Source organism: Odocoileus virginianus, chromosome 7 (assembly GCF_023699985.2).
Source record: "Odocoileus virginianus isolate 20LAN1187 ecotype Illinois chromosome 7, Ovbor_1.2, whole genome shotgun sequence".
Classification (NCBI taxonomy): Eukaryota; Metazoa; Chordata; class Mammalia; order Artiodactyla; family Cervidae; genus Odocoileus; species Odocoileus virginianus.
In genome coordinates this window covers 52,326,342-52,462,669 of record NC_069680.1, presented here as the reverse complement: position 1 = coordinate 52,462,669, position 136,328 = coordinate 52,326,342, and the positions used below count along the sequence as shown (strand labels likewise).

The 136,328-nt window shown below is 36.4% G+C and overlaps 1 protein-coding gene across 1 annotated transcript; it reads left to right on the top strand.

The window, feature by feature from the left end:
* Window positions 1-15,109: 15,109 nt before the first annotated feature.
* Window positions 15,110-124,434, top strand: RTKN2 (rhotekin 2). Its single transcript, XM_020897787.2, has 12 exons — window positions 15,110-15,660; window positions 22,843-23,039; window positions 41,073-41,131; window positions 56,051-56,104; window positions 57,354-57,471; window positions 59,921-60,115; window positions 72,303-72,397; window positions 86,472-86,578; window positions 87,466-87,597; window positions 109,368-109,533; window positions 114,286-114,393; window positions 115,636-124,434. Exons 1-12 carry the CDS (start codon window positions 15,601-15,603, stop codon window positions 116,142-116,144), a joined length of 1,800 nt encoding a protein of 599 aa, XP_020753446.2. The 5' UTR covers window positions 15,110-15,600; the 3' UTR covers window positions 116,145-124,434.
* Window positions 124,435-136,328: the final 11,894 nt, after the last annotated feature.

The following is a 136,328-nucleotide window of genomic DNA, read 5'->3' as shown; positions in this document are numbered from 1 at the left end:
CTGTAGTTTCTCAACCTTGGCACTACTGACACTTTGAGCCAGATTACTCTTGTTGGGGCCGGGGGCCTCTCCCAGGTATTGTAGGATAGTTAGCAGGATCCCAGGTCTCTTCCCACTAGATGCCAATAGACTCACCTCCACTGTGACAATTAAAAATATCTCCAGGCACTGACAAATGTCTCCCGCCTCCCTGACTCCCCCGATACAGAGAACCACTACTCTGGATCCAACTACCAATTTAAAAGAAATTCAGAGGACAGAAGAACAGGAGATGCAATCAACAAAATCTACTCTGTGGGAAATTCTGCAGATCAACTGACTTTATTCTGCAAATAAATTTCAAGAAAGAAAAAAGAGATTAAAAGAGACTTAAGAGGCCCAATTGTAACGTATGGAACATATTTCCACCCTGATTTCTATAAAGTATAAAAATATTATGCAACTATCCACCATTTAAAAATAGATTAAAAAATATTACACAACAACAAGAGAACTATGAGCACGCTGAATAGATGTTTGACAATAGTATGGAATTATTGGAATTATGAGATTGTGGCTATACTCCTAAAAAATTTTCTTATCTTTTAGAGAGACTAATAGATGGGGAAACAATGGAAATAGTGACAGACTTTATTTTGGGGGGCTCCAAAATCACTGCAGATGACTGCAGCCATGAAATTCACAGATGCTTGCTCCTTGGAAGAAAAGCTATGACCAACCTAGACAGCATATTAAAAAGCAGAGACATTACTTTGACAACAAAGATCCGTCTAGTCAAAGCTATGGTTTTTCCAGTAGTCAGTAGTGTGGATGTGAGAGTTGATTCATAAGGAAAGTTGAGTGCCGAAGAATTGATGCTTTTGAACTGTGGTGTTGGAAAATACTCTTGAGAGTCCCTTGTACTGCAAAGAGAGCAAACAAGTCAATCATAAAGGAAATCAGTCCTGAATATTCATTGGAAAGACTGATGCTGAAGCTGAAACTCCAATACTTTGGCCACCTGATGCAAAGAACTGACTCATTGGAAAAGACCCTGATGCTGGGAAAGATTGAAGGCATGGTGAGAAGGGGACGACAGAGGATGAGATGGTTGGATGGCATCACCGACTTGATGAACATGAATTTGAGCAAGCTCTGGGAGTTGGTGATGGACAAGGAAGCCTGGCATGCTGCAGTCCATAGGGTCGCAAAGAGTTGGACACAACTGAGCAACTGAACTGAACTAAATGACATATTTTCAGCATTTGGAAAGGTAATCAGGAGACCTAGTGAAGCCTGGGCATCAGGTTTGAGCAAACATACCAGGTCCATCTGAGGCAGAACCATATTTCAAGAAATAAGACCTTATGTGTTAGAAAATTCATTCCAGTTAGAAGCCCCATAAGGTCAGGAATCATGTCTGGTGTATTCACAACTGTATGCCTAAGCCATTACCAAGGAGTGGCTTGTGAGAGTTTTATTTCCCACCTAACTCTCCATTAGTTGCCAGCAGGATATTCTAAATTCCAAATTAAATGACTCCAAATTAATTAATTAGTATTTGCAAAGTTTCTAATTCATACTTTATATAAGATTCTTTAAGTGATTAAGATATTATCTAGACAGATTCCAACTCTATTTTTAAAAGGGGAAATATTTAGAAAGTGTAGAAAGCAGTTAGAAAAATGGCATGCTTTTCTAAATATAGCATTTATTTAGCATACTAATATCAATAGAAATAATTTAGGAGAAGAAAAATAAGCCATGAAATCAAAGCCATTAGGAAAATATGTACTACTTTTGAGTACTGTAGGTGAGAAGGGAATTGACCCCAATTAAGTTAAATGATAAACTTAACATTAATAATAATTGGTTGATAGAATTTTCAAAAAAGAATTATGTTTTCAGGATAATGATTCTGTTTATCTTTATTCTGCAGTTATTTTCATGATTTTTTCCATTTTATTATTCATCTGTAACTTAGCAATTGCTAAGTAAAGTGATAAATTCTATAAATACATAAAGGGAATTACCTTTCTCAAATATAGAAACAATGGAAGAGTTTAAGCTTCTGTCAAAAACCCAGCATCTCTTTCAATATGTCTAAGATTCAAAAGTTTAATTTTCTTATTTGACATTTTAGATCTGTATTATTTACTATAACTTGTTAGATAATATGACTCTTGCTAGTATTATACCCTTGCTATAAGAAAATTCAAAGGGTTTGATTCCCTATCTCTTGGACTCTAGCCTAAATTAATGAGAGATTTATGTATCAGACCTGGAGTCACAAAACTCCAAACCAGAGTACAAAATAATTTAAAAATTAAGGATGTTAATGCCCTCTTTTATATTTTAAGCTAAACATCTTGAAAATAAATTCCCCCTAATCAATAGTGTAATAATGAGAATGATGTTTGTACTACAGTCACATATGATTAATTTTAGAGTAAATCAATTTTACAAAATTTATTAGAAGTAGAACTAATAAAATTACTGTGCTATTATCATATTAGTATATGATAATTAAAGAGAAAATGAGCATATCAAATTTAAAGGATGAAACATGATATATTATATCTGTAAGGATTAATAACTTACAAGAGAATCACTCATTTCTTTAAACAGTTTTGGTTTATTAAAAGCTAGAAGTGTGAAATGACTAGCACCCATTTCATATTGACCTATTTTAGAAAAAAATCAAGTTGATTATTAGGAAAGCAAATGAAAGCCAACAGAAATAATCTATCCTAATTGATGATTACTTAATTTTGACTGGTTATTCTTGCTAGACATTTGTATGAAATTATTAATATTGAAAGTACTTCAATAATTTAGCCAAGTATTTGACATAAGTTATTTTAATGATACATGAAAGACATCTTGTTAACATTCTGGAATGATTAACTTTATTCATACAATCATAAATATGATGATCATAATAATAGATTCAGAGTTGTAGTCTCATTTTTTAAATTGATTACTATGGCATCAAATTGACATTTTATCTAGTTTTGTATAACCTTTTGATATTAACCTTGTTAATTTGGGGTTTATTGCCACAGAAATAAATTATAATAATCCTGAGGAATAGCTTAATTCAACATACAGAATTTTACAAATTCTCTATGGAAGTATTGAGGCTGATGGTGAAGGTTTTTGTTGAAGGTGAAGGTGGCAAGGCTTTTGTTGTGCTTTTCATTTGAAAAATTAGATACATAAAATCAAGCAGGTAAAATCCGAAGCTGGCTATACTTCTAATGGGAATCTTTCTCTAATGAAACCTGAAAATGAATTTCACAACACTGAGGCTGACTCTTGACTTTAGAGAGAGAAGAGAGAGAGACAGGGTGACTCTTGCTCAAGAGCTCTATCTTAAAAGCTAGATTTTGCTTTATATTTGAAAAGAGAAACTGTTGCTTCTTCTAGAAAGAAAAAAAATTACTTTCTCAGTGGATGAATTAATATATTTGTTCTTTGGCAAGTGCAGCTGTACCACAGTGCAGTAAAGGGAGGTGTTTTATTTAAAGGCTTGAAACTGTCACAACCCCTGAGCTCCTGGCTGATTAATACATCATTTATAAACTATGACAACTGGATATGGAAGGCAGGAGAAGAAGTGGCACAGCAGGATCTTCAATACTAGGCATCTTTTCCTTCTCACTCTTTTCTTTAACTGTCTACATGTCCAACACGACTTATAAATTTTGGACTCCCAGTTGGAAAGAGAAATAGTAGCAAGAACTTTTCATATATTTCTGTTGAAATTGATGAACATGAGGAAATGGCCACTGGTGAAATCATGAATTGTGACCTGGGTGAAACCTTTGCCAATACTGTAAGCAGTCATTTTAAACTGATGGAAAAATACTGTGGTAGCTGACCATTAACAAACAATTCATGTCCTTCAATAAATGTTGTCATCAAAAAGGTCACATCAGAAATTGACTTTGTGAAATGTTCTTTTATCAGATATAGGAATTGCACCCCAAAATGCCTTGAATAGTATATATCAATGTTTATACAAATATATAATAAGTGAAAGCTAGCAATTTATCATGTTACTAAAGATCTTTAGGAAGAGATTGCCAGTATGCCCCAGTTGCATATTAACTGTACCTAATAAGGAGTAAATTCTTTTGCTATTTTTATAATGTTTTATAATCATTATCTTGTTTTAATCCTCTTCTATAAAATTGTGGAATAGAACTAGATAGATAATTTCTAAGACTTGTTTTAATTTCTAAAATTCTGTGATGAATCTTCTTTGCTCTGAAAGTCCTCTGATCCATTTTAGCAATAGTCACAAAAATTCTGACCTAATAAACCATAAAGAATCGACATCAACCTAGATCTCTTTTTATTGTTACACTATAGATTTTATGTTGTGTAGTAGGAAAACATAGTATAGCGTCTATCTTATACATTTGGTGATAATTACTAAATCATTCTCCTATTCAAAATACATATTGTAAGATCTTCTATTTACATAACAAATCTAACCTGACATCCTATTAAAATAAATTTTCTGGACAACCTACATTTTTTTTCAGGGGGAAATATTTTGTTTGAATAATAAAAGTTGATTAACATGGTCAGTTTGAATAAAAAAGATTATTAACATTCTTAATCAACAATTGGTTTTTCCTATTAATGAATTAAGATATAGAAAAAAAAAGATACACTAAGGGCTTTTAAGAATTTTGAAAATTGTCTCTATAGACATTTTCGACTTATAAAGCGCATTTTTATTAAACTGCAGTATATTAAAAGTAACTTAAGGTAATCCTGATTTCATTAACCATTGTTTTTAATTTTTTTAATCTTATGAATTTGAAACAGTTAATAGAGGCAAATTTAGTTTCAGTAAACAAATGTAATGTTCAAAAGTAGAAACTAATTTCACATTAGGTAATAAAATACATATCATTTTGTATGTAATTTCTATAATTGTCTTGAACATAAGAAACTATTAAGTAAAGATGTGAAGTAGAATTCAATTAAATAAAAACAATGAAGAAAAATAAGATATTAGGCATTGAGAAGAAAGTTCTTTCAACAAGGAAATCACCTCATTTTTTTCTTTTTTTGTGTGTTTTATGTGTTCATTTTATCGTATAGTATAGTATCACCTTTTCTATTTAATATAAATATTCTTTCTCAGCACAGCAACATTTAAAAGAATATTTTGGTTAGATATTTTTCAAGTATGAATCAAGTTTACGATTAATACATAGAATTCTTCAAAGTTTTAAAGCTACACTTTAAGGAAGCTACACAATAAACCTGCAGGTAAAATCTCAGGTTTTATTTATACCATGGGAGGGAGAAAGAGTGACATTATTATGCTAACATCTACAAAGCAAAGAAATGAAAGTCCAAAAGATGAAGATACTGTTAGGACATAAAAAAGACAGATGTATATCTGATGACTACATCCTCTAGCATGCACAAATATCCTTTGAAGAACTCAAAGCTACATTATTTGAGTTAAAAGTGACTAGTTTCTTGTTGATACTATATACTTATTATACTTAAATTACAACTAAAGAGTTCAGTGCATGTTTTACAAATGAATATTATTCTGTAAGTAACAAAGAAATGATTTGAAGAAGTAACTCAGAGTTTCATATATAATTATTCATCACACATCATCTTCATGACTGTGACAGCACCAGTCAGCATAGCACTTCACTGAAGTAGTGGGGAGCCCTGCCCTCTCTGCGTGGCCATTCATAACACAACAAACGGCAAGCCAAAAACAACATTCCAATAAGACCCAGAAATGTCTTGCACAAACACCTCTAGTGACCAGTTTATGGTTGTCATTAACCAGTGCAGAACTGCTCAGCATGCTCACACACTCTGCAAAGCGGTCACAGGATTCTCCTGTCGTTAGGTGTTCAGAAGATAACAGAAAAGGGCATTTTTACAGGACTCTATGATTCATTCTTTCTAATGGGAGGATGACAGTGGAAGACAGGGGTCAAGCCCTTGAAATTCAGAAAGTGGGGGTGAAGGAAAGGTAGACGCAGTTTGAAAACAAAGTTTAATCAGCTTGACTGATATTTGTGGTAAACAAGCCATCTCAATTCTCACCTTAAATCACAAAACAAAACTGTCATATTTTCTAAGGCCAAAATAAACTTTATTTCTTCTAAAATTACCTTTGGTTTTACTGTTGTTAGTTACAACTCTTTAACTTACAATAAAATTTCAAAAGCATTAAAGACTTTTTAAAGAAGTTTTATGGTTATAAAAGAAGGTGTGTATAGTTATTTAGCTACTTTAGGTGGAAATATTACCACTTCAAGCTGAAATGATCAAGTCATCCATTCACTGTTACTTGTTTTAAATATATTCTTGACTTCTCATAACTTCTCTAATTTTTTTTCTGGAGATTGGCATTATACAGGGGAGAATAAACCAATCCAATGTTGTTAATGATACTACTGGCATATATTTGCACATGCTTTACATTTTTTACTTTCACAAATACTGGATACAAAAAAAAAAAAAAAATCCAGTGAAGCAGAGAAGGGAGAAGGACTAATCCGACGTCACAAGTGAGAAAACTTACATTTAAAGAAGTCAAGTGACTTGGCATATAGATAGGTGTCAGGGCTAAGACTATAATTAATGTAAATACCATCTCTTAGTCTTGTACTTGTATCGATCATAATGGGCTGGATAATGCTGTAGTGACAAACAATCCCCAGGTCCACAGGCTCAAAACAACAAAGATGCATTTCTTGCTCATAATACATGTCTATCACTAGACATCTATGGGTTCTCTAGTTCTCTCACTCTGAAACCCAGGGTATTGTACCATCCATTGTCTGTAAGGTTGCCTGTCACTGGGACACAAGGAAAGAAAATTATATCAAATCACACACTTGCTCTTAAAGCTGCTGGAACAGACACTTTTGCCTATGTTCCATCAGCTGAAGCAAGACTCAGGCAATTCTGACATATGCTACAATGTGGATGAAACTTGAGGACATTAAGCTATATAAAATAAGATAATCATAAAATGATAAATACTGTATGATTCCACTTATATGAGATACCTAGAGTAATCAAAATCATAGAGACAGAAAGAAGAATGTGGTTGCCAGGGGCTGGGAGGAGAGAGAATAGGGAATATTTGCTTAATGGGCATAGAGTTTCAGTTTTGCAAGATGAAAGAGTTCTGAAGAGGGATGTAAACAGGCAAACCTATGAGCAAGGGAACCAAACCAGAAATATTTTGTGAATGTCACTGATTATAACAGTGCCAGAAGGGCCTTTCAATGAGGCCATCAAGTTCAAAGAGCAAGCTCTATGGGTGATATATTACAGTTCCTACATCAGGAAGAAATTCACTTCATGTCTGGGTATGGCTCCTCTTGAGTCAAAGAAACCTATGAACTAAAAAGGCAAGTCATTGGTTCCCCAAACATCCAATATACACAGGCAAAATGTGCTAATGGTAACATCAGTAACTATTCCCTGGAGAAAAGTGGGAGACACAGCAGTTACTGATGTGTAGCAGGTGGGAAATCCTGGTAGGCAGATATTGTAAGGATCCTTTATCCCAAGAGGAGAGAAATGTTCCTTGATTAGACCTGGAAGGGGCCTTCCAGTCCATTTATTCTCCATGACTCTCTGTTCTAACCTTTAAAAAATTCTGTCTTTCCATTTTCCTTTTTGGACACATTCAAAGTGAACATCAGGGAATATGACCTTGTTGGGACACTGAAAAGCTTTTCCTGGTGGCTACATTTAGAGAAGGAGAAAGAGATAATACAGTGAGTTTTTCTTAAAATCAAATATGCACAATTTAAGACTGCTTTTCATTCTGTAATTATTTACCGCTTCTATTTTTGCTGCTCAAATATCCTTACTTGTGGACTTCATCAGCAGCACAGTGGATTCTGTGAATAATATTTTGTTTCCTGAAACCATTAAACATAAATTTGCAGGAACCATAAATTTTGCACAAAACATAACTTTTGTAGCATTGCTGAGATCTCCAGAAAGAAAAATCTCTAAGGGACTAAAACCAGAATAATAGTAACCAACCAAACAAAAAACCTTGAGTTGAAACCAGAGCTGTAAGCTCTATGTGCGCACATGTGATGCACACACACACACACACAAAGGGTTTTGCTCTGTCAGTGGCAAGTAGAAGGACCTGTACCTGAGATCCTTATAGTAAGCCTAAGAATCTGGCCTAACTGGTCTCAGGTACCTAGAGGCTTTTGGCTCCCAGCAGAAGCAAAGACAAATCCTCTCTGGAAGAAAGTCAAGGTTAGCCGAATTTGAACACAAACTTCAGTTCCTGGATGACAGAATAGAGACAACAGAGGAGAGGCAATTTTCGCAGAGTAAATGCTTTAATGAAGAACATAAATCAAAGCTTACAGGGTGAATACTGAGATAAAGAAATAAACATTAGAAACACTTCCTTCAAATTGAGGAAGAAAACAAAAATGCCCGATATCACCACTTCAACACTATAATGGCCGCCTGCCTTAGCCAGTTAAGTCAGGTAAAAAGAATAACAAGAATTAGAAAAGAAAGAAACAAAATTGTTACTATTCACACTCAGTCATCTCCATAGGATACCCGCCCAAACCCACAATTTATTGGGAATAATTAGAGAATTTAGCATGGTGCCTGCATGCATGCTCAGTCGCTTCAGTTGTGTCTGTCTCTTTGTGACCTCATGGACCACAGCCTGCCAGGCTCTTCTGTCCATGGGAGTCTCCAGGCAAGAATACTGAAATGAGTTGCCATGCCCTTGAGATCTTCCCAACCCAGGGATTGAACCCGCCTCTCCTACGTTCTCCTGTATTGCAGGAGAATTTACCCATTGAGACACCAGACAAGCCCTGTAGCACAGTAGCTGGATATAAAACCAACAGATGAAAATCAGTTTTATTTCTATACACTAATCAAAATTAGAATACATATCTTTAAAGCTTTATTTCCAATATCAAGAAGAGATATAGGAATCCAAAAATGGAATAAAAGATATGAAAGGCCTATGTGGAAAAAACTATAAAACTTCAGTGAAAGACATTAAAGAAGATCTAAATTTGCAACATATGTGATGTTCATAGATAGGAATGCCAATATCCTAAATATATCATTTCCTTCTAAGTTCAGTGCAATTCTAATAAAAATTCCAGCAAACTTTTTTATCTTGTCAGAACTTGAAAAGCTGATTAAAAATGTTATGTGAGAGAGCAGTATCTTGGCCACTTTTGAAAAGAAAAAAACAATGGTGAATATTCATTAAAGAACCAAAGTAGGAAGAAAAGGGTTTGTCTTTAGCCTAGCTGATGGCATTAATGTACATAAAGAAAAAAGTTACCTAGAGAAGGAGCTGGGTCCATTCTGGAAACTAGAGGTCCATATGAGAGACCGTGTGGGGGTGGGTGCAAAGTGGAAGGAGAAGAATCAGAGAAATATTCGAGGAGGTGAGTCTGCAGGTGTATGTCCTCTGTTAAACATAGATGTGTTTGGGTAATGTAGCGTGATGCTATCAGATATCCAAATCAGAATTTTTTCAAATATTTTTGTGTAAAACACCTAAAAAAATTTTATCCCTTACATATATTTTAAGGTGGCATCTGTTATGTTTTTAGCATACATCTAAATAGTTACAAAGCATGAAATTGCTAATGTATTGAAAAATTATAATTTAAAATTAAAACATCGTATTTAGTGTGTCCAATGGAACCCAAAATGTCAAAGACTCAGCCACCATTTAAATATATGAACAACTTCATCTGTAAGTTTTAATGTTCCTTTTCCTACTTGAACTTGTATTTTTTATTCCACTTCCTCTACAAAATTTTATGCTTGTGTAAAATATTTTTATGCTTGAGAGGTCTTTATTGCTCATCCTATCATGTTTCTCTGCAACAAACATACACATGTTAATTGGAATTTTAGATTTCATTGTCAAGAGTTTTCTTTTGGGTTGCATTATTAAAATTATTAGTAGTACATAGCTGATAAAAAAAATAAGTTGATTAGAGATGATGATGAATCAATATTAAACATCAAAAGTAAAATTTTCCTGGAAATGAATCTCATGATGATATGGATGAGCCTTTTCTTCCCTCCAGTTAGTTCATGTATCCATGGTTGAATATTAAATAATGCTAGAATGAGACAGCTTTTTTTTTTTTTGAGACAGCTTTTAATATCAAGTCTACACCTGGTTTCCATTTTTATAAATGTAAATCCTAAGTCTGTGGTTCATTGCTTAGAGCAACATCAACACCAATAAATTTAATTGTCCCTTGGGCTCCCAGATGGTTTTTATACCCTGGGGCACACAACAGGAACGAGTGAACGTGATGCCCTTCTTTTGTCAAGTGGGAAAAGGTGGCTGTGAAAACGGGACCTACGTGAAGCCTAGAGAGCAGACAGGTTGTTACGTAGATCAGTTTTAGGATGGAGAACATAAGTTGAAGATCATGATGATGATTCCTGTAAAAGTGCCCATGCCTTTATAAACCTTGAAAAGTCTTTGTGTGCTATAGTTTGAGGATCATTGATTAAAATCTTAAAACTAATTCCTCTGGCTGATTGCTTGCTTAGTATGAAGCCCTCTGATTTTAATGTCACTTGAATATCCTAAGGCCTCTGTGTAATATGCAGGTCCCATTAACAGTAATAACTCAAATTGCACTTAATTTCATCCCCACCTACTGACAAAACCTCTCATCCTTTGCAAATTCCACCCCCTCCTCCCACCCAAGCTTTTAAAGAGTGGCTCTTAAGTGTTCACAGATAAATCCACATGGCCAGATGGCCAGTTCTGGTCTGCCACTGGTCAGGGGCACCAGTGAATTACAGCTGTACTTCTAACTTTCACATAGTATAATATGCATAGGAAATGAATTAAGTGTAAATCTAATTTTGTAAGCCAAAAAAATGTATTATTATTTTGGTAAGTATCTTTTAAAATACCATACATTATCATCATTACACAGAATACAGTAAATATTGTAAAAATATTTCTTATTATGAAATGTTTGAGACACATAAAAGAATATTTAGGTAAGTTACCTACCAGGTAAACATTAAGATGTGAACCCATCACGCAACTTAAGAACTAAAGCATTACCATTACTAAAGTGTGTTCTGTTTCCACCCCATTGCCTCTCTCCCAGGGATTGTTACAGTCCTGAGCTTTGTTTTTAGCACGCTCTTCTTTTATAATATAAACTTCTACTATATGTATGTATTCCTAAACAGTGTACTGTTCAGATTCTCTTAGTCTTTTAGAAATTATATATTTTATGTACTCCTCTTTAACTTGCTTGCTTCATTCAGTATTTCTAAGATTCAACCATGACATTACATGTATCTATGGTTTATTCATTTTTATTGATATATAATATTTCATTGGGTAAATCACCACAATTTTTTTTACCCATTCTCCTGAGATGAACTTTTGGCTTGCCTTAATATTTTTGTGATTGCAAGCAATGTTGCTGGTACACAATTGCAAAAATTTATCTCAGAATGTATAGTCCTAAGAGTGGAACTGCTGGGTATTTACATTTTCAACTTTACAAGATGGCTCTGAATTTTTTTTCCAAACTGATTTAACAAATTTACATCCCCTCTATCAGTATATAATATCTTCTTGATTTGCATCTTTACCAATCCTTAGTATTATCAAACTTATTATTTACCAGTTAGTGACTATAAAATAGTACCTCCATGTACAGATTAAAACTAATGATAAAGTTGAGCAACTTTTTACACATTTTCTCATTTGGATTTACTGTCCTGTAATACGTGCCTACCATAACTTTTGATCATTTTCCTGTTGGACTTTTCTGATCTGCAGGAATTCTCTCTATATAATCTAAGTATTGATTATTTTTTAGTGGTGAATGATGTACTTTGACTATATCCAACCCCATTCATACAAGCTTTTCCCATTCAGTTCTCAGTGTTCTTTGGGTTGCTCATAGGGACTGGTGTTTTCTTCCTGCCTAACAATCCCTCATGTTTGTGTTGGATAATCAGTTAACAAAGCACTCTCACAAATCTTACCTCATTTGAGTACCTCAACAACTTTTAAAAGACAAGCTGGGTATTATTATACTTGTTTTATAGATAAGGACACTGAGTAGTTTGCCCAAGCTCATACATAGGGCTCATAAGTCCTCAGTCTCTGTGCATATTCTTCTTATGATTATATGATGCTTCAACTGTTTATAGATTATGGCTTATTCATTTCAGCAAATGCTGTACCTCTGCTTAGCATCTTTACTTCAGTTCCTTCTTTTTTATGTATATAATTCAAGATATAGCTCTAGTCTGTGAGGTTCATTCTAAGTTCATTACCTTCAACGTAACAGATGAGTAAAGGAAGCACCAAGACAATGTGTTTTAAAAGGACTGAAAAAAAAAGAATGTCCAGGAGGATATTAGAAACTGCAAGTTACCTGTTCTGAGGCAAATCACATTTTTAAAATAATGGGTCTATTATGTAAGAGTTGAGTTCAAATTTAGTATTTTTCTTTCTCTTGGCCTTTTAGAGAGTTAATAAAAGGAGTATGGTTAATAAAGAGAAGAAAAGTATACTTTAATATTTATTAGTATTATCTAAATTTGCTGTCCCATTTATGCCAAACTGATTTTCTAATAATTATTAAATATTTGTTATATTAGCTATAACTGATACTTATATTAAATGTTGAACTTACAGTGGGAAGTGACATTGATAGGACAGTAATTCCATCACTCAACCTCCGGCTGAAGCTCCTATGCCTGGGCAGTTTGGTGAGACTCTACCTACTGTGGGAACCCAAGAAGGGTGGGCTGTTAGCTGTCAAATGAGAGACTCCCCGCCCCCCCACCAAAGTGTTACTTCTCAAACATCTGAGATGGCGAAAGGTGGTATTTCTTACTTTCTGGGAGTTTTTAAATTCATTCATTCATTCATTCACCCTCAAGCTGACCAAACTACTTCATGTGATATCTTTAATTTTTTGGTGGTTTTCATGGATTATTCAATTTTCATGTACATTGCATACACCAGAGAAAACTATGTTTGATGAAATTAGCAGCAATACCAAAGGACCTGAGTATAACTAAGGAAATAGCATTCCTACTCTGAGCTATTTTAATCACTGTATAATAGTTGTATCTTAAGCACTTCCTGAGCACATCCCCTGATGAATAATAAAGAGACAGAACCTCATTGTATCTTCTCCAAAAGGAATAGTTTTAACAGCAACTGTCTGTTCTACAGATAATTACTAAATATGAGTTTTCCTAGGTCTCTTTTTCCTAGTATATCTCCAATTATATACCGGGTATTTACTCATCAAATATTCCTACCTCAGTGTCCAATTTAAAATTGGTTGGCTTGCTATTTTATTTTTGATCAGTGGCATTTTGGCCACTTTAATAAGGGTACTGAGCATCACTGTTAGTAGTAGGGTTTTTATTTTTCTTGGCTTTTTCTGTTCTGGCACATGTGAATTTTGTTTTGTCAAAGAGTTTTCTTGGTCTCTGATGATGGGTTTAAAATTAACGGAGCATCTGGTTTTAGTGTGGGGATGATCCAGGATTATGTTATAACTGATGTATATTGGTTACTCATATATATATATATATATATATATATTATATATTTGATCTTTGCAAGGGGAAAGCTACAAGGAATGAGTTTTATGCAATAAATTTAAATTTGTTACAGGTTTTCATGTTCAGTGTAAACAATTTTTCAACTTTGGGTAAAAACACTCGCAACAGCTTAAGGTGACTGTATTTTACCTTAGGATAATGTTGCATGCCAATTTGTGTGTGTATGTAAACACTTCAAAACTGAGTTAAAAGATGCAAATTTAAAATTGGTTTTGTGTCTAATGTGCCCCAGGTTCAGTAAACAAGCAATTATTTAAAAGACAAACCCAAACAAAAAACAATTGGTTGGCTTGGTCCTGTTTCTGTGAAGTGATGGTTTCTCTAAGTATTTTGATCGAGAGCCGTGTGTGATGTATGAAAAATAATATACGGCTGATATAAGCATCCGATATTTCTGGGTCAGGTACGATACCAGGCTCATGAGGTTCACTTTGAGTAGGGGATAATTATACCACAAAGTGGTAAGCATAAGAGAGAGATGTGCACTCAGAGAAGGGTACCTGATGACTTGAATTCAGATCTGTATTTGGAGAAAATGAGTTGAACTCCGGATTGGTAGCTTTGAGCTCTACATATTTTATGGTTTTGTGTTAAGGATGTGGGTCATCATCCCTGAAGACTCATGCATTCCTAATGTAAGGTGAGGGCCTTCCTAGAGGGGAAGCCTCTAGAATCACTGGTCCACTGCCTCAAAGAGGCAAATTACCCTTCTGAGAGAAAGGGCATCCTTTATATTTTCACAAGATCATCTTCAGACTAACTGGTTTAAAAAACCCTTGTGGATGTGACCACATAATTTAATATCCACTCTATCTAGGACAAGACAAGATCCTGGAATATTGATTGGGACAACAGACCCAAACAAGGACTGTCTCAGGCAAACCAAAAACGTGGAATGTTTTATTTTACTTATGGAATGAAAAGTGCCCTAGGCCTTTAAGAGGTAAGGGTGGGAGGGTTGTTTTGATAGATTCTTCCCTTAGGAGGAAAAAAATGTTAGAAGCCAAAGAAGCTTCTGTTGCTTTTTCTAGAGGACAGTGGGGTTTTAAAAAATTTACAAAGGCCTGAAATCTTTGGCATTTCAATTTTGACTTTTAAAGATTCCGTATTTTGATATTATAATTAATTCCTAATAATTAATTTCCCAATATAATTAAAAGGGTCTTTACATTGGTCTTTAGGGACAGCAAGAAATGAGAGTCTGGGGAAATAATACATCATTCTGTTGTCACTTTGGATGTTGGTGGGGAAAGAGTAATGAAAGGGTTTTTTCCAAGAAAGAACAGACTACTTAGCAGCGGGGAGGGGCATCTGGAATTACAAAGAAACATTGGGGACAAAAGAAAAAGGCTTGTGAAATGCCTGACACCGGCCTGATTAATAAGGCCCTGGTTTCTAAGTGACCTCGGGTGACAATCTGCGCTGTGTGAGAGGGTGATCGCTGAGGGCAGCGTCACTTGGTTTTCTGGAACTGGGTTGTCTGTGGGAGTCCAGGGACTGCAGCGTTGGGTCAGCTGACGCCGAGAGCTCTGGAGGGTCCTCGGTGAGATGCAGGACGAAGGCTCCACGCGCAGAAGGCTGGCCTCGAAAACCACCAGCTTGAACCAGGCTTCCGGTCAGGTGCGATCAGTGGGCTACGCTTTCCCCACGACCCCGCCCACTCCTGTCCCAGGCCCGCCCACCCCGCACCCTCTCCCTTAAGTGGGCCAGCTTCTCCCTACTTCCAAGCCAGCGCCGGGAACTCGGGTCGCGGCAAACTTCAGACGCGGGCGGCGCGGGGGTGCGCCCTCTGCGCGTGCGCACGCCGGCTCTCAGCCCCCTCGCTTCGTCCCCTGCGCCGGGACTTGGTACGGCCGGGACGGCGGTTGGCGTCCTCCTGGGCAGCCAGGGGCGGGCTTTTCAAACTTTACCTTCGGAGTTGTGCCGGCAGCCCTAGCTGTGGCGCTGGAGATGGAGAGGCACATCCTGAGGGGATTCGAGCTCCGCCCGGCGGGGCTTGCGGCCCAGCAGGTGAGTGAGGGAGGGGCCCGGCTTCAGGTCCTCAAGCGGTAGTTTTGTCTGGGCGACTGGAAGAGACCCAGTCCGCGTCTCTATTCAGCCGAGGCCAAAAACAAAAGGAAAAAGTAGGCGACTGCACTTTTCGGGCCCTAGTAGACCTTGGAAATCTCCCTATTCCCACCTCCCCAACCCCGCCCCCAGTTTTTTAGGAAGGAAATTGGCCTGGAAGGGGGAAGCGAGTTTTGGGCGCACCTGTCCGTCACCCCTGCTCCCAGGATTGGGACCTTGTCTCTTTGTAAGTGTGGCTGACTCCGGGGATTGGGAGCCCCAGGATTTTGCGGAAGCCCACCCGAGGCCAGTGGAGAACAGTTTGCTTGTTACTAGATTTGATGTAAAGCACAATTACTGTGGAAGCTGTGTCTACACGCTGTATAAACTTGATGGGGCGGGATGGAGAAGCAAACTGGAAACTCTGAACTTGAGGAACAGTTGGTCTGCTAGTGGATTCTTTTATTATTTCTTGGCATTTATTAAAAGATTATACTTTCCACTCTGAACCTTTAAAGATATTTAGAAGATGGGGCTTAAGAGAAAATTCTGCCTTTGAACTGGATATCCACTTCCAATTTAATCTCCAGTTTTACCTATTTTTGAAGTAGGTTAAACCATATGAAATTCCCAGTTTTGTGTATTAGAATTGGTAGAATATTAGCAATTTCGTACCATTAGCAATGGTCCAACCTATTATTTTTTGCTTAGAAACCTATTTTCTTTTCTGGAAATCTTAGAATCCTCAGCAGATACGAAGTTATTAGGAAGTCTTCATAATGGTGTGAAAACTAAAACATGACATTTAGTCTTTCTCCAGAGAGTGCAGTAACTTTATCAGTAATTTATACTGTTTTATGGCAGCATTTAAAAAAATTTCTAACATTTTGATGCACAGTGTTTTTCTATCTTCTTGTGTACCTCTTTTTTTTTTTTTTAAACTGTAAATGGTATCCAGCTGCGCCTCTCAATGCTCGGAAGCCAGTAAAGAGGCACGGATGGTGGAAAGGAAAGTTGACTTCATTTTGGAGGCCAACAAAGAGTGGGGGGAGGGCAGTTGTTATTTAGTCCCTCAGTCCTTCCACTCTTTTGTGACACTATGAAGCCCACCAGGCTCCTCTATCCATGGGATTTCTCAGGCAGGAATACTAGAGTGGCTATCCGCTCTACTATTTCCTTCTTCAGGGCATCTCCCTGACTCAGGGATCAAACCTGTGTCTCCTGGAGTGGAAGGCAGATTCTTTACCTCTGAGCCACCGGAGAAGCCGTGGGGGAGGGCGGACTCCTATCCAAAGGCTGACTTCACCCCAGTGACAGGCGGCCAAGAGCTTTTATAGGCAGAGGGAGGGGGCTGCAGGCAGAAATAGCACAGTCAGCTTTGACAACAGTCATCTTAAACTTGTCATTGGTAGTCTGACCAGTGGCATCGCGATTGTTTTAAGTATAGTTAAACTTCACTTCCAGGGTAGGTTTGTTCCCATTTCTTTGAGACCAGTTCTTGGCGTTATGGCAGCTTCTGTAATGGCTACTGTCTGGTCTTGTGTTGACAGTCAGCTTGTTCCGCCTGGTGGGGGTTTCAGTATCCTTAAGACATCTCATGGGATATGGCTTAGAATATTATCTGTAGCCCTTGAGAAGGAACTAACTGTCATTGACTTTCCTTACTGGCTAAATTATTGATATTATTGTTTTGTCCTGTTTTCAAGGTTTTCTTTGCTTCTGTATTTTGTTACTTCTCTGCTTAAACTTATTGTTTGGCTAAAGGTGTTTCACAGGCAAAAAGGCAGGCTGAGGACGTGGAGGGTAGGGACCTTAAGGATTTTGCTCTGTTTCACTTTGATTGTACTAATTATTTTTTAAAAACTTGACTTCTAGTGAATTGGTGGTTATCTTGAGGCTCTTGCATTTATCACATAGGTGTTGGTGGGGCCGATCAGGTGTATTTATTGAGCTGTGTGTAGCAGCAGTATTTTGGAATGGTACAAAAGAGATGAGAATAAGGTCATAAAAGAAGTTTTATGTGGAATGACAAGAAATACTTAAATATACATAAAGGTGAGATTACTTACATGTAGGAAAGTACAATACTTAATGATTTCCTAGGTAGCAACAAATTAAGATAATTGAGTTGTAGAATTCCTTCTGTTTGAATCATGGAGAAAAATTGCAAATAGTAATAGGTTGTAATCTCACAGGAATATTGAGGGTCAGTAAAAAAATTTTATACTTGACTAACACTGGATTTTTGTATTTCCTTTGATATTAATGAACCTGCCATAAGATAGGGATAGGTCCAAAAGATTCTGAGATGGTCACTCACTAGTATAACTTCTCTACTTGAACATTAGTTAGCTGTCACTACTCACAGCATAGAATATTGGCTTTGAAGTCCAATTAAGGTAAAATCCAATGCTGCTTGTTGTGTAACCTTGCATAAGTTAGCTGTCTTTTCTAAGTTGCAGTTTCTTCAGTTGTGGAATGGGGAAATCGCTTATTTTAGAGAGTTGTTGGAATTTGAGAACCTCTTTATTTAAAGTACTTCATGGACTTCCCTGGTGGCTCAGGTGGTAAAAGCGTCTGCCTGCAATGCAGGAGATCCCAGTTTGATCCCTGGGTTGGGAAGATCCCCCTGGAGAAGGAAATGGCACCCCACTCCAGTACTCTTGCCTGGAAAATCACACGGATGGACGGAGGAGCCTGGTAAGTTACAGTCCATGGGGTCGCAAAGAGTTGGACATGATTGAGCGACTTCACTTAAAGTACTTAACAACACTCATACATGCTTGAAAGATGACTGGTTTCGTTACTATCTTTGTTCCATTTATCCAAATAGTTGGGGCAGCCACCTACCTTTTCTTACAAATGTTTAAGCTTTTGCAATCTTTATAAAAATTAAAATTCAAGGCATACTTTCTCATTGCAGGAAAGTAAACATAGAAACATGAATTTATGAACTCTTTCTCCAGTTCCATTCCCCAGAATGAGCATTGTTAACAATTTCCACACTTTTCTCTGTACATAAACAATTCTTAAAATACACACAGTTTCTTTTGGAAAGAATGTATCTGTATATGCTGTTTTGCAGTCTTTTTCATTGTAGGTTCTTAGTTAACATGGTTTAACTGTATGCATTAGGTGGGTGTAGGTTCTATGTGGATTCATGCAGTTTTGTTTTTTTACCAGCTACCAGCTCCGTTTTTTCTTTTTTTTAGTCAGTACTTAATTTCACCACTCTGGCATTTTCTTTGTCCTTCCTTTGTGTGGCATTCTAGCTCTTAAAATTTAGTATATTTCTGTTTCCTACATTATCTAAGTTTTCACATTTAAGTCATCTATTTCCTTCTTAGCCTTGCCCTATCCATTTAGTCTTATCAACCTGTCTTTAAATACGTATGAGATAAGGCTTCTGTTTGACTTGATAGCAAGCCCTTATTTAGAGACATGCTTTTGTCATGCGTCCTAGTCAGTTTTGACTCTACCAATATGATTTTAGTTGCCTACTCTTCCTCTTTGAGGTCAGTAAGCATCACCATTGAATGCTTACTGTCATTACACAATCACTGTTCTCACTGTGGTTGGCACTAGACATCACTCCTAGCCTCAGAGCCCTTTGTACCCCTTTTTAACTAAAACCAAGTCCTTTGATTCCATGAAGCTTTTCTTGGTTAGAGTAGTTTCCTTGACCAGAGATGTTTTCTCTGCATAAAAAGCATAGACGTGTACTGCACATTCTAGTCTGGTAGTGGTGGTTTAGTCGCTAAGTTGTGTCTGACTCATGATCCCATGGGCTATAGCCCACCAGGCTCCTCTGTCCATGGGACTTTCCAGGCAAGAATACTGGAGTGGGTTGACATTTCCTTCTCCAGGGGATCTTCTTGACCCAGAGATCAAATAGTATATATACTACAGTAAGAGAACTTGCATGGAGAACACAAAACTGGTCCTATTGTTTCATTAAAAACAGAAGCTAACACAACGTTTTAAATCAACTATACTCCAGAAAAAAAAAATACACTTAATTTATCCCACTTGTATCAGCCCTCCAAGATCCACATCCACTCATGTAGAGTAAGGGAGGTAAGGTCACAGTTTACTATGTAAGTTAATTTGGCTGGATTAGGGGTCAGCAAACCTCTTCTGTAAAGGGACACATGGTAAATATTTTCAACTTTGTGGGCCACATAGTCTCTCTTGAAATTATTCAGTTCTGCCTCTGTAGCTTGAAAGTAGCCATAGACAATAGAAATGGGTGTGACTATGCGCCAATACAACTTTATTTACAAAAACAGGCACTGGGTTATCTATAGTTAGCTGCCCCCTGCTCTAAAGGATGTGTGTGCTCAGTAACTCAGTTGTGACTCTTTGCGACCCCATAGACTGTACATAGTCCACCAAGCTCCTCTGTCCATGGGATTTTCCAGGCAAGAATACTGAAATGGTTTGCCATTTCTTCTTCAGGTGATCTTCCTGACCCAGGGATCAAACTTGCATCTCCTGCATTGGCAGGCAGTTTATCACTGAGCCGCTGGGAAGCCTGATCTAAAGGATCAGTTCAGTTCAGTCACTCAGTCATGTCCGACTCTGCGACCCCATGGACTGCAGCACGCCAAGCTTCCCTGTCCATCACCCAACTCCCGAAGCTTACTCAAACTCGTGTCCATCGAGTCAGTGATGCCATCCCACTATCTCATCCTCTGTCATCCCCTTTTCCTCCCGCCTTCAATCTTTCCCAGCATCAGGGTCTTTTCCAATGAGTCCATCCTTTGCATTAGAATTCTAATATCTGCCAGCTGTATCTCATTTCTTTAATGAACTTTTAATTTTACAAATACTGTAAATTTTTTTTAAGCCCTGACTGTACATTTCCTTTCTCCACTCTATCCCAAGCCTCTCCAGTTTTATGACGTCTTGATCAATAATTGATGAAGAGAGACAGTCTTCATTTATAGGATGGAAACCTTAGAAACCAATTCCTAAGTGTTTTTGTGGCCACCTGCTGGTTCCTTAAGGTTTCTGCAATTTTCCAGATTGCTTGGGAATATCAAGTAGTCCAGCGCTGGTTCTCTACCTGGACTGTGCACTGAATCACCAAAGGAACTTAAAAAAAAAAATGTGCAGGTTCTAATTCCACAAATCCTAATTGTTTGTTTTTGTTTGCCTGAGGTGATTCTAATATGTAGCCAGCTTTAAGAATGACTGTGCTAGTTCAACTGGCTGCTTCATTCTAGTATTTAAAAAGCAAACTTGAATTTAATGGCACCAGATGGTATTTGTTTATATTTGAGTTGTGGGGTAGTTTTTCATCCCAGTTTCAAGTTGCTCCGTAAGTGCACTCTCCAATACTAACCTGCCTGCCAGAGTTCATTTCTATAGACATGCGGGTCACACAGATAATTCTTAAAATTGATTACTAATTACATTAAAAAAGAATTTACTTTGGGACTGACAAGTCATAAAAAGATGAGATGGAGTTGCTGAAATTCAGTCATGTGTAAAGAAGGAAAAGTAGCAAATGACTACATTTATATAGTACATCAGTTTTGAGTTATGCTACAAAAGAAAGTTTTTATATAGTGATTACATGATGTAATTACAGAACGTAATTAAACAGATCTGTTTTCTGCATGTGAATAGTATGTTTGATGGATTTGGATAGTCAAGTTAAATCATCTGCAATTTTTCTTTTCAAATAATCTTCATAGACTATTGCTCTAACTTTTTTGCTTTTCCTTTTAAAAAGATTGTCTTTTCAGTATCTGAAGCTTTTGTTATTAGATTCATTCATTTTTTGATACAGGTTTCATGTCACTTAAAAGGTAAATTATAGCATTCTTTTTTTTTAACCACAGATACCAGGGTGATCTATTTTTAGAAGTAGACATACTGAAGTATTAGCATATGTTTGTAGGATAGTAGAAAGTAACAACTTAGCAACTAAACAACAAAATAACAGAGTATCTAGTGATTTATAATTTTTTTAAAAGTCACTGAATTAAATCAGAAGAGTACGTATCAATTTATACAATTTTGATGTTATATCTGAAACTTGTTTTTAGAGCCGGGATGTTATAAGATCATTGTACAGAATGAAAGAAAGACTTTCAGAACTAAAATAATTTAGTAGTTTCATGGTGACTCTTAAAAGTAAAATAAATATATACAAAACTGTATTTTAAATCTCTGGTCCAGGAAGCTAAAGCTCCTGACATTTTCTTAGTACAGTGCTTTTACTCTCTTGCTTCTGAGATTTTATTTACATTGCTTACTCTAACAAATAGCCTGTTAATCTCTCTGCTGCTAAACCTTAGTTCCTTTGTTCAGCATCTGTTCTTTTAGAAAGTTTTTCCTTGGTTAACTCAGTATCATCAGTTAACATTTTGCCATTTCACAGTGCAACTTACATGAAACATACATATGCTATACTGTTCTCCTTGGTGATTATATTTTTGTGTTAGTTTCCTGAGGTTGCCTTAGCACGGTATGAAAATTGAATGGCTTAAAACAACAGAAATTTTTTCTATCATAGTTCTGGGGTCCAGAAGTATCTGCAGGGCTGTGTTCCTGCTGAAGGGACTAGAGAAGAATCTGTCCTTGCCTTTTCCAGCTTCTGATGGTTGCTGGCAATATTGGTGTTCCTTGGCTTGTAGACTCATTACTGCAATCTTTACCTGCATCTTCACATAGATTTGTCTGTGTGTCCCTCTGTTTCTCCACCTGACTTTGCTATGAGGCCAATAGTCATTGGATTTAGGGTCAAAATGAATCTAGTATGACCTCATCTTAACTAATTACATCCACAAAACTGTGCAGATAAGGTCACATACTGAGGTTCTGGGAGGACAAGAATGTTTGGGGGACACTATTCAACCTTGTACAATTACAGTAAAAATATGTAGTATTTCTCACTTTTGTTTCTGTTCTGTTTTTCTAGTAGATTATAAAGGCTCCCTAATAAAGCAAGAAATTAAGATTTTGCAGAGAGTATGTAACAATTTTTATACTATCATACATTAAAACTTTATTACTTTCCTGATATAAAGTTGTAATACTAGATAGTATATTTTTCATTTGTTAGGAATACAAAGAAATGTTATTCTGTGTTTTGCTGCCTTTTAAAATGCTTTTTTTTCCTCTGTCTTTTCTAAGGACTGCAGCATTCAAGAAAAAATAGATTTGGAAATTCGAATACGAGAAGGAATATGGAAACTCCTTTCTTTGAGCACTCAAAAAGGCCAGATTTTGCAGGCAGTTAAGAATCTTATGGTGTGCAATGCTCGAATAATGGCTTACACATTGGAGCTGCAGAAATTAGAAGAGCAGATTGCAAATCAAGCTGGAAAATGGTTAGTGGCATTGTTTACCTATGGTTTTTAATGTACTTAAATATTTACATTAAAAACACTGTGTGATTTAACCTTAAATTTAATCTAAAATGTCAAATCACCAAAGCTTTTAAAAAATACACTGAAGTAGCCTCTAGTATCATAAACATTTTGACAGTAGGGCTCAGAATAAACTTACTATTAAGGCAGCAGTTTTTACTGGGCAGTTTTATTGTGTTCATTACTTGAAGGTTGTAAAATGAAGTGGTTAAGCAGTAAGGAGTGAGGAAATATTTTAAGAAGGATCAAGATTGATACTAGAATATTAATGTGTACAAATGTAAATTTTAAAAAGCTAATTACTTAAACTGATAAAAAGGTACTATTTGAGAGAAAGGGAAACTTAGGTATAGAAATTGAAATGAGTGGGCAACAGAATTAAAGCTATGAGTAGAATTAAAGATATCAATGGGAGGGAACTTAAAAATCAGCAAGCACATTCCTTTCATGTGCTGAGTGTAAGTTCTAGTGAAGCAAGTTACTCAACTCAAGGACAAATTTTAACTACTGACAGAAGCTAATGAGAGGTTACTTATGATTTGCTAAGTAACTCCTGGACCTCGTTCTCTCTGTCGATTTGTGCTGCCTTTTACAGTGCCAAGTCTTACTTGGACCTTAGAATTGACTCAATTTAGTGACTAGATACTGGCTTCCTTTGTCATATAAATGGTTTTACATTATCCATGGTTAATTTGTTAAAGCTATAGCGCTATTTAAAAGTTTCTTTTTAAACATTAGTGGCCATTGATTTGGTTGTTCATAGTACTCCTCCATGAAATTCTTGAAAAGTAAGGTAAAGTCACAGGTCAGAGAAAGAGATTACTGTAAAAATAGAATATTGATGAAATCATATAATAAACACTTGTGTACAAAGTATAGTATTTATTAGCTTTATTCCCTTGGGATAGCTGTTTAACCTGTTTAATTTCTGTAGTAAAGAAAAATTTCTACAGTTGACAGAATATTTACATTTTGAAAATTAAGATATATATTAAAAACCTAAAAATCTTTTTATATAATTAGTATTTGCAATATGTCAAATAATATTCACTATTATTTATCCCTGGTATTATAAAATGAAATTATTCCAGTATCATAATCTAGGAAAATATTTTTCAGGTACACATAACACTGGAATAATTCTGTGCTTCCCAAATGGGCCAAATGTATTACTTAGAGTACATGATTGTGTGTCAGAAGACACTCAAAGCCAAAGAGTAACTATGGCATATCTTTTTGTAGCATGAATTTTTAAGATAAAGTGTGAGAAATTTAGAAGTGTGACTTAGTTTTGTATTATGCTACTCACAGGGGTATATATTCCTTCTAGCAATATTTTGTCAAGGAGGATTTATAACAATATTTTGTTTAGGAGGATTGTTTAAGTGGAAAAGTTTGAGAAGCACTGGATTTTAAGTACAGTATTTATAACAATATTTTGTCAAGGAGGATTGTTTAAGTGGGAAAGTTTGAGAAGCGTTGGTTTTTAAGTATAGACATGCTCAGTCATGTCCGACTCTTTGAGACCCTATGGACTGTAGCCTGCCAGGCTCCTCTGTCCATGGGATTTTCCAGGCAAGAATACTAGAGTGGGTTGCCATTTCCTGCTCCACAGGATCTTCCAGACCCAGGGATCCAGCCTTTGGCTCTTGCATCTTCTTTACCACTGGGCCACCTGGGAAGCTGGTTTAAGTACAATATGGGACTAAACACTCAATATTTTGTCATCACTCACAGTCACGTAGAATGTTCCTCTGGGAATCACATCTGCCCTTCATATTTATGTTCTTTAAATATTTATAATGATTTGTGAACTGGCCATTTTATTAATTTGACTGTACAGCTTTCCTGAAGTTGCTGATTTGTAAAAATGTTAAATTATCTTAATCCCTGTTGGATTTATATAACAAAGATAAGAAAAAATATCTGGGAGCTGTCACCTGAAAATGTGTACAACTTTCAATTTCTTTACTGATTATCTTTGATAAAAATAGCTTTGATGGTATATTTCTTTTATATTTCAACATTTATATTTATCACTCATATAGAAACATTGCATCCATTAATTATTATTTCTTTAAAAATCTGAATATTCTGTATGAATAATTTTGTTTATAACTTCTTTTTGTTATGTGCACATATAACCCGAGGTCACTGATAAATGTAACTGAAAATTACAGTACTTTTTTTCTTATTACATAAAAGAACATAAAAGAACCTAAAGATAAAAAAGAATCCCATGATAGATTTTTTTAGTTTCTTGAAGAAAGTTATGTAAATTATGCCATTTGATTAATCAATCCAGTATTTATCAAATATCTACTACTTGAAGAACATTTACTAAATATTGTGCTAGTGTATTCAAATTCAAAAAACAGAATTTGTCAAAATGTGAGTGTATTTGTATATTCAGCAGTCAAATAATTTACCTTCAGAGACTCAGCAGTCTGTGCCTTTCTTTGTTTTGGTGGTCTTCAAGGTAGAAAAGTATTCCAGTTTTACTTTGCTGCCAGAACTTAAATAGCACTTTAATGAGTCTACTGCCTAACGCTAGTCTACCTTCTCTAAAATTTTATGATAAAATGTCAGAAAATTAATAGACTACATCTAGAGTTTTTCAAAGAAGAGTTAAATCACTATAAAATGGTATAGTTAAGGGAGGTCTAATGGAAAAATTGGATAGATAGAGTTTGGTTTGTTGAGTAGGAAGAAAGTAGGATTCCAAGAAAGAAAAATCTCAAAAGTTTGGGATGAAATATAAGCATGAATTATTCAGTTGCAGTGAAAAGATGTGTTTGGATGAAGCTGAAGATCAAGCCAAAGTGGGAAAGGATGTGGATAGCAAAGATTCAAGAAAGTTTACAGTGATAGGAGTTTAATTGGTATTTCCTGATAGTCTTTCCAGCTGGCATATTCTGTGCCAGGGCATTTATAAATACCACATCACAGGCTGAGAAAGGTATAAACTACTTTATTGAAGATTTGGGATAGGGACTTAGAAATATTAAGTAACTGTTTCAAAGGGCACCCAGTGGTGTCTCTCTGTGTGGGATGTGAACCCAAATGACTTAAAAACCAGAGAAAACTTAACCCTCCCCAAAGAAGCCATCTACTCTGTACTACCCCAAGCTGCTCTAGTAAGTTATTTGAGGGCTTTATGTTTATTTCATTGTTTGCTTATCTTTTATCATTTTATTTTCAGCAAGAGAGAGGTATGATAAAATGGATTTTTCGGAAGGTTATCTGGCAAACTATTGAAAAGGATGGTGAGACAAAATAATTGAAATAATCAATTTTTAAGGAAAATATTTAAGAACAAAGAGTCGGATATGACTGAGCAACTGAACAACAAATTTAAGAACAGGCAGATGAAGTGATCAAATAACTTTTGATGAGAGTTTTATAAAAACCAGTACATGAGTTTTGGATTTTTCTGATAGATATTCACACGAGGTGCTCTCTACACAGAAACAACTGTTCTGCAAACAGTTTCAGCTATTTCTTAATTTATTAGCAATTGTCTTGTAAGTAAACAAATAGTCTTGCTTCATTTTACAGTCTGGTTAACTGAGGTTTCAAGAAACAATTAAGCCCTAATGCCCTAAGACATGCATTCTATACAATGACTTCTGTATATGTGGAATAGTGCTAGTTTGGTACCATTCTTGGGAGAACTGAGAAAATAGTAGTCATTTTTTGGTTTAGTTGAGGAACCCTACTTGATAAATCAGTGATACAGTCATATCATTTGTTCTTTCTTTAACCACCTGGGAATATTGGTAACTGATTAAATGTTCCCTTACTGTGATGGTCTAATAATGTAACAGAAGCCTTGTTCTCTTTAACTTCTGGTATATTATCCATTTTTTACATCTAGATATGCAAAAAATGTTTAGGTTTGTGTAAAATTCATAGTAGAGTCAGAGTGACTTAGGAAAAAGTGAAGGAACTTCCCTGGTAAGAATCGACCTGCCTGTGCAGGGGATACGGGTTCAGTCGAGATCCTACATGCTTCAGAGCAACCGAGCCCATGTGCCACAGCTACTGAGCCTGTGCTCTAGAGCCCAGGAACCCACGATACATACCTGAGGTCTGTGAGCCCTAGAGCCTGTGCTCTGCAACAAGAGAAGTCACCAGAATGAAAAGCCCATGCACCTCAATGAAGTGTAGCCCCCACTTGCCACACTGGAGAAAGCCTGTGCGCAGCAATGAAGACCCAGTGCAGACCCTCCACCCCGCAAAAAAGTGGAATATAGAAAGCTTTCTAGGTTGAGTAGACAGTAGCTAGTAGGGGTGAGAGGTAGAGCGTGGACAGCTTGCTACCTTAGTTTAGAGAATAGGATTGCTTGTTTACAGCAGTCTTGTCAATATGTTAATCTTTTAATTGGTGAGTAATACTCACCACCTTTTCCTGTATGTTATAGCTGTGTGTGTGTGCGCGTGCACATGCGCGCAATGTGAATTGTGCCTAGTTCGTTGCAATGTTCTGACCGCTATGCCACACTCCTCTGTCTGTGGAATTTTCCAGGCAAGAATACTGGAGTGGGTTGCCATTTCCTACTCCAGGGGATCTTCCCAACCCAGGGATCAAACCTGTGTCTCTTACGTGTCCTGCGTTATCAGGTGGATTCTTTAACACTGTGCCACCTGGGAAGCCCGTATACCATAAAGAATTGCTTATATTGGTTCACTTAAAGACAGCTAATGGTTTCCATTTACTAAAATTCTTTAGATAGACACTACATTCCACGATTTTTGTGGTCTGATCTCAAACTACTTCCATGATAGTTTATAAATTAGTTTGTTAATTTCTACTTTGCAAATTTATTTTAGCCAAATGCTTGGTCTGTATCCCCAAAACAGTTTTTGAATTTTCCTGCCCCTGCTTTTGTTTATACTGAAGTGTCCCATCTTCTATTTCCATTTTACAGACCTTTTTTATTCTGCCATACCTTACTTGCATCATCAAAGTTTCCTTCATAAGTGAGTTCAAAAAAAATCATTTCTTACTTATGCTCACAGTAAGGACTCAAAAAATGATTTGCTTTCTCTTAGTTCTAGTAACATTTGAACCATGAATATCTCACTGTAACATACTATATTCTCTTTGGAATATGTATTTTCAATTACGTGATAAACTTTTGGAGACGGGGACAATGTCTGGTTCATACTTATTGGTGAAATAGAAATGATGCCTAGAGCTTGAAGGCAATTCAACTGCTGTTGATTCTTTTCTCTTTCTTCTTTGTATCCCCCAGAACACCTAATGATGAATGAATGATAGTCTCTCAGTTGTGTTCAACTCTTTGAGACCCCATGACTATACAGTCCAAGGAATTCTCTAGGCCAGAATACTGGAGTGGGTAGCCTTTCCCTCCTCCAGGGGATCTTCCCAACCCAGGGATCGAACCCCGGTCTCTCGCACTGTAGGCGGATTCTTTATTAGTTGAGCCACAAGGGAAGCCCAGAACACCCAATAGTGCCGTATAAGTATTTAAGATCAGTTTAATTTGTGCTTCATTATGTTTTGTGTCATTCTCCCTTCCATGTGTATGATGAACAAATAAGGCTTATAATTTAATAATTGTTAATTATATGGCAGTTACTTCTTATTCTTCTTGTTACTTTATTCCATGTTCTTAGGTTCTTATGTTTTTGCTGGGCTCTATGCTTGCCATATTCTCAGTTGTCCTTTTTTATTCTCGACTTTGTTAACTTTTTTAAAATCAATTTTTTACTGTGAAATTTCATACGTAAAAACTTATAAGCATAGTATGATAGACCTCATCTTTATTCTCCACCTGAAGTTTGCCAAATATGTTTGCTCTTTCTCCGTCTTTATCTTTACTCATATACACATTATTGCCTGCATGTGCACACATGCATATTTTTCTTTTTCTACTCACACACACACATGCATGCATATGCACACATGCACATTTTTCTTTGTGTTAACCATTTGAAAATAAGTTGCAGACAACATGGGATGTATACTTAAATAGTTCAGCGTGTATCATCTAAAAACAAGAACATTTTCCTACATAACCAAAGTACGATTATCGTATGTAAAATACCGACAGGAATTCCATAATAATCAACTAATATTCAGTCAATATTGAGTTTATCCTAGTTGTCAAAACAAAATTCTTTATAATTGTTTTTCCCAAACCAGAATTCAATCAAGATTCATTTGATTTTGTCTCCTTAGTTTCTTTAATCATTTTTACCATTTTCTAAAAACTTGTTATTGATGCTTTGAAGAGTCTAGACTTTAAAAAAATATCCTCAATGGATAAGGAAGCTGTGGTACATATACACCATGGAATATTACTCAGCCATTAAAAAGAATTCATTTGAATCAGTTCTAATGAGATGGATGAAACTGGAGCCCATTATACAGAGTGAAGTAAGCCAGAAAGATCAAGACCAATACAGTATACTAATGCATATATATGGAATTTAGAAAGATGGTAACGATAACACTACATGCAAAACAGAAAAAGAGACACAGATGTACAGAACAGACTTTTGGACTCTGTGGGAGAAGGCAAGGGTGGGCTGTTTTGAGAGAACAGCATCGAAACATGTATATTATCAAGGGTGAAACAGATCACAAGCCCAGGTTGGATGCATGAGACAAATGCTCGGGGCTGGTGCACTGGGAAGACCCAGAGGGATAGGGTGGGGAGGGAGGTGGGAGGGGGGATTGGGATGGCGAACACATGTAAATCCATGGCTGATTCATGTCAATGTATGGCAAAAACCACTACAATATTGTAAAGTAATTAGCCTACAACTAATAAAAATAAATGGGAAGAGAAAAAAAAATCCTCAAAGTATTCTGCATTTTATATTTGTCTGTATAGGGGAGGGAAAGATTTTCCATTTGCCCCTCATTTCTTTTGACAGGTCTAATACAAGACAGATTAGTAAGAGAAAAACAAATTTAATTGTTTATATATGGTGGTCCCATACCAGACCACCTGACCTGCCTCTTAGGAAACCTGTCTGCAGATCAGGAAGCAATAGTTAGAACTGGACATGGAACAACAGACTGATTCCAAATAGGAAAAGCAGTATGTCAAGGCTGTATATTGTCACCCTGCTTATCTAACGTACATGCAGAGTACATCATGAGAAATGCTGGGCCGGAGGAAGTACAAGCTGGAATCAAGATTGCTGGGAGAAATATCAATAACCTCAAATATGCAGATGACACCACCCTTATGGCAGAAAGTGAAGAAGAACTAAAGAGCCTCTTGATGAAAATGAAAGAGGAGAGTGAAAAAGTTGGCTTAAAGCTCAGCATTCAGAAAAGTAAGATCATGGCATCTGGTCCCATCATTTCATGGCCAATAGATGGGGAAACAGCCACTGTTTCCCCATCTATTTATTTTTTGGGGCTCCAAAATCACTGCAGATGGTGATTGCAGCCATGAAATTAAAAGACACTTACTCCTTGGAAGGAAAGTTATGACCAACCTAGACAGCATATTAAAAAACAGAGACATTACTTTGCCAACAAAGGTCTGTCTAGTCAAGGCTATGGCTTTTCCACTGGTCATGTATGGATGTGAGAGTTGGACTATAAAAGAAAGCTGAGTGCCAAAGAATTGATGCTTTTGAACTGTGGTGTTGGAGAAGACTCTAGAGAGTCCCTTGGACTGCAAGGAGATCCAACCAGTCCATCCTAAAGGAGATCAGTCCTGGGTGTTCATTGGAAGGACCGACGCTGAAGCTGAAACTCCAATACTTTGGCCACCTGATGCAAAGGGCTGACTCATTGGAAAAGACCCTGATGCTGGGAAGGATTGGGGGCAGGAGGAGAAGGGGACGACAGAGGATGAGATGGCTGGATGGCATCACCGACTCGATGGACATGGGTTTAGGTGGACTCCGGGAGTTGGTGATGGACAGGGAGACCTGGCACGCTGCGGTTCATGGAGTTGCAGAGTCGGACACGACTGAGCAACTGAACTGAACTGAACATAACTAAATGATTCAAAAAGTGACCAAAGCAGGTTGTTTATTTTATATACCTTTTTGGACAAAGAGTAAATTATTTGCGAAGATTGACAAAACAAAGGGATTTGAGCATAGAGTAGCAAAATAATGAAGAAGTAATGAAGTTTGCATATACAGCTTCTCTGCCCCAAACTATGTGTCTCTGTCAATAACGATGCCTCCCAACCTCTAGCACAGGGAGGAGATCTTCCCATAGGAGCTTTGTTTCCCACTTTCAGGGGAACAAAGGAGGGTTAGGGTGTTCTTGCATGAACTATTTCTCAGGTAACTTTAATTCAAAATAGTATGCCACTTTGGCATATTTTGCGGTAGTCTCCCCCACTTCCCATCAGTTAATTGTTTATGGTATTATTGAACTTTTTCTTATTTTTTGCTGTAGCTGAAAGTTGGATCTTCATCAGACTCTGATTAAAAGTATTTTGCAATTATTTTTCTAAGTTTGTTTAGGTACTAAGTGAGATTGTATATTCTGCAAATGTGTTACAATATGATACTTGTTTTTACTGCTTTAAATAAGAGTTTGATCCCTTGGTTTAAATAGCAGTTGCCACATTTCTCCTCTGTGATACTTTAATAGTTTTCACTTCATGATTCATAAGTAATCTTTGTGCTGTTACATTGCAACTGGGAGAATATTCTGTTATCCAACAAGCTTTCACTTAATGATTGTATCCATTTATGATCCTTGCCTAAATTATTGGGGCTTTACAACACAATCATTATCTATTAATAATACTCTATTTTCCTATAACTTTTGGCTAATATTCTTTTGTAAGGAAGGGCATTCCTTTTCTTTCTGTCTCCATAGATTTGTGGGGTTTTTTAATCCAATGTGTTATTATCATTTATATTCATTAATCTTTTTGGTAGATTAAATTGTCCCGGTTTTGTTAAATGGAAGGTCCTTTAAGTGGGCTTCTCTGTTGTTTTCAACTTGTCTCCTTGTTAATCATTAGGAACTTCCTTCCTTTCCCTCATGAAAGAATGGCCAGATTTGCCTTGTGTTTTCTGTGCATTAGTCCTGAAGTCAGCCGTTTCTTTAATGAGCCTTGATCTGCTTTAAGGGTCAATGGTAATTTGAAACCAAGATATGAGCATTAGCTATGCTCATTTTTATTGGGGATTGCTAATTTTAGGCCTTGAAAACCGTGTAACTATGGGAAAGACTTTAAAAAAACTGATGAGTTTATATTGATATTTATAACTTTTTAAAATTACTTTGTATTTGTATCTCTTTTTCTTATACTAAATATCTTAATTCCTAAGAAACAGCAATATATTTCCTTATTTGATTTGTATATATATTTGTTTTATACTATGATTATATAAAATAGTTTCATAATTATAATACCAGCATGATTGCTGATATAAATCCATCTGGGCAAGTTCAAGATGTCCTTGCAGTTCTTTTCTGACCTACAGAAATTATTAAAACTTTACAGTGTACATAAAAGTTGAAAGAATTATACTGTGAAGACTGATATATCTGCAATCTAGAGTCTGCAATTAATATTTTACTATATTTGCTTTGTCTTATAGCTTTCTATTCATCTATCAGTTCAGATTATTTTTTATGATAGTTCTTTTTTTATATGTGTGTGTGTGTATACATACAAATATATATACATTCTTGTGGATATAAGGTTAAAAGTTTAAAAGTTACTTAAAATAATTCTCTCTCTCTCTCTGTATTTTATGTTATCAGTTTCATAAACAGTCATTCATTACTTGTGTCAGTTTGGGGTTGCCTTTTATCCCTCTGTGAATAAACTATGCTTTCTGTATATGCTGTGTTTGTTTTTCCTCAATGCTGGATTAGTAGTACCTGCCTTTATTCCCACTTGAAGAGGCAACCACTGTTCTTTTTCTTTTTTTCACCATCAGTTCAGTTCAGTTCAGTCACTCAGTCGCGTCCGACTCTTTGCGACCCCAAGAATCGCAGCACGCCAGGCCTCCATGTCCATCACCAACTCCTGGAGTCTACTCAGACTCATGTCCATCGAGTCGGTGATGCCATCCAGCCATCTCATCCTCTGTCGTCCCCTTCTCCTCCTGCCCCCAATCCCTCCCAGCATCAGAGTCTTTTCCAATGAGTCAAGTCTTCACATGAGGTGGCCAAAGTATTGGAGTTTCAGCTTCAGCATCAGTCCTTCTGGTGAATACCCAGGACTGATCTCCTTTAGGAAGGACTGGTTGGATCTCCTTGCAGTCCAAGGGACTCTCAAGAGTCTTCTCCAACACCACAGCTCAAAAGCATCAATTTGTCGGCGCTCAGCTTTCCTCACAGTCCAACTCTCACATCCGTACATGACCACTGGAAAAACCATAGCCTTGACTAGATGGATCTTTCCGTTTAGTCATGTACTCTGATTTCTTATTGTTTGCATTTGTTTGGTGTATCTTTGTCCATCTCTAATTAGCCTTTATGAATTGTTTGTTGAAAATGTGTTTGTTGTAGTCATCCCAGAGTTGAGTTTTACATCATGAGCCTATTTGAAAATCCTTTTACTAGAGAAATTAGGGCTTCCCTGGTGGTTCAGATGGTAAAGAATCCTCCTGCGGTGCAGGAGAACTGGATTTGATTGTATATATATATAACTGGCATACTTGATTTCAGTTTTGTCATATTCTTCTATGTTAACTTATGTGTATTATAATTACAGCTTGTCTTTTATATGTGGCCTGTTTTTCTTATTCTTTTTTTAATTTAAGATTATTTGTCATAGTAGTACTGGAACTTTATATGTTTAAAAATTATATACTGTTAGCTTTATAATGACCTTAGTTCTTTTTTCCTTAGGCTTCTCCTATTTTGTTTTTCTGCTTTATATGATATCATTTTGGAGAAGGCAATGGCAGCCCGCTCCAGAACTCTTGCCTGGAAAAATCTCATGGAGGAGCCTGGTGGGCTGCAGTCCATGGGGTCGCTAAGAGTCGGACACGACTGAGTGACTTCACTTTCACTTTTCACTTTCATGCATTGGAGAAGGAAATGGCAACCCACTCCAGTGTTCTTGCCTGGAGAATCCCAGGGATGGCGGAGCCTGGTGGGCTGCCGCCTATGGGGTCGCACAGAGTCAGACACGACTGAAGCGACTTAGCAGCAGCAGAAGCAGCAGCATGATATCATTTTATTTCTACTTACAATTTTCTGTGTGGAAATCAATGAACTTATTATTCTATTTTCCCATTTCTTCCTTTTCTACCATCCTGTCTTCTTTTTTTAGAGTTATATTTCTGTTTTGCCAAGTAGGTAGTATTTACATATCAATCCTGTACTTGTATCTCCACCTTTATTTTAGTCTTTGATCTGCAGTTAAATAAATATAATGTTTGATACCTGTCTTTTTGTTATGCTTTCTAAAATCATCTGTTGTTTAGAGGAAGCTCATGAGCTAGTGGATTCCTTAAAGTGAACACAGTTTTCTTCACATTCTTGTATCTTTAAAGTGCTTTTCTTTAGTGTTGGTACCTAAAGTGCAGCTTGATTGGATACAAAATCCTTGGACAACACTTTCTTTCACTGAGATTCTCTGAATACCTTGCTCCATTGTTGTGTTGTTATCAATAAATCTAATGTCTAATTATTTTCCTTTTTTGAAAAGACCAAGTCATGTATCTGGTATATGACTTAAGGCCAAGCATTTTGGCTCATTTAGTGCCTTTGAAATATGGTGAAGAATCTGCCTGCCATAGAGGAGACTCAGGTTCGATCACTGGGTTGGAAAGGTCCCCTTGGAGAAAGGAATGGCAACTCACTCCTGTATTCTTGCGTGGAAAATTCCATGGACAGAGGAGCCTGGCAGGCGACCGTCCATGGGGTTTCAAAGAGCTGGACACGACTGAGTGACTTTAAAAAAAGATGTGTTAATAGATTCAGTTATTTTATTTTCAGAAAGTTTTCCTGGAGTTAAAGCCTGGGAGGGTGGAGGAAACATTAATTCTATCCTGTCTTGTTATTTTATTTTTCTTATTTAAGGACTCCAGTTGCATGCAAATTGGATCTTCTTTGCCTGTCTTTTATGTCTGTCACTTTCTCTTTGATGTTTTTAAACTCTTTACTTTATTTTTTTGTTTGTTTTTTTTTTGATCCACTGTATCCCTTTTTGCAGCCTTTACCTGCTCTTTATCCTTTACTAGTGTGGGGTGTTAGATTTCAGATTCTTGGTTTCTCTCCTATTTGCAGTAGCTTTTTAAGCTACACTTAATTCGTTTTGGAGTATCATGTTACTTTTTGTTTGTTTGTTTTTTGGAGAGTGGTTGGTGGGGAATTTTTATCAGCTGAAGCATTGGGATTCTACTTTCATTGTATAGTAACTTTCTATGGGTGTTTGAGTCCTTTTTTTTGTTGTTCCTAATGAAATATGTGGTGTTGAAGAAGACTCTTGAGAGTCCCTTGGACTGCAAGGAGATCCAGCCAGTCCATCCTAAAGGAGATCAGTCCTGGGTGTTCACTGGAAGGACTGATGCTGATGCTGAAGCTGAAACTCCAATACTTTGGCCACCTCATGTGAAGAGTTGACTCATTGGAAAAGACTCTGATACTGGGAGGGATTGGGGGCAGGAGGAGAAGGGGATGACAGAGGATGAGATGGCTGGATGGCATCACCGACTCAATGGACGTGAGTTTGAGTAGACTCCAGGAGTTGGTGATGGACAGGGAGGCCTGGCGTGCTGCAATTCATGGGGTTGCAAAGAGTCGGACACGACTGAGTGACTGAACTGAACTGAACTGAAATACGTAGGATGTAGGATTTTTCTGGGTCAAGTGGTGGTGGTGGTGGTGGTGGAGGGGAGTGGGTAAAAGGAGTTACTTGGTTTTTTAGTTCAAAAGTGTTTTCTATTATTGGAAGGATGGGTAGTAGTTTCTTTAATAAATGGTTTCTTTAGAGACATTGGTTGGTTGAGTTTCTGATAGTTTGATGCTATTTTATATCTAAGGGGTTTTAATTTCAGTTCCTTTCTCCTCCTCTTCTTTCTCCTTCCCCGTCCCTTCTCCATCTCCTCTTGCTCCCTCTCCCCTCCTCTTCCTTGTCTTCTTCCTTCCTTCCTTTTTTTCATGGCCAAATCTTCAAATGATACCTCCGCTATTGTGTCTCTTCTTCACAAGACTAACAACTTCTGAACCACAGTTCTTTTAGAGCCCCTACCAGGGCTGTGCTAACCACCAGATTTTGTATCCATCTTCTAGAGGAGAGGATTAAATAAGTTGATCTTATTTTATGTTCTGCAATAGGTTTTCAGTTGCTCAGTCATGTCCGACACTTTGCAACCCCATGGACTGCAGCATGCCAGGCTTTCTTGTCTTTCGCCGTCTCCCACCTTGCTCAAACTTATGTCCATTGAGTCAGTGATGCCATCCAACCATCTCGTCCTCTGTTGTCCCCTTCTCCTGCCTTCAATCTTTCCCAGGATTGGGTTTTTTCCAGTGAGTCAGCTCTTTGCATCAGGTGGCCAAGTGTTTTGGAATACCTGACTATTTGGGTAAGGCCTCCAGGAGCTGGTTCTGTTGTTTTCAGTTGTTAATTTCCTCTTTTACATGTAAATTGAAGTCTGTTTTCTAGTTATGCTGTTGGTTTGGGCCATAGATGATTTTATTTGCTTTCCTTGTTGATATGAAACTTTTCATAGGATTCTAGAAAAGATTCCAATTTAGGTGACTATCATTATCTTATAGAAACTGGGAAGTCATACTCCGATCACCTTTACAAATGATTTAGTGCCTTTTCCACGTAAGCTTCAAATTAATACTAAAACCACAAATACTCACAAAATAATCCTGGTTTTCTTGTACCTTTCTAAGAATGATACACAAATACTAGGGCTTCCCTGGTAGTTCAGATGGTAAAGAATACTCCTGCAGTGCAGGAGACCTGGGTTCAATCCCTGGGTCAGAAAAATACCCTGGAGAAGGGAATGGTTACCCATTCCAGTATTCTGGCCTGGAGAATTCCGTGGATAGAGGAGCCTGGTGGGCTACAGTCCATGAGGTCGTAGAGTTGGACATGACTGAGTGACTAACGCTAAAAATGATACAGAATACATTAAAAATTTTTTTTTATTCAGTAGCTATTAGATAAATACTTCCCACCATTTACAGATGAGGATGCTGAGTCTGAGAGGTTAACAGCAACTTACTAACTAGTTATTAATGGGTAAGAGTCACACCTATTTAGGACTTGCTCCACCAAAATGACCATATCCTGTTTTACTTCATTTGCTATTCACTAAACATTTATTGAGTTCCTTAGACTGTTCTGAGTTATATATATTGGGCACTGGTGATTGAGCAGTGAACAAAATAGGCCAAAGTACCCCTATTCTTTTTCTTCAGTACTTTCATCTATTTAATCTTGGCGGTGCTGGGCCCTCGCTGCTGCGTGAGCTTTTCTCCAGTCGCCGTGAGTGGAGGCGCTGTTTTGTCGAGGTGCCTGGGCTTCTCATTGCAGTGGCTTCTCCTTGTAGAGCATGCACATGGCTCTGCTGGTTGTGACTTCTGGGCTTTGGAGCACACGCTTAATCGTTGTGATGCATGAGCTTAGCTGCTCCATGGCATGTGGGATCTTCCTGGATCAGGGATCAACCTTTGTCTACTGCATTGGCAGGTGGATTCTTTACCAGTGAGCCGCCAGGGAAGCCCCCCAAATTCCTATTCTTATAGAACTTACATTTTAGCAGTAATGTTCTCTCCTGGCCCAACCCACTAGTCTGTCTTCTTGAAACTTTATTTGACTTTATAATACTAGCCAAAGATACTTATAGGACCTAATTATATGTATCATTCAACATGATTGTGATTTTAATAATGCCACAAAGCTAAATAGTTTCTTACACTCCAGTTGACTAGTTTTATTACTTATATACTATAACATAAAAATAAAAGCTAAAAGTGTAGATCGCCAGTGATAATTATGTACTCCTGATATTTCTGCAATACAATATGGTATATTAAAGACATTACTGGTTTTACTTTTTTAAACTTTATATTGTTTGATGTCTGTTGAAAATAGGTTATTTCAAGATTTAAAGTAGAAAACTCATCTTCCCAACTTAACATACTTATGAAAGTATTGATTTTATACCACATAGTTTTAGATGACTTAAAATTCCATGTTAAGCATTTCTGGGTGTTTTAGTTTTCACTTATTTGCGTGAGAGGTGAAGGATTTTTATAACCTGCTTTTAAATAATAGAATCCTATTTAGAATTCTTCTAGTGCTTCATTAAGAAAATAATACTTTTATCATGTGCCATTTCTTAATGTATTTTGTTAACTCTGTAAGGCAGTGCTATTGTAAATTCCAATATGGAACAATATAAAATAAGGTAATCTGTATTTACTCTGCTAATTTTAATACAGATTTTTGAGCTACGAAGTAGCTGATTGGCACCCTCTGTTGGTCATTTTATTTACCTACAGGCAGAAATATGTTAATAAAAGTTAAAAATTTGTCTTTTATATTTTTATTTCTGTCTTTTAAGTTAGCTTTTACAAATCTTACCAAAATAATTCTCTAAACCAGGTTCATAAGAATAAGGTACATTGTTATATAGCTGCTTTTGATTGAGTGATTTTTATGATTATTTGCTTTTTCTTCAGACTGGCTAATTGTAGCATTTAGAATTGGCATTAACATTGCAGATTTTAAAACAAATATTTATTTAACTGTAACAAACTATTAGCTACAGTAGCACATTGTTAAATAGATAATGTTTAACAATTTTGTTGTCAATTTGGATTAATTAGAAAAGCATCACGTTTTAGCACCCTAAATAGCAATTGAGTTATCTGAATTGAAAATAATTCAAGTTTCTGAAACATAAGACTGGATTACTTCATCTCTTAATTTTTTAAAGGCAGACAATTATTCTGTAAGATTATTTGGTTAATTGGATTTATATTATAGTTTGATAATATTTGTGTATAATAAGTTTGTTGACTAGTCCTGAAAAGGATTTGCCTATGCAAGTAATTTACAGTTATGGGGAGAAAAAGCTATACCCTGCCAGGTGGTTGAATAACTTAGAGTGGGAAAATTTTTTTGGTAAATATTCAGCCAGTTGCTTTTGGTGTTTCTAGTATTTTAGAATTTCACTTGTCTGCCAAAGCCTTAAGTTTAATCCAATTTAATAATGCCTAATGGATTTAAATTTTAGCATAATCTATGACCTATTCCATAATACTGAAGTTACTCACTGTATTAGAGCTTCCTTGTATTTTTTTCACTGAAATGGATATTTTGAAGAATTTATGCCTTGCTCATATAGGAGATATTTTTAGAAATATTTACTTACAAATGCTAGCCAACTGTGTTTATACGTATTTCTTGTACCAATTTGAGGAAATTGAGATTTGTGTTTGATTTCTAGTTAGCCTTTCAGTGTATAATTTCACAACATAAGACTATTCAATTGAATTTTTCACTCTGATGACCTAATAAGCCAGCTGGTATTCCCCAACATGACAAACTGAACTTGTCTATGAAATATTGAACTTGACTCTTTAAAATTTATGATTCAACAAAACATTAGTTTGAAATAATGAGTACTTTTATTTTTCACTGAGTAAATTCCCTGTTTTAATTTAAATACCAGTGTGACCACAAAATTATTAGATAGGATCCTGAGAATTTATGACTTTAAGTCTACTATATTACTTAAGTTATACCTAGTGCTTGATTCTATAAATTCTATAAATACTCTCTATATAAATGTCCCGTATAGGCTTACTGACCATAAGTACCTCAGTAAATTATTTTTGCTCCTTTGGAATTTATTTCACCTGTAATACTTATGGGCTTAATTCAATAAGAGTTAAAAAAGTAGGATGATATATTTTGTTTTAAAATTTGGTGCATGGTAATATTATGTGCAGTCTTTTTAGCAAGGCTACTGAAATGCATATAAGATGTGTCATACTCTTCTGAAGCTTAGATACACTTCACACTCCCACTCAGTCTTTCTCCAAAAGTCCTTTTAGAATCAAAACAGTATTCAAATGAAGCTTCTATCTTACCACATACTTGAAGTACCTAATTAAATTAACTGGCAGTTAATTGGCTAACCAAATTGAATAGAGACAAAAAAAAAAGTGCACAGAAGAATACTCCTGGATACATTGCTCTAGAAATGGAATGCTAATCTCTAAATGTAGGTTATTTATTAGGAAACAGGATATTGGAGAACTGTTTAGAGATGGGATTGATTTGGTCTAATGGAAATAACTATTTTGAAAAAAAACTTTATGATAATAGTATAGTCTACATTCAAACCTGGAAGTGTCTTATATCCCAAGAATTTCCTTTGAGACATTTGCTATTGTCATGGTAATGTTTTCCTCTCCACATTTATTCTCTCTAGAGGGCCACTCCCTTCCTTTGCCACCTTAGTTAATTTATTGTTTTGATATATGCTTAGTGTTTAAAGCTTCAAGGAAGTAAATTACGATATTACTACACATGAATATGTAGCAGAGAGTAATTTTTTAAATGTTAGAGATTTTATAGGGATAATATACACTTCGGCGGCAAGCTCATGGTTAGAAAGTTTATTTATTAACTTTTTCAGGTAACTGTAATCTGGTAAGCTATAAATGTAATTTATGAAATGGTTACCCAAGCTATACTTCCTAGGACTTGTGTAAATATGGCATATCTTGTTTATAAATGTAAGAGGTCACAAAAGACTTTCATTGTAGAGTAAGCTAATACGCAATCATCAGGGAAAGTAAAGCTTATATGAAAAAATAAAAGAGAGACTGGCTCTATTTCTTTTAAAGTTAGCTAGCTGTTGGCTAAATATCACAAAGTTTGAGTCAAATAGTTTATATTAACTGGAAGTCATTGTTATTCCAGGATATGTGTTTGTTTTTAATATTTAGGCATTTGTGAAAGATTGTTAAAAAACAATTGCTTATTAGAGAAGATCTTTGTTTTTTTTTTTCATTAGGTTTTTATTTTCTTTTGACAGTGAGGAGAATTTTGAAAGTAAAGAACGGACAGCTTGTAGAGGAAAGATTGCCATATCAGGTATGCTGTAATGGATCATTTTTATATTGCTGAGTAAATTCTATAAAGTAACTTCCTAGAATTAGTGGTTTTTTAAATTCCTTATATCCATTTTCATTTTATTTTGCATACCTCTACCAGAATATTTGTTGTAAAACACTGTTTTCATCATTATGCTCCACATTTGTGTAGAATTTTACAGTCTGAGAAAACCGATTCATGTATATTGTGTATATTAATGTAGTTTTCTCTTCAGTGCCACACTGTGAAATAAGCAGGGTAGTTCTCTTTTTCTACAGACTCAGAGGTTAAATCACTTCCTGTAAGTAGTTGAGCTGGGCCACAGACTCAAGTCGTTTGACTCTCCATTCCTTTTCTGCTCAGAAGTTTCAATACCGCTTTCTTTTAATGTTTGTCTACTCCAAAATTTCCATGAGGCTTGGAACCGTGTTTGCTTTGTTTGTCACTGTATACCCAGAAACTAATACAGAGCTCATGTGTAGTTATTATTCAGTGAACATTGATTGGATGGATGACTGCACTCTGTTGCCCATAGGATAGAGAGTAGACACTCCCCCCACCAGAGTTTCCTATTTTGACCCAAGCATTTTTCCTTGGACTGTATATAGTCCATGGGGTTGCAAACAGTTGGACATGACTGAGTGACTTGCACACTCACAACTATTTTTCTAGTCCTATTGTCCACTATTCCTATACATAAGCTGTCTATATTAGCCATATATTTTTCTCTGTGTTCTGTCAATGCACCGTATGCTCCTGACCCCCCAGTTAACTCTTGAAATAACTGTAGTATCTTCAGGATCTATTAGCCCATCTGTAAAGCCTTCCCTGTTATCATTCCCCTAGAAATGATGTTTTCCTCCTCTGAATTCTTAATGCAGTTAGGAAACCCTTCACCACTAGATGGCACTTATGCTGTGCTGTCTCAGTTTCTCCAAAGTGTTTGAGGAAGCTGAAGACAATGGCTTGGAGATGCCACAGATTGGAGTGAATAAATACATGACTGACTCATGGGTCTGCTAGTTAGATAATGTATCTTTTATAATTATTATCTCACTGATACATTTTAGAAACAACAGACCTCCAGCAGCCCTTAAGTAATAACTAGGTTGTTTCATTGGCTGAAAGCCTTGTTCTCTTAGCTCCAGGAAGCCTGCTGCTACATTTCAGGCCATGTCACCCAAGGAACTGTTTTTAGAAATGTCTTCATGATAAACGAAAATTCTACTACAGGACGGGTAGACCTGAATTTTACGCATGACATAATTGTCCTAAATCAGAGGAATTATTCTTAGCAGAAATTCTTCAGAAAATAAATGAACTACATATAAAAATCTGTTGCTTGCTCTATAGTTATTTATGTTTTCCTCTTTGCAATTATGATATGAGTGGAATGAAACATGTTTTATATCTTATTTATGCTTCTGATGCCAAATATAGCACTTTTACATATTGTTAACTATGTTCAATAAATTTAATGTGAAAAAAAACAAAAGTGTAGATTTTTAAAGAGGATTCTAAAAATACTTAAATATAATCTTTAATACTGAAATATAATTCCTTGCTTATGTTATAGTGCCACTCCGTAAACAAATGAGATGTGTTAAATTGTTTTTGAAGACTGAATGCCATGACAGAGTTAGCCTTTATTGTCATTTCATAGTAGGTTATTGACTGCAGCAGTTCATGAAATTAGCATTAACTGTCCATTTAGAAGAGTGTTTAAATAAAAGCATTTAAGAGAGGAAACTGTTTTCTTGACCAAGAATACTTGAGTGTAGAAATCAATCTTATTTCATGTGTTCCTTTATTATAAATGATAATTTTAAATTAAGGAGCCAAAATTCTCAGAAAATGGGATACTTGCAAAATTTCTTCTTATCTTTGCTTAGGCCTAATCATATCTTGTCTGTGTGTTTGTTTTGTGTGTGTGTGTGTGTATGTATTTGTAAAAGATAAAAACAAAGAACGTTAAAAATGAATTCGCCCTTTATAAATCCATTTTATTTTGATGTGGGAATGAAAATAATGACTTATTTTGATCAAAATGAATATTTGCGACAAAATTTCATGGTATTTCTGAGATTACATTGTTTTCCAGAAGGTACTTGGGTTTTCTGTTTCCAGCTTCACCACTCACTGGCCAGATCTTTAGGAAAGTTAAAAGAATAATTGAGGTTTATCCTGATTATTTCTGCTAAACATAAAAAAATTGCACGTGGTAAACAGGCAGACTACTAATTCATTGACTAAAACCAAATCAGTTCACAAAAGTAACTTGGATTTCACTTTTGAAAATGACAGAACTTCTGGGACCTGATAGCATCAATTTAGCTATCCTGATCAGTTTCAACAATAAAGTGTCAATTAAAACATTAAAAAAGAAGTTAAGAGTACTGTAAACTAAAACTGAGTCAATCATTTGCAAGAATGTGGAAGGAATTTCTGCTCTTTGACACTGAATTTAAAAATAATTACTAACTTATACATTTTTTTTTTTTTTTTCCATCTAAACAGTACATGACTGCTTGGGAAATAGATAAGAAATGTCTACCTTCTCTTCTTGAGGATTTGACATAGCTAGGCATGGGAAAGGGCAAACTGATGAATAGGCTGTGGTTGTATGGCAAAAGAAGCAAGGGTCTAGTGTTCCTTCCAAGGTGGTGTAAATAGTTAATACCACCCTAGTAGAAAAAGAGCAACTATGAAAAAGAGCAGTTGTGAAATGCAGTGAGTCATCAACTATGGTCAAGAAAGTAGCAAGCCCTTTGACAGGACATCAGTGAAGTCATAGAAAACAATAAAGGCAATCCTTTTAAAATCAAGAACAAAATAGCTTTGTCTATTATATCAATTTTACAACAGAGTTTTAGAAATTTTAGCTAAAATACTAAGAGTGAAAGTTGAAACTACTGAAAAGATACAGATAAATTAAGTACTATTTGAAGACAATAGATTGCAGACCTAGAAAATAAAGGGAATTTACTGAGACATTTACAAAAAGTGGTAGTTGGTCCCAGAGTCAGAATAACTAGTTATAAAATATGATGGCAAAAATTATCTCCTTTACAATAAAATCAGCAAAAAAACCCCAATAAATATCCCAAGAATAACCTTAAATAAAACATAATAGTAATTGTATTATACTACTCTATATAAATAGCATATTTGTAAAGTTAACAGTTCCCAAGTTACTTTGGGTAATATGTGTGCTCAGTCACTCAGTTGTGTCTGACTCTTGGTGACTCTTGACTGCAGCCTGCCAGGCTCCTCTGTCCATGAGACTCTCCAGGCAAGAATACTGGAGTGGGTTGCCATTTACTCCTCCAGGGGTCTTCCTAACTCAGTGATCGAACCTGGGTCTCCTGCACCGGCAGGCAATTCTCTACGACTGAGCCACCTGGGAAAACCCATTTTGGATAATAAATTCTAATAAAACACTTTGGAGGGGGGATTCTGACATAGTATTTCTAAGATTTACTTAAAGAAATTAGCAAGTGAGAATAACATGTTTTTGGATGGGTATATTTCTGGTGGTGAATCACTGTAGATGGTGACTGCAGCCATGAAATTAAAAGACGCTTGTTCCTTGGAAGAAAAGCTTTGACAAATCTAGACAGCATATTAAAAAGCAGAGACGTTACTTTGCCAAAAAAGGTCTGTCTAGTCAAAGCTATATAGTTTTTCCAGAAGTCATGTATGGATGTGAGAGCTGGACTATAAAGAAAGCTGAGTGCCGAAGAATTGATGCTTTTGAATGGTGGCACTGGAGGAGACTCTTGAGAGTCCCTTGGACTGCAAGGAGATCAAACCAGTTAATCCTAAAGGAAATCAGTCCTGAATATTCATTGGAAGGACTGATGCTGAAGCTGAAACTCCAATACTTTGGCCACCTGATGGAAAAGACCCTGATGCGGGGAAAGATTGAAGACAGGAGAAGGGGATGACAGAGGGCGAGATGATTGGATTGTATCACCATCTGAATGGACATGAATTTGAGCAAGTTTCAGGAGATGTGAAGGACAGGGAAGCCTGGTGTGCTGCAGTCCATGGGGTCACAAAGAGTCAGATGTTACTGAGTGACTGAACAACAACAAAAAATTTCTGTCAGGAGCCACCTGAGAAGCTCATTTTGAATAATAGAATTCTAATAAAACATTTTGGAGGGGAGATTTTGACCCAGTATTTTTAAGATTTACTTAAAGAAATTAGCAGGTGAAAATAAGATGTTTTTTGAAGGATTTATTTCTGAACAGATGGTAAGGTATATAAAATTTCAATAGTTATGATGGTGTGGTATTGATATCAGGGTATTAATAGGAAGTAATTGATTAATGACTCAGATCTATAAAGCATTAGCCAAGGAAAAGACTCTCAGAATGGCATATGTGGTGAAGATGGCACCATTCAGTCAGTGAAGAAAAGAGCTATTAGATATATAAATGGAGCTGGAACAACTATTTTTATAAGAAGAATATTTATATTTTTACCTCACATATTCAGAAATCTCCATAGATTAAATAATTAATTTTTTAAACTAGGAGCCATAAATAATGTATATTTAAAAAGAAAACTGGGCCATGGATACAAACATATTCACTGAACTGGCCAGTAAGTTTATTAACATTTTTCTTAATCCAGAAAATGCAAATGTAAGCAGTTAATCCTGTCACTTGACTATTAAATTGTGTAAATATATATATATTTTAATTGTAGTTGATTTACAATGTTGTGTTAGTTTCTAGCATATAGCAAAGTGATTCAGTTGTACATATATGTTCATGCATGTGTGTTCAGTCATGTGTGACTCTTTATAACCCCATGGACTGTAGCTCACCAGGCACCTCTTGTCCATGGATTTCCACACAAGATTACTGGACTGGGTTGTCATTTCCTACTCCAGGGGATCTTCCCGACCCAGATATCAAACCTGAATCTCCTGCATTGGAAGTTAGATTCTTTACCACTGCCCAAGCTAGAAAGCCAAGGTCCTATCTATAATTTCTTTTAATAAAATACATATAAGTGGGAAGGTATAATATTAAGTAGTACTCTTTCATTCTGGAATTTTAAAATGACACATGCACACATTTTAATAAGTTACGTGTTAAATAGATACAAACTGTACTTTCTAAAAATATTTTAAAAATTAACCTCATTGAAATTTTTGGTTTATAAAAAATAACTTTAAACTCAGGGTATCAAGAAGTTTAAATAACTATGTGCAAAGATGGGCTTAATAAAGGACAGAAATGGTATGGACCTAACAGAAGCAGAAGAGATTAAGAAGAGGTGGCAAGAATACACAGAAGAACTATACAAAAAGATCTTCACGACCGATGTAATCACGATGGTGTGATCACTCACCTAGAGCCAGACATCCTGGAATGTGAAGTCAAGTGGGCCTCAGGAAGCATCACTACAAACAAAGCTAGTGGAGGTGATGGAATTCCAGTTGAGCCATTTCAAATCCTGAAAGATGATGCTGTGAAAGTGCTGCACCCAATATGCCAGCAAATTTGGAAAACTCAGCAGTGGCCACAGGACTGGAAAAGGTCAGTTTTCATTCCAATCCCAAAGAAAAGCAATGCCAAAGAATGCTCAAACTACTGCACAATTGCACTCATCTCACACGCTAGTAAAGTAATACTCAGAATTCTCCAAGCCAGACTTCAGCAATACGTGAACCATTGACTTCCAGATGTTCAAGTTGGTTTTAGAAAAGGCAGAGGAACCAGAGATCAAATTGCCAACATTCGCTAGATCATCGAAAAAGCAAGAGAGTTCCAGAAAAACATCTATTTCTGCTTTATTGACTACGCCAAAGCCTGTGACTGTGTGGATCACAATAAACTGTGGAAAATTCTTCAAGAGATGGGCATACCAGACCATCCGACCTGCCTCTTAGGAAACCTATATGCAGGTCAGGAAGCAACAGTTAGAACTGGACGTGGAACAACAGACTGGTTCCAAATAGGAAAAGCACTACATCAAGGCTGCATATTGTCACTCTGCCTATATAACTTATATACAGAGTACATCATGAGAAATGCTGGGCTGGAAGAAGCACAAGCTGGAATCAAGACTGCTAGGAGAAATATCAATAACCTCAGATATGCAGATGACACCACCCTTATGGCAGAAAATGAAGAAGAACTAAAGAGCCTCTTGATGAAAGTGAAAGAGGAGAGTGAAAAAGTTGGCTTAAAGGTCAACATTAAGAAAAGTAAGATCATGGCATCTGGTCCCATCACTTCATGGGAAATAGATGGGGAAACAGTGGCTGACTATTTTTTTGGGTTCCAAAATCACTGTAGGTGGTGATTGCAGCCATGAAATTAAAAGACACTTATTCCTTGGAAGGAAAGTTATGACCAACCTAGACAGCATATTAAAAAGCAGAGACATTACTTTGTCAACAAAGGTCCATCTAGTCGAGGCTATGGTTTTTCCAGTGGTCATGTATGGATATGAGAGTTGGACTATAAAGAAAGCTGAGCGCCAACGAACTGGTTTTTGAACTGTGGTGTTGGACAATACTCTTGAGAGTCCCATGGGCTACAAGGAGATCCAACCAGTCCATCCTAAAGGAGATCAGTCCTGGGTATTCATTGGAAGGACTGATGTTGAAGCTGAAACTCCAGTATTTTGGCCACCTGATGTGAAGAGTTGACTCATTTGAAAAGACCCTGATGTTGGGAAAGATTGAGGGCAGGAGGAGAAGGGGACGACAGAGGATGAGATGGTTGGATGGCATCACTGACTCAATGAACATGAGTTTGGATAAACTCTGGGAGTTGGTGATGGACAGGGAGAAATGGCGTGCTGCAGTTCACGGGGTTGCAAAGAGTTGGACATGACTGAGCAACTGAACTGAACTGGTGATGGTCAGCCACATATCAGATACATATTCTTTGAAGTTTAAAGTACCTCTCCTAAGGACTGGGCTAATGGTTGATTCGTGATTTTAGTTCTACTGGAATAAAATGTTAACAGGAGTATTTTCCTATACAATATAAAAGGTCATGTAATGTGGAGTTTAGTAAATATTGAGAAGAATCCAACAGTTAATAATATAAAATTCTAGCCAGCATGTGGTTTTGTATAAGTATAAGATTGTCATATAGAAAGGGAAGGAGCTATAAAGAAATGGACTGTGTTAAAGATCTAGTTAAATGCCCTCCTTTTACAAATTAGAGACTGAGACGCAATCTTGTAACTGACTTGTCCAAGCCACTTCTTAGTGTAGAGCCAGGACTGATGCCTGAGCCTGACTTCTGTTTTGGGCTCTTGTTTACCATATCTGTGTTCTCCCACTTTATAACTTAATCATATTATTTATTTACTACATTTTTACTTTAAATTTTGAAAATTAATAAGTAATGAAATGTCTTCTGCCCAGCAACTGTCTAGTTTTTCTCAAAAATGAGCGTAATGAGAACAGGATGCAGTTCATAACATTAGAGCACTTGCTTAGCTTCATTAAGGTTAAGAACTTTACATAGGAAAAAGCTTACTTTAAATATAATTTGATTTGACAAACAGAAACCTAGCATGAAAGTCACAAATTTTAAAACCTCTTTAGTCCATATCATAGTAACTCATGTTGTGAAATGGTTTTCTATAATCTTGACATTTTCTTCAGATAGACCGTTTTCCTATCTTAGCTGCCTTACAAGAGCTTCCAAAGACTTCGGTCTCCCTAGAGTTTGTTGTTCTTGTAACTCGAGTGTTAGCTGTGTGTCTGTGTGTGTCTGTGTTTGTCTGTGTGTACATGGAAGAACTGTATAAAACAGATCTTAATGAACTGGATTACTATGATGGTGTGGTTAGTCACCCAGAGCCAGACATTCTGGAGTGACGTCAAATGGGCCTTAAGAAGCACTGCTGTTAGTAAAGTTAGTGAATGTGATGAAATTCTAGCAGAACTATGCAAATCCCCAAAGGAAGATGCCATCAAGGTTTTGCATTCATTATGTCAGCAAATCTGGAAGACCCAGCAGTGCCCACAGGACTGGAAAAGGTCAGTCCTCATCCTAATTCCTAAGAAGGGTAGTACCAGAGAATGTGCTAACCATTGGACAGTTGCACTCATCTCCCATGTGAGTAAGGTCATGCTTAAAATCTTGCATGCTAGACTTCAGCATTATATGAATCAAGAACTTCCAGATGTCCAAGCTAGGTTTAGAAAAGGAAGAGATCAAATTGCCAACATTTGCTGGATTATAGAGAAAGCAAGGGGATTTCAGAAAAACATCTATGTGTTTCATCAACTATACTAAAGCCTTTGACTGTGTGGATCATGACAAACTGTGGAAAGCTCTTAGAGAGATGTGATTACCAGACTATCTTACCTGTCTCCTGAGAAGCCTGTATGGAGGTCAAGAGGCAACAGTTAGAACCCTGCATGGAACAACTGATCAGTTCAGGGTTGAGAAAGGAGTACGACAGGGCTATCTGCTGTCACCCTGTTTGTTTAATCTATACACTGAGCACATCATGAGAAATTCTGGGCTGGATGAGTTATAAGCTGGTATCAAGTGGGACAGCAACAACCTAAGGTATGCAGATGATACCACTCTAATGGCAGAAAGCAAAGAGGAGCTAAAGAGTCTCTTGATAATGAGGTGAAGAAGAGTGAAAGAGCCAGCTTAAGACTAAATATTAAAAAAACAAAGATCATAGCATCCAGTCCCATTATTGCACAGCAAATAGAAGGGGAAAAGGTGAAAGTAGTGACAGATTTCCTCTTTTTGGGCTCCACAATCACTGCAGACAGTGGCTGCAGCCATGAAATCAGAATATGATTGCTTCTTGGCAGGAAAGCTATGACAAACCTAGACGGTGTGTTGAAAAGGAGAGACATTACTTGGCTGACAAAGGTCTGTATAGTCAAGGCTATGGTCTTCCCAGTGGTCACATAACAGTTGTGAGAGCTGGACCATAAGTAAAGAAGGCAGAATGCCAAAAAGTTGATGCCTTCGAACTGTGGTGCTGGAGAAGACTCCTGAAAGTCCTTTGGACAGCAAGGAGATCAAATCAGCCAATCTTAAGGAAGATCATCCCTGAATATTCATTGGAAGGACTGATGCTGGAGCTGAAGCGCCAGTATTTTGGTCATCTGATGCACATGGATGACTCATTGGAAAAGTCCCTGGTGCTGGAAGGATCAAGGGCAGAAGGAGAAGAGGGCATCAGAATATGAGATGGCTGGACAATATCACTGATACAATGAACATGAACCTGGGCAAACTCAGAGATGGTGAGGGACAGAGAGGCCTGGCGTGCTACAGTCCATGGGGTCACAAAGCATCTGTCATGACTGGCTGGCTGAACAACCATGGTTTCCCTGGTGGCTCAGATAGTAAAGAATCAGCCTGCAATGCAGGAGACCTGGGTTCAATCCCTATATATTTTCTTTTTCATATTCTGCTCCATATAAGGTATGAATACAGTTCCCTGGGCTCTACAGTAGGACCTTGTTTATCTATTTTATACATATAATAGTTTGTATTATAGTGGGATCTGCTGATCCCAAACTCCTAATTTATCCCTTTCTCACCTCATTTTCCTTTTGGTACCCACAAGTTTGTTTTGTATGTCTGTGAATCTGTTTCTATTTTGTAAATAAGTTCATTTGCATCATTTTAGATCCCATGTATAAGTAATACCATATAGTATTTGTATTTCCGTTTTTGACTTACCTCACTTATGATAATGTCTGGATACATTCATGTTTCTGCAAATGGCATTATTTTATTTCTTTTTATGGTTGAGTAGTATTTCATTATGTGTGTGTGTGTGTATGTGTGTAAATATATATATATATATACACACACACACACACATCTTTTTTATACATTTATCTGTTGGTGAATGTTTAAGTTGCTTCTATGTCTTGACTATTGTAAATAGTGCTGCTATGAACAATGTTGTGTATTTTTTTTTGAATTATACTTTTGTCTGAATGTATGCCCAGAAGTGGAATTGCTGGATCACATAGCAACTCTGTTTTTAGTTTTTGAGGAGCCTCCTGTACTGTTTTCCATAGTGGCTGCACCAATGTACATTCCCACCAGCAGTGCAGGAGTGTTCCCTTTACTCCACACTGCCTCTGGTGCTTATTATTTGTAGACATTTTAGTGATGGCCATCCTGTCCAGTCTGAGATAGTACTTCACTGGTCAGATAATTTTTATAGTTCTGACATACATTTCTCTAATAAAAAGTGATGTTTGAGCATCTTTTAATGCACATGTTGGTCATCTATATGTCTTCTTTGGAGAAATGTCTGTTTAGATTTTCTGCCCATTTTCTGATTGAGTTGTTTAGCTTTTTTGTTACTGAATTGTATGAGCTGTTTGTGTATTTTGGAAATTAAACTCTTGTTGGTCATATCATTTACAAATACTTTCTCCCAGTCTGTAGGTTGCCTTTTCTTTTCTTTTTTTTTATGATTTCCTTTGCTGTGCCAAAGCTTAAAGTTTGATTAGGCCTCATTTGTTTATTTTTTGCTTTTACTTCTACTGCTTTGGGAGACTGACCTAAGATTACATTGGTACTATATATGTCAGAGAATGCTTTGCCTATGTTCTTTTCTAGGAGTTTTATGGTGTCCTGTTTTATATTTAAGTCTGTAAGCCATTTCTAGTTTATTTTTATATATAGTGTGAAAGGAGTATTCTAATTTCTTTGATTTACATGTAGCTGTCCATTTTCCCACCATCAGTTGTTGAAGAGACTTTTCTCCATTTTATATTCTTACCTCCTTTGTTGAAAATTAATTGACCATAGGTGTGTGGGTTTATTTTTGGACTCTCTTCTGTTACACTGATCCATATGTCTGTTTTTGTCCCAATGCCATGCTGTTTTTGTCTGTAACTTTGAGGTATCATCTGAATCTGGAAGGTTTATGCCTCCAGCTTTGTTCTTTTTCCTCAGGATTGCTTTGGCAATTCTGGGTCTTTTATGGTCCTATATAAATTTTAGGGTTTTTCTAGTTTTGTGTAAAATGATGGGTAATTTGACAGGGTTTGTCTTAAATATGTAGATTGCTTTGCATAGTATGGCCATTTTAACGCTATAAATTATAATTCAAGAGCATGGTATACCTTTTCACTTCTTTAAGTCATCTTTAATTTCCTTTATCAGTATTTTTATAATTCTCAGCATTTAAGTTACCTCCTTGGTCAGGTTTATTTCTAAATATTTTTATTTTTTGGTGTAATTTTAAACGCACCTTTTTTGAACTTCCCCTTTCTGATATTTCGTTGTTAATTGTAGAGAAATACAACAGATTTCTGTATGTTAATTTTGTATCCTGCTACCTTGCTGAATTCGTTTGTTCTAATGTTTTTGGGTGGAGTCTTTTAAGGTTCTGTCTATGTAGTATCCTGTCTTCTGCATATAATGACAATTTTACCTCTTTCCTTCCAATTTGGATATCTTGTATTTCTTTTTGTTGTGGTTGTCTGATTGTTGTGGCTAGGACTTCCAATGCTATGTTGAATGGAAGTGGTGATGGAATTTCCTGACAATCCAGTGGTTAAGTCTCAGTACTTTCACTGCCATGGACTTGGGTCTAATCCCTGGTTGGGGAACTAAGATCCCACAAGCCATGAGGTGCAGCCAAATAAAAAACAAACAAACAAAGAAAGTGGTGAAAGTGGGTTGCATTGTCTTGTTCTAGAATTTAGTGAGAAGGCTTTCAACTTTTCGTTGTTGAATATTATGTTGGCTATAGATTTATCATAAATAGGTTTTATTATGTCGAGATATGTTCCCGCTACTGTGGTAAGAGGTTTTTTTTTTTTTAAATCATAAATGGATGTTGAATTTTATCAGGTGTTTTTTCTACATCCATTGAGATAGATGATCATGTGCTTTTGTCCTTTGGTTGATGTGGTGTATCACATTGATTGATTTGCATATGTTGAACCATCATTGTGACCCTGGGATAAATCCAACTTGATGGTGGTGTATGATCTTTTTTATGTGTTATTTGATTTGGTTTGTTAGTATTTTGTTGAGAGATTTTGGATCCGTGTTTGTCAAGGATGTGCTCTGTGCTTAGTCACTCAGTTGTGTCTGACCCTTTCTCCACGGGCTTCTCTAAGCAAGCACACTGGAGTGGGCGGCCATCCCCTTCTCCAGGGCATCTTCTCAACCCGAGGGCTGAACCTGTGTCTCCTGTGTTGTAGGCAGATTCTTTGCCATCAGAGCCGTTTTGTTGAGAGTTTTTGGATCTATATTTATCAAAGTTTTTGGCCTGTAATTCTCTCTTTTGATAGTGTCTTTGTCTGGTTTTGATACAAGGGTGATGGTGGCTTCATGGGATGGCTTCGGAAGTGCTCCCTCCTCTTCAGTCTTTTGGTAGAGTTTGAGAAGGATCAGTGTAAGTTCTTTGTATGTTTCTTAGGATTCCCCGGTGAAGCCATCCAGTCCTGGATTTTTTTGGTGGGGAGTTTTTATTTTGTTTTTTACGGATTCTGTTTCACTTCTGGAAAGACTGAAGGCAAAAGGAGAAGAGGGTGACAGAAAATGAGATGGTTAGATAGCATCACCAACTCAATGGACACAAGTTTGAGTAAACTCCGGGAGATAGTGATAACAGAGGAGCCTGGCATGCAGTCCATGGGATTGCAAAGAGTAGGACAACAGCAGCAGATGTCCCTTCTAGTGATTGATCTCTTCAAATTATGCTTCTTCATGATTCCATTTTGGTGGGCTGTATGTTGTTGGAAGTTGTCTATTTCTTTCAGGTTGTCCAGTTTGTTGGCGTATAATTGTGCATAATGTTCTCTTATGGGTTTCTGTGTTTCTGCAGTATCTGTTATTTCTCCTCTTTCATTTCTTGTTTCTTTATTTGGGTCCTCTTGCTCAATGAGCCTGACCAGAGGTTTGTTGATTTTGTTTACCCTTTCAGAAAAACAGCTCTTGGTTTTATTGATTTTTTCCCCTACAGTTTTAAAATATCTATTTTATATATTTCCTCTTTGATATTTATTGTTTTCTTCCTTCTGCTGACATTAGGTTTTGTTTGTTCTTCCTTTTCTAATATTTTCAGGTGGTAGATGAGGTTGTTCATTTGAAATCTTTTTTTTTTTTTTTTTTGAGGAAGGTCTGTATTGCTGCATCCTATAGATTTTGTATGGTTGTGTTTTCACAGTTAAAACTTAATTGATATTTTGAGGACATTATATTAAAAAAATCCAGACTATACATTCTTTTCAAGTGCTTATGCAGCATTCTCTACGATAGACCCACATACTTGGATACAAAACAAGCCTCAACAAATTTAGGAGGATGGAAATTTTTTCAAGCATCTTTTCTATGCACAATGGCATGAAACTGGAAGTAAACCACACAAAGAAACAAGAAAAAACAATTAGATGGAGACTAAACAACATGACACTAAAAGACTAATGGGTTGATGATGAAATCAAAGAGGAAATTAAAAAAATGTCTCATTTGAGATAAATGACAGTGAAAACACAACCGTATATTGGTAGATATGTTTTCAAAATTATTGTTGGATGAGATATATGTAAAGTGTTTGGTTTGACACAAGAAGAACTCAATAGAATAATGTTTTATTTTTCTCACTTTTTGATAAAAATTAGTGCTAAAGCAGCAGTGGGAAGAGCACTCATACCTGGTTAGGAAGCATAGGAATAGAATAATAGAAAGCTTTTCTAGAAAGGAAATTGGAAATAGGAGCTAAGAACCTTAGAAAGAATTCTAAACAAAATTGTAGACAAAAGATCATGGAATCTAAAAGTGAAGCACAGTATAAAGATAGCCAAATAGCTTATGTTCATAAAGAATTATAATTATTTGAAAGTGGCATAATTAATAGGTATGAAAAAATAGGCACATAAACTTCCAAAGTGTAATAGGGAAATGTTTTAAACAAAAATTTTCCACAAAATTTGGAAATTTGTACTCTGAGTACAAAGTTAAAACTAACTTCACTTTACCATTGAGATTTCTACTGTGCTGTATTATGCTATAAATAAATTTGGTAAAATCTTAATCCTCAAACTTTGAAAATATGCAGATGGCATAAGAATGTCAAAGGAAAGTTGGTACTCCATGATGTTAACTTTGTATTAAAAGTAAAAGGAGGAATGGAGGAAACTAGGAAGAACAAATGTTGACTGTTTGAAAGCTCTAGATTAATTTCTGGAATAAATTTATTATTTATTAAACTTAGAATTTGAAGAATATGTGAATGAGAGAAATATGTTTAGATCACTTTTAGAATATAGGCCCTTTCTTGGCCTGAAAGAAGTAATACATTCGTCTCTTTAGTTTTATTTCCTAAGGAAAATGCTATAGTTTGTAGCATGAATATACAAAGATCTGCAAATTCTTTTGTAGACAAGTTAAATCTTCCTAATGGAAAGATCTTGGATTTGTTTGTCAAGAGTTGGGTCTCTTCCAGAAACCAGTAATCTTATATAAGTCACTTAATTTTTTTCATCTTTAAAGTTTACATAGTGGATAAAAGGTCGTTCTAAAGTCATTTCTACCTCTACTGTTCTATGATTTTGAAATTTATTTAACTACATTTGCTGCTACTGCTTACCCAAAATATAAATTCAACACTAGGTTACCCAAATTTTGTCTATTTCATAAGCATAAATCACAAAAATTTTATAACAAAAGCTCATTATAGGTGCTACTTAATAAATTAATTTCTTAATACTTGGTGAGGTTTAAATAAGTGTAACAGATTTTATATTCCTAGTCTAAGCTATGTTTAAGAGAAAATATTACTATGTTAGTATATTTAATAATAAATAAATACTGGCTTTAGTGGTCAGAATCCATTATGGAATACAGAGGTTTATTTTACTCTAAGAAATGAAATTTACCAAAATTATTCCTTGTCTTTTCTTTTCCGCCTCCATTATAGATGTTCGTATACCACTAATGTGGAAAGACTCTGATCACTTCAGCAATAAAGAACGTATGTATGATTTTGATTGTAATTGACGTATTTTCTTTAGTATGTAGTAAATTTGAGATAATTGGGAGAAGAAGCTGCTTCCACACTGAAATAAATGTAATTTGACAGAATAAGCATAATCCTATTGATAGGAACCTGTGCAAGGATGCCAACAGGTAATAGAGAAGGAAATTGTGAAACAAAAGGAGATGTTTGAATGAAGGTAAAGGCCACATTATTTGACCAGAAATATTGGAGGGTTTTTTTTGCCTTGTTCTCTTCCTTCAGATTATTTAATGGGATATAAGAGAAAAAGATTTTTAGCTTGATCTAATTTTTCTTCCCCTTCAGCATTTTATGGCTTTATATAGTCTTAGCAAATCCATGCATGGCTTGGGTCATGGAAATTAACCTCAAATGATTTGTAGCTGTTAGAGGCAATGCAGAAAAGTTATGACAATCCTTTATCTTTCTTGTCTATTATGATAGCTTTGTTCCTCATACTTTGAGCCTGAATCATATTGAGCATAATTAGTTTTATATGAAAAATACAAAATCAGGCTAGTATATTTGTTATTCATTTAAGAAATATAATTTAGTTTATAAAGGAATACATGTGGGAATTAAGTGTATCTTTCTGATTACTATAGAGAATTAAGTTTATCTGAAGAGCTCCATTTTCTCAGTAATGAGGATTTAGTCTTTTAATCACCAAATACTTTAAAGATACATATATATATATATATATATATATATATATATTAATTTAGAAGGTCCAGCAGCTATGGTTTTTGTGTTCACATCTCTACTTTTTTTTGTTTTTTTAGTTTCCCCCCTCTCTCTTTGGTGGAAAATGTTTTGTTGTTAATGTATCTGCTCCTAACCTCTTAAAATAGAAAACTTATTTTTATTAAGTATATTTGGAAGCCAAAATGACAGGGGTAATAGTATATATGTAGTGCAAAATTTGCTATTAATTAAAGCTTAAGGAGTTTCCTAGGAATAAAATTTATGAGTTTGGTGGTTACTTTAGGCCTATATTTTTAACTTTATTTTTTGAGACTCAGTTGCATTTTAGTTGAGCAAGCAATTAATATATACTGACAAAACAGTCTCAATAAAAAAATTAAAGGATTACAGTGTACAATGTATGAAAATAAGAATCTATTAACAAATATTTAGGCTATTTTTTTCATTTTCAAGTAGATTTTGATGTAAAATAGGCATGATTCATCACATGAGTCATTGTTTTAATATTTTTCTTCTCTAGGATCACAGCACTATGCCATTTTTTGTTTATTCAAAATGGGAGCTGAAGTTTTTGATACTGAGATGGTAATTGTGGATAAAACAATCACAGATATATGTTTTGAAAATGTGACCATATTGTAAGTATTTTTTTTAATCTTAATTGAAGGAAAAGAACCTAAAATTCTACCTTTTTCAGAGGAAGGCAAAATTATTGACTTATTTTTGAAGCATTAAAATCTTTAACTGTTCTAATTGATTTTGAATATTGCATTATTTAAAAGTCATTTCTGGATTTGAAATTTTTCTAATGTCAAATAAAGTGGAAATCATATAATATTAGTAGTAAAGCTATGAATACAATGGCATATCATTACAATGTGATTTTATATAGAGTGAGTTTGAGCATAAAACAGATTCTTACATCTCATATAGGAGATTTACTTACAGAAATACTAAAATAGTGTAACAACTTTATTAGATAGTTCTGAAATATGTACTTAGGAAAAGAACTTTAGTAAAATTTCAAGATGTTCTTTTTCTTATGGTGCACTTCTTTCATGTACTCCAAAACAGTAAAAACTTGGGTGATCCTCAGGGCCATTTTTATTGCCCCTGCCCTTTTACAGGCTTATTTTATTGTGGTCATAATATAGAATCAGAAAGAACTCCTCCGGTAGCCATAGAAATCATTTTTAACTAATATAAGTTTTTCCTAGCATTTTTTTCTTTTGGCCTTAAATCAGTATGTGATTTATATTTCTTACAGGGTTTCAAAGACAGTATCTTCATATTGAAATACTAGTAACTACTTATCAATTAAAATGAGATCAACATGTATGTTTTTTCCAATCTTTAGTTATGGAACTATACACAGTTGAGTTTGAAAGTACTAGTTTTGCCACTCATGTAGCATTAAAAAAAGAACTACTGCAACCATGTTTTGGGGCTTTCGTCCACTGTCCCCCTAAGTAATTGTGCAACACAGAAAAATAAAGTACATTTTTTTGTGTAATTAGTAGTGTGGGCCATCTTATAAGCTCTGTTGAACCAAAGGAATTTACTTAGGATCCCCCAAGTATTGCCAAATGTTTACATAATGGAGACTAAAAAATTAATTTTTATTATTTATCTAAACATGTTTATTTCCATTATCAACTATTATAGAGAATTTTTTCATGGCAAAACTGTCCTGTTAATGGACTCTTTTCTTCACAACAATTTGCTTTTGTTTATTTTCACCACAAAGAAAAAAAATGATAATTTTTTTCACAGAATAGTGCAAGTTCCTTGGGAAGACAGCTCATGATTTATAACTTTTTAATAATTCTGTAAGTGTTTAAAATTGTTCTAAAAATAACTGCTCACAAATGTTCTAAATGTTGTTTTGAAATGTGCTTTTTGTTATGATTGTTTTAATAAATATTCAGTATTTATGAATCCCTGGTTTTTCTCTAAATATTGACATTTGTTAGTCATTACCATGAATACTGTATGTTTAAAAGTTGCCAAGTAATAAACTATAAAAGTATTTCAAATCCAATTATTCCTTGAATTTATTCAAACTATAGATTGGCTATTTAAATCTTAAAAAGTCTGTGCTGTGTATTTAAAATCTCTGAGACTGATGGACCTTCCTTTACAGGCAGACTCTGCTGATGGACGTCTTTTGCAATTTTAAGTATATTTTATTAGCAGTAACATCACCACAGTCTTTTATAGTAAAGATAGTTCATTGTGTCTGAGAAAGAACAAAGCCAGTCTTGACATTGCAGATTTTCTGCATATTGTTTTAATACATACTGAATATATTTTATGCTAGATTAAGAATACAAAGATTACCAAGACTTCATTCCACCTCAAGGAGTTCATGCCTTGAAGTCTCTCTCCCTCTTTTGTAAGATTGGTAATATTTGTATTTATGCTGGGTGCTAATGCACAGAGTTTATTTGTTGTAGCACTGTGCATTTTTACAGATACTTCTAATGTTTTGTGAAGTTTATCTCTTCATATTTGTTTGTTTTCTCCTGTATAACCAAATAGTGAAATGTCAGTCATTAGAACAAAGGTGGAGCGGGAAGGAGGGGGCACATTGTTGAGTGGACTGTAAGCACTTGATGAAAAAGACATGAAAGCGAAAGCTTTCAGCAGAAGAAACCTTTTATTTAATTTTCTTTCCTTTTTGTTTTCACATCTTTTTCCTTTTGAGGAATGGTCATTTCAGGAAATCACACATATAATGTAAATGCCTTAAAATAATTTTATTAAGGAACTGAAAAAGAACAATAGCATTGGCAACAAAACAACCAGGGCATTTTATTATTTTTCTTTAAGTAATTTACCTGAATATATTGTTTACATTGAGTTAAAATTGCCCTACTTTAGAAGCTGGTGGCTCTAGAAGTTGCAGTGACCCTTTCAGGTCATTTAGATACTAAATAAACTCAGGGAGATTCTATCTCATTAATATCTATTAACATAAACCTGTTCCAAATGCTGCTTTGAAAAGTTATGAAAACATCAGAGTATGTTGTAGTTTTATTTTCTCCTAAGTTAAATTTCTAACATTATGATTGTCCTTGTTTTTAGTAATGAAGCAGGGCCAGACTTTCAGATAAAGGTGGAAGTATATAGTTGCTGTACAGAAGAATCTTCTATAACTAACACACCAAAAAAATTAGCTAAGAAACTGAAAACATCTATAAGCAAAGCTACAGGGAAGAAAATCAGTTCAGTGCTTCAAGAAGATCATGAAATGTGCTTGTCCTTCAGTTCTGCTATTTAGTAAGTTTTCTAATACAATATTTATAGAGACATAGTATAATTATGTATTTGTGACATTTTAGAGTATTGTATGTGGTGACTATGTTCACATGTTAAATGAGAAAAGACATCCTGGAGCAGTAACAAAACTTGGTTGTCTGACATTTACCCAGCTGAGGTGGTATGTTCCTTTGAAAGTAGAAAGTTCGGTGACAGTGTGTTTTTAGTGGTTTGAAATTCCAAGATCTAGCAGAAACATGAAATTTTTTTCCTGAAAAGGGACTAGCTATAAATCAAACTGTTTGCTCCGTATCAATCTACTAATTGAATTTCTGAATATATGTCATGCTTTCAGTCTTGCAGATTTTTAAAAATATTTTACTATAACAAAATCACATTACCATTATCACACCTAACAAAATAAAAAATTAGTCCTAAATATAATCTTATAACCATTCTTTGTTCAAATTGCCCCAATTCTGAAGTTCTCTTCTGATTTGTGCATATCAAGATCCAAACAAGGTCTGTAACATTGCATTTACATGAATCTTTTAAGTTTCTTTTAATCTTTAACAATTTTCTGTTTCTTTGCCATCATTTATTGAAGAAGCTAGATCTTATAGATTTCCCATATTTTCAATTTATCTGATTACATCTTTGTGGTCTTTTTAAAACATCTTTTTCTGTCCTCTGTGTTCCTATAGCTTACAGTTAGATCTAGAGGACTGATTAGTTTCAAATTCTCTTTTAGGGCAATAATATTTCATATTGATTATATGGACTTTCTACTGTATCCCATTTGTAGGTCTTGTTTCACTTTCAGCTGTGTTAAAACTGATCAGTAGGTTCAGATGTTGTTAGCCTGTCATTGTCAAATTCCCTATCAATGTTATATCTAATAGTTTTAGCAGCTGTGACTGATCATTATTACATTCAAGATTATAATTTAGTGGCTTTCTAAATTTGTCCTGCATTTATTTATTTTTATATATGCAGTCATTTTATTTTTTTTAAATTTATTTATTTTTAATTGAAGGATATTTGCTTTACAATATTGTGCATTTATTTTTAAATCTGGAATTCTCTCAAAGAATAACTTTCCTTCATGAACTCTATATAAATGCAAAAAATTGATGCGGGAAAAGGAGGAAAAAATACACTTGATTCTTTTATTTACCCAATTTTACTGTCTGAGCCATGAGTGAAGCCTTATTTACCCAATTTTAGAATAATAATCTGATATCCTTGCGTGGAGGTGACTAGTGTTTTGTTTTATTTGAACTCCTGAAGTTTTATGTATTTGTGTTTCAATCTAACGCAGTTGTTATTCTCTTCGAAGCTAAATTGCCCCATCTTTGATCAATGGGAAACCTTTAAGCCAACTCAGCATCTTTTTGACACAACCTAATCAGAGGAGCCTGGCAGTCTGCAGTCCAGAGGGTGCAGAGTTGGACATGACTGAAGCGACTTAGCACACACACAGTCTCTAATTAGCTTCTTTGCTTTGTGACCAGGGAACATGTTCTGTGTTCATGTTTTATTTTTCAGCTCACACTTAGAGTCACCATCTCTGCAAGGAGCCCTGGTTTCTTTCAGATACTTTCTTTAAACATTGTGTTTGTTGCTTTACAAGTAGTTTTACCTTTCTTTTTTAGGAAAACTTTTGTACAGGCAGCATTCCTAGAATTTCTTTGCATGTTGGCTCTTCAGCATGTTAATAATTTTACTATAATTATAAAGCAAAATATTTTAGGTGTAGATCCTGGAAATCTCAGTCATCAGAATATAGCTAGTTAGCTTTTCATATCAGTTATATTACATGTGAAAAATGCCTTGGGACTTTAGCATTGTGGCTTTCAGTTTATTTTGATTGAGACCGTGAGTAAGAAATGCATTTTATATCATTACTGAATACACAGTACCATCAGCAGTCAGGTTTCATGAAACAATACTTAGCTCTTGCTATTTATAGTATAGCCATTTGACTTCTTTTTTCCTAGTATCTTCAGTTTTTAAAAAATACTGTTTATGAATCATTAAATTGATTTCATGATTCTTGAATGGGTCCCCTCTATTGAAGAACAGTCATAGAAGATATAAGTCTTTGTAATATAAATGTCATTAAAAAGGAGGAAGGGAGACCCTTTAATTTTCCCTCTTTAGAATTTTAAGGCCAACTTAAAACTTTTCTAAATTAAGATTATATCAAGTATTTGCTAGAAAATGTTTTAATTCAACTGTAAGGTAATGAAACCATACTTTTTGATGAATAAATGAGCAATTGTATTTCTAGTTTGAAACATAGATTTTAGAATTGAAAGATACCTTAGAGATAATCACCAAATTCAATAGTTTTAAAATGTTTTTAAGCAGCAAAATTTTTATTTAGAAAATGACAGCACTAGTAGTGTCCTAAACAAGTTACATTATTTCCTGGGCCTCAGTTTTCTAATATGAAAGGTAAGGTTGCTTAGATACAATCATTTATTTTTAGAAGGCTCCTTAGATCACTTCTTGGCCTTTTGGCTATGATCAAGTATAGAAGCCTCTTCTTAGAGACATTTTAGAGTTTCCTGTACCTTTCAAGCATGTAAAAACAATAAGTGAGGTTTTCACACAGTTCAAAACTTCATGGTTTCAGTACTTGATTTTTTTATCCTGTCATTTATTATTTGTGTGACCCAGAACCGATTAATATACTCTCTGGGTTTTTCTTTTTCCCTCTGTAAAAAGGGAATAATAATAATGGAATAATATTTAACTCCATAGGATCATTATGAGTTTCAGAAAGATAATTCATGAACTTGGTATGTTGTAAGCATTTAATGAATGTAGCTCTTACCATTATTGTTACTATTTTTACTGTTCTGCGATCAATGCTTTTTCTGAAAAATTTTATTTAAAAAATTCATGCTGAAGCACTACATGAAGAAGCCATCCTAGGATTATAAAATGTAGACAGGGTCTTCGCTGGTGGCTTAGTGGTAAAGAATCCACCTGCCAATGCAGAAGACACAGGTTCGATACCTGGTTTGGGAGGATGCCACATGCTGCAGAACAACTAAGCCCATGCACAAACCCACTTGCTACAAGTACTGAAGCTCGTGTGCCCCAGAGCGTGTGCTCCCCAACAAGAGAAGCCACTGCCGGCAACGAGAAGCCCACAGACCACAGTGAAGAGTGGTCCCCACTCACCACAACTAGAGAAGAGCCCACACAGCAACAAAGACCCAGCATAGCCAATAAATAAATAAAACTATATTTTAAAATGTAGGCAAATATTTTAAAATTTAAATACAATGATTATAATTTCATAGAAGATAATCTAAGTGATATTATAACTTATATTTAACCTATACTCCTCTTCAATGCCTAGAAGTGTTTTTGAGAATAACATTATTGATATTAAGTTTTTTGTTACAGGGACTGACATATTTGTCTTGAAGTGTTTATTCTTCTATTCAGGTTTGTCATTCTATTTTGTTGTTGTTAGTTGCTAAGTCATGTCCTAGGCTTTTGTGATCCTGTGGACTGTAGCCCATCAGGCTTCTTTGTCCATGGGATTTCATAGGCAAGAATACTGGAGTGGGTTACCATTTCCTTCTCCAGGGAATCTTCATGACCCAGGGATAATTCTATTTAGTTTATACCTAAATCAAAATATCAGTTTTCCTTATCACCGTTTCCCATGAAACTTGTATGGAATTTGCTTATTTATATCATTAAAGTTGATCAAAAGATAGGGTAAAACCTTTTATAGCATTTCACCTACTTATATTCTTTTAATACCAGCATTTCTTTTGAGATTTTGGTGTGAATGCTGAGTGTACCAAGTTAAATTCATAGTCCAGGACCAGTCTTACCTGATCCTTCCTTAATTGACCTCTTCAGCACCCTGGTAGGAGTTTCAGAATAGCAGTAGTGATCAAAATGCCTAAAAGGATCAATTTTTATTTCTTTAATAGTGATTTAGTTGAATGAGAAGATTCCTAACATAGCTTTTAATTTTTAACCAAAATGGGCAAAATATATCTTCTCTAGTAATATGTCATGTGACCAAATATAGCTGTTCTTCCTTACAAAGGAGTACATTTTTTTTTTTCAGACTTCCATCTAAGGTAGTCATTTATTTTTTCATAACGTTTTTGGAACCCTTGCTGCATCAAATGTTACAACAATTGGCCTATTTGTTAAAAAAAAAATGTAGCTGATTAAACTTTTGGGAACTCAATATTAGGGTTGGCTTAAAAGAATGAGTGTAATGTTTTAGTAAGAAAATGTTATCCTGACAAGAATGTTTTAAAAGTGAGATCATTGTTGATTTTGGAAACATTGGCATTGTAATTAGTCATGGTTTAAAAATGAAGTAACTTGAAATATCATCATAAAGTATTGTTTGATCTGAAAGAAGACAGTGAACATTTTTGGTAATTCTTAGCATGCTCCCTGGTGTGATTCATTTATTCATTTTATTTGTGGAATTTAGCTTTCTGAAATTCCTGTAACTAGATTTTTCCCAGTGTTTCTAATAGCTGAATTAACTATTTTATGTACCTTGAGAACCAATTAGTACATTATTCTTCATTGTGTAAATATACATCATTTTAAATAATTATCTTGTGGAAACTAGTAAAATTAAAAGTGATTGTTTACTTGACAGAAAGGCATTAACTAAAAATTAGCTAAATATTAACTAAAAAAATAAGCCATTATACTACATTTTAAGTTAAAGTTATAAAACAAATATCATTGTGCAGAATAACTGGATTATTTATGTTTTGATGAACAGTGATGTTGATGGTTTGGTAGTGTGAAAGATGATGCAGTGTTTAAAATTAAGGAATTATTTAGCTATGGGGTATAATTTTATTTATTTATTCATTTAATCATCTTAGAAATGATTATTCAGCAGTTGTATCATGTGGTACTTTGGACTTAAAGGTTCAGTTCAGTTCAGTTCAGTCGCTCAGTTGTGTCCGACTCTTTGCAACCCCATGAATCGCAGCGCATCAGACCTCCCTGTCCATCACCAACTCCGGAGTTTACTCAGACTCATGTCGGTTGAGTTGGTGATGCCATCCAACCATCTCATCCTCTGTTGTCCCCTTCTCCTCCTGCCCCTAATCCCTCCCAGCATCAGGGTCTTTTCCAATGAGTCAACTCTTCACATGAGGTGGCCAAAGTATTGGAGTTTCAGCTTCAGCATCAGTCCTTCCAGTGAACACCCAGGACTGATCTCCTTTAGGATGGACTGGTTGGATCTCCTTGCGGTCCCAGGGACTCTCGAGAGTCTTCTCCAACACCATAGTTCAAAAGCATCAATTCTTCGGCGCTCAGCTTTCTTCACAGTCCAACTCTCACATCTGTACATGACCACTGGAAAAACCATAGCCTTGACTAAATGGACCTTTGTTGACAGAGTAATGTCTCTGCTTTTTAATATGCTATCTAGGTTGGTCATAACTTTCCTTCCAAGGAGTAAGCATCTTTTAATTTCATGGCTGCAGTCACCATCTGCAGTGATTTTGGAGCCCCCCAAAATAAAGTCTGACACTGTTTCCACTGTCTCCCCATCTATTTCCCATGAAGTTATAGTAAGCCATGTTTCCTGCACTCAAAATTCTTGCAATAGTAAGAGATAGAATGTATCTGTTTTAATAGACAAGTACCTTAATTAAACTATTAATGAAGTATAAGGGGTAGTGGTAGTTAGTATAGTGGGATCCTGTTTCCAGTGTACTACTTGCTAGCTACAGGCATATAGATAGATGTAGTATTATAATGCTTTGCATGTTTTGATTTTTAGGGGAGGGTTTTCATCCTGCTACTTCACAAATCCTACAGAATTGTTTATTTCATTGTGTGTGCGCTTGGTTGCTCAGTCATGTCCGACTCTTTGTGACCCCGTGGACTGTAGCCTGCCAAACTCCTCTGTCCATGGGATTTTTTAGGCAAGAATACTGGAGCAGTTTGCCATTTCCTCCTCCAGGGAATCTTCCTGACCCAGGGATCAAACCTGTATCTCCTGTGTCTTCTGCATTGCATTGGATTCTCTACCTGCTAAGCCATTGGGGAAGCCCCAGTTATTTCATTATAAAAGTAATATAAACTTTAGAAATAGAACCTAGAAAGAGAGAAAAGTGCATGCAGTTTATTATAGATCAAATGGGCTTCCCTGGTTGCTCAGTTGGTAAAGAATCTGCCTGCAATGCAGGAGACCCCAGTTCGATTCCTGGGTCAGGAAGATCTGCTGGAGAAGGGATAGGCCACCCACTCCAGTGTTCTTGGGTTTCCCTTGTGGCTCAGATGGTATAGAATCTGCCTGCAATGTGGGAGACCTGGGTGTGATCCCTTGGTTGGGAGGATCCCCTGGAGAAGGGAAAGGTTCCCACCCCAGTATTCTGACCTGGAGAATGCCATAGACTGTATAGTCCATGCGGTCACAAAGAGTCGGAAATGCCTGAGTGACTTTCACTCTCACTTTATAGATCAAATCAGTTTAGTTCACTTCACTCGCTCAGTTATTTCCGACTCTTTGTGACACCATGGACTGCAGCACGCCGGGTCTCCCTGTCCATTACCAACTCCCAGAACTTGCTCAAGCTCATGTCCATCGAGTTGGTGATGCCCTCCAACCATCTCATCCTCTGTTGTTCCATTCTCCTCCTGCCTTCATTCTTTCCCAGCATTAGGGTGTTTTCCAGTGAGTCAGTTCTTCGCATCAGGTGGCCAAAGTATTGGAGTTTCAGCTTCAGCACCAGTCCTTCCAATGAACATTCAGGACTGATTTCCTTTAGTATTGACTGGTTGGATCTCCTTGCAGTCCAAGGGACTCTCAAGAGTCTTCTCCAGCACCACAGTTCAAAAGCATCAATTCTTCGTCACTCAGCTTTCTTTATAGTCCAACTGTCACATCCATACATGACTTCTGGAAAACCAATAGCCTTGACTAGATGAACCTTTGTTGACAAAGTAATATCTCTGCTTTTTAATATGCTGTCTAGGTTTGTCAGAGCTTTTCTTCCAAGGAGCAGGTGTCTTTTAATTTCATGGCTGCAGTCACCATCTGTAGTGGTTTTGTAGCCCCCCAAATAAAGTCTTTCATTGTTTTCCCATCTATTTGCCATGAAGTGATGAGACCAGATGCCATGATCTCAGTTTTCTGAATATTGGGTTTTAAGCCAACTTTTTCACTCTCCTCTTTCACTTTCATCAAGAGGCTCTCTAGTTCTTCTTCACTTTGCCATGAGGGTGGTATCATCTGCGTATCTGAGATTATTGATATTTCTCCTGGCAATCTTGATTCCAACTTGTGCTTGCTTTTTATAATTTTGAACTGATATTTTTCCTCCAGGTTTTAAAGTTACTAGCTTTGTGAGATATATATATATATATATATATATATGTATATATATATATATATTCTTAATTATGCTATACATTCATATATATGTGTGTGTATATATGTACACCCATACGTTTTTTCCTTGAGTTACTACAGAGTCTTTATATGGTCATTTTAATGACCACATTATCTATCAATTGGTTCTGTCATAGTTTATTCTTAGGGGAGGTTATCAATAACTTTTTTTGTATTGTTATTTTAAGATGTGTAATTCATTGGAAACAGAGGCAAATGTATTACATGTTTATCTCAAATAGTTGAGGAGAAGATGTCTTAGCCACAATTATTTTATAAGGCCTGAGAAAAAATTCAACATATATTTGGGTCATCACACAATTTTAGCCTATTCTGCCACACAGGTTGCCACCTCTGCAATGCACTTGGTACAAATGCACAGCCTGTAACATAGCTACTTCCTGTGTACACTAAAAGCAGTATTTCATATTCCATTGTGTATGGAAATGATGCTATTCTTGAGGTGAAGAATACTTTAATACTTTTAGTGGTCAGTGAGAATAAATTACATCACTCCTAAAAGTAAAACTCTGAAGTATCTTCTTTCTCTTTCTCTCCCAGTCTCTGCCTTTTACCATTTCAGACAATATTTCCTGATGAATTTAAAATACACGCAGACTGTTCATCTAATACCTTGACCTCTAAGTTTCATGACTTCCTTGCCTCTGGTGATCTTGTGCCTGTTTAGCCATCCATCCCACAGTTGTACCCTAGATCTTGTCATTACTAATAATTGCACATGGTCTCTGTAGTAATATCCAACAATATCTACCACCTCCCACGTTTCCAGCTTTCTCTGTTCAATATTCTGACTCCAATTAGCTTAAATTCCTTCATTCAATTAGCTTAAATTCATTCATTCTATTATTTCTCTCCTTTTGTTATACTTACCTCGGAGAAACTTCAGTTCAGTTCAGTCACTCAGTCATGTCTGACTCTTTGTGATCCCATGGACTGCTGCATGCCAGGCTTCCCTGTCCATCAACAACTCCCAGAGCTTACTCAAACTCATGTCTATCAAATCAGTGATGTCATCCAACCATCTCATCCTCTGTCATCCCCTTCTCCTCCTGCCTTCAGTCTTTCCCAGCATCAGAGTCTTTTCCAATGAGTCAGTTCTTCGCATCAGGTGGCCAAAGTATTGGCATTTATCTTCAGCATCAGTCCCTCCAATGAATGTTCAGGACTGATTTCCTTTAGGATTGACTGGTTTGGTTAAATCCTGCCTTTAGCTCCTCTGCACCTGCACTCAGGAATAGATGGGGAAACGAGAATAATAATACTGTCTGGTCTCACTTTAGAGGGATCACTGATCTTAAGTGAGTTCCAGCATGAGCAATCGTCCTAAGTGTCCACAGCTCTTCACTTTACCTCTCATCAGAATAAGTATTTCACATTGCATTACTCTCTCTTATAGAATCTCTGTTTCCACTCCTTATTCAAAGCTGATGTTGTTGTTCAGTTGCTGAGTCATGTTGGACTCTTTGTGACCCCATGACCGTACATTCCAGTCTCCTGTGTGCTCCACTATCTCCTGAAGTTTACTTAGATTCGTATCCATTAAGTTGGTGATGCTATCTAACCATCACATTCTCTCTGACCCTTTCTTCTTTACCTTCAATCTTTTCCAGCATCAGCGTCTTCTCTAGTGCATTGGCTCTTTGCATTAGGTAGCCAAAGTATTAGAGCTTCAGCTTCAGCAACAGTCCTTCAAATGAATATTCAGGGCTGATTTTCTTTAGCATTGACTGGCTTGACCTCCTCGTAGTCCATGGTACTCTGAAGAATCTTCTCCAGCACACAGTTTGAAAGCATTAACTCTTTGGCACTCAGCCTTCTTTATGGTTCAACTCTCACATCTATACGTGACTACTGGAAAAACCATAGCTTTAAAAGACACTTGCTCCTTGGAAGGAAAGCAGTGACAAACCTAGACAGCATATTAAAAAGCAGAGACATCACTTTGCTGACAGAGGTCTGTATAGTCAAAGCTGATGACTTCATTTGATACAGCATTGATGATGCTGAAGTAATCAGAAGAGAACTTGCATATCCTCTGTCAACCAAATCTATCAGCCTACTGGCATTTGTATCTTCATTTGCTGCTTTCCTTCCTTTTGAACTGCCTTTACTCCATCTAAGACCACCTACCTGTGCATTAGATCATCTTCTCAAGTTCTCAAGAGTTGGCTCCTGCACATGTCCTTCCTTCTTCTCTGTCATCAGTTTTTCTTCTACTGCATCATTTCCAAAAACATAAACATGCTGAAGTACCTTGCATTTCTCTTGCCCATTGCACAGCTGTCCTTTACAGAAAGGTTTTCACATACTCTGTCTCCACTTCCTGTCCTCCCATTCTCTTGAACCAGTTCAGTCAGGTTTCACATGTTAACTTCTATCCTATCCTGTAGAAACTGCTCTTATCAAGGTCAGCAGTGATCTACATGTTGCCAAATACCATCGTCATTTATCAGTAGTCCTCCTCCTGGAATTTTCAGTATTCAACACAGTTGATCACTCTCCTTGGAACACTTTTTGAACTTGGCTTCCTTGGATACCACTTTTGTGATTTCTCTTCTGCCTCAGTGACTGTTCCTTGCTTGTCTCCTTTGTTCATTGTGCTTCAACTTAATCTGAAATGATGGAGTACTTGTGTCCAGATACTTGGTTGTCACATTTTATTTAACTATCTAACTTTCATTAAATACCATTTGTATATTGGTAACTCCCAAATTTCATTCTTTAATACTTTTCCTCTCATAACCCCAGATTCATTATCCACCTGCCAACCCTACAAACCAGTCTCAAACTTAATCTGTTCAAAACATAAATTTTTTCTTCCATATCTCTTCTTTTCTCAGTCAGCCTCTTTGCAATTAGTAATAATTCCCTTTTTCTAGTTACTCAGGCCAAACTCTTTCGAGTTGTCCTTGATTCTTTCCTTTCTTTTGTGTCCCATGTCCACATTGGGTCAACTCTAGAATATATCAAAAATCTTACCACTTCTCACCATCCCATCAATTACCGCCCTATCCCAGGCCTGCATCAACTCTTGACTGGTGAGGTGCAGTAGCTTTCTAGTTGGCATCTCCATTTCTCTCTTGGCCTCTGTGGTCTTTTGTCTACATGGCAGCCAGAGGGATCATTAAAAAATACAAGTCAGATCATAGCACATGCCTCTGCTCAGAACCTGCCACTTGCTTCCTGTCTCACTCAGAATAAAATCCAGGCACCTCATCATGCCCCACAGGGCATGCCCTCCTGCAGTGTAGAGTGTCTGCCTGTACTCGGCATGTAGACATTGTGTCTCCCTCTCTGTCACTGTAATCCTGCCACACCGCTGGCCTTCTTGTGTGTCAGATGCACCTAGCGTCACTCTCTTGCATCACTTATCCACTTCTTGTCAATAATCTGTTCCTGAAAATAACACATTTTGCACTAAAACACTAATAGGGAGTCTTTTTACCATTGTTTAGCATGGGAAAAATTGTAGTTGTATAAAACCCATGTATCAATGACAAATTATTATGTTGAGATAGTGCTTGAATATTGTGCCCCATCACCAAGCAACTCATATGATTATTAATAGGCAATTTTGTGTGTAGTAATATTTGCTTTTCTGTTATAATCACTGTTCTCAATTGCTTTTATTCTTCACCATTTTAAAAAAATATTTCCTCAACTTTTGGGGGCACATATTATGTAACAGTAGGGAAAAATAAGAGCTAATAATGAAACTCACTATAGAGATTTGTCAGGAAAGTGAAAAGAGCAGAGAATGGCCCACACTGAGAATGAGGTTCTCATAGTGTGCCTTTGCTCTAGCAACCTTCCCAATAGCCTGAATAGAAGTCTGAATTATACCAATTGTATTCAGAATGTAACTTAAAAATGTACTTGCGAGTTGTTTTGTTAATTTTTTTTTTTTTGGTCAAGCATCTATTTTCCTATGTAAACACTGACAAAAAAACATTGGCTAATAAGAGATATCTCTTGTCTATGATGGTTGTATTTTGAAAACCAAGATGTACATGCTCAGTTGCTGAGTTGTGTCCAATTCTTTGAGACCCCTTGGACTGTAGCCTACCAGGCTTCTCTGTCCAGATAGATCAAACCAATAAAATCAAGTGCTGTAAACCTTAAACTTATACAGTAATATATGGCAATTGTTTTTCAATAAAACTGAAAAATCCAAGACCAAGAAGCCTTCACCCAGGGAACAGCATTCTGTGGAGTGTACCATTATTTATTAATGAAGTGCGTGCATGCATTGCATTATTGCTACATGTATACATATTTTTTGTAATGTTTATTTTATTACATATATAGTAAGAGACAAGATTTATGAAACATATCACTTGGCCCAATTAATAAAAATTCTTATCAGGCTTAACATGGTAATTCTATTTTATTTTTTGAAGAATGACCATACTGTTTTTCATAGTGGTTAACATTTTACATTTCCATCAGCAATGCAGAATGATTCCAATCTGTCCACATCCTTGCCAACAACTTGTTGCTTTCTGTTTTGTTTTTTTTTTTTAAATAATGGTCATTCTAATGGATGTGAAGTGGTTTTGATTTGTGTTTTCCTTAGGATTAATGATCTTGAGTATCTCTTCATGTTTTTATTGGCCATTTGTATATTTTCTTTGAAGAAATGTCTATTGAAGACCTTTGCCCATTTTTAAATCAGGTTGTTTATTTTGTTGTTGTTGAACATCTAAATATTTTGTGTAGTAGAAAATATACTAAATTCTTAACACCTGTCTTTTTTCTCACTATTAGTGGTGCAAAGTACAATTTGCTAGCTCATACTACCCTGAGCTTGGAAAGCGCTGAGGATAGCTTCAAGACTCATAATCTCTCTGTTAATGGGAATGGTAAGTACAGTATTTATTTTACTTATTATACATGTTATGTCAATATGTGTCATGAAAGTAATAATTGCTGATTTTAATATGTTCCTCTGAAGTGACAACTGGCTTATATTGACATAGGCATGAGTGATTCTGTGAATTCTTTCAAATATGTCCGTCCCTTTTCCCCAAATGTGAAGTTTATTTTTCTCTCTGTCTCCTGTTTGCTAGAGATGTGTTTGTGAGGCTTGCTTGTTAAGAACAGAAAGGTTTTGCATTTTCTGAATCCTTTTCTTTGACTTGAAATGGATGACTTCACCACTCTTCTGTTAATAGTTGTCAAAGACCTGTCTTATTTTTGAATTTGTAATTGAGGAAACCAACCTGTCTGTTCGTAGAAAGCAGAGGATATAAGGGAAGAGTAGGGCTAAATTAATCTTAAACATTTTTCTCTAGATGACAATTGGTAGTTAAAATTTGTTAAAAAGAAATAGTTAGCAGGGTGAAGAAGGGAGGTGAGTGACTAGGAAGATCTGTAAAACTTAGCATAAGCACTCTCCACACTCCCAGATTACTTTCAGCTATGATGAAAAACGAGTCCAAGGTAAGAGAAATCCAAGTAAGTCGGTAGGTGTTGCGAGAGGGCATCAGGGGGCAGAAACACTAAAAGCATAATCACAGAAAACTAGCCAATCTGATCACAGGACCACAGTCGTGTCTAACTCAATGAAACTAAGCCACGCTGTGTGGGGCCACCCAAGATGGACGGGTCATGGTGGAGATGTCTGATAGAATGTGGTCCACTGGAGATGGGAATGGCAAACCACTTCAATATTCTTGCCTTGAGAACCCCATGAACAGTATAAGAAAGCAAAATGATAGGATGCTGAAAGAGGAACTCCCCAGGTCGGTAGGTGCCCAGTATGCTACTGGAGATCAGTGGAGAAATAACTCCAGAAAGAATGAAGGGATGGAGCCAAAGCAAAAACAATACCCAGTTGTGGATGACACTGGTGATAGAAGCAAGGTCCTATGCTGTTAAGAACAATATTGCATAGGAACCTGGAATGTTATGTCCATGAATCAAGGCAAATTGGAAGTGGTCAAACAGGAGATGGCAAGAGTGAATGTCAACATTCTAGGAATCAGCTAACTAAAATGGACTGGAATGGGTGAATTTAACTCAGATGACCATTATATCTACTACTGTGGGCAGGAATCCCTTCAAAGAAATGGAGTAGCCGTCATGGTCAACAAAAGAGTCTGAAATGCAGTACTTGGATGCAGTCTCAAAAATGACAGAATTATCTCTGTTCGTTTCCAAGGCAAACCATTCAATATCACAGTAATCCAGGCCTAGGCCCCAACCAGTAACACTGAAGAAGCTGAAGTTGAATGGTTCTATGAAGACCTACAAGAGTTTTTAGAGCTAACACCCAAAAAAGATGTCCTTTTCATTATAGGGGACTGGAATGCAAAAGTAGGAAGTCAAGAAACACCTGGAGTAACAGGGAAATTTGGCCTTGGAGTACGGAATGAAGCAGGGCAAAGGCTAATAGTGTTTTGCACTGGTCATAGCAAACACCCTCTTCCAACAACACAAGAGAAGACTCAACACATGGACATCACCAGATGGTCAACACTGAAATCAGATTGATTATATTCTTTGCAGCCAAAGATGGAGAAGCTCTGTACTGTCAGCAAAAACAGACCGGGAGTTGACTGTGGCTCATATCATGAACTCCTTATTGCCAAACTGAGACTAAAATTGAAGAAAGTAGGGAAAACCACTAGACTATTCAGGTATGACCTAAATCAAATCCTTTATGACTATACAGTAGAAGTGAGAAATAGATTTAAGGGACTAGATCTGATAAAGAGCCTGAAGAACTATGGACGGAGGTTTGTGACATTGTATAGGAGACAGGGAGTAAGACCATCCCCATGGAAAAGAAATGCAAAAAGGCAAAATGGTTGTCTGAAGAGGCTTTACAAATAGCTGTGAAAAGAAGAGAAGCGAAAAGCAAAGGAGAAAGGGAAAGATACTCCCAGTTGAATGCAAAGTTCCAAAGAATAGCCAGGAGAGATAAGAAAGCTTTCCTCAGTGATCAATGCAAAGAAATAGAGGAAAACAACAGAATGGGAAAGACTAGAGATCTCTTCAAGAAAATTAGAGATACCAAGGCAACATTTCATGCAAAGATGAGTTCGATAAAGGACAGAAATGGTATGGACCTAACAGAAGCAGAAGATATTAAGAAAAGCTGGCAAGAATACACAGAGGAACTGTACCAAAAAGATCTCCATGACCCAGATAATCACGATGGTGTGATCACTCACCTAGAGCCAGACATCCTGGAATGTGAAGTCAAGTGGGCCTTAGAAAGCATCACTATGAACAAAGCTAGTGGATGTGATGGAATTCCAGTTGAGCTATTTCAAATCCTGAAAGATGATGCTGTGAAAGTGCTGCACTCAACATGCCAGCAAATTTGGAAAACTCAGCAGTGGCCACAGGACTGGAGAAGGTCAGTTTTCATTCCAATCCCTAAGAAAGGCAATCCCAAAGAATGCTCAAACTACTGCACAATTGCACTCATCTCACATACTAGTAAAGTAATGCTCAAAATTCTCCAAGCCAGGCTTGAGCAGTATGTGAACTGTGAACTTGCAAATGTTCAAGCTGGTTTTAGAAAAGGCAGAGGAACCAGAGATCAAATTGTCAACATCCGCTGGATCATCGAAAAAGCAAGAGAGTTCCACAAAATTTTCCGTTTCTGCTTTATTGACTATGCTAAAGCCTTTGACTGTGTGGATCACAATAGACGGTGGAAAATTCTGAAAGAGATGGGAATACCAGACCACTTGACCTGCCTCTTGAGAAACCTGTATGCAGGTCAGGAAGCAACAGTTAGAAATGGACATGGAACAACAGACTGGTTCCAAATAGGAAAAGCAGTATGTCAAGGCTGTATATTGTCACCCTGCTTATTTAATTTATATGCAGAGTACATCATGAGAAATGCTGGGCTGGTAGAAGCACAAGCTGGAATCAAGATTGCTGGGAGAAATATCAATAACCTCAGATATGCAGATGACACCACCCTTATGGCAGGAAGTGAAGAGGAACTAAACAGCCTCTTGATGGAAGTGAGAGAGCAGAGCAAAAAAGTTGGCTTAAAGCTCAACATTCAGAACTAAGATCATGGCATCTTGTCCCATCCCTTCATGGGAAATAGATGTGGAAACAGTGTCAGACTTTATTTTTGGGGGCTCCAAAATCACTGCAGATGGTGATTGCAGCCATGAAATTAAAAGACACTTACTCCTTGGAAGGAAAGTTACGACCAACTTAGACAGCATGTTAAAAAGCAGAGATGTTGCTTTGCCAACAAAGGTCCGTCTGGTCAAGGCTATGGTTTTTCCAGTGGTCATGTATGGATGTGAGAGTTGGACTGTGAAGAAAGCTGAGCGCCATAAAATTGATGTTTTTGAACTGTGGTGTTGGAGAAGACACTTGAGAGTCCCTTGGACTGCAAGGAGATCCAACCAGTCCATCCTAAAGGAAATCAGTCCTGGGTGTTCACTGGAAGGACTGATGCTGAAGCTATAACTCCAATACTTTGGTCACCTCATGTGAAGAGTTGACTCATTGGAAAAGACCCTGACGTTGGGAGGGAATCTGGGCAGGAGGAGAAGGGGACAACAGAGGATGAGATGGCTGGATGGCATCACTGACTCGATGGACCTGAGTTTGAGTAAACTCTGGAAGTTGGTGATGGACAGGGAGGCCTGGCATGCTGTGATTCATGGGGTTGCAAAGAGTCAGACATGATTGAGCGACTGAACCGAACTGAACTGATGATGAAAAATATACAGTCTTGTTGGTAAAGTAGATTGGAAATATGATTTGGGTTATTTATTCCTTTTCATTTTTCAAGGTAGAATATATAAAATCATGTACTACCTTATTTATACTTTTTGTTGTAAAGAGAGATGACTATTTTAAATTTCACACTAAATATTACATTAAAAATAGAGAAAAGTTCATAAAATGTAAGTGTGCAATTTAAAAAATAATTATGATATAAATGAGGCTTCCCCGGTGGCTCAGAGGTTAAAAATCTACGTGTGTTATATTATACCTTATTGCATCTGGGATCATTTTCCTGCTGCTTGAAGTATAATCCTTAGTATTTATTTTAGTATGTTATGTTAGGATCATACTTCTTGATTCTTTGTGTTTGTCTGAAGATGACTTTATTTAGCTTCACTCTTAAAAGGCGTTTTTTGCATGGTGTAGAAGTTTGGCACTTTAACATTTTTCTTTTTGAATATTAAAGCTATAATTCCACTACCTGCTGGTGTCATGTGAAAAGTGAAAGTGGCTCAGTGGTGTCCAACTGTTTGTGACCCCGTGGACTATATAGTCCATGGAATTCTCCAGGCCAGAATACTGGAGTGGGTAGCCTTTCCCTTCTCCAGGGGATCTTCCCAACCCAGGAGTTGAACCGGGGTCTGCTGCATTGCAGGCGGATTCTTCACCAGCTGAGCTCTCAGGGTCTTGAACTGGCTGTTAGAGATCATTTGTCAGTGTTCACTTCTGTGAAGGTAACTTTTCATTTTTTTCTTTGTCTTTGGTTTTCTGAAGCTTCACCATGCTATAGGTGAAGAATTTAGTTTTATTTATGTTGCTTTTGGAAATCCTTGACCTTCTTTACACTGATTGATGTCTTTCATTATTCTGGACAGCATCTTGTCTATTTAGACAGCCTCTGGTCCATTCTCTTTCCTTTCTTCCTCTAGCATTCTTATTAAACCTATGTTAGTCTTTCTGACTGTGTTCTCTATTTTTATTACCACTTATGATCTAGTCCTCATCTTTTTTTTCTGTCTTTGCTACTTTCCCTAGAATTTTTAATGCACTCTTTTATTTCCTTTATTCTCTTTGCAGCTCTGTCTGATCTGCTGTTGAATCTGTATACCAAGTTCTTCATTTCACTTATTGTACTTCTTATTTCTAGAAGTTCTGTTTGATTTTTTTCTCAAATCTGCTATGAAGCTTTGTATTCCCTGCATGCACTGTTAATATTATCTTTTAGGTTTTTATTAAAAGAATAACTATTTTATAGTCTATGGCTAATAATTCAGATATATAAAGTCTTTCTTGGTCAGTTTCTATTTTTTTTTTTTTTTGTAACTGGTTACCACTCAGTTTCTTCATGTATAGTTATTTTCATATACTTGTCATTATAATTGAAAGTTTACATAGCAGAATAAATTAATGCTTAGTGTCTGCTTCTGGCAGGAACTTGGAGCAACTAGACTCACTTTATCCAAAGACCATGTCTGAGTTTCTCTGGATCCCCATTTCCAGGCAGTGGAAATCCTGGGCAGTTAGATTGGTTTGTTTATGGTTCCCTGTGAAGGAAATGGCAACCCACTCCAGAGTTCTTGCCTGGAAAATCCCATGGACAGAGAAGCCTGGTAGGCTACAGTCCACAGGGCCACAACGAGTTGGACACGACTGAGCAACTTCACTTTCACTACCCAGTTGGTGATTCCTTTGGGCTATCAGCTTAATATGAGGAATCCTCCCATTAATCTGCCTGCGTTGTTAAAGTCCTAGACTGATTTCTGGCCTACTTCCCTCATCTTGCAGGATCTTTTTTTTTTTTTCCCATTTATTTTTATTAGTTGGAGGCTAATTACTTTACAATATTATAGTGGGTTTTGTCATACATTGACATGAATCAGCCATGGATTTACATGTATTCCCCATCCCGATCCCCCCTCCCACCTCCCTCTCCACCCGATCCCTCTGGGTCTTCCCAGTGCACCAGGTCCGAGCACTTGTCTCATGCATCCAACCTGGGCTGGTGATCTGTTTCACCCTAGATAATATACATGTTTCGATGCTGTTCTCTTGAAACATCCCACCCTCGCCTTCTCCCAGAGTCTACAAGTCTGTTCTATACATCTGTGTCTCTTTTTCTGTTTTGCATATAGGGTTATCATTACCATCTTTCTAAATTCCCTATATATGTGTTAGTATACTGTAATGGTCTTTATCTTTCTGGCTTACTTCACTCCAGTTTCATCCATCTCATTAAAACTGATTCAAATGAATTCTTTTTAATAGCTGAGTAATATTCCATGGTGTATATGTACCACAGCTTCCTTATCCATTCATCTGCTGATGGGCATCTAGGTTGCCTCCATGTCCTGGCTATTATAAACAGTGCTGCGATGAACACTGGGGTGCACGTGTCTCTTTCAGATCTGGTTTCCTTGGTGTGTATGCCCAGAAGTGGGATTGCTGGGTCATATGGCAGTTCTATTTCCAGTTTTTTAAGAAATCTCCACACTGTTTTCCATAGTGGCTGTACTAGTTTGCATTCCCACCAACAGTGTAAGAGGGTTCCCTTTTCTCCACACCCTCTCCAGCATTTATTGCTTGTAGACTTTTGGATAGCAGCCATCCTGACTGGCATGTAATGGTACCTCATTGTGGTTTTGATTTGCATTTCTCTGATAATGAGTGATGTTGAGCATCTTTTCATGTGTTTGTTAGCCATCTGTATGTCTTCCTTGGAGAAATGTCTGTTTAATTCTTTGGCCCATTTTTTGATTGGGTCATTTATTTTTCTGGAATTGAGCTTCAGGAGTTGCTTGTATATTTTTGAGATTAATCCTTTGTCTGTTGCTTCGTTTGCTATTATTTTCTCCCAATCTGAGGGCTGTCTTTTCACCTTGCTTATAGTTTCCTTTGTTGTGCAAAAGCTTTTAAGTTTCATTAGGTCCCATTTGTTTATATTTGCTTTTGTTTCTAAAATTCTGGGATGTGGGTCATAGAGGATCCTGCTGTGATTTATGTCGGAGAGTGTTTTGCCTATGTTCTCCTCTAGGATTTTTATAGTTTCTGATCTTACATTTAGATCTTTAATCCATTTTGAGTTTATTTTTGTGTATGGTGTTAGAAAGTGTTCTAGTTTCCTTCTTTTACAGGTGGTTGACCAGTTTTCCCAGCACCACTTGTTAAAGAGGTTGTCTTTTTTCCATTGTATATCCTTGCCTCCTTTGTCGAAGATAAGGTGACCATAGGTTCGTGGATTTATCTCTGGGCTTTCTATTCTGTTCCATTGATCTATATTTCTGTCTTTGTGCCAGTACCATACTGTCTTGATGACTGCGGCTTTGTAGTATAGTCTGAAGTCAGGCAGGTTGATTCCTCCAGTTCCATTCTTCTTTCTCAAGATTACTTTGGCTATTCAAGGTTTTTTGTATTTCCATACAAATTGTGAAATTATTTGTTCTAGTTCTGTTAAAAATACCGTTGGTAGCTTGATAGGGATTGCATTGAATCTATAGATTGCTTTGGGTAGTATAGCCATTTTCACAATATTGATTCTTCCAATCCATGAACATGGTATATTTCTCCATCTGTTTGTGTCCTCTTTGATTTCTTGCATCAGTGATTTATAGTTTTCTATGTATAGGTCTTTTGTTTCTTTAGGTAGATATACTCCTAAGTATTTTATTCTTTTTGTTTGCAGGATCTTTAAATCATAAATTGGATTTGCTGGGATTAGCAAATGCCCTCAAGACAAACAGATTCTGTGCTCATTTAACTTACTGGTTCTCATTTATCAGATTTGTACTGGTAGTTTCTTTTAGTTTTGTTACCTCTTTGTTGCTCTAAAGTTTTTAAAATAGATTTGGTTCAGCATTTTATAGTAGTTTTCAGTGGGAGGATTGGTCTGAGCAATACATTTGAGCTTTCTTTTGCCCACAACTTCAAGTTTGTAACAGTATTAGCATTATCAGTTGGCAAATCAGAAAACTTGGCAAATTAAGTTTTAATTCCATTTTGTGTCAGTTCTCTAGAATTATTGATATTATCACCATATATTGAGTGCCTGTTATGTTCCAGACATATTCAGCCTTGAGAAAGAAAATTCTGTAATATGTGACAGCATGAATGATCTTTGACATTATGCTAACTGAAATAGCCTGTCACAGAAGAACAAATACTACCTGATTCCACTTACATGAAGTACCTGAAATAGACAGACTGTTAGAAGCAAATCATAGTTTATTATGGGAGATGCTATGGCAGTTACTAGGGGTTTGGAAGAAGAGAAAGGGGGTGCTAATAAACTGGTATAAAGCTTCAGTTATACAAGGTGAATAAGTTCTAGAAATCTGCTGTACAACATGTGACATAGGTTAACAATACTGTATTGTTTTCCCCAAAATCTGTTGAGAGTAGGTGTCCTATTACATGTTCTTATGCTAAAGCAGTTTTTATTTTTAGTCTCTTTGAGATGTAGTTATTAGGGAGCATTACAATGAAGTGAATAATAATGGAGACTGTGGAGCCATCAGCCTTGGATTCGTATTCTAGTTCTACCACTGGCTAACTCTGACCTTCCCAAGTTCCTTACTTTGTTACCATTTACATTTTACAGATGAATAAAATACAGCTTAGAGAATGTAATGTGCCAGATTATGTAGCTAGCTAGTGTTCAAGACAGACTTTAAATAATCCAGGACAGGCGGTGCTTTTTCTGCTATGTCTTCTGGTCCTAGGCATATATTATTACTGATAAAGCACCTGAAAATTCAAAATACTATCGATTTGTTAATAATGGAATTGATGATGAAAGATCTTATTCAACTAAATCATCAGAAAGACTGTTGAAATGAATACAATTCGCAAAGAAAGCATCAATTTCAGCAGTGTCCCTTTGTCGTTAGTGCTCTTAAGATATTACTAGATTCTCCTTTAGAAATGCTCATGAGCAAATAAGCATAACTATGTGGTATATTTCTTTGTAAGAAAAACGCAATAGAGATTAGCATATTGAGCATTCACGCTAAGTCACCTCAGTCATGTCCCACTCTTTGTGACCCTATGGACTGTTGCCCACCAGGCTCTTCTGTCCATGGGTTCTCCAGGCAAGAATACTGGAGTGGGTGGCCTTACTCTCCTCCAGGAGATCTTCCTGACCCAGGGATTGAACCCATATCTCTGCTGTCTCCTGCACTGGCACTAGCACCACCTGGGAAGCCTGAGTAGGATATTAAAGACTATGAAAAGACCTGTGCCTACAGCAGTAACACCCCAAAACGGTTGACAACCGAACTTGTAGCTTCTGCTGTAGAAAATTTAAGAATACTGGCCTATATGTCAAGCTCTTTTGATGTGATAGGAATGTTCCTAGAAATGTGTGTAAATGAAAATCTTGTAAATCATATTTTGGGAAAAAAAGTGTGTAATTAAAAATAAACACAATTTTATGCAGGAAAAAGTCGCCCTTTGATTTATTTGTTAATAAATCTATGTTTAAAAAGGTTTTCCTAAATAAGGTTATATCAGTGTCTCCCAAATACTGTAAAGAGGAAATGCAAGATTTTTGAAATTTATAACTCAACTTTATCGCTCTTACTAGTTGAAGGAAAAAGCCAAAATGGTATCTTAAGGCTTGTGTTTGTCATCAAGAAATTTTTATACTTTTTATAAAACAATGAAACCACATTGTAAAGATTGACTGACAGGGAACTGAGATGTTATCTGGATTCTTTCTCTTGCCTTTGTTTTGTTGTCGCTGTCATTTTAAAACTCCATTTTGTTCCCCATCTAAAACTACAGATGAATTAGATAAAATCTTCCAGTATGAAAAGTCAAACTGTTCTTTCACTTCCTGTTTCATTTCATCTTGTCCTAATATCACCCTTGGTTAGAAAAGAAGAATTAAGTATTTTGATTAAATGTGTTGCACAAGACAGGAAAGACAGCATTGAGAAATGGAAAGGATATGGCTTCAGGACTGAGGGTGCCCTGGATATGAAATTATAAGAAGCATCTGCTACATGCCAGATACAGTGATAAATGTCATATTTATACATTTTCTTATTTGATTTCACAACAACCCTAGTACTTTATAGGTAGTATTTTTAAGAATGAGAGTTGATACTTGGGCAAGTTAAGTGTCCAGCCTAGATGCCATCTTTCTTGTTAAAAGTAGAGAGAAGAAACTGTAGCTCTGTGCTTTATTCTCCAGTGGTCATGAGCTGTAGAGAAATCTACATGGGAAGTAACAGCTGACTGCGGCCTGTGTGGCATGTGATCTGTAGAACAAAGAATTTTACATCGAATATCTGTTTTCAAGGACTGCACCTAGGAAGGAATTATTTTTCTTGGTGTGCCATGAAATCTGAAGTTATTTTGCTAGAGAAACTGTTACATGTGGTGTTTAGGTTCCAGGTACATTGTTGATTGAACAAACTTTATGAACTGGTCTGTAAAACTAATCATTTATGATTCTGTTTCTTTAGGAGTTACATCCCAACTTAAAAACAAATCATCCATAAGTCTTGTATGTAAAGAAACTCACTTTGAAACTTTAAATTCATAAATCACAAATTTGATTTCAGATGTATTACCTAGATCCATGCTTTTGTATAATGTTTCTTTCATTTCCTGCCTATTTTAAGAAAGGAAATTCTCATTTATTTATATCTGCATTTTAAAATAATTGCCTGTAGTGTATTTATACACTTAAATTCTCTCAGATGAAGCCCTTCATTTCTAAAAGATAGCAGCTTTAACAAGGTAATAATAAAAAAGAATAGGCCCAGAAAATTTGTTGTGTGCTATTCTCTAGTAGAATCTTGAGCAGGTAAATTGATAAAAATTATTTTATTTTGTGCTGTTCATTTGGGCTTCTCAGGTGACGCTAGTGGTAAAGAATCTGCCTGCTGACGCAGGTTAGAGGTAAAAGACTTGGGTTTGATTTCTGGGTCGGGAAGATCCCCCTGGAGGAGGGCATGGCAACCCACTCTGGTATTCTTGCCTGGAGAATCCCATGGACAGAGGAGCCTGGTGGGCTACAGTCCATGGGGTTGCACAGAAATCAGTCACTACTGAAGCAACTTAGCACCACACACATGCTCTTCATTTAGGCTGGTCTTTTTCATTTAACTGATGTACGAAACCTTGGCTACATCCATTAAATATATATTAAATAATTGTATTTTTACCAAAAGCATTTTATTTTCTGTACTTACTTTTTGGTTAATAATAGTAACAGCCAATTGTTAGTCATTTAATAGGCATTTACCAACAGGACTGCAGTGAAAACTTTACAAATCTTTTTTTGTGTGGTCCAGTGTGAACAGAGGACTGACCATATGTTGTGTTTTTATTTATACTCTGATACAATAAATTATACATTGCTTTCCTTCCATACAGTTATAAAGGCTGTATATCCACCTGCACATTACATTAGAGGAGTATTTTAATGTTTTTGAAAGAACTTTATTAAACAATTGCGAACTTATAGAAAAGTTAAAAGTTGAATATCAAAGTCTTTTTGTTTTTCTCGAGAAGTATATGAGAGCAAGTTGCTTATCTGATGCTTCATTACTCTCAACTATGTTAGTATCTATTTCCTGCTAAAAGACATCCAGCTACATCGTTACAGCTGTCCAAGTCAGGAAATGAATGTTAATGTGTTACTATTATTCCTATTAAACAGACACTATTCAAATATTTTTCCAGTAGTGTCCCTATGACCAAAGGATCCAGTGTAGGTTCACTTACTGCATTTAATCATCATGCTTCTTCAGTTTCTTTCAATCTAGATCAGTTCTCCAGTCTTTCCTTGGCTTTCATAGCTATGACATTTTAAAATATCATAGTTATTTTGTAGAAGTTCCCTGTGTTTCGGTTTGTTGAATGTTTTCTGGGGCTGACTCAGGATATGCATCTTTGGCAGAAATGTCACAGAAGTGCTGCGTTCTTATTGCATTCTTTCAGGTGGCATATTTTGATTCATCCCATTACTGATGATGTTCACTTTGATCACTTGATTTTAGGGTGTCTGTCAAGCTTCTCTACTGTACAGTTACTCTTTTTGTTTACCCCTTTTGTAATTAATACATAATTTGTGCGTGGGATGGGGGTACTTTGAAACTAAGTATAGTATTTATTAGACTTTCAACTTTATTCATTGATTTATTTATAGTATCATGGATTTGTATTTTATAGTTTTACTCAGTGCATTATAATCTGTTAATATCTTGTTTATTTTGAGATTCAAATTGTCTCCGTTTTAGCCAGTGGGGTTACATTCAAGATGGTTTCTGTCTTTTTCCATGTCCTCCTCATTCACTGAGTACTTCCTTGCTTCAGGCATGACAAGATATGTCAGACTCATCATGTACTTTACCTGTCCCAGTCCTGGAATCAGCCATTTCTCCAAAGAAGACTGGTTCTTTTTAATAGAGATAATATTTATAAGACATGGGAGATTTAGGTAAATTCATTGCCATCAGACTGTCACCATTAGTTGTCACTTTTCCTAGGCCCTCTTAGTGGACATACATGTATATATTTTTTGTCATGGATTTCTTAATCTCTATATGTTGAAAACCATGAGTTCATACCAGTACATCTAGTTCTAAACCAATACCAAAGAGTTCATTCTGCATATTTGTATTTCCTTTCTCTGATAGTGAGAAACCTGTCTTCTATTATCTTTATATTATCTACTGTATTTTATTCTTTGATTAGTCTCTTTAAGAGCAACCATTCCCCATCGTGCTCACATAATTGCTCTCCTCACCCCACTCAGGTTTTAATCCCACATGCCTGGCTGCCCTCACTACCCCGTGTGGGCACCCTTGTCAGCCTGCCTGCGCTCCGACAGCCCATACCCAGCTGCCCGTGCTTGGAGCTCCTTCTTCTTGGACGCTGACGCACTCCTCTGGTTTGCCAGATGTGTGGATGGCTTCCTCACTGCTCTCAAGCTGACACCCATGGCTGGACCACCCCCAAAATGTGCACACTTCTCTTACTCTCCTTGGATTCTGACACTTCACTTGGGCAGCCACTGCGCATAGATACCCTCCTTGCTCTACCTGGACCCCAACTCTCCATGCCAGGCCAACCACTGAGAAGAGATTCCCCTTGGGTTCTAGATTCCCCATGTGATCCATCGTCCTCAGCCCATTCAGGCTCTGCCCCCTCATGCCAGGAAGCTTTCTCACTCAGCCTTCTTATCCTGTCCGGCTCCAGCACCTAGCTCTGCCCACTGCTGTTCCCCTGCCCCCAACTCCGGGCACAGATCCCCATCTTGGTGGGCTTCACATAATGGCTTATAACTGAACTGTTCAGTAAGGAAAGGGAGAAGGGGAAGGGCCAAAAAGTTTATTATTAAATTATTTAAGTTGTGCTCTGAAGTGTTTTATTCAGAGGATCAATTTGCTAATTACTATAATGAAAACCCTAATGGCTTCCCTGGTGGCTCAGACGCTAAAGCCTCTGCCTGCAATGCCGGAGACTTGGGTTCGATCCCTGGTCGGGAAGATCCCCTGGAGAAGGAACTGGCAACCCACTCCAGTATTCTTGCCTGGAGAATCCCATGGATGGAGGAGCCTGGTGGGCTACAGTCCACAGGGTTGCAAAGAATCAGACACGACTGAGCGACTTCACTTTCTTTCACTTTATAATGAAAACCAGAGTAAAAAGTAGAATGTGACATACAAAAATAATTTTATTAGGATGTTTTTAAAATTACCTGAGTTTACTAATATGCCTTGAACTACCTCCATTGATTAATTGCTTTAAGATCAAGAAAGAGATCAAGAGACTAAAAGTTCCATGTCTGTTCCAGGTGATAGCATGCTATAAACCAGGGCTCCCCAACCACCAGAATCTAATGCCTGATGATCTGAGGTGGAGTTGATGTAATAATAATAATATAAGTAAAATATCACAATACAAGTAATGTTCTTGAATCATCCTGAAACCATTCCACCCTCCCAGTCTGCAGCAAAATTGTCTTCCACAAAACTGGCTCCTGGTGCCAACAATGTTGGTGACCACTACTACAAACTATTAGTTTAATAACATCCTGTCCTGACTGCTTTCTTCCATTTGCTATTGTCATTGAATATGGTAATATGAGTAGGATGGACCTTTACATATGTTCTTATATAAAGCAAAATTAAAAATTGTAAAAATAATTAAAATGTATAATGACCTTAAATAAACATATATTTATACCTTGGCTTTTTCTCTTTTAAATAGAAGAATCTTCATTTTGGCTTCCCTTATATGGTAACATGTGCTGCCGACTAGTCGCCCAACCAACCTGTATGGCTGAGGATGTATTTGCGGGATTTCTTAATAAGCAGGTTAGAAGACTTTAAATATCCTACAGTTGTAGCTCTAATTTAGATCTTAATGGCAGTTGTTTGGCATTTTGATATTGAAAAGTATTTTCTTTTTTTATATAAAATCGTCTCTTGAATGGGTAGCTTCCTCATTGTGAGACATAGAATAGGAGTTGTGGCTGGGAGTGACAAGGTGGGAAGGGAAAGGGTCTTAATGCAATTTTGATGGCTAAGGAGCTGCCTCTCCAGGTTCCTCTGCTTCATTAATAGCAGCAACAGGATAATCAGTAACAGAGGACTCCCTGGGGAATCTGATGAGGACTTCTCAAACCTTTCCCATAAAGACCTTTCTGGCAGACAGCTTTCAGCACAGTTTTGGCCTCTAGGCTTCCAAAGCTGCCTCTGTGCAACCTACTCCTTATTTATTTATAACTGTAGTTATTTATATTCAGTAAATAATTAATTATGGGCTTCAATGAATCAATAGCTTTTTAAAAAATATTCCATTAAGAGGAAAGAAAATTTGCATTTTTATAGGTAAGTCCGTGTTCTGAGAACAGTAAGGGAAAGTTATATTTTGAATATTGAGTTATTGAATATTGAGTTATTTTTATAATTTTCCCGAGTCATTTGGTGAATTGCTGTGGAATTCCAAGCACTAATTTTTAGTAGACTAGCTTCTCTTAAATTGCATTGATTTATGATTTTATGTGTATGAGTAATGTGATAATCATAAACTAACTTTTTGGCTTTGGGCTACTAACTTATTATATGGTAAATTAATTGGGTAACTATCATATTAAAACATCTTTAGAAACTAACTGATAATTCAAGTATTTTGTTGAGTTTAGAGTTAAGATGATAAATAATGATTTAAAGTTGAGAATTTCTTGATTTTGCTTTTTCAGCAAATGGTAGGAGGTCTGATTCTTTGGAGAAGGTTGTATTGTGTTTTAAGAGGGGGCAAACTCTATTGTTTTTACACTCCAGAAGAAATTGAAGCTAAAGTGGAACCAGCTTTGATAGTGTCTATTAACAAGGTAAATGCTATTTTGAAGATAAAAGTATAATATTTTATGAAATTGTTTTCTATTACAGTTCACACTGTTGTCATCTTATTTACAAAAAAGGTAAGAACTGCTAAAAATAGTTCATAAAGAGAATTTAATCTTATTTTTCTGTTTATAGAACTTATATGGTAAAGGAAATACTGTATATTTTATAAGAAAGTGTAGTAATTGGAAATCTGTACCAGCAAATAGATCTTAAAGCAGAGAATGTAACTTGACGTTAACAGGTGGTTTAAATTTTTTATGAATGTATAATTAAGAAATCATATAAACATCATGTTACAGTAATATGCTCTTTCTAGTTAATGCTTAAATGAACCCATAAAAAGAAATTCCTGAGTATACTTTCTGATTTCTTATGGGATTGATGGACAGTTGTTCAGCCTTCTGCCAGAAGAATACACATACACGTAAATATACTGGTTTGATAAAAAGGAGATTACAAAATTTTAGTTTCAAAGTTTTCACCCAGAAATCTGCAGGAAAATTTTTCAGTCTAAGGCAGACTTATTTTTTCTCACCTTCTTGTCTATCCTCCAAGTCTAGGGGTTTATTAGAGAGTTTTTCCTCCTTCTTTATAGCATTCCAACTCTAGAATTAAATTAGCATTTCTAGATCATAAGATCATGTTTTCTGCCTATGAACTTCAGTTGTTTCTAGTTGTGTAGCTTTGCTTGCCTTCAGTATGTGGTAAAACATGAGCCATCACATCTGTTAACTGTAATATACATGTTTATTTGCCTTTAAGTTATCTTTTGAGAAAAAATGTTAGTGTATGTCCTGAAAAAACATGTAGATACTGGTCTGCTAGTGTATAAAGATTTAGCTAATTTCTATGATCTTTCCAGTAATGACATTTGATCTGTTTCTGCCCTGCTTTTAGAGATGATGCCACTTTTTCTTAAAGGAAATCCTACAGTGAGACCTTTTATTATGTAATTAAGTCCACTTAATTTACCTGTTGTATTAGAAAGATTAATGTTGCTCTTAAATAATATACCTCAAATATTGTAACAATGAATTTATTTTCGTTTAAAAATTAGGTTAAAGTATCATTTTATTATTGGAAAATTGATGTAATTTTTCCATTGTTTGTCAACTTTTTGTTGTACATAGTGTTCACTTCCCCCTAGAGTATTTTTAAATTTCAGATGTATAGAGAAGTTGAAAGACTAGAAAAATAAAACCTGATACCCATCACCTAGATTATTCAGCTGTTGTTAACATTTTACCACATTTGCTTTCTCTCTAGATACTTAAAAAATTTTTTTTCTGAACCATTTGAAAGTAAGCAGCAAGCAGCATGAAATTTCTTTCCTAGAGTGTATTAGCATGTTTCTCCTGAAAACAAGGACATTTCCTTCATAACTGCAATATTATTATCATAGTCAATAAATTTACTGTTGACAAAATAATATTATGTAATATACTGAGCAAATTGCTGTGACTGTCTCCACAATGTTCCAATTTTTATTTTTTCTTTTTCCCAAGACTCCATCAAGGATCACAGATTGCATCTGGTCACCATGTCATTTGTTTCCTTTTTATCTAAATTGTACCCTTCACTTGCCTTTTTAAAAAAAATTTATCATGACACTGACATTTTTGAAAAGTCCAGGCAAGTTCCCAAATTTGTTTTTGACTAATTGTTTTGCTTTATTCATGTTAAATATTTTTGGCTAGAGCTCTTCTGATACATAGATGATTTTGTGAACCTGATTTTCACTAGGTAGTTAGGTAATAAAAATGGAATCCTACCAATTTTTTTCTTGTATGTTGTACAATGGAATATGGATAGATATAAATGAAAATAAAATTAATTCAAACAAATGATATTTTAAAAGTTAGATTTGAAAATAGCCTTCGAGGTACTCATTTTTCCTATCTCAGCCCTTTAAAGGAGGCAGAGCAGGTAGGTCAACCCTGTTTTACAGGTATCTTATTTCTGTTTTACAAGTAAAAACCCATACTCAGAGATCAGATAAAACTTGTCTAGCTAGTACATAAAATTATATGGCTCACTTTTTTCCTAATGGATAGAAAGCATAGATTAAAAATTCATGGATTGTTTTCCTTTTTCTTCATAGTCATACTGCTAGTCTAGATTTGGGAAGCAAAATTAAACTTTTTCCTATCTCCAAATCCACTTTGAATCAGTTTTGAAAGTAGAAAGTAGCTTTGAAATGAGGTTCTCAGTCCAAAGCCAAGTTACCTGTTGGCAGTAACTTATGAAACTATTGAAAGTTTGCCGTTTAAATTTAAGAGGACCATTATAATAGAACTTCTTGGTTAATGTAGTCAGTGCATCTGTATTTTCTTGTTTGATGGCAAGAGTCTAATTTCCAAAAAGTGCTTAACGGTATTTACGTGACCTGACTAAATTGACCTTTTTCAGTTGACTCATTTTTCCTGTGGGAATAAAGGCTGATAACCTGGCAGCTGACGGGACTCTGTAGTCGATCAGTTCCATTATGATGATCACTGAAATCGGCATATTCAGAAATCCCATGCTGGCTCCACAATTAAGCATTGCAAATTCATAGGAAAATTATTTATCTAATAATTTGTAGAGACTCAGCCATATGGTTGGTACAACATGAGCTGTATTTGACCCTGAGGACTGATGACACAATTACTGCTTCCAGTGAATATGACTGTTGTCTAAAGTACCAAAAAGAATTTTAATATTAAATCATAAGGGTAAGGTTAAGGTTGGAAAGATTAATATAATTTAGTTGCTTATCTCAAAAATTAAATTGATGACAAAGTGTTAAATTACCTAACTTTGCAATATTTCCATCTTAATTCTCTCCAGTGCTGATTCCCGCACTGATTCCTGCCCTTTCTCAGTAGAAATTTTTCCTGTGCATTTCCTACTTAAAAAGTTTTTTTGTATGAAAGTATAATTAATTTACAACGTTGTGTTAGTTTCAGGTGTACAGCAAAGTGACTCAGTTATACGTATACATATATCCACTCTTTTTTTAGATTCTTTTCCCATATAGGTCATTTGCAGTGTGTTGCATAGAGTCCCCTGTGCTGTACAGTAGGTGGTTATTAGTTATCCATTTTATATGTAGGTGTGTATACATCAATACCAATATTTCAATTTATCCCTCCTCCTGCCTTTCCCCTGGCAACCATAAGATTGTTTTCTACTTCGTTATCCGTGTTGTAAATATGGTCATTTGTACCACTTTTCAAGATTCCCAAAATAAGCAATACCGTATGATTTTTATTTTTCACTGTCTAACTTAACTTCTGTCAGTGTGACAGTCTCTAATCTAGGTTCATCCATGTTGCTGCACATGGCATTATTTCCTTCTTTTATGGCTGAGTAATATTCCATTCTATATATGTATCATATCTTTATCCATTCCTCTGTTGATGTACGTGTAGGTTGCTTCCATGTCCTATTGTAAATAGTGCTGTAAAGAACATTGGAATGCATATATCTTTTTCAGTTATGCTTTTCTCAAATGCAAAAAAGCAAAATGGCTGTCTGAGGAGGCCTTACAAATAGCTGTGAAAGGAAGAGAAGTGAAAGGAAAAGGAGAAAAGGAAAGATATACCCATTTGAATGCAGAGTTCCAAAGAATAGCAAGGAGAGATAAGAAAGCCTTCCTCAGTGATCAGTGCAAAGAAATAGAGGAAAACAATAGAATGGGAAAGACTAGAGATCTTCTCAGGAAAATCAGAGATACCAAGGGAACATTTATGCAAAGATGGGCTCAATAAAGGACAGAAATGGTATGGACCTAACAGAAGAAGATATTAAGAAGAGGTGGCAAGAATACACAGAAGAACTGTACCAAAAAGATCTTTATGACCCAGATAATCACGATGGTGTGATCACTCACCTAGAGCCAGACATAGTCAAGTGGGCCTTAGCATCACTACAAACAGAGCTAGTGGAGGTGATGCAATTTTAGTTGAGCTATTTCAAATCCTGAAAGATGATGCTGTTAAAGTGCTGCACTCAATATGCCAGCAAATTTGGAAAACTCAGCAGTGGCCACCGGACTGGAGAGGGTCAGTTTTCATTCCAATCCCAAAGAAAGGCAATGCCAAAGAATGCTCAAACTACTGCACAATTGCACTCATCTCACACGCTAGTAAAGTAATGCTCAAAATTTTCCAAGCCAGGCTTGAGCAATATGTGAACCGTGAACTTCCAGATGTTTAAGCTGGTTTTAGAAAAGGCAGAGGAGCCAGAGATCAAATTGCCAACATCCGCTGGATCATCGAAAAAGCAAGAGAGTTCCAGAAAAAATCTATTTCTGCTTTATTGACTATGCCAAAGCCTTTGACTGTGTGGATCCGAATAGACTTTGAAAATTCTGAAAGAGATGGGACTACCAGACCATCTGACCTGCCTCTTAGGAAACCCATATGCAGGTCAGGAAGCAAGTTAGAACTGGACATGGAACAACAGACTGGTTCCAAATAGGTAAAGGAGTACGTCAAGGCTGTTTAGTTACACCATATTTATTTAACTTATATGCAGAGTACATCATGAGAAACGCTGGGCTGGTAGAAGCACAAGCTGGAATCAAGATTACCCAGAGAAATATCAGTAACCTCAGATATGCAGATGACAGCATCCTTATAGCAGAAAGTGAAGAACTAAAGAGCCGCTTGATGAAAGTGAAAGAATAGAATGAAAAAGTTGGCTTATAGCTCAACATTCAGAAAACAAAGATCATGGCATCTTGTCCCATCACTTCATGGCAAATAGATGTGGAAACAGTGTCAGGCTTTATTTTGGGGGGCTCCAAAATCACTGCAGATGGTGACTGCAGCCATGAAATTAAAAGATGCTTGCTCCTTGGAAGAAAAGCTATGACCAACTTAGACAGCATATTAAAAAGCAGACACATTACTTTGCCAACAAAGGTTCGCCTAGTCAAGGCTGTTTTTTCCAGTAGTCTTGTATGGATGTGAGAGTTGGTCCATAAAGAAAGCCGAGTGCCAAAGAATTGATGCTTTTGAACTGTGGTGTTGGAGAAGACTCTTGAGAGTCCCTTGAACTGCAAGGAGATCCAACCAGTCCATCCTAAAGGAGATCAGTCCTGGGTGTTCATTGGAAGGACTAATGTTGAAGCTGAAACTCCAATACTTGGGCCACTTGATGAGAAGAGCTGACTCATTGGAAAAGACCTTGATGCTGGGTAAGATTGAGGGCAGGAGGAGAAGGGGATGACAGAGGATGGGATGGTTGGATGGCATCACCGACTCAATGGATGTTGAACTTGGAGTAAACTCTGGGAGTTGGTGATAGACAGGGAATACTGGCGTGCTGCAGTCCATGGGGTCACAAAGAGTTGGACATGTCTGAGCGACTGAACTGAACTGAACTGATAACAGCTGTAGGGCCCATATGGCTCCGTAATTAGCCCTCACCCAGAACATTTTTCTAAAATTGATAAGAACCCATGGTTGTTCATTCCTTCTTCTCCCCACAACATGATGTGGTAATGGGATTATATTTATGACACCATAAAATTGAGATACAGGAGGCAAGGAAAGGATGTTGAGGGGACTGTATTAACTCTGTAGCAATAAGAAACCTCCATACTATTCTCCACAGTGGTTCTACCAATTTATATTCCCACACAGCACAGGAGAGTTCCCTTTTTCCACACCTCTTCACTTTATTGTTTGTAGATTCTTTGATGGTGACCATTCTGACCAGTGGGGGCTTCCCTGGTGGCTCAGATGGTAAAGAATCTGCCTGCAATCCAGGAGACCCGGGATTTGATCCCTGGTGGGGGAGATACTCTGGAGAAGGGAATGGCTACCTACTCCAATATTCTCGCCTGGAGAATTCCATGGACAGAGGAGCCTGGTGGGCTACAGTCCATGGGGTCACAGAGTCTAACATGACTGAGCGATTAACACTTTCACTTCGATTCTGACCAGTGTGAGGTGATACCTCATTGTAGTTTTGATTTGCATTTCTCTATTAATTAGTGATGTTGCTCATATTTCCACATACTTTTTGGTCATCTGTTTGTTTTCTTTGGAGAAATGTCTGTTTAGAGCCTTTGTCCATTTTTTAATTGGGTTTTTTTGTTGTGGTTTTTTTGTTTTTTTGAGCTGCATTTTTTGGTCTATTTGTCAGTCTCATTGTTTGCAGATATTCTATGGGTGTTCTTTTAGTTCTGTTTATGGTTTCCTTTGCTATACAAAAGCTTTTAAGTTTAATTAGGTCTCATTTGTTTATTTTTGTTTTTATTTTCATTACTCTAGGATGTTGTTCAAAAAGATCTTGCTTTGATTTACATCAGAGAGTGTTTTGCCTGTGTATTCCTCTAAGAGTCTTACACTATTTGGCCTTACATTTAGGTCTTTAATCTATTTTGAGTTTATTTTTGTGTATAGTGTGAGGGAGTATTGTAATTTCATTCCTTCACATGTAACTGTCTAGTTTTCCCAGCACCACTTATTGAAGCCACTTTCTTTTCTCCATTGTATAGTCTTGTCTTGTAATAGATTAGTTTGACCAGAGGTGTGTGGGTTTATCTCTGGACTTGCTATCCGGTCCATTGGTCTATATTTCTCTTTTTATGCCACTGCCATACTGCTTTGATTAATGTAGCTCTTGGACTTGATTGACTATTTCCTTTTCCATGTTGGGGAAATTTTCAGCTATAATCTCTTCTTTTTCTTTTTCTTTTTCTCTTCTCCCTCTGGGACCCCTATAATTTGAATGTTGTTGCATTTGATATTGTCCCGGAGGTCTTTGAGACTATCCTCAGTTTTTCATTCTTTTTACTTTATTCTGCTCTTCAGAAATTATTTCCACCTTTTTATTATCTTCCAGCTCACTGATTTGTTCTTCTGCTTCAGATATTCTTCTGTTGATTCTTTCTGGAGTATTTTTAATTTCAGTAATTGTGTTGTCTCTCTCTGTTTATTCTTTAATTCATCTAGGTCTTTGTTAATTGATTCTTGCATTTTATCCATTCTGTTTTCAAGGTTTTTGATCATCTTTACTATCATTATTCTGAATTCTTTTTTAGGTAGTTTGCCTATTTTCATTTATTTGGACTTCTTTGTTTCTAGCTTGTTCCTTCATTTGTGTCATATTTCTCTGCCTTTACATTATTATTTTTTTTAACTTATTATGTCTGAGGTCTCCTTTTCCCAGGCGTCTAGGTTGGATTCTGTCTTCGTTTTGGTTTCTGCCCTCCTCAGTTGGTCCGTTGGTTTGTGTGAGCTTCGTGTAGCCTAAGATTTGTGCTGAGTTTGTTGTTGTTTGTTTTGCTTTTCCTCTGATGTGCAAGGCTGAGAGAGGTGGCGATCCTGTCTGCTGATGACTGGGTTTGCATTTTTGTTTTGTTTGTTGTTTAGATGAGACGTCCTGTACAGGGTGTGACTGGTGGTTGGGTGATGCCGGGTCTTGCATTCAAGGGGTTTCCTTTGTGTGAGTTCTCACTATTTGATACTCCCTAGGGTTAGTTCTCTGGTAGTCTAGGGTTTTGTAGTCAGTGCTCCCATTCCAAAGACTCAGGGCTTGATCTCTGGTCAGGAATGAAGATTCCACAACTGGTTTGTTATGGCATTAAGTGAGATTAAAACAAATACCCAAAAATGAGAAACCAAAGATGAATCCCATACAAATGGCAGTTACAAAATCAGTCAAATAATAATTAAAATAATGGAATATACACACACACACATATATACACCCATAAGCAAAATCAAAACAGTCCAGCAAAAATAAAGTACAGTAGATTGACCTGGCAAACAAAGGAAATCAAAAATTACATCTACCAGTTAAGAACAAAACTAATTAAAGCACAAACTGGAGAACAAAACTAAAGCAAGGTGCCAAGTGGGGAATAAAGCAATGAAAACAAACTAACAAATATGTTGAGAAGAAAGGAAAGAAAGAAAAGAAAGAAAGAATATATATTCAAAGTTAAATAGAGGTAGATACATTTTTTATTAAAGTAATTTTTACTTATTTTTTCCACTTACAAGATTATTCAGATTTATAGGAAAGTTGTAAAAAAGACTTCAGTGAACACTTGTGTATCATCTAGAGTCACCCATTAACATTTTGTCATATTTGCTTTATCTCTTTATTTTTCTTTTTTGGGGAGTGCGTTAAGCACTTTATATATTATTTAATTTTTAATCAGCTTTATGGTTGTATACTTTACATAAAATAAAATTCACCAATTTGAAGGGTATAGAAGTGAAGTCGCTCAGTCATGTCTGACTCTTTGCCACCCCATGCACTGTAGCCTGCCAGGCTTCTCCGTCCATGGGATTTTCCAGGCAAGAATACTGGAGTGAGTTGCCATTTCCTTCTCCAGGGAATCTTCCCAACCCAGGGATCAAACACGGGTCTCATGCATTGCAGGCAGACTCCTTACCCTGTGAGTCACCAGGGAAGTCTTTAAGAGTATAGCTTGATAATTTTGACAAATAAGATACAGTTATGTAATCATTATTACAATCATTATTGGATTATAGTTTGTTTAGGTCTTTTTTATGAGAACATTAAGTCTACTCTCTTAGAAAATTTCACTTATACAGTACTGTTACCAACTTTTGTCACCATGTTTTACATTAGATTATTGGACCTAATTATAGCTGAAAGGTTTGTAAAGTCTTTTATCTGTTTTTATTTGTGAAGACATTTGAACGTAAGTCTCCAATATTAATAATTCATCCCTGAATATTTCAACAACACCTTTTAAAAACAGGAACCTCTCAAATTATATACATTTATATGTATAGAATTATGTGTATATATATAATTATATCATCCCAGCTGGGCAAATTAGGAGGGTTTCCTATATATCATCTAATAACCAGTCCATAGTCATGTTTCCCCATTGTCGCTAAAATATCTTTTTAGCTTTCGCTTTCAATCTAGGACAATTCAACAATTATGCATCCTAACTTCTTCTGAACTGTAAATTAGGTCTAGATACTTGATTAAATTATTTTACACATTTTTATTAAAATATTTCAGGGATAATGTCAAATACTTTATAGAACATTATGTTCAGAGTCACATGATGTCAGGTTGTCTCACTATTGGCAATGAGAAGTTTAATGACTTGATTAAGGTGATGACTGCTAGCTCTCTTCAAAATAAAGGTTAACTTTTGTCTTTATAGTTAGCAAGTAGTCAGTTCAGTGATTTAGCCACAGTGTAAATATTTTCATTGTCCAACAATCTTTCACATGGTTTTAGTGAACTGATTGCCCTTATCTAGATCAGTTATTACTTTGGAGATTGCATTTATTTTTCTCCCTACTATGCTTCCTCTATATGTGTTAGCTGATGCTCTTTTGTAAAGAAGAATGAAATATGTCACTCTTGAAAAGGCTAGATGCATGTTTAATGTTAATAACCAGTTTTCAGAATAAGGAGTTGGTTTTACATGTTGCCATTATATTGATATTGACAACGTGTATTAGAGTAGAATTACCTCCCCCAGATGTAGCATATGAGTGTCATTTCTATTGTCCCATCCCACCTTCAATATTATGATAAACTTATAAATTTCAGTCTATGCAGTCTACTCAGTGTTTCAAATTACTTGGTTTTTAAATATAAGGTAAGTAAGTGAAGTGGCTCAGTCATGTCCGACTCTTAGCGACACTATGGGCTGTAGCCCACCAGGCTCCTCCGTCCATGGGATTTTCCAGGCAAGAGTACTGGAGTAAGGTGCCATTTTCTTCTCCAGGGGATCTTCCTGACCCAGGGATCGAACCTGGTCTCCCACATTGTAGGCAGACACTACTCTCTGAGCCGCAAGGGAAGTATAAGGTAGATGTTTTAATTATTTTGCTTACCTTGTAAATTTCTAAGGGAAGATGTGCTATTAATGTGTTCTTAAATAAATAGGATCATTGATAAATGCCAAGTTGGTATTTTCTCATAGGTAGAACAGATAAGCACCACATAAAACTTTTAAGAATAGTATTTTTGTTTCACTTGTTAGTATTTCCGATACTGGGTCTCTAAGATCTTCCTTTTTATGCTTAATAATGTTAAATATTAAATACAAAGTAAAATTCCTTTCTTTTGATTGTCTTCTCTCAAGATTTAGAAAATAGTAATTTTGCTTAATGCTACTTTAAAAATTATGTGAAAGTATAAATTTTACAGTTGCTAAGGTATATAAATAATAGCTCTGCTATTTTGATCATAGGATCTTTTCTATTCTTGTCCTTCTAAATGGCATTTCCTGTAAGGCTAAGTTAGTTCATTAATTTTCAGAGGGAGCCATCTGTGGAAATAGTCACATTAAGAAAAGAAAATCCTAAAAGCTATTCCTCTTTTCTTTTCAATCCAAATTTGAAAGGATGATTTACTTCAAAGTGATTGTTTAACTTCAAAAAACTTCCTTATGAATGTTGTTGAGCTAGACATCCTCAATAAAGGGTACTTAACTGGAGCCACTGAATCTCCTATACATTGTTGAAAGCATTTTATTAGCCAAAGTTTTATCCATTGCCAATGGGGTGGGGAGTGGAATGGAAAAGAAGTGTGAGTCTTTGAGATCAATAGTCTTTTCTTGATTTAAATACTATGCATGACTTCATTTTAATGAATAATAAAATCTGTACTAAACAAGTCAATAACACTAGTTGGTGTGATAGTCCCTTGTTAAATTGTCTTAAAATGGCGTTTAACAGTTATATTTATCATGGACCCTAGCAAGTAAAATTTTAATGAAGCATATGGGATTTTCTTCTGATTATGTTAGTCCTTTTAATGTATGAACCCTATCAACTATTTAGATTGTGCTTTATGAAATACAGCAAAAATAATTGTTTAAGCAACCTTTTTCTTAGGAGTTTGCATCTGATTTCATTGACATAAATTGAAAATAATTATATCACACTAATACTAATCACACCCAATATTTATTTTAACTTACGGTTATGCTTTATTTCAAACATTCCTTGCCATATGTTTGTAGAAAGTATGCTTTCTTTGTTATTAGAGTATGTATAAGTTCTAAGGCTTGTTTTTAGCCATCAACAATTTTGTCTTCATGCCTGATAGACTTTAGACCAGACATCTTTCAAAGAACTCATTTATCTTTACAACATGTTTCTGAGGAAGATGTGAGTGCAATATTATCTCTGTATTATAAGTAAGAAAGCAGGCAGTTCATTTTTGTAGTTGTATTTTATGGTGTTTTTTTTTTTTTTTTTGAAAAATTTCAAGATAATCTGTAGAAAGAATATTACCTCCACCATAGGATTTTTTTTGAAGCAAATTCTAGCAATCATATCATTTTACTTATAAATATTACTATTGCCATACTTAAGAAAATCTGTAGTTGTACATAAAGATAATATGTTACCAAAAATCGAGACCGTGTTCAAATTTCTGTCTTGTGATTTTTTTTAACAGCTTTTTGAATCAGGATCCAAATAAGGCCCATATACTGCAATCGACTGATTAAGTCTTCTAAATTTCTTAATCAGTTGGCATTCATTCCACTGTCACCCTGCTGTCTCTTTTACATATACACAAGCAGAATTACACACAATTTGTTTGTTGAAGAAATTTGGTCATTTATCTTACACAGTTTTCATAGTCCAGAGTTTGCTGATTGCATCTTTAAGTTGTCTTTTTTCCTTTCTGTTTCTGAAGCAGGTTTAGGTTTGTTCATTGGTTAGTTTTCATTCCAATCCCAAAGAAGGACAGTGTCAAAGAATGTTCACACTACTGTGCAATTATGCTCATTTCACATGCTAGCAAGGTAATGCTCAAAGTCCTTCAACCTAGACTTCAACAGTATGTGAACTGAGAACCTGCAGATGTACAACTGGATTTAGAAAAGGCAGAGGAACCAGAGATCAAATAGCCAACATCCATTGGATCATGGAAAAAGCAAGAGAGTTCCAGAAAAACATCTACTTCTGCTTCAGTGACTACACTAAAGCCTTTGTGTGATTCACAACAAACTGTGGAAAATTCTTCAAGAGATGGGAATACCAGACCATCTTACCTGTCTCCTGAGAAATCTTTATGCAGGTCAAGAAGCAACATATAGAACTGAACATGGAACAATAGACTGGTTAAATTTGGAAAGGAGTACATCAAGTATATCGTCACCCTGCTTATTTAACTTCTGTGCAGAGTACATCATGTGAAATGCCAGGCTGGATGAATTGCAAACTGGAATCAAGATTGCCAGGAGAAATATCAACAACCTCAGATATGCAGATGATACCACTCTAATCGCAGAAAGAGAAAAGGACTTAAAAAGTCTCTTGATGAGGGTGAGTGAAAGAGAAGAGTGAAAAAGCTGACTTGAACCTCAGCATTCATAAAACTGAAATCATGGCATCCGGTCCCATCATTTCATGGCAAATAGATGGGGAAAAAGTGGAAAGTGACAGATTTTATTTTCTTGGGCTTCAGAATCACTGTGGACAGTGACTGCAATCATGAAATTAAAAGATGCTTGCTCCTTAGGAAAAAAGCTATGACAAACCTAGACAGCTTTTTATAACACAGAGACATCACTTTGACGACAAAGGTCTGTGTAGTTAAAGCGATGGTTTTTCCACATGTACGGATGTGGGAGTTGGACTATAAAGAAAGCTGAGCACTGAAGAATTGAGACTTTTGAACTGTGGTGTTGGAGAAGACCCTTGAGAGTGCCTTGGACAGCAAGAAGATCAAACCATTCAATCCTAAAGGAAATCAACCATAAGTATTCATTAGAAGGACTGATGCTGAAGCTCCAATACTTTGGCTTTCTGATGCAAAGAGTAGACTCATTGGAAAAGACCCCGTTGCCGGGAAAGATTGAAGGCAAAAGGAGAAGGGGGCGACAGAGGATGAGGTGGTTGGATGACATCACCAACTCAATGAATATGAGTTTGAGCAAACTCTGGGAGATAATGAAGGACAAACGAAGGCCAGTGTGCTGCAGTCCGTGGGGTCACAAAGAATCAGATATGACTTAGTGACTAAACAACAACAACAGTTGGTTGGTTGGTAAGAATATATGTCACTATTTTTATCAAGAGATGTGTAATACTGTCTGGGTCTTCCAGTCATGTTAATGTCTGTTGATGAACATTATATAAATTCTTTATTTCATTAGGGATTCCAAACTGGTGCTATTTTTAACATTCTTTCTTCATTTATTTGCTGGCATATCTCAACTTTATCAGCTATTAGATTGAAGGACAATTCTTAAAGTAAAGCCAGGATAAATGCTTGTATTTTTACATTTATATACTTCATTGTTGTTTAGTCGGTGAGTCGTGTCTGACTCTGCATCATACCCATGGACTGCAGGATACCAGTCTTCTCTATCCTTCACCATATCCCAGAGCTTGCTCAAACTCATGTTCTTTGAGTTGGTGATGCCATCCAACCATTTCATCCTCTATCGTCCACTTCTCCCCCTGCCTTCAATCTTTCCCAGCATCAGGGTCTTTTCTAATGAGTAGACTGTATCAGGTGACTACAATTGGAGCTTCAGCATCAGTCCTTCCAATGAATATTCAGGGTTGATTTCCTTTAGGGTTGACTGGGTTGATCTCCTTGCTGTCCAGGGACTCTAAAGAGTCTTCTCCAACAGTTAATACATTAGTTACCAAAACTATGAGGTGGTTCCCCAGCATCCTTCAGAGGTTATCAATGAGTTAGTTTTTAAATATCATACAAATTTGTGGATTTAAAGACTTTCCATGCATCAAACCATTTCTGTAGTGATTCTTCTTGATGTTCAGTTTCCCTCTAATTGGCTACTGGAAGTGTCTTCAAGTTTACTCTTGAGTCTTTTTTGATACAACCTTAGTAATCTTTGATTTCTGGTAGGAAAGATGTTTTAGGCTTATCCTATTTCTTGAGCCAGGCTGGAAGTGAACCATTTCTCTAAAGAACTCTGATTCCATTTAGTAGGAAGGAGTATTTAAAAATCATAATCTGAGTATAGAGTGTCACATACTCAAAAGTAAGATAAGTTGTAAATCTATTTCTGATATGGTATTTTTCCATTACCACAGAAATGGAGAAGTTAAAGTACAGTTTTAACTCAAAATAATGAAACTTTCCTTTGACTTAAGAGTTAATTGTGTTTAAAAAAATTGACTTCTCGGATTGTATGTTTATTATTTTAAAGCCTCTCAAATCAGCTAAAAGTTTTGGAATTAGCAAAAGCAAAACAAGAAACTGACCTTGGAGAGAACACTTATCTCAGAACATGTTTCCTCATCTATAAAGACTGACTATGGATTTTCTCTAGGATCTGAGTCTTTCAGTATCAAACTTTTAATCGCTATCTGAAAGATTCTTTTGTTATTCATTTATTCATCAAATATTTTTCAATCAGTTAGTGAGTACAAGGCAATATTTTAATTACTGTAAATAATGGGGGCAAGAATATCCACGTTGCTTGCCTTCATACCCTGCTGAGAGGAGATACTCACTGCATATATACATTGTGCGAGCCCATAGTGATAACAATCTTAAAATGCACCATGTATTTTCTAATTCCTTCCGTGTTGGGAAGTGAAGTTCTGAGCACTATTACTGATACTTTTTCCACAGTCAAAAACTGATTGCATGAACTTTCTGACATTATCAGAAACTTTTAAATCACTTTTTCTTTGATATGTACTTTCTTGGTTGAAAAAAGTTTCTCATTAGTTAAATTATTTTGGATGATAACATATTGAAGTTAATTCAGATGATATTTTCTGTTTCATTTGTACCTTTAAAAATCCTCTCGTGTAATAAAGATTTAATGGTACTTATGGCTATCAGAGTTAATGGAGTGCTCAGTATTTCTATGTTGTACTGTTTTCTTGTAGAAGGATATAAATGATCAAGTTGTCAGATTTTCTACATAGCTATTTTTGTTAGAAATGGTATATTAGTATTATTAAAAATTCTGCCTACTCATCTATAAAAATCTCATTTAAAAATTAAATCCATTTTACATCTGTATATTAGGTTGGTGCAAATTTAATTGCGGTTTTGCACTGTTGAACTTTGTCATTTGATATTGGAATACATTCTTAAATAAATGTGGTTAGGTTATACATCATTTTAATGTGCACTTCTTGCTTTATATCTTTTTACCAATGACATTACTTGTTGTTTATTTTATGTTTATTTTAGATTATAGAAATGGTGTTAAACAAAAAGCAAATTCTAGTGATTTTTTTTTTTTTTTTTTATGGTTGAGTTCAAAATGGATCAGAAAGCAGCACAGACAGCTCGCAACCTCAACAAAATGCATTTGGCCCAGGAACTGCTAACAAACATACAGTGTAGGGGTAGGTCAAGAAGTTTTGCAAAGGAGACGAGAGCTTTGAAGATGAGGAACACAGTGGCTGGCCATCTGAAGTAACAACCACCAGTTGAGAGGATCATCAAAGCTGATCCTCTTCAACGCACATGAGATGTTGCTGAAGAACTCAGTATCAGCCATTCTATGGTCATTTGACATTTAAAGCAGATTGGAAAGGTGAAAAAGCTTGATAAGTGGGTGGTGCCTCATGAGCTAACCGCAAATCAAAAAAAACCCCGTCATTTTAAAGTTTCAGCTTCTCTTATTCTATGCAGCAACAATGAACCATTTCTCAACTGGATTATGACATGTGACAAAAAGTGGATTTTATGTGACAACTGGCAACAGCTGACTCAGTGACTGGACCAAGAAGAGGCTCCAAAGCACTTTCCAAAGCCAAACTTGGACCCCAAAAAGGATCACGGTCACTGGTGGTCTGCTGCCGGTTTGATCCAGTACAGCTTTCTGAATCCTAGTGAAACCATTACATCTGAGAAGTATGCTCAGCAAATTAATGAGATGGACCAAAAATTGCAATGCCTGCAGCTGGCGCTGGTCAACAGGAGGGTCCCACTTCTTCTCCATGACAGCGCCTGACCTCACGTCACACAACCAGTGCTTCAAGTGGAATGAATTGGGCTATGAAGTTTTGTCTCATCTGCCATATTCAACCTGACCGCTTGGCAGCAGATTACCACTTCTTCAAGTGTCTTGATAGCTTTTTGCAGGGAAAACACTTCCACAACCAGTAGGAGGCAGGAAATTCTTTCCAAGAGTTCACTGAATTGTAGAGCATGAATTTTTACTCTGTAGGAATAAACAAACTTATTTCTCATTGGCAAAAATGTGTTATTGTAATGGTTCCTATTTTGTTTAATAAAGATGTGTTTAAGCCTAGTTATAATGATTTTCAGTTCACGGTCCAAAACCACAATTACTTTTGTACCAACCTAATACAAAAGATAGTCAGAATTTGTATTAAAATCGATTTGAATGGAGGGAATCACAGTTTCAGCAACAATAGGAAATAAGAATAGTTTGCATTTTATCATTCAGGTTTGTTTTTAAATATTAACAGCAATAGAGAGTTGTCACCCCAGCCCTCCATATCTGCATCAGCTTTTATTTAGTTTGAAAGGAATATATCAAAGATTATTTTGAAAGTTAAGTCATTCTCTGCTAATGATAATAAGGTTTATATTTGAAAAGGTTGATTACATGTATTTGAAGGCACCAAAGATGCCATTTAGGGCAGCATTATTGAATACTGTATAAGTAATTACTTAATGAAGTTAACTCATGAAGTTTATTCCAAGGCATAAGAGTGTAAAAAGATCCTATTATGATAAAATTACAATACTGGCCATAAATATTAACAATCCTCTGAAGATACTCACATTCCTACTTTTTAAAAAAATGACAGGATAGACTGTCTCTAAGTTACCAATCCTTATGTTTTACTATACTTGAAAAGTTCAAAGCTTTTAACTACTTCATGGGGTTCTCAAGGCAAGAATACTGAAATGGTTTGCCATTCCCTTCTCCAGTGGACCATGTTTTATCAGAACTCTCCACCATGACCCATCCATTTTGGGTGGCCCTACAGGGCATGGCTCATAGTTTCATTGAGTTAGACAAGGCTGTGGTCCATGTGATCAGTTTGATTAGTTTTCTGTGATTGTGGTTTTCATTCTATCTGCCCTCTGATCCCATCGCTTCATGGCAAATAGATGGAAAAACAGTGGAAACAATGGCAGACACTATTTTGGGGGGCTCCAAAAACACTGCAGATGGTAACTGCAGCCATGAAATTAAAAGATGCTTACTCCTTGGGAGAAAAGTTATGACTAACCTAGATAGCATATTAAAAAGCAGAGATGTTACTTTGCCAGCAAAGGTCTGTCTAGTCAACGCTATGGTTTTTCCAGTAGTCATGTATGTATGTGAGAGTTGGACTATAAAAGAAAGCTGAGCACTGAAGAATTGATGCTTTTGGACAGTGGTGCTGGAGAAGACTCTTGAGAGTTCCTTGGATTGCACGGAGATCCAACCAGTCAATCCTAAAGGAAATCAGTCCTGAATATTCATTGGAAGGACTGAGCTGAAGTTGAAACTGCAATACTTTGGCCACCTGATGTGAAGAGCTGACTCATTTGAAAAGACCCTGATGCTGGGAAAGATTGAGGGCAGGAGGAGAAGGGGATGACAGAGGATGAGATGGCTGGATGGCATCACTGACTCGATGGACATGAGTTTGAGTAAATTCCAGGAGTTGGTGATGGACAGGGAGGCCTGGTGTGCTGCAGTCCATGGGGTTGCAAAGAGTCGGACATGACTGAGCAACTGAACTGAATTGAACTGCCCTCTGATGGATAAGGATAAGAGGCTTATGGAAGCTTCCTGATGGGAGAGACTGACTGAGGGAGAAAGTCTTGTTCTGATGGGTGGGGCCATGCTCAGTAAATCTTTAATCCAATTTTCTGTTGTTGGGCAGGGCTGTGTTCCCTCCCAGTTGTTTAACCTGAGGCCAAACTATGGTGGAGGTAATGAAGGTAATGGTGACCCACTATTCAAAAGGTCCCAGGTACTCACTGCTGCACTCAGTGCCCCCGACCCTGCAGCAGGCCACTGTCGACCCACGCCTCTGCCTGAGACTCCTGGACACTCACAGGCAAGTCTGGGTCAGTCTCTTGTGGGGTCACTGCTCCTTTCTCTTGGTCCCGATGCATACAAGGTTCTGTTTCTGCCTTCCAAGAGTCTGTTTCCCCAGTCCTGTGTTAAGTTCTGGCAGCTCTATGGTGGGGTTAATGGTGACCTTCTCCAAGAGGGCTTATGCCATATGCAGGTCTGCTGTACCCAGAGCCCCTACCCCTGCGGCAGGCACTTTGCAGGAGACACTCAAAACACAGTTCTGGCTCAGTCTCTGTGGGGTCTGTGTGTCCTGGTGCTCACAAAGTTTGTTTGAGCCCTCTGAGCATCTCTGGTGGATAAGGGGTTTGATTCTAAACACGATTTCGCCCCTCCTGTCGTCTTTCTGGGGCTTCTCCTTTGCCCTTGGACATGGGGTATCTTTTTTGGTGGGATCCAACATTCTCCAGTCGAAAGTTGTTCAGCAAGGGGTTGTAGGTTTGGAGTTCTCACAGGAGAAGATGAGCACACGTCCTTCTACTCACCATTTGCCAGTTCAGTTTTCATTCCAATCTCAGAGAAAGGCAATGCCAAAGAATGTTCAAACTACTGCACAGTGGCACTCATCTCACACACTAACAAAGTAATGATCAAAATTCTCCAAGCCAGGCTTCAACAGTACATGAACCATGAACTTCCAGATGTCCAGGCTGGATTTAGAAAAGGAAGAGGAACCAGAGATCAAATTGCCAACATCCATTGGATCATTGAAAAAGTGAGGGAGTTCCAGAAAAACATCTGCTTTATTGACTACACCAAAGCCTTTGACTGTGTGGATCATAACAAACTGTGAAAAATTCTTCAAGAGATGGGAATACCAGACCACCTGACCTGCCTCTTAAGAAATCTGTATGCAGGTCAAGAAGCAACAGTTAGAACTGGACATGGAGCAACAGACTGGTCCCAAATTGGGAAAGGAGTACATCAAGGCTGTATATTGTCACCATGCTTATTTAACTTATATGCAGGGTACATCATACGAAATGCTGGGCTGGATGAAGCACAAGCTGGAATCAAGATTGCTGGGAGAAATATCAATAACCTCAGATATGCAGATAGTGCCACCCTTATGACTGAAAGCAAAGAAGAACTAAAGAGCCTCTTGTTGAAAGTGAATGAGGAGAGTGAAAAAGTTGGCTTTAAACTCAACATTCAGAAAACTAGGATCATGACATCTGGTCCCATCACTTCATAGCAAATAGATGGGGAAACGACAGAAACAGTGAGAGACTTTATTTTCTTGGACTCCAAAATCACTGCAGATAGTGACTACAGCCATAAATTAAAAGATGCTTGCTCCTTGGAAGAAAAGCTATGACCAAACTAGACAGCATATTAAAAAGCAAAGACATTGCTTTGTCAACAAAGGTCTCTGTAGTCAAAGCTATGGTTTTTCCAGTAGTCATGTATGGATGTGAGAGTTGGACTGTAAGGAAAGCTGAGCACCAAAGAATTGATGCTTTTGAACTGTGGTGTTGGAGAAGACTCTTGAGAGTCCCCTGGGCTGCAAGGAGATCCAATCAGTCAATCCTAGAGGAAATCAGGCCTGAATATTCATTGGAAGGACTGATGCTGAAGCTGAAACTGCAATACTTCGGCCACCTGATGTGAAGAAGTGACTCATTGAAAAAAACCCTGATGCTGGGAAAGATTGAAGGCAGGAAGAGAAGGGGATAACAGAGGATGATTGGTTGGATGGCATCATTGACTCGATCAGCATGAGTTTGAGTAAGCTCTGGGAGTTGGTGATACACAGGGAACCCTGGTATGCTGCAATCCATAGGGTTGCAAAGAGTCAGACATGACTGAGCGACTGAACTGAACTCCTTTATATGGCATACATTTTTTCTCGTGATTTTTAAATAGGAGTTCCTTCAGAAAAGAATTTATGTCGTCTGTATGGTGTTTGCCTGCTCATATTTACCTGTTTGTCAGGGAATGGATAGCTTTTCTTTCAAACTCTTTGCTACTTCTAAAATGTCCACATAGGACATCATTAAATGTATATATCGGTTTTGGTGTGTGACTCTACACACAGATTCTCTTCATTCTATATTCAGTGTAAAGTGAATAATTTCTTCCCACTCTGAATCAGCCTTTGTAACTGCCAGCCAAGTGTTCTGCATTCATTACAGTAGGCTTAACCATCAGCTCTAGAACTGCTCTACTTAGCACAGTTGCCACTAGCCATTTGTGGCTGTTAGGCACTTAAGATGTGGCCAGTCCAAGTTGAGATATATTGTAACTATAAAATACAGACTGGAATTTTTTGAGACTTTAGTGTGAGTAAAACAATGTAAAATATCTCAACATTTTTAGTCAATTACATGTTAAAATATTTTCAATATCTGGGTTGCAAAATTATATTATTTTAAAATAATATATTAATTATTACATAATTATTTTCACTAGTTTCATTTTACCTTTTTTAAATTTGGTTACTGGGAAATCTTAAGTTACTTATGGAGCACACAACATATTTCTAGTGAACAGCATTGCGCTAGAAAAATGTAAGTGTCAGTCATTATCCAGGAAGCCAGATCACTATCTTTGCTTAATAGGTCTATTTCAGACTTCTTTTCCATGGTTCCTTGGAAACTGCTTGTAGTTGCTAGCTTATCACGTGACATAGCAATGCATATATGTGACTTGGGAGTAGTCTCTTCTGCCCATAAACACAAGACGGATCACACAGTGTCATACCTACTACCACTCAGAAAAAAGGGACTTTCCTTTTTCCTAGATTGGGACTTCCCTGGTGGCACAGTGAATAAGAATCTGACTGCCAAGGCAGGAAGCATGGATTCCATCCCTGATCTGGGAAGAATCCACATGCCATGGAACAACTGAGCCCGTGCTCGAAGGCCCTAGAGCTGCCTCTCCTGAAGGCTGTTTGCCTAGAGCCTGTGCTCCCCCATGTGAGAAGCCACCTCAATGAGAAGCCCATGCACCACAATGTACAGTTAACACACACCCCCCCCCCCCCCCGCCACTTGCTGCACCTAGAGAAAAGCCCACGTCCAGTACAAAGACCCAACACAGCCAAAAGTAAATACTGAAAAAAATTTAAGGAAAAGGTTTAGACTATCAGCATGTTTGAAGCTGTTGCCTTTGTTATAAAGTGGTGCATTCATCATTTTAAAAAAATAATTTTTTACCGTTTTCAAATTTATATTACTTTATGGATCTTTAGCTATGAGCTTGGTAAATGAATGTTACATATGAAATAAATGTTAATGATGAAAGCCAAACTTTACTACATTATGTAAATGTTATGTTATGATTTTACTGCTTTAACTGATAACACTGTATTCTATGAGTGAATATTAGAATAAGAAACATACTTTACTTATTATTTTATTACTGTTGGAAATACAGTTAACTCATTACAGTTATAACATGCTTACTTGTTTTATTACAAATTTTAAGATGTCTATAAAAGACAGCAAACTCCTACTTAAACTGAGAAATCTACAGAGGTTATGTTTTAATCTCATGTAATTTAATATTGGTGCTACATGTAGTATACTTTGAGATATTACTCAGTATTTTTAATGTATTTTTTAAAAACTTTCTTGATTTGAACTTGAATATTGAAAATTCTCAAAATTGCATATTTTAAATTTCAACTGATCAGCAATAAGATTGTACTTGCATCTGGTATAAACATGGTAGCTATGCAATAAAACATTTATTTGATCATTATAGAAATAGTCTCTTGTTAAACACCAATTTTGTCTTAATTTTTAGGAAACCAGAATTCGGGCAGTGGATAAGGATAAAACGAAAAGAATTCATAATTTCTCTGTCATCAACCCTGTTGCTGGACAGGCTGTAACTCATATATTTTCAGCTGACAATAGAGAAGATCTTCAGAAGTGGATGGAAGCCTTCTGGCAGCATTTCTTTGATCTTAGTAAGCTGACATTTGGATTCTCTAGTAGTATATTCTTGTAGCATGAAAGGATGTACATAGCAAACTAAATATTAAAATTACAATTGTATAGTTTGTATTAAGAATTTATATGCTCTTGAATAAAATGGTAGTGTATCATCAATGCATTGATGCTTTTTTCTGTCAATTTTTCCCCAGTGCATGACTGATAATACCTGTGAATTCCTAGTATCATTGCCTGTTACTTTTAAGTTCTGGTCCCTAAAACAAGTAAACCACATTTTCTCAGAATATTAGGTTGAATGGCTTAAGGCAATCTCTCCGATCAAAAGGATAATAAGCTACATGAGTAAAAAAAGCTTCTCTAGGATAGTGATAATCATAAAATATTGAAATGTTCAGAAGGAGATTCATTTTTAGGTAGACTTCTGTTAACTCCTGATTCATTATATCATTTTGGACATCATCCAAAGAGATTTTTTTTTAAACAGCACATATAGTTTTTCAGTTTCAATAATACAGTTCAATGACATGGATTATAAAAACAATGTGATAGTAATGTAGCAGAGTTATAGTATGTAAATATATGAGGTTCTAATATTCTCAATTTAAGGAAGAATTTTATCAACAAAAATATTGAAACTGTATATTGAAAATATAGACTATTGATAATGGCTGTTTCTAAGCAAACTAAGCCTATTATTAGATTCAACCAGTATTTTATGTCTTTAGGATACTTTTCTATAGAATTGCGAAGTAAAACCATTTTTAAACAATAGGAACTTATTTCTGCAGCTCTTAGAGATAATCCTAGAGTTATTTTAGGATCTAGGATTAGATCCTAATCCTAGACATTTTAGAACTCTCTAAAATAGTTAATATCTGCAGTCCTCAGATTAATTTTTATAAGCATACTCTGATCCATGGCTTGGCCAGTTATTACAGTGATGGTTGGGGAGGGGTCAGAAAAGGGAAATAAATTTATTGATTAGCTTCCAAATACCATATGGCTTCATTTATTTTTTATAACAACCCAGTGAAGTAGAAATTATTTCTCTCTGCTTTTAAGATGAGAAAATTAAAGCCTGAATAGGTTTCAGGTTTATTGCAGGGAATCGGAGGACTCCCTCCAGGGCTTTCTTGGATTCTTCAGAACTTGTTTTCCTTAAGTATTGTCTGTTGGCCCTCAGTAGATGTTTAAATGGTCTTCCCTGATGGCTCAGATGGTAAAGAATCTGCCTGTAATACAGGAAACCTGGGTTTGATCCCTGGGTTGGGAAAATCCCCTGGAGAAGGGAATGGCAACTCACTCCAACATTCTTGCCTGGAGAATTCCATAGACAGAGGGTGGTCTACGGTCCACGGGGCTGCAAAGGGTTGGACACGACTGAGCAACTAACACTAGTAGATGTTTAAATATTTGTTTCACATTTACCTGCATGTACTGCATTTCTTTATTTTAAAATTTCAGCTGATCTTAGGTATGTAACTTAAAAGACAACAACTTCCTCTCATTTGCTGATTATAGCTAAAATTTTAACTGCTTTCCTAACTGCTCTTGATTTAGAGAGTCTGTCTTATAGAAGACTGTGTTACTTTTAGAAATGATTCTGGCATTTTAAGGGCTTCCCCAGTGGCTCAGCATTAGAGAATCTGCCTTCAGTGCAGGTGCTGCAGGAGACATGGGTTTGATCCCTGGATTGGGACAATCCCCTGGAGGAGGACAGGGCTACCCACTCCAGTATTCTTGTGGGCTACAGCCCCTAGGATCAGAAAGAGGCAGACATGACCAAAGCAACTTAGTATGCACACACACACACTGGCATTTTAAAATATTTGTGTAGACAAAAACAAGAAAAAGGAGTAAAAATGTGAGAATAGTATAGTCTAGATATCAAACACTGTTAGATGATTTCATGTTTTCACTCCTCAAATTATGTAAAATAATTTATTATGCTAAAAGAGGCAGTTTGTGGGGTAAGAATCTCATGACATTGAGGAGAAATGAATTGGGAGATTGGTATCGACACTGTTGATACTACAGATAAAACAGATAACTAATGAGAACCTATTGTATAGCACAAGGAATTCTACTCAGTTGCTCCTAGGAAGTTGTTCCTTCCTAAATGGAAAGGAAATAAAAAAAGAGGGAATATGTGTATATGTAGAGCTGATTCACTTTGCTGTACAGTAGAAACCAACACAACATTGTAAAGCAAATATACTCCAATAAAAATTAAAGAATCTCATAACATTTTTGTACTGTCAAAGTAATTAAGTGATGATGACTAGGTTCTCAGGTCTGGCTACTTCTTTAGTATTTAATGCTTTGGAGATAAAATCTGCCAGTCTAATTTTTTAAGTATAAATAGTATTACATTTGCTGTTTAGAATTCATTGTGTAAGATATGAAGATCAGAAGCAAGAAATGGAAGTGCATATATTATCCCAAAGAGTGACTTGTGCTTAGAATTTTTACTCTCCTAGTAATAAGTGTAGCCTCTTGTAATATTCAGTGAAATATGATGTATGCAACAAAATAGAAGATAGATATCTAGGGTAGAATAAAGGAAGAGTAATTTAATACTTAGAACATATTTCAATTACTTGACTTAGCTTGAGAGTAGAAAACCATGAGGGTGAGAAAACTGGAAATCATGAGAAAACACTAATGGAGCTTGGTGTGTTTAACCTGTGGAAGGACAGCTTGAGGAGTGGAGGCTGGGAGGCAGGGGGGAGTTAATAGCTAATTTTTAATATCTGAGTGCTAACATGTAAAAGACGAATGACACCTGTTTTAGGTGATCAAATAGGTTACTGCTTGGAATAGTGAGTGCAAGATTTTTTTCAAATATTTAATAATATATACTAAGTTAAATAAGCAGCTTAACATAATAGATTATTTTGAATGGGAGCATTATAATAGTATATGTGGTGGAAACATCTTCAATATACAGATTTTCTGTGAGCAAAATGTACCCATTAAATATCTCATACTGGGCCTTTATTGTTAGCATATTCGTACTACATAAACCTATGCTTGCTAATTTATTTACTGGTAAAGTGTTTAATTGTAATGTCTTGATCAGTGAACATGCCACATTTATATCTCTGACTTGTGTAACACATGGGATAATATGACTTTATATTGCAGTTTTCAACATACTTAGTATTCTGCTATCAGTTTAACAATGAAAAACTTTCAACTATCAATATTGAGACAATGCTGTACTATGTTATTTGTCTAAGATTTGACAGAGAATTGTTTGCTGGTTTAAAGTGTTTCATTACTTTTCCATTAGATAAGGCCATTTTTTTCCTGTCCCCCAAAAGAAAAGGCTGGCACTTCTATATTTATCTAAAAAAGGAAGTAGAAAGGAGGAATCAATTATCAAATCTTAGATCCTACTAGATTTAAATTCTACAGAGCAACCTTTCAAGGTTTAAACTCAAGATTTTATTCCATTTATATATTGCTATATGAGATATTTTGAAATTTTTTACCATATTTTATACTTAGCATTGTAACAAAACGTACTGAAAGGGTTTTTTTTAATATTAACTGTTTAAAGTGATGGATTTAAAGTAAATATATATATCAACCATATTAACATGACATAAATTAGACATAAAATAACAAAAATAAATACTTTGAGTAAACATGAAGTATCTTTAATTTTTAAGCCATGGGGAAATAAGTTGGATGTTGAATGTAGAGGTTGAGAATATAATAAAAAGAAATACATATCATAAATCAGTATAAAAAGGCACGTGTATATTACATTTACTTTTCTGCTAATGTAAGTTAGCATGTAAGAATGGTAAACCTCAGCGTACAAGTCCACAATAAAGATAGAAATGCTAAATATTTTTTATATCCACTCAGGAGGAATAAATCTGAGAATTTAATTTTGAGGTGAACATAGTAAAACATAATTACAAGAAAAATTAATATGGTCCACACTTTTCAATTTGAATAATTAAAACAACTTATTCAAGAGTATTTTTATTATTGAGTATTATTTTGAATGCCTAATGTCTTTATTTAAAGTGTCCTTCCTAAAATAAATTCAGTTCAGTTCAGTCATGTCCGACTCTGTGACCCCATGGACTGCAGCACGCCAGGCTTCCCTGTCCATCACCAACTCCTGGAGCCTACTCAAACTCAAGTCCATCACATCCAGTTAGAATTTTGAGTGATCTGTCTTTATAGTAACAGGTTTTTATGTACCTGAAATAAAATGAAAATACATCATTTTTCTAGTTTTCCTGATTTTTAGGAGGGCATGATTATCATCTTAAAAGAATTTTTTGTAAGCAATTCTTATTCTTAATTAAAGTTTTAAAAATTAAAGTCATTTTCTGAGAAATACTACTTATATTTTTTTCTGCTTCCTTCCAGGTAACTATATTTCAGTTAATCTTTACTTTTCAACTGTTTTGAATGTTTTTATATAATATTTAAAATAAGAGAACTTACACAAACTTTTACCATAAACATTTTATTTATTGACCATTTAGAGAAGTAATATAGTATTTAGTAGCCTACAGAGCTTAGCTTAATATCTGTTCATAGAGATTTATATTTAAAATAGAGTACATTTGTGCCTAGACTTAGAAATAATGGGTAGAGCTAGGTTTTTATAGCTTATTTAAGATAATACTTCATGAATTCACTTATTTTTTCAAAGCAAAAAAACGTGTTGATAATCTGTTAAAATTAAATATATATTTCACATTTGTTTTAAACTAGCCTACCTTTTTCTTCCTTAGGCCAATGGAAGCATTGTTGTGAGGAACTTATGAAAATTGAGATTATGTCACCACGGAAACCACCTTTGTTCTTGACAAAAGAGGCAACCTCAGTCTACCATGATATGAGTAAGTGGGGTTTGTCTTTTCTAAGCTTCAGGGTAACAAAAACGACATTGTCCTTATACAAGCAGCTTATTCTATTGACATTAAAATGCTAAAATTTTCAAGCCACAGTCAAAAATGAATGAAAAAAGACTATGATTATAGACTAAGAAACTCATGTTTAAAAGATGAATTAATACAAAATTAATGAATACACAGTTTTCATAGTTTGAATGCTTAAGATCAAACAAAAATGTTAAGACTTCAAAATGAATAAGGGTACACTGAAAATAAATATTAGCTGAGTAGCTGATGAAAATTGTGAAGATATAAACCTTGACGTTTTAAAATATAATTATGTTCAGTAATTTTTTCCATATTTTATTAAATTTGTTTTAAAGTAGTATTGATAAATGAATATTAATAAATGGAAGCTTTCCTCTCAGGCAAAAAAATTGGTTAAATTTAATACTTTGGAAAATTTTAGATTTCTAGACTCATAAATATTCCATTTTCCCCACACTTTGAAGTATATTTATTTATCTTTGTGTGATTGCCTCAGTGAGCAGTGTTGTGAACAAGCACAAATCAGTGCTAAATTTTAGTGTATTTTACCACCAATGTTCCTGCACTTGCATATATTCTTTAAATGTTGGATTTAAAATGAAACATTTGAGCTTACACATTTGAAAATATCATGTAATTGACATAAATGTCTCCCATTTTTCCCAAGGAAAATCACCAAAGTGGTATTAAGGCTTCACTCTGTTTCCATGGGGGTTTTGTTTTGGATTTTTTCCCTATTACAGAGACTTTACTGGTCTACAGGAAAGAATACTAATCCAGTTACATTTTCCCATTTTATGTATCAGGGGTTTATAAAAGGGAATCCACTCTTACTTATAAGTCAGAATAGATTTTTAAGCCCCATGAAAGTTATTTAATAAATACTTAATCTGCAGAATTCAAAAAAATTCTGATGAAGCTCTACTCCTTTGAAAACTGGATTTTCCACATATATTTAGGAATATACTTATGCATGTGTATATATGTGTGTGTGTGCATGCGTGCAGTACATGATATTCTTATTTTTTGGTTCCATTAGTATGGTTATTTTTACTAGTAAACATATTAAAAAAAAAACACACTCATTTTGGTCTGGTTTGGATAACTATTATATAGATAACATAATGTAGTAACTTACTTGGGTAAAGGGTGTACTGCTTCAGAATTTGTTCAATGTATTTTTTCTTATAATTATTACAGGCATTGATTCACCTATGAAACTTGAAAGTTTAACTGGTATAATACAAAAAAAAATTGGCCAGCATGAAGAAGCCTCACCTCCTTCTTGGGCCGCACTCTTTGATGGTAATCACAAAGTTGTCATCAAGAAAAAGGTATTATCTCCTGCAAGCAAGCAGTTACATGAAGAGAAAGGGAAAAAGAGACGAGCTCCCCTTCCTCCTTCTGATAAAGCTCCATTCAACTTAAAAACACAGAGCAACAAAAATCAATTGGTTCAGGGCAACTGGGAAAAAACAAGTGTATCTCAGACCTTGCCTTTGGATACCAAACTGTCAACCCCGATGCATCACTTACAGAAACCAGTGGCTGCTCCTCGAAAACTTCTTCCTGCCAGGAAAAGTAGTTTGTCTGGTGGTGAACACACAGACACTAAAACCAATATTGAAGCCAAGCCAGTACCAGCTCCAAGGCAGAAATCTATCAAAGACATTTTGGACCCTAGATCATGGTGGCGGACACAAGTATAGAAAACCCTTAATGTATAAAACATTTAAAAAATCTATAACTGTGAAGCTTAATTTAGAAGCCCTATAGATATAGTAATATGTAATTATGTAGTAAATATGATAGTGATTTATATAAATAATTAGTAGGTATAAGATATTTTATAATGAAGAAATGGATTTCTCTTTTGTGATTTTCAGAATTGAAGTTATTTCTCTAGCAGAGCATAAAAGGCAGTTTCTAGACAATATCTCAATTGTTGGAAGGGTTAATTTATTCCTAAATTAGTACTAGGCGGTGAACAAGCACTAGGCAGAAGAAAGCATTAACATTTCTTTGGGGAGAGATTGTCTAGTAATTTAAAATGTGTTAAATAAGAGCCGTATTCTCATTGTGAGAATTTTAATACTAATGGAATGTTTCAAAAGTTTTATTCAAACCACAAATTATAGAATCCACCCAAGAAGATTTCTTCTTAGCATTCTGGAATTCTCATCTAATAGTCCACTGGCTCTCATCTATTGTTTTATTCACTAGTTAACTCACTGACCTTTCAAATTCCTGGGATAAATTTTGGAATATTAAATTCTTTGTCTTTAAAGGGAATATGTAATGTGTTATTCAAAGTTGTTTCCTTTATGATCCCTGAAATCCTGTTGACATTACCTTGCATATGTAAAGCAAAACATTTTTAAGTTTAGGTAACAGGTAGATGAAGTGTTCTTCACTTTCACTTTTCTATGCATGGTATTAATTTCCATTGTGACATTGGCATTTGGAGAAATGGGTAGCTGTTAACACCTTAAAATTCATTTAATACTTATTTAAAAAGCAGATGATCTATTAAAAATATCAGAAAATTTGGCCATGATAATTTCAGAATTAATCCTTCTAAAAATATTATTTAGATTTCCTTTTTCTAGTAGGGGTTCCTGTCTGCTATTGATATTTGCCATTAAAGTCATATTATTACAATAATGACATTGGAATCATTTCCATAGGAGGTAATTTCCATAGCAACTAATCATAGTGACACAAACAGAATTATGAAATCAAGTGAGGACTAAATAGCAAAAGAATGAATACCTTAAAGGAACAACAACAACAAAAAAACCCTCTTTCTTAATAATTATGCTTCTTATAAATAAAAGCTGGACAGTTTTAAAACTCAGAATTTCCAAATAGTTTCCATAAGCTATCAGCAGCAGCACTAAAAATCTCAAATATCATTGTAAGAAATGAAAATATAAGAATTAAATTACTGCCCTGTATATAATCTCTAGAGATTTTTTAAAGCTCATAAGAACTCTATTTGAATCAGAATTACATTATTACAAAGTAAAATGAATACTTCACAAAAAATAACATTAATTTAAATGGATCCTTTCATTATTTTTAGATAGCAGAGTCTTTTTTCATTTATGTAGAATAATGTAACTGCCAGGTTACTTTTGTGTTTGCCCAGGACTCCTAGTAAGAATTAGGACTCAAGGGAGTAATGATACAAAAGGTCTCTTGTGACTGGAGACACCAAGACAGACATAGCATTTGATGAGAAGGAAATCCTGTATGCTTGCCTGATAAAATTTAGAGACAATGAAAACCTAAAAAGGTACGATTAATTTGTTTTTTTCTAACTAGAAGGCTCTCATAAACCTCAGTTGTGATTGCCAATTCAGTAAATGACAAAAATGTGCAGGATATTATTGTTTGAATTTTTATTTTTAAACCTCACTGCTGTTTTTGACAGCATTTATGACTCTTGTTGCCACTAAATTACTGAGCTAGAAGATGTGCAGGAAAAATTGTTTCTGAAACTGACATCTACTCATTCTTTTTCTTTTTTTTTTAGTTAAAGCCTTCCTTAGAATAAACCAGTGTTAAAACTTCCAAATTATATTCTTGTTTTTCTGCTTATTCATGTTATTATCAAGAAGGATTCAAATGGTACAGGAACCAGAATTTGTTCTTAGAGAAATTACCTGACATTGTGCCCTCAGTGGGCACCTTGAAATAAGGCTGAAGCCTTTCTTCCTGGAACCATTTAGATGAAGCTTGGCCAAGGGCCATCTCCCCCCAAAATTATTCAGACTGTTTCTGGGGTCCCATCTTACTCTATATTATAAAGCCTTTAAAATCAGGCTGAAGTCTTCAGCTGTACTTCTTCTGAACTGCTACTCATTAAGTGTTAGTTCTTCCCACTCTCCATTCCCAGCAAAAGGTGTAACACCAAGTTAGGGCTCCTTTCCTCCCTCTCTTCCTCCCTGCTTTTCTTTCTTCCACAGTTAATATCTAAAAATACCAAGTTAAGCCCTTTTTCAAGGAGTTTGTCAAAAGAACTATTTGTTTTCTCATTTTCCTAAGCTGGACGTTTATGACAGAGAAAAATATGCCACGTAATAAAAGACATTTCAGCTTTTTTATGAGCTGACTTTTCACATTCCTTGTTTGTCCTTTTAATTTTCCTCTTGATATATGAAGACTGTAAACTTGAAACAAAGAGTTAGCTGTCAGATTTTAATAATGTTATAGTTGGAGAGTCATAAATAGAATAGGTATTTATGATATTATAATGCAGATGATCTGATAATATCTTTAAAAATTACATTTACATTTCAAGCCCTGAGATATAAATTACTTAAAACAGCATTACAGTAGTATTTTAATTGCTACAAAGTAGTGAGCTTTTTATTAAAAATCTTGCAAGGACAAAGAAGGCATTTTGTTAATATAAATGCATACCTCCTAAGGTAAACAGTCTTTCAAAAATATCAGGCATGCCAACTCTTGATTAGTTTTGTTAAATCCTAACTGTCTGCCTTGCCCCCTGACTTCTTTTAAATGGACATGCATGTTTGTGGAAAACTAAATCCATTTATTATAAATGCCTTATCTTACCCTTTAGGTCCTACTAAATATATTTTACCTGGTACTGTTTATTAAAATGGAAGCTGCCTTGATTTAGAGACAATTCATGGAAGGTAGGTTAAGCAGTCAAATATTTCTTTAGGCTTATGTTCAGTACCTCAGCCACCTACTGAGAAGTTAATTAATTCAGTCCAACATGAAATTATAGGGCAGATCGGTGTAATTTATGGTAAATGCCATTTGAATGCAGTCGCCTGTGTTACCCTGAACAAGGAACAACCATACTAAATAGAGATAACATGCTTGCACCATGAACGAGAGAAGTGGTTTGGCAGGAAAAATATCTGTCCCTATGGTTAGAATTTGTCAAAACTCACTGTCTTTTTAAAGAGTGAATCATCACACAGTATTTAAACTTTGGTGACCTTTTATATTCTCATAGTTCTCTTCAGTGTTCTATTAGTCTTAAACTTATAATGTAAGTAGAGTTGACTTTTTGCATTTACATTTCAAAGACACTCTTTTTAAATGCTTATACATTTATGTGTAACTGCATTGTTGCTAGTAATAGTTATAATGAAAATGGTCTATTCTGTATCATGCTTATTCTTGGTTAATACTAGGAATGTGGTACCTTTGAATTTTTAAAGACAAGATTTCATTTGAAAATATTGTAGAATGTTATTTTCTGTGGCATATTTATATAATTGGCATTGTTTATAATTTTTACCTTTTTAATGTGGGTCAGGATTCTGGATTAAAAAGTATTATATTATGCATATATATATACTTAACTAGTAGAAATGGATAAACCAAGGTCAGGTGATTAAAACTAATTTTTTTTATTTTTATTTTTTTTAACTACTTTAAAAGAATGATTCATGAAAACATTTTCTAGATTATTCCCTTTAGGTATGTCCTCTAGGCTAAACTGATAGAAGTAAACAGTGTTGTGAAATCAGGGTAAACAGAGAAAAGACATACCCAGCAGCTGGTGCTAAGAAATGTACTCAAATGAACAAAGTACCTTTACGTTCAAATAACTTAACTTTAACTATTAAAGAAATATTAACCAACATTTTTATTTATCTCAAGATAGGAAAAATACCAATCTTGGTGTGTTTGATAGGCAAAATCATCTCATATCTTGCTAAACTTGTGTTTTAAATGGCAGCAATTTGCTTTGAGAGATGTGGTAATCTCTTAATGTTAACTACTAAAGGAGAGAAATATTGAAAAGATATAGATACATAATTATGCTTTGTCATAAACGTGTTTCAAGATAGCCAAATAGATAATTTTGTTGAAAATGGATACTTTCCTGAGTGTTGTATCAGGATATATTTTATTTTTGTTTACTCAAAAGAAAACAAAATTTGGTTTTGTGAATGGATGTATTTTTATTGAATTTAGCCAGTTTAGAAACATGTTTTCAGCTTAATTAGTTGGGGTGGTTTTAATTTTACAGGGGAGAAAAAATATTAAGTTACCCATCTATTAATCTTAAGTATTAAAATATGTATTTTATATTTATTACATGTATAAATAGAAATATATATATCTACATACACACACACATATGTATCTGTACTCTGTCAAGTCTTCAATCCAGATATTCCCTGTTCTTTTACAATGCGCTGCCGTGCTAGCAGCGTGCGAGTCCAAGCCTTTCCCACCGCTTACAGGAAGCAGCATGGCCCAGCTCCAGCTGCCCTACCCCCTAGGTGCTCTCCTCTTGTGGTCCTTGTCTTTTGGACATTGCCTCAGCAATCTGTGCTGTTCTCTCTTTACCTGGAATATCTTTCCTCTCCTCTTTTTCACGCATTCTCCTCTCAACCCACAGTCAGCAGATTTTATTCATTTTTCAAAGTAGTAGCACCACTAAATTCACAGTGATTTTGTGCCCTCCTCAGGCTCTCCCTATAGTGGATTTACACTCCTTCCTTTAGGCTCTATGTATACCTCCATTTATAGCCTAAGTCCTTGTTTGTATTTTTGTGTTCTCCTACATATTAATGTTATGTACTTCTTCTGCATAACAGATTATCATCAACTTAAAATCCTTTTCATTATCTAGCGTTTCTTTATTTTTTCTCTTTTTATATTTTAATTTATGAAAGTATGGTAATACCTTTATAGGAGACTTGGAAAATACAGAACAGAGTTACATGTAGTTCCACTATATCTTATAATTATTTTTTTAAGTAGATAAATTAAAATTTTAGTTGGAGTTTCAATATCAAATCCTTAAAAATAAATAGAATGAATATACAGAAAAGTAGGATATAGTAGACCTGGAAATCATCATGAACCAATTCAACATTGTTAAGCTTTATACAACTTACACACAATAGTAGGATACAAATTCTATTCAAATTCCAATAGACTATCAACTAGGAGACATTGGAACATATCTCTGGACTTAAGGTGCAAAACTTTCATGGTCTACAGGTATTGAAATCATACAGAGTGTGTTCTCTTAACACTGTGGAATTATGTTTAGAAATCAATATCAAAGATATTTGAAAATAAGCCACATATTTTCAAGCTCTATGTGATATTTACCAAGAGAGATCTTTGACTTAGCCATTGAAAGCCTCAATAAAGTTAGAAGACTAGAAAAACAGAAGGTGATTGCAGAGAAGAAAGCATTTACATAAGAAATTAATATCAAAATGAGAAATTAATATCAAAGATACTTTAAAAACCCCATGTATTTAGAAATTAAGTGTCCACTTTTAAATGATGGGTGTATCTAAGAAACTGTAGATACACCCTTAGAAAATATTTCAGTTGGAGTTTCAAGATCAAATTCTCAAAAATAAATACAGTGAATATACAGGAAAGTAGATGGATGTAGTAGATCTGAAAATCAGAAAATATTTGTAACAATAAAAATAAAAAGAATTTATCAGAATTTATTGCATGCAGCTGAAGCTGCTCAATGCAGTTAAAGTGTAGAATCTTGCATAAGGTATGAAAACAAATAATGGATACTAGCATAAAATTTTGTGAAATTTGAACAAAATCTGTAGTTTAGTTAATAATACTATATCACATGTTAATTTCCTATTTGTTTGTTTTTTTTACAACATAGCATTTCTATATTCTCAGACTTTGATTAGATGTTTCCAGCCTCATTCAAATTTTTAAAAAAATCACTAAGATAGTAAACTTTCTAGTCTTTTAGCAGTAATAACAGATGCAAAACACAAGGAACTGTATCAAAGTTTTGAGTAAATATAAATTCGAAATCTGGCATTCTATTCATACTAAGTACAACAAGTGGAATCAATATGTCAAATTTTTTTAGCCAGGCAAAAATTCACAAGTTTTCTAAAATATATATATTATATATACCATTTATATATATGTATGTGTGCAGAGAAGGCAATGGCACCCCACTCCAGTACTCTTGCCTGGAGAATTCCATGGACAGAGGAGCCTGGTGGGCTGCAGTCCATGGGGTCGTTAAGAGTTGGACAGGACTGAGCGACTTCACTTTCACTTTCACTTTCATGCATTGGAGAAGGAAATGGCAACCCACTCCAGTGTTTTTGTCTGGAGAATCCCAGGGGTGGCGGAGCCTGGTGGGCTGCCATCTATGCACAGAGTCGGACACGACTGAAGCGACTTAGCAGCAGCAGCAGCATGTATACAAAAGCTTTTCTACTATGCTTGATACAGGCTTGAGAAAAAACAACAGCAAAAAAAAGAGAAATTGGAAAACATAAACTAAATGAAATGGTAAAACAATATGAAATAGAAAAAGTAAAACAGACTAGATAAAAGTAAAAAACAGTTATATAGTCCAGTTGTTTTTAAACATGGATGCTTATAAGAATCACATCTAGAGCTTTGGAGAATAAAAGCAATACTTGGGCATTTGTATTTTTCAAAAAAATTCCAAAATAATTCTGATATGCATCTGGATTTTAAAAAATGATTACAGTTTTTTCCTACTAAATTGTACTTTTAGTGATACAGAATTCTGTTATTTTCTGTTGACTGTCAATACAAAGTTATTAAGTGAATAATATTTACATAATCACAATAGTGAAAGATGTTTATCAGTTTTTACAGTCAATAGCTAGGCAAAAATAAGAGATAATTACAATTGCAAGCCATAATGGAAACATGATTAACTTAATATTAAATAATTACATACAGTTTAGGTGATTAGATAGAGTGATGTGGTAAATGGGAGTGCATGCATGCATGCATTTTTTCATTCACCCAGCCAGTCTGTATCTTTTGGTTGGTGCATTTAATCCATTTATACTTAAGGCAATTGTTGATATGTATGATTCTCATCATTTTCTTAATTGTTTTGGGTTTATTCCGTGTGGGTCTTTTCCTTGTTTTGTGTTTCCTGCCTGGAGAAGTTCCTTTAGCATTTGTTGAAAAGCTGGTTTGGTGGTGCTGAGTTCTCTTAACTTTTGCTTGTCTGGAAGGCTTTTAATTTGTCCATCAAATCTGAACAAGAGTCTTGCTGGGTAAAGTATTCTTGACTGTAGGTTCTTCACTTTCTTCACTTTAAATATATCGTAATTCACCTTTCTTTAAATTAGAAATCTGTATGGGTTTCAATAGGTTCTCTGCTTAGGATACCACAAAATCCATATCAAGGTGTCATCCAGGCTGGACTCTAATCTAGATACTCTAGGGAAAATCTGCTTCCAGTCTTTTTCAGGTTGTCAGCAGAATTCACTTCCTCATGCCTGCTGATCAGCCAGGAGTCACTCTCCAGTCCTTATATGCGGACCCTCAGTCTTCAAAGCCAGCAATAGCTTATTAAACCTGACACATCCAAATTCTCCTTCAGGAGGATTTGAATCTCCTGTCCAATCAGCTAGAGAAAGCTGCTTTTTAAGGGCTCGTGTAGTTAGATAGAGCACATCAGGATAATCTCTCTTTTGATTAATTCAAGGTCTACTGATTAGTAAGATTAATCACATTTGGAAAAATCTCTTGACTATAACATAGTCATAGGTATGATGTCATATTAATAGGGCAGGAAATCTTGGAGGCCATTTTAAAATTCTACCTACCCCAAGTTAGATTTTTCAAGGGCAGGAGGCATGTCTTATTTGACTTTTAACCCTGTCATAATAATAATGAGGGAGGATGATTATGTATTTATTATGTGTAAAGTATCATGCTAAGCATGTGACTTAACTCACTTAATCCTTAAATAGTCCTCGTAGTGACCCCACTAAACAAATGTAATGTAGAAGACTTGCCCTGGGTCACAATGCACAGTAGTTAAGAGTTTGAATTCTGGAATTAGACCTGGGTTAAATTCTAGCTCTGCTGTGATCTAGCTGTGTGATAGGGCTGGGTTTTTTTAACCTCGTGTATTTTTTTTTTAAACCTTTAAGATGGAAATAGTTCTTACCTCATAGGATAATTGTGATTATTAAATAAAATAATGCATGTAATGCATAGCCCAGGACCTGGCATATGTTCTTCCATTGTTTTTATAACCTGACACGTAGCATGTAACAAATATAGAAAGAGGAATGAGAAGAAAGAGCTGGTACTTGTGTGTGTGATATGTATACATACATACAGATGTATCATTTTAAAAGAAAGGATAACTCCTGCCTCATTTTCACTTTATGCTTGATGAGAGCATACTCACCAAGTGCATAAGAATTTATTGGTCGTGTTGTTTAGTTGCTAAGTCATGTCCAACTCTTTTGACCCCAGGGACTGTAGCCCACCAGGCTCCTCTGTTCATGGGATTTCCCAGGCAAAATTACTAAAATGGGTTGCCAATCGAACCTCTGTCTCCTGCATTGCAGGCAGATTCTTTACTGCTGAGCCACCAGGGAAGCCCATGCACAAAAGTTTAAAAGATACTTAAAATATGTCCATATTCTTATTGTCCTTATAATAAAACTCAGAGTTTATAAGATTAAAAAAATACATATTCTTGAGAAGTTCACAGTTCAGTTGGTGGGCTCAACTATATTAGAGACTATTGGTGTGGCTTACTGCTTAATTTGCCTGCCTCATGTATATACATGACCAGGCTTCCTAGGTGGCTCAGTGGTAAAGAATCCACCTGCCAATGTAGGACACGCAGATTTAATCCTTGGGTCAGGAAGATCCCCTGGAGAAGGAAATGGCAACCCATTCCAGTATTCTTGCCTTAAAAATTCCATTGACAGAGGATCCTGGCAGGCTACAGTCCATGGGTTCACAAAGAGTCAAGACATGACTGAGCGACTGAGCACAAGTATATATATAACAAATATGTCTGCATACAGACACTTCAAACAGTCTCTGCCTACTGTCAGTGAACCTAACACATCAGTGGAGAAGATCAATACATAAAACAACGATGGGAACTATAAAACAACAGTTACAATAATAGCATTACACATCTGATTTTAAGTGCTGTGAGTGATCCACAAGGGGTATGACAGCTTGTACATAGCAATTTTTCAACAACTGCAGAAGGCCTTTGTATCTTTTTACTACTAAAATGATGAATTAAGCAGTGCACAATTACATACTATGAATATCTTTGATGTCAGAATGTGTCATAAAAAGATTTTTCAAATCTAGGAGAAATAAGTAAAAGTCGATTTATTCAACAGGCTATAGGAGTTTAATTTTATACCATTCAAACTTAAGGGAGATGAGTTGTCATGGAAGTTTGTAGAAAGGAATTATTGGATAGGGCAGTTAATCTACTGTTAAGGCAAGAACCAAGAAGCAGATTGGCATGCCTTAAGGAAAAATGGAACTAGGGGAAGGTTACCATCTGCTGGACCATGAGCAGAGCTTTAATGCCAGCTCAAGAAAACAAGTCAAACTAAGTAGGACTCCTGGACACTCACGGGCAAGTCTGGGTCAGTCTCTTGTGGGGTCACGGCTCCTTTCTCCTGAGTCCTAGTGCTCACGGGGTTTTGCTTGTGCCCTCCAAGAGTCTGTTTCCTTAGTCCTGTGTAAGTTCTCGTGGCGCTATGGTGGGGTTAATGTCGACCTCCTCCAAGAGGGCTTATGCCATACCCAGGCCACTCCCAGAGAGCCTGCCCCTTCGGCAGGCCACTGCTGACCCGTACCTCCACAGGAGACACTCAGACACTCAAAGTCATGTCTGGCTTAGTCTCAAGGTTCTCCTGGTGTGCACCTGGAACGTTAGGTCCATGAATCAAGGCAAATTGGAAGTGGTCAAACAGGAGGTGGCTAGACTGAACGTTGACATTTTAGGAATCTGAACTAAAATGGAAGGGAATGGGTGAATTTAATTCAGAAGACCATTACATCTACTACAGTGGGCAAGAATCCATTAGAAGAAATGGAATAGCCCTTATAGTCAACAAGAGAGTCCAAAATGCAGTACTTTGGTGCAATCTCAAAAATGACAGGATGATCTCTGTTCGTTTCCAAGGCAAACCATCCAGTATCATAGTAATAAAAGTCTGTGCCCCAACCAGTAATGCTAAAGAAGCTGAAGTTGAACAGTTCTATGAAGACCTACAAGACTTTCTAGAAGTAACACCCTCAAAAGACATCCTTTTCATTATAGAGGACTGGAATGCAAAAGTAGGACATCAAGAAATACCTGGAGTAAAACAGGCAAGTTTGGCCTTGGAGTACAAAATGAAGTAGGGCAAAGGCTAATAGAGTTTTGCCAAGAGAACGCACTGGTCATTGCAAACACCTTCTTCCAACAACACTAGAGAATACTCTACACATGGACATCACCAGATGGTCAACACTGTAATCAGATTGACTATGTACTTTGCAGCCAAAGACGGAGAAGCTCTATACAGTCAGAAAAAACAAGACCAGGAGCTGACTGTGGCTCAGATCAAGAACTCCTTATTGCCAAATTCAGACTTAAATTGAAGGAACGGGAAACCACTAGAGCATTCAGGTATGACCTAAATCAAGTCCCTTATGATTATACACTGAAAGTGACAAATAGATTCAAGGGATTAGATCTAACAGAGTGCCTGAAGAACTATGGATGGAGGTTCATGACTTTGTACTGGAAGCAGTGGTCAAAACCATCCCCAAGAAAAAGAAATGCAAAAAGGCAAAATGGCAGTCTGAGGAGCCCTTACAACTAGCTGTGAAAAGAAGAGAAGTGAAAGGCAAAGGAGAAAACGAAAGATACACTCATTAGAATGCAGAGTTCCAAATAGCAAGGAGAGATAAGAAAACCTTCCTCAGTGATCAATGCAAAGAAATAGAAGAAAGTAATAGAATGGGAAAGACTAGAGATCTCGTCAAGAAAATTAGAGATACCAAGGGAACATTTCATGCAAAGAACATTTCATGCTCAATAAAGGACAGAAATGGTATAGACCTAAAAGAAGCAGAAGATATTAAGAAGAGGTGGCAAGAATACACAGAAGAACTGTACAAAAAACATCTTCACAACCCAGATAACCATGATGGTGTGATCATTCACCTAGAGCCAGACATCCTGGAATGTGAAGTGGGGCTTAGGAAGCATCACTATGAACAAAGCTAGTGGAGATGATGGAATTCCAGTTGAGCTATTTCAAATCTTAAAAGATGATGCTGTGAAAATGCTGCACTCAATATGCCAGCAAATTTGGAAAACTCAGCAATGGCCACAGGACTGGAAGAGGTCAGTTTTCATTCCAATCCCAAAGAAAGGCAATGCCAAGAATGTTCAAACTACTGCACAATTGCACTCATCTCACATGCCAGCAAAGTAATGCTCAAAATCCTTCAAGTTAGGCTTCAACAGTACATGAATTGAGAATTTCCAGATGATCCAGCTGGATTTAGTAAAGGCAGAGGAACCAGAGATCAAATTGCCAACATCTGTTGGATCATTGAAAAAGCAAGAGAGTGCCAGAAAAACATTTACTTCTGCTTTATTGACTATGCCAAAGCCTTTGACTGTGTGGATTATAGCAAACTGTGGAAAATTCTTAGAAATGGGAATGCCATACCACCTTACCTACCTTCTGAGAAATCTGTATGCAGGTCAGGAAGCAACAGTTAGTACTGGTCATGGAACAACAGACTGGTTCCAAATTAGGAAAGGAGTACATTAAGGCTGTTTATTGTCACCCTGCTTATTTAACTTACATGCAGAGTACATCATGAGAAATGCTGGGCTGGTTGAAGTACAAGCTGGAATCAAGATTGCCGGGAGAAATATCAATAACCTCAGATATGCAGATGACACCACCCTTATGGCAGAAAGTGAAGAACTAAAGAGCATTTTGATGATAGTGAAAGATGAAAGTGAAAGTAAAAGAGTTGGCTTAAAACTCAACATTCAGAAAACTAAGATCATGGCATCTGGTCCCATCAATTCATGGCAAATAGATGGAGAAACAATGGAAACTCTGAGAGACTTTATTTTGGGGGGCCCCAAAATCACTGCAGATGGTGATTGCAGCCATGAAATTTAAAAACTGTTGCTCCTTTGAAGAAAAGCTATGATAAACCTAGACAGCATATTGAAAAGCAGAGACATTACTTTGCCAACAAAGGTCTGTCTGGTCAAAGCTATGGTTTTTCCAGTAGTCATATATGGATGTGAGAGTTGGACTATAAAGAATTCTGAGCGCCGAAGAGCTGGTGCTTTTGAACTGTGGTGGTGGAGAAGACTTGAGAGTCTCTTGGACTGCAAGGAGATCCAACTAGTCCATCCTAAAAGAAATCAGTCCTGAATATTCACTGGAAGAACTGATGCTGAAGCTGAAACTCCAATACTTTGGCCACCTGATGTGAAGAACTGACTCACTGGAAAAGACCTTGATGCTGGGAAAGTACCACAGTTGGCAGATTTAGTGGTAAGAGCGCTTAGTTTGTGAATTGGGGGACTGGATTCTAGTCCTTGGAAAAAATCACTACCCATGTTGTCTTGAGCTATTATTTACCTTTTCAACATGTTTATCAGTAGAACCAATAAAATGGTGTTTGTCTCAAACAAATCTAAAGAGCAGTAGGTTCCTGAGTTCATGCCTTTAGAGACTGCAGTCTGTGGGGGTGATGCCAAGTGTTTCTCTTTCTCCTAATTCAGCTGGAACAGCTCTTAGTTGATCTGTTTTGTGATTAAACCCTGTGAGCTAGTATTATAAAAGCCATCATTTTAAAGATGAGCAATTTGAGGGACAGAACAATTCAGTAACTTGCCCACGATCTCATGGTTTATGAGACAGGATTTGAAAGTAATCAGTATGATCCAAAGTGAGTGATCAACCTCATTGTACTACAGCCTCTAATAAAGGTGAAATAGCAAAAACAAAAAACCAAAAAGCATTGAGAGGAAGTTCTGCCATACTAACCTCTAAACTCTTTTTCCCCTAGTGATGTGATCACTTGAAGTATCTCTTTGTATTAAAGACCCTAATGAAAATCAATGTCATTCACAGTTAGATCCAGCCTGTACTATTTGGTTATCACGTCTGGCCCTAGGAGACATTTGGGAGGGGAGGTTGGGTTTATATAAACCTGACTCTACTAGCAGCCTATGGAGAGCATTACAATAGAAATACGAAAGGGAGGAAAAGATTCCATCCAAGGACTTCTGGGAGAATGAGTATTTGAGCCCGGCTTAAAATATGGGTTGGTTTTCATTAATTGCATTTCTTTTTGGTAAAAAAGCAAGAGACAATAATTGTTAAAAAAAAAAAAAAAAAAGAAAAAAAGCCAGAAGCAGAAGATAAGAAAAATAAGTTGGCTGAATAATCCAGAGGAGTGAAGGGAGCCTAACCAAGTTTGGACAGGAAAAGTTGGGGTCCTCGGCAGTGTATTGATTGAAAGAATAAAGTTTTGTTTTCCTAAGTAGTGACAACATCAACATATTTTAATATTGGGGTGAAAAAATGAATACAGAACTTAAGATCTAGCTCTGTGGTTCTAAGCCAGGAGTAATTTGTGTTCCATGGGAAATTTGGCAATGTCTGGAGATATTTTCGATTGCCCTGATGTGGATTCAGAATACTGCTTGAATCTGGTGGCAAGAGACCAAGAATGCTGCTAAATATATATAGAAAGTCTTGGATTGGGCTCTGCAGATATGGGAGAGAGTTTTCTGAACAAGGGAACAGAAAGAAGAACAGGGCAGGAGCATTGAGGTGGTTTAACATATGTCCGCAGATGCTTTTTTGAAGGAAGGGGGACCCCTTCCAGGGCCCCAAACTGGGCTCTTGTCTAACACTTGAAAATGAATTGTCTGAGGAGACACATGTGCTGACAAAGCAAGAGATTTTACTGGGAAAGGGTGGAGAGCAGTTGGGTAAGGGAACCCAGGAGAACAGCTCTGCCACATGGCTGGGTTTTATGGTGATGGGATTAGTTTCCAGGTTGTCCTTAGCCAATCATTCTGACTCAGAGTTCTTCCTGGTGGTGCTTGCCTTGTTCAGCCAAGGTGGATGCCAGAGAGAAGGATTCTGGGAGGGGGTTGGACAGGTGGTGTCTCCTTTTGACCTTTCCCGAACTCTTCTGGTTGGTGGAGGCTTATTAGTTCCCTGTTCCTTACCAGGACCTCCTGTCATAAAACAACTCATGCAAATGGTTACTAAGGTGCCTGGCCAGGGTGGGTGGCTTCAATCAGTGTGATTCCCCTAACACTTTGAGGGCTTCCCTGATAGCTCAGCTGGTAAACAATCTGCATGCATTGCAGGAGACCCTGGTTCGATCCCTGGGTCAGGACGATCCCCTGGAGAAGGGATAGGCTACCCACTCCAGTATTCTGGCCTAGAGAATTCCATGGATTGTATAGCGACTTTCACTTTCAGTTTCACAGATGCTTTGACACATCTTCAAAGGTAGAGCCTGATTCTCCTCCCCTTGAATTTAGATTCCAGGATTCACTTGTAATAAATAGAGGATAGTGGAAGTAGTGCTATGTGACTTGTGAAGCTAGTTCAGTTCAGTTCAGTCGCTCAGTTGTGTCTGACTCTTGGTGACCCCATGGACTGCAGCACACCAGGCCTCTCTGTTCATCACCTACTCCCGTAGTTTACTCAAACTCATGTCCATTGAGTCGGTGATGCCATCCAACCATCTCATCCTCTGTTGTACCCTTCTCCTCCTGCCCTCAATCTTTCTGAGCATCAGGGTCTTTTCAAATGAGTCGGTTCTTCACATCAAGTGGCCAAATATTGGAGTTTCAGCTTCAGCATCAGTCCTTCCAATGAATATTCAGGACTGATTTCCTTTAGGATGGACTGGTTGGATCTCCTTGCAGTCCAAGCGACTCTCAAGAGTCTTCTCTGACACCACAGTTCAAAAGCATCAATTCTTCGGTGCTCAGCTTTCTTTATGGTCCAACTCTCACATCCATACACGACTACTGGGAAAACCATAGCCTTGACTAGACAGACCTTTGTTGGCAAAGCAATGTCTCTGCTTTTTAATATGCTATGTACATTGGTCATAACTTTTCTTCCAAGGAGCAATCGTCTTTTAATTTCATGGCTGCAGTCACCATTTGCAGTGATTTTGGAGCCCAAAAAAAATAGTCTGTCACTGTTTCCACTGTTTCTCCATCTATTTGCCATGAATTGATGGGACCAGATGCCATGATCTTAGTTTTCTGAATGTTGAGTTTTAAGTCAAACTTTTCACTTTCCTCTTTCACTTTCATCAAGAGGCTCTTTAGTTCTTCTTCACTTTCTGCCATAAGGGTGGTGTCATCTGCATATCTGAGTTTATTGATATTTCTCTTTGATTCTACCTTGTGCTTCATCCAGCCCAGTGTTTCTCATGATTTACTCTGCATATAAGTTAAATAAGCAGAGTGACAGTATACAGCCTTGATGTACTCCTTTCGATTTGGAACCAGTCTTTGTTCCATGACCAGTTCTAACTGTTTCTTCCTGACCTGCATACAGATTTCTCAAGAGGCAGGTCAGGTGGTCTGGTAGTCCCATATCTTTAAGAATTTTCCACAGTTTGTGGTGATCTACACAGTCAAATGCTTTGGCATTGTCAATAAAGCAGAAGTAGATGTTTTTCTGGTACTCTCTTGCTTTTTCGATGATCCAACAGGTGTTGGCAATTTGATCTCTGGTTCCTCTGCCCTTTATAAAACCAGCTTGAATGTCTGGAAGTTCATGGTTCACATATTGTTGAAGCCTGGCTTGGAGAATTTTGAGCATTACTTTACTAGTGTATGAGATGAGTGCAATTGTGTGGTAGTTTGAACATTCTTTGGCTTTGCCTTTCTTTGGGATTGGAATGAAAACTGACCTCTTCCAGTCCTGTGGCCACTGCTGAGTTTTCCAAATTTGCTGGCGTATTGAGTACAGCATTTTCACAGCATCATCTTTTAAGATTTGAAATAGCTCAGCTGGAATTCCATCACTTCCACTGGCTTTTTTTGTAGTGATGCTTCCTAAGCCCCACTTGACTTCACATTCCAGGATGTCTGGCTGTAGGTGAGTGATTACACCATCATAATTATCTGGGTCATCAAGGTCTTTTTTGTACAGTTCCTCTGTGTATTCTTGCCACCTCTTCTTAATATCTTCTGCTTCTGTTAGTTCCACATCATTTCTGTCTTTTATTGAGCCCATCTTTGCATGAAATGTTCCCTTGGTATCTCTAATTTTCTTGAAGAGATCTCTAGTCTTTCCCATTCTATTATTTTCCTCTATTTCTTTGCATTGATCACTGAAGGGTTTTCTTATCTCTCCTTGCTATTCTTTTGATCTCTGCATTCAGATGGGTATATCTTTCCTTTCCACCTTTGCTTTTCACTTATCTTCTTTTCACAGCTAGTTGTAAGGACTCCTCAGACTGCTATTTTTCCTTTTTGCATTTCTTTTTCTTGGGGATGGTCTTGATCCTTGTCTCCTGTACAGTGTCATGAACCTCCATCCATAGTTCATTAGGCACTCTGTCTATCAGATCTAATTCCTTGAATCTAGAGATTCTTGTGAAGCTATGGAGAAAGGATAACTCATACCTAAGCAATCTGTCTCAGACCACTCACTTTGAGGGAAGCAACAGTTACACTCCAACAGTCCTGGAAGAGACCCATGTGGGGAGAAACTGAGACTTCCCCTCAACAACCAACACCAAGTTTTGAATGAGTAGTCACAAGCAGATCCAGAAGCCTAAGTAATGGCAGCCTCTTGAGAAATTTCAGGCCAGAACCCTATTATTTTAGTCAGTAGACTTGGGTGGATTTGTTTCCGTGGCAGTGTATATTTTTAAAAAGCAAAAATAAGTGTGACTATGCCAAGGGCTTGAAATCGTTGAATTAGGTATGGTTGGGAATTAGTGAGAAATAAGCTTGACTGGACAAGTGGAGTCAGTTCATGGAAGGCCTTGAATGTCAGGCTTAAGCATTTGCCTTTTATTTGGTAGTTGAAGAAATCTACCATATGGGCTTAGTATGTGCAAATCACTTCTGGCTTATTCTCTATTTTACAGTACAAAGGGCGGAAGTAGCTACGGTTAGTATTGGGGACCACGCTCATCATTAAATTGTCTTTAGAAGGAGAAAAATGAATAACCTATAAATGCCACCCCTACATGTTAAGTTCATGAAAGACAGGGACCACTTTATTAGTCCTGCTTTTTCAATATAAAGGTGCTGAGAAAATCAAGCCTCCCTTGACTTTTTAAACATATTTTTTGAAGAAGAGAAAAACTTCTCACATGTATCCAGGTCACTAATGTGACACCATTGACTCGATTTTTCCTTACCTGCCAGCCTTTTTGCAAGAAGAGGGTGACACCTTAAATTGCTTTCATCTGCAACATCTTAGTATGACTAGATTTATCAAATTCTCTTTTCAGTAGGCAAGAGGGAAGGAGAGCCTAAAGAGCTGTGAAGAGTGACACAGAGCGATCATCAGATTGAAAGGAGACTATTCAGGGGCTCAGGGCAAACCTCGTTTATATGTGCCCACTTGAATGGATTCCATGATTCCTATTCCCCTCTGGGGGAAATTCAACTGGGTATTGATTTGGCTGGATTTTTGTTTTCTTGTTTTTATAATTTGTGGTACCAAAAGTGCTTTTTAAATACTCACTTGGAGAGCAGGCCTGCTATTATATCATCCCAGAATCACTCAGAGTATCTAAGGGAAATTAAAATAATGTGCCCAGTATACTTCAACACCTTTATCAAGTCATGCAGCAATATCCCAAAAAAAGTAAATTCAATGAAAATTTGGAGATTTGATTATGCTTGAGATTGATTTCAGTGAAATCAGTTACTAAAATAAAGTACTTAGACTGGAGAACCCAGAAAGGGTTGGACTAAATGTACCATGAGTCTTTTCAATTCCAGTGAAAATAGTCTGTTTAATTTTCTGCCATGAACTTCTTGGGAATCAGTTGATAAGTTGTACAGTTTATATACTATTTTTTGAGGGAAAAAAAAAAGGTATGAATTCAGCCAGCACTTTGCTAGTCCCCATTAAAGGTGGGACTCCGTTAGCTGCCTGGGTGTATGAAGAGGAGGATGAAGGCTAGTCTTTGTCCTCACAGAGTTTATAGATTCATTGCATTGATTCATGGGGTTTAGTTCGTGTCAGAAAAAAAAGTATTTTCTGACCAGTAACCAGCATTGAAATAATAATGGTACAGTGGGTTTAGTTTTGTTTTAGCCACAGAGCCCCATTTCCAAATAAAATCTTCTGTAGACTTTTTAATATGTAAAATAGGTCAAAGTGGAGCTACCCGGGGGTGGGAAGGGAGTGCAGGGTCCTTGACTTCTTTCCTACTTCATCATCCATCTCACTTCCTAGCAGGCCCAGAACCTTCTCTATAGGACCTTGGGTTTCCCCAAAACAGTTTGAGAATGGCTTATCTAGTGTTTTGCTTGAGTCGGTGAAGTATTGCTGGACATTCATTTTAGAAGCCAATGAGCTTTAGATTAACTTTTTTTCTTTTTTAAATTTAATTGGCCTTCTAGAACCTTACATTTTCACTGCTCAGGACTGGATTACTCAGTGGGCAAAAATAAGCAACACTCAATCCAACAAAACCCACACACAGAAGAGACAGACCAGATTTTTTAATAAGAAACTATATTAATTCCATCTCATGTATAATATTTATATTTATGAGCTGGTATAGAATTGCTTTTGAATTATATAGGGTGGAGGGAGGAAGGCAGCAAAATTTTCAGTGCTTCAAGTCTTCCAAGGGCTTCCTTTCCCACTAATTGTTGTTGTTTAGTCACTGAGTTGTATCCGACTCTTTGTGACCCATGGACTGTAACCCATCAGACTCCTCTGTCCATAGCATTCTTCAGGCAAGAATACTGGAATGGGCTGCCATTTCCTTCTCCAGGGGATCTTCCTGATCCAGGGGTTGAACCTGCATGTCAGGGATTGAGCCACAGGGAAGCCCTACCCACTAGTTAGCCCTCACCTAATCCTTGAGCCTATGAATCAAGGAGAGAACATATCTCCTTAAACCACACATCTTCTATGACAGGGCTGGTAGCCATATGCCCTATTGTACCAATACCCATTCCAGTTAGCAAACAGAAGAATGCAAAGATGTTCACTGTGTTCTGTCTTCCTCCATGGTTGCAAAGTTTCCATATTTGTCCCCTTCAAGTCGAGAGCAGTTCCCTTCATCAATTCTGTTTAATAAGTCACTCATTTAACTTGTCCTTTAGCAAAACTTCATGTGGGTACATAGAAAGGAACATTTAGTGTATCTATGCATTAAGTGGAAACTTTAGCTGAATTATAGAATATCTCCCCAATGTAAAATAAAAGAAGTACAAGATGAATATTTATATGTTAAGAATGGGCTTCCCTGGTGACTCAGATAGTAAAGAATCTGCCTGCAAAATAGGTGAAAGTGAGATCCCCCAGGCAGAGCAGTCAGGCATGGAGTAGAGAAAAGCGAAGGTGCGATGACCCAGCTCCCTCCCGTGGTTCATCACATTTCACAGTCTCCTTCCATTGTGCTAAAAGAGCACTACTCTGGGTTCCAGTCCCAAGGGTGCTGCTGCCACTGACTGGCTTAAGGCCAGTATCTAAGTCTGCTAAGCCTCAAACCCTGTAAAATGATAATAATAAAACCTTCCTCAGAGTGTTGTTGCAAGGATTCGATGAGAACCTGTATGTAAAACTATCTCTGAAGTTCTAAGAAAACAGTAGGTATACAATAAATGTTAGCTCCTAAGGCTATTATTAGTGTACCAACCACTGAAGTTGTTCTGAGCACAAGAAATAATCTGATATACTAGGAAACAGCCGAGCTTGGGGTGGCTACAAGGTAAAGAGCTAGTAGTAATATATAATCATACAATGAACTCTGATGTTATGTTAACCTGGACTATTCCTTAAAAACCAACCAACCCAAGAGCCCCTCCTTTGATGTCTCACCACAGTTTGAAAGTAAGGCAA

Bases quoted from the DNA above. Each gene is read 5' to 3' on its own strand.
- RTKN2 (XM_020897787.2), top strand. From the start codon at position 15,601: ATGGAGAGGCACATCCTGAGGGGATTCGAGCTCCGCCCGGCGGGGCTT. The intron at 56,105-57,353 runs GTATGTATGATT...TTTCTTCTCTAG, and splicing joins TCACTTCAGCAATAAAGAAC to GATCACAGCACTATGCCATT. The intron at 109,534-114,285 runs GTAAGCTGACAT...TTTCTTCCTTAG, and splicing joins GCAGCATTTCTTTGATCTTA to GCCAATGGAAGCATTGTTGT.